The sequence below is a fragment of the Enhydra lutris genome, unplaced genomic scaffold, assembly GCF_002288905.1.
Source record: "Enhydra lutris kenyoni isolate GAN:26980312 unplaced genomic scaffold, ASM228890v2 scaffoldscaffold55, whole genome shotgun sequence".
Classification (NCBI taxonomy): Eukaryota; Metazoa; Chordata; class Mammalia; order Carnivora; family Mustelidae; genus Enhydra; species Enhydra lutris.
This window is the reverse complement of record NW_019154139.1, coordinates 12,175,674-12,315,599: the sequence shown is the minus strand read 5'-3', so window position 1 is coordinate 12,315,599 and position 139,926 is coordinate 12,175,674. Positions and strand designations below refer to the sequence as shown.

At 51.1% G+C, this 139,926-nt stretch overlaps 4 protein-coding genes across 8 annotated transcripts in view; all 4 read left to right on the top strand.

Moving 5' to 3' along the window:
• Positions 1 to 18,830: 18,830 nt before the first annotated feature.
• Positions 18,831 to 48,719, top strand: LOC111157647 (HMG-box containing 4). Of its 4 annotated transcripts, XM_022519251.1 has the most exons (12): positions 23,024 to 23,666; positions 24,020 to 24,123; positions 24,320 to 24,468; positions 24,713 to 24,791; positions 24,899 to 25,013; positions 25,557 to 26,512; positions 38,534 to 38,615; positions 39,627 to 39,691; positions 40,674 to 40,779; positions 41,227 to 41,396; positions 47,930 to 48,052; positions 48,551 to 48,719. In XM_022519251.1, the coding sequence occupies exons 6-12, from the start codon at positions 25,625 to 25,627 to the stop codon at positions 48,593 to 48,595; spliced, it is 1,479 nt and encodes a 492-aa protein (XP_022374959.1). In that variant the 5' UTR covers positions 23,024 to 23,666; positions 24,020 to 24,123; positions 24,320 to 24,468; positions 24,713 to 24,791; positions 24,899 to 25,013; positions 25,557 to 25,624; the 3' UTR covers positions 48,596 to 48,719. The 4 variants fall into 4 exon arrangements, with proteins under 4 accessions (XP_022374956.1, XP_022374957.1, XP_022374959.1 ...); XM_022519249.1 differs by lacking the exons at positions 24,020 to 24,123; positions 24,899 to 25,013 and adding an exon at positions 18,945 to 18,990 and having other exon boundaries at positions 23,568 to 23,666; XM_022519248.1 differs by lacking the exons at positions 23,024 to 23,666; positions 24,020 to 24,123; positions 24,899 to 25,013 and adding an exon at positions 18,831 to 18,990.
• Positions 48,720 to 54,406: 5,687 nt separating this feature from the next.
• LOC111157636 (target of myb1 membrane trafficking protein) lies at positions 54,407 to 97,629 on the top strand. The gene is made up of 15 exons (XM_022519228.1): positions 54,407 to 54,616; positions 75,273 to 75,357; positions 78,319 to 78,397; positions 79,279 to 79,428; positions 79,728 to 79,862; positions 79,959 to 80,105; positions 82,736 to 82,852; positions 85,095 to 85,228; positions 86,856 to 86,889; positions 87,210 to 87,303; positions 88,132 to 88,252; positions 91,488 to 91,563; positions 95,569 to 95,628; positions 96,613 to 96,652; positions 96,748 to 97,629. Exons 1-15 carry the CDS (start codon positions 54,565 to 54,567, stop codon positions 96,903 to 96,905), a joined length of 1,482 nt encoding a protein of 493 aa, XP_022374936.1. The 5' UTR covers positions 54,407 to 54,564; the 3' UTR covers positions 96,906 to 97,629.
• A 30,549-nt stretch (positions 97,630 to 128,178) lies between these two features.
• Positions 128,179 to 134,459, top strand: LOC111157602 (heme oxygenase 1). The gene is made up of 5 exons (XM_022519157.1): positions 128,179 to 128,290; positions 129,498 to 129,618; positions 131,622 to 132,113; positions 132,732 to 132,831; positions 133,730 to 134,459. Exons 1-5 carry the CDS (start codon positions 128,268 to 128,270, stop codon positions 133,858 to 133,860), a joined length of 867 nt encoding a protein of 288 aa, XP_022374865.1. The 5' UTR covers positions 128,179 to 128,267; the 3' UTR covers positions 133,861 to 134,459.
• A 2,381-nt stretch (positions 134,460 to 136,840) lies between these two features.
• The window catches only part of LOC111157556 (minichromosome maintenance complex component 5), a 20,169-nt gene continuing 17,083 nt past the window's right edge, over positions 136,841 to 139,926 (top strand). For both annotated transcript variants that reach the window (XM_022519064.1, XM_022519062.1), the window contains exons 1-4: positions 136,841 to 136,890; positions 137,104 to 137,278; positions 139,092 to 139,218; positions 139,299 to 139,427. In XM_022519064.1, coding sequence (XP_022374772.1) covers positions 137,112 to 137,278; positions 139,092 to 139,218; positions 139,299 to 139,427 — 423 coding nt within the window. In that variant the 5' untranslated portion in view covers positions 136,841 to 136,890; positions 137,104 to 137,111. The remainder of the gene's footprint in view (positions 136,891 to 137,103; positions 137,279 to 139,091; positions 139,219 to 139,298; positions 139,428 to 139,926) is intronic.

Below are 139,926 nucleotides of genomic sequence, written 5' to 3'. Positions count from 1 at the left end.
ATTCATATGTTGAAGCCCTGAACCCCAATATGGCTATAGTTGGAGATGGGCCTTGGAGGAGGTAATTAAGGTTCAATGGGGTCATAAGGGTGGGGGCCCTCATCCAGTAGGACTGGTGTCCTTGTAAGAGGAAGAGACACAAGAGATCTCTCCTTCTCTGTCTCTCTCTCTCAAAGAAAAGGCCACATGAGGACACAGAGCGGAAGGGGCCATCTGCAGGCCGGGAAGAGAGCTCTCACCAGTTATTGGATCCAATGGAACTGTGACCATGGACTTCTAGCTTCCAGAACTGTGAGAAAACAAATGTCTGTTGTTGAAGCCACCAGTCTGTGGTACTTTGTTCTGGGAGCCTGAGCAGATCCATACAAACCCCAGCACCTTCCCCTCACTCAGCTCCTTCCCTGGCTTGCATGTGCCAACAACATCAAATTTCAGGAGATGCATCACTTCCTCCATCAAACCTTCTGGCCCAGGGCTCCTGGGTGGCTCAGTTGGTTAAGTGTCTGCCTTTGGCTCAGGTCATAATCTGAGGGTCCTGGGATCGAGCTCCATGTCAGAATCCATACTGAGCATACTCAGTCTGCTTCTCCCTCTCTCTCTTCCCCTCTGCACACCTCCCCCCTCCACTGGTGCTCTCTCTTTCTCTGCCTCTCTCTCAAATAACTTAATGAATCTTAAAAAAAGAAAATCTTCCTGACCCTCCTTCCGTGAGGCCCTATGCAGACAGATGTCAGTAACCATGACAGCAACAACGGTTCACTAAGCACATCCTATAATCATGCACTGAGGCATGCATCTATCACTTACTCCTCCCGTCCACTCTTACGGAGACATAATTTCTAGCCCCTTCTTACAGATGAAGAAACTGAGGCTGGGCACCTTGCCTGAGTAAGTGGCAGGGCCCAGATTCAAATCTTGAGAGTCTGACTCCAGAGCCCTCAACCTTGCCCACTCTCACAGCAGCTAATACTTTATCACCTAACCTGTCTGTCCCTCTGTCTTCCCCCAGCTGACTGGGAGCTCCTTGGGGCTGGGGCTTGGTCTGCTCTGTCTGAGTCTCTGCCCCTCCAATGCCTGGTACGCCTTGGGTCTCACAAAAACTTGGGGAATGAATGAATGAATGAATGAATGCCTCAAAGTCACACTGGTGGCCACGTGTCAGTGATGGGAAATTCTGCAGTCCCCTGGACTGTGGTTATTAACAACCCATCTCAGTGTGGGATAATGAAAGTGACAGCATGTGCCGTCTGTCCACACAGCCTCCCGTTTCCATGCATGCACGTCTGAGTGAACAGATAACTCACACTGAGATTTACTTAAAAGGCATTTAACTCAGCTCACACGTCTGCCGACCAAGCCTTTTACTTGCAGAAATCTATTCCATGCATTACCATTTTGATTTCCAGCGCACAGAGACAGTGGTGGGTTGGTAGGATTTTTTTTTTCCTCTTGCCAGTTGAGTTACTGTCTGCTTTTGTGGAATAAATTGCTATAAATTGAGTTACCAGCACTCTAAAATGGGGAAATATATTCTCGATGCTATATGGGCAGCTGACAACATTATGGAAATACACAAAGAGTGTGTCCAAGTTTACCCGAATGGTGACGAGCTATGATGGATGGTGGGAGGATGGCGGGGCGATGGGGTGGCCTCAGGCCCAGACATTCCGCTGCCTGCCCTCCCTCCCCAGGCAACTGGGGTAGCCTCTCCAAGCGGAGTTTTAGCAGTGAAACTCCAGGAAGATCGAAGCCATGAGGATAAACAAAGGGGCTGATCATAAGAAAACCCAGCTTGGGAAATAAAATAAAACCAGCCAGGAAGGATGGTACTAGGGACACTGTCAGTGCCCTGTTCATATTCCCTCGGGAGCTCTTCTCAGTCCTGTGCCCACCTCTCACCTTCTCAGTGCTTTGCTTCTAAAGGCTACACTGGCAAACTCTGTGGAAGCTTGGCCCGGGGCTACTGGAGTGGCTTGGCGCTTTGCAAACCCCTGGGGGCAGCTCTGGTCTGGCATGAGACTGTGAAAGCCCAGCGACCTTGCTTAGAGTGGGGACAGGCTCTGAGGTCTAACGTACACTCCAGAGCATCCCATGGAGTCAGGCTGATGCTGGGGCCTCACCTAAAGCCGAGAATTTGCTTGACTTCTTTCCTTTCCTTTCCTTTCCCTGTCCTCTTCCCCCAATTCACTTATAGGTGTTTCCTGGGAGCACCAACTTAATAAGGGATTTGGACACGAATGTTCATCTCAGGGTCTGCCTCTGGAAAGGACGCAGGGTTTGCAGTCAGGAGACCTCCACCAACTGAGACAGGATGTGTGAGTGGGCTGTGGCAAGTCCAGGAGCCGATGGGACAGCAAGTATCCAGGGACCTAGGATGGGAGCTGAGGACAGCAGGAGGGTCTCCAGCAAATCAGCTCAATCTGCCAGATGATGGTATTACTAGGCAAATAAGAACTTTCCTGACCACTTCTCTCCTTTCCCCTCACGTCATCCTTACCCAGCGCTCCACATCTCTAGAAGGGTCAGAAATAGCAGTCCACAGTGGAAAAGAGAGAACTATCCCCCTTCCCAAAGCCAGCACCCTGTCTGCAGTGGTCCCTACTGGAGAGGAGATGGAGGCAGACTACCCAGCAAGACACCAAAAACTGGATATTCCGGTTTCCGAAACTTCGTTCTGTTTTGTACCTTAAAGTGACCATAGAACTTTCTCTCCCCTCAGTTGACCATTAGAGCCACAGGGGCTCCTGAGTTTCAACCCAGGGCCAGGGAGGAGGCAGCTCTCCCTCAGCCAGGATTAGAGTGATGGAGAGGGCAGGAGAGACAACAATTAAGTGGCTTTGGGATTATACCCTACCAGTCCCAGATGTTCAACATACAAGTTACACACCCAATACACATCTGCCACTAGCATTATTACTACCATTTATATTGCAATTGATCTGCTCCAATTAGCGGTTTCTTATGCCGTTAAGTCAGGCGGTGTCGTCAGCAAGAAGGCCCCAGCGAGAATGGAAACTGAAAGCTCAGACAGAAGCCTGCTGCTGGCAGGGATGACGGGGCATACACCAGGACTGGCCACCCAAAGCCATCCGCACCCTGCTTACCCCTGCCACCCTCTGCTTTGAGGCTGGAAAGGGAAACACTCACCTGCTCAGCCTTGTGAAGTCAGGTGACACTGTTCTGGCCAAAGGGATGCAGAGGGAAGCCCCTAGAGAGGCGTTCTTCCCCACTGAAAAGACAAAGGTTCTCAGCTGGGAGTTATGGCCCAGAACGGGGAAACAATGCTCAGAGAAGCGGCAGCTATTTTGTGACCATGAGGTCCAAGAAAGGTGGAGCCAAAGTCCCTGCTGATGTCGTTGGGCTTCTGTCCCACCTCTGGTCGGCTTGCCCCACATTGCTTTTTGCATGTGATAAATACACGCTTTGCCTTTTTAAGCCACCACAGCAGAGCTGTCTGGTTCTTGTTCCTCACCAACATGCATGAGGAAGGCTGACCTAGAGAGGCTGTGGAGGGACAGGGGAAAATGTGGGGACACTTAGGAGGTAGAACTGATAAGACCTGCCGTCTGATTGGATATGAAAGGAGTGAATCAGGGTTGAAGAGTGTCTTTCCCACAATAAGGAATAGTGGAGTCAGAACAGGGAGCCCTGGGTGGATCAGTCGGTTGAGCGTCTGACTCTTGATTTCAGCTCAGGTCACGATCCCCAGGGTGGTGGGATCAAGTCCTGCATCAGGCTCTACGCTCAATGCAGATTCTGCTTGAGATTCTCTCTCTCCCCCTCTCCCTCTGCCCCTTTCCCCCACCTCGCCCCAGCCCAGCACAGGAAAGCCTCTGACGAAGATTAGGGCTCTGTCTCAGCCTAGATTCCCTCCAGAAGGAGTCTCTGAAGCAAGGATTCGAGGACGAGAGGTGTATTTGTGAGATGACCCCAGAAAACACCAGAATGGGAGTTAAAAGTGAAAGGAGGGAGGCAGTGACAAGGGTGTGGTCATTGGGCAAATGGAACCACGAGCAGCCAGAGATCCACCCTGCATCGGAGATCCATCCTGCCAGCGGGAACGGCAGCCTCAGAGCCACCCCCTGAAGGGCAAAGGGAACCTACAACACTCATTGGTCATGAGGTGGGGGCTACTGCTGGGGGCTGATTCCCCACACTTCCTCTGCCAACCCTGCCCAGGGGCCCATAGAAAGCTCCAGAGCCAAGAGAGGCAGGGGCTGCCTGAGAAGGCAGCCAGTGAGCACTCTAGTCAAAAAAGGCAGGGCACCCCAGCCTCTGCTCCCAGCACCTGAGAGGAAGGAAACTGAGTCTGTGTCAAAGCCACAGACTTTCCTACCTCTCCTATAGGTCTAACCAAGGAGGGAAGAGCAGAAGTGGGGAGAGCATGGAGGGGCAGGGCACCGGGAGCCCCACGGCCAGCAAAGTAGGTGAGGCTGGTCAGAGGGCAGGACAGCGAGCACGTCCGTGTGGGGCCCTCTGAGGAACCCGCATGGGGGCCCCTTTGCTCTCAATCTTCCCCATCCCCCTCCCAGGGCAGGTCCCTGGAGCGGCAGATCCAGCCAAACTAGAGAGGAGAGCATTATGTGGAACATGGAACTGAGGTTCTCAACGGCAAATGACCACAGAGCTTTAGGACCTGCCTGCAGTGGTGTCGGGGGGAGGGGGGTTGCACACTGTGTCCCCACCTGATTGATAAGGTCAATACATCCATATGATGACCACACACAGAAGCCAGGGGCTTCCCCCAGGTGAGCTCATATACTCCTCCTTGCAACATTCCGAGGAAGGTATTACTGTCCCCACGGTGAGCTGAGAGCCATGAGGCCTGGATAAGTAACACAGTTTGCTCGGGGTCATATAGCTGATACATGGCAGGGTCTAGGCTCAAACCCAGGCGGCTCTGTCCAACTTGCGGATTAATTTTGGATGCGTTGGTCACTGACTGGTAGGTCCATCCGAACAAATTATGGTTCACACATACAAGAGAATACTACTCAGTAATAAAAATGGAACGGACTACTTGATATATCAGAACGTGGGTGAATCTCGAAAACGTGGCAAGTGAAAGTAAGCCACACACAAAAGACTACATTCTGACAGGTTCCATTTATATACATTCTATAAAAGGCAAAACACAGTGACAGAGGGCAGATCGGTGATGGTCAGGGCCCCAGAAATGAGGGAGGCAAGAAGGCATGAGGAAATTGGGGTGGGGGAGTGATAGAAATGTTCTGTAGCATTACTGAATACTTGTATCCAAACTTAAAATTGCCCACCTGAAATAGTCAATCACATTGTATACAAATTATACCTCGATAAAGCAGAGAAAATGTTGGACCACCTTGAGTTGAAGGCAGTGGGATATGATGGTGAAGATGGGTCTGGAGCCCAGAGGAAACACCTGGACTGCAGAGAGATGTACAGGTCATCGGGATGTCCGTGATGGTGGAAAAGGACCCGAAAGCATCAGCTTTACCTGCTTACGGAGCAATTCCTCCTCTGACCAGACCCCTCCTCTGGTCCAGGGGAAAGCATTTCTGAACTGGGCCAGCAGCACCCTCTCGTGGGCACACGGAGGAAAGCCTCACGGAGGCCAGAACCTGACCAACACCTGCACAGGAAAGTCAGGGTCAATCTGGCCATCAGCTTCCTCCATGTTCCCCACCAGCCTGTAGCCCCATCCCCCAGCCCCAGAGCTGTATAATCATCATCAGAGGCTCAGAGATCAGCTTCGAGACTTACAGTTACTTGTGCCTTGATTTGAAGCAATTAATGACCCTTCTGAGCTTCGGTGTCTTTTCCTGTAACTAAGATGTAACTAAATAAGAGGGTGGTTCTAAGAATTCAACAAGATGACTCACATGTAAGCAATGCCTGATACAAAAGGCATTTGGACATGTGAGTTACGTTTTAAGGAAAACGTACTGACATTGGCATATTTTCTGCGTCTCTATGAACACTTAAGAAATCGCCTGTACCACGCACTCGAGAAAATCTGCCCAAGGCCCCAATGACACAGAGCAGGTTAGAGAGGGCCTGTGCCCACCTCATGCACCACTCTGCAGACCCCAGAAGGGTGAGGGGGCGTTGACTCTTCTCCAGAGTCCCCCCCCCCCCACCCCTACCAGCATTTCCCTGTCTCCCTGGCAATCACAGGCTTTAGAAAAAACTGCTGAGTGGGGCGCCTGGGTGGCTCAGTCGGTTAAGCAGTTAAGCATCTGCCTTTGGCTCAGGTCATGATCCAGCTGTCCTGGGATTGAGTCCCATGTCGGGCTCCCTGCTCAGGGGGGAGCCTGCTTCTCCCTCTCCCTGTTACTCCCCCCTGCTTGTGCTGTATCTCTGTGTCAAATAAATAAAATATTTATTAAAAAAAAAAAACATGTGTACGGATGCCTGGAGACCCCCTACACAATGTGAGATGGATGGGGCTAAGGGAGCATTTTCTTTTTTGACATATTTTGACATAATTTCAGATTGAGAAAAAAGTTGCAAAAATGTAGCACAAAGAATTCTCACCTGCCCTCCCCTCAAATTCCCCACACGTGCCCTAACACCACGCATGCCTTCTCCCTTTCTCCGTCCCTCCCTCTTGGTAGACGAGTATCTGTTTTGTCCCTGAACCATCTGGAGAAAGTTGCAAGTGTCATTCCCCTTTGCCCCCAAGTCTTCAGTGCGTGTTTCTCAGCAAGGACATTCTCTTACACAATCACAGCCCAATTATCAAAATAAGGCAATTAATATAAATGCAATGCTAACATCTACTGCAGGAACCTCATTCAGATATCAGCCACTGTCCCAATAACGTCTTCTGTGCAAAAGAAAATCCAAGATCATGATTGTGTTCAATTGTTATGTCTTTTTAGTCTCTGTCAACCTGCGACAGTTCCTCAGCTGTGTGTGTGTGCCTGTGTGTATAGACACATATCCATACATGCATGCTTTAGGACATTTTTAAAGACTATTTCTAAAGCAAATTTAGGTCAACAACAAAATTAAGAAGGAGGTACAAATTTCCCTCATATCCACTGGCACGGACATTTTTTAAGAATACGGGCTAGTTGTATTATGGAATGTCCTTTGTTTTGAATTTGTCTGAGGCTTGGTCATGATTAGATTCAGGTTAAGCATCTTTAGCAAGAACATCAAAAATTTACCGTGCCATCAATTTATCATGTGACTGTAGATATATCACTTAACCTTTCCGAATGTCACCCTCCTCATCTGAGAAGCCAAAATGATGAGACCAGCCAGGTTCCAAAAGGAGTTCTTTCTCTTTTTTTTAAGGAATTTATTTATTTATTTGACAGATGGAGATCACAAGTAGGCAGAGAGGCAGGCAGAGAGATAGGAGGAAGCAGGCTCCCTGCTGAGCAGAGAGCCTGATGTGGGGCTCAATCCCAGAACCCTGAGACCATGACCTGAGCTGAAGGCACAGGCTTAACCCACTGAGCCACCCAGGTGCCCCCAAAAGGAGTTCTTACAGGAATAAGATATGTATCTTGAACTACCAAGTAGACGAACTGGTATCTGTGAACGTGATCTTCAGTTTCCTGGGGGGCAGAGGGGGGGGCGCAGAATGGGCAAATACATACACCATACTGATTTCTCTTATGCTGGACTTGACCAGGAAATTGCAGCTTTGAGAATGTTTTGGAAGAGTGAAATTCAAGAGGTAAGTAAGTTTATTTCAGGTCTGGGTGAGAGGGGAAACATTGTTTCCATCACCCAAGATCAACCTCCATCAGCCCTCTCCTGGATAAGAGGAATGGAGCAGAGGGAGAGAGAGATGGAAGCCCACAAATCAGATGGAACAGACCTCAGGAAGCCAAGGGTAGCAAAAAATACAGAAATCCACTCAACCACTTTGGAAAGCAACTTGACAATCTCTGGCAAAGGTAAATATATGCCCTAGGATACAGCATTTCTATTCCTGGGAGTCTCCTCAAAGAAATTCTCACACAACTGCACAAGGGACTTGAACAAGATTATTGTGTTACTGCTTATAATAATGATTTAAACAGATACAATGTAAATGCCCCTCGTGATGACAAAGAATAAATCAAATATGGCACATTGCAAAAACAGAGTACTATACAGATAAGAAAATTAATTACCTGGACATACCTGCACCAATGTAGACAGAGGGCAAAGATAATTGTGTGTGTGTGTGTGTGTGTGTGTGTGTGTGTGTGTTTTATAGCTTGATCTCTGATCAAGGTTTTTTTTTAAGATTTTATTTATTTATTCATGAGATAAGAGAGAGAGAAAGGCAAAGGCAGAAGGAGAAGCAGACTCCTCAAGGAGTGGGGAGCCCCATATAGGACTCCATCCCAGGACCCCAGGATCATGACCTGAGGCAGACACTTAACGGACTGAGCCAGCCAGGCGCCCTGATCAAGGTATTTTATGTTTTCTCTTCTTTTTCCTGATCAGTCCAACTAGAAATTCATCAGCTGTATTAGTCTTCTCAAAGGATGACCTTTTTAAAATAAGCCTTTTATTTGGAATTATTTTACCTTTTTTAAAGATTTTATTTATTTGACAGATAGAGAAAGTGAGAGAGATCACAAGCAGGGGGAGAGGCAGAGGGAGAGGGAGAAGCAGGCTCATGACCTGAGCCAGAGGCAGACACTTAACCGACTGAGCCACCCAGGCGCCCCTGGAATAATTTTAGACTTACAGAAAACTCGCACAGACAGAAGCGAAAGTTCTTATACAACCCACACACTGTTTTGGTTTTCCCTAACGTTATTATTTCATATGACTCTTGTAAATCTGTCAAGTCCATGAAACCCACGTTGGTACATCACTGTGAACTAAACTTTAGACTTTGGGTTTTACCAGTTTTCTATCACTGACCTTTGGTAGTTCCAAGGTCCAGTCTAGGATGCCACTTTGCACTGAGTTGTGTTCATCTCATTTTGCCTCTGACAGTGTATCAGTCTTCTTGTTCTCTTGACAAGTCATGAGAGGTAAGGTCAGGTATTTTGTAACATGTCCCTCAATTTAGGGTCTATCTATGTATTTTCTCATGATTAGGCCAAGACTGTGAGTTTGAGGGAAGGACACCACAAAGGGCAAGTGTCCTTCTCAGCTCATTTTATTTGCGAAGCTCCTCTCACCCTCCTCCCCGACTCAGCCCCAAAGCCACATTCCCAGACACCAACCAAGGGCCAAACTCACTTGTAGACTTTTCTAGGGATAGTAGCCTTGGGCCCCCAGAGGTGAGCCTTATGTGCACATAATATCTTCTTTTTCTATGGATGCTTTTTTTAAAAAAGGATTTTATTTATTTACTTGAGAAAGTGAGACAGAGAGAGAGCACAAGCAAGGGGAGTGGCAGAGAGAGGAAGAAGCAGGTTCCCCACTGAGCAGGGAGCCCAATACAGGATCCAATCCCAGGACCTTGGGATCACGACCTGAGCCAAAGTCAGAGGCTTAACCGGCTGAGCCACCCAGGTGCCCCTCTATGGATGCTTTTAAGGTTTTTTTCTCTATCCCTCGTTTGAAGCAAATAGATTGTGATGTGTACTGGTGTCATTTTCTTTATGTTTGTAAGTTTTTAAGTTTGGAAATTCAGAATTTTTCCTCTCATTATTTCTTCATTCATATATATATATATTCCTCTCATTATTTCTTCATTCATATATATATGAGAATATTTATATATATTTTTATATATGAATATATTTAAAAATATATATATTCCTCTCGTTATTTCTTCACTCATATATATATATATTCATATAGATTCATATATTTCATTCATATATATGTATGAATGAAGAAATAATGAGAGGAGAATATATATATATATATATTTTTTTTTTTTTTTAAATACACTCTCTCCTCTTTCAGGGGCTCCAAATGCACTTCTATTAAGCTTCCAATTTTCCCACAGTTCACTGATCCTCTTCATTTTGGGGGTCTTTTTTCCCCGTGATTCATTTTGGGTTGTTCACCTCACTCTGTCTTCAAAGTTCATTCACCTTCCCTTCCTGAGTATCTAATTGGTCATCAATCCCATCTCTCCCATTCTTTATCCCAAATGTTGTAGATTTCACTTCCAGAAATTCTGAGTCTTGTCTACGGCCATACCACCCTGAACGCGCCCAATCTCGTCTGATCTCGGAAGCTAAGCAGGGTCGGGCCTGGTTAGTACTTGGATGGGAGAGCATTTGACTGCAGAAATTCTGAGTCTTTTATTTTTTTTACATTTTTGACACCTTTATGTCAGTGTAACTGACATGTTTTAAACTGTGCATATTTAAAGTGTGATACTTGATGAGGTTTTGACATAGGTAAACGCCAGCGAAATGGTCACCACACTCTAGGTAATGAAATACCACCCATTGTGTTGGTAGACCACAGTGGAATCAGACTAGAAATCAAGAACAGAAAGATAACAGAAAAATCTCCACATGCTTGAAAACTCAGCAACACACTTCTAAATAATCCTTGAGTCACAGAGGAAGTTTTAAAGAAATGCACAGAAGTGCTGAACGGAATGCAACTATGATGAATCAAAATTCACGGAACCACAGCTAAGCAGGGCTAAGAACACTGACAGCACTAAACGTGCACATCAGAAAAAAGGGTATGTCTCAAATAAGTCACTGAAGCTTCTGCCTCAAGAACGTAGAAAAATTAGAGACATTCAAACCCAAAGGCAGCAGAAAGAAGGAAACAATAAAGAGCAGAAATCAATGAAATCGAAAAAAGAAAGAAAATGAAAATCAGTGAAACAAAGATCAATAAAACTGACACACAGGGGCGCCTGGATGGCTCAGTGGGTTAAAGCCTCTGCCTTCAGCTCAGGTCATGATCCCACGGTCCTGGGATCGAGCCCCACATCGGGCTCTATGCTCGGTGGGAAGCCTGCTTCCCTCCTCTTTCTCTGTCTGTCTCTCTGCCGACTGTGATCTCTGTCTGTCAAATAAATAAATAAAATCTTGTTAAAAATAAATAAATAAATAAAAATAAAACTGACACAGAGAAAGAGAAAACAAAATGCCATGACCAGGAATGAAATGGGGTATCACCACAGACCCTGCAGACACCAAAAGAATAAGGAAATATTAAGAACAACTCTACATACGTTTGCAAGTTTATGACTTTCTCTCTTTTTTTGACAGAGTAAAAAAATTACATATATTTAAGGTATACAACATGATGTTTTGATATATGTATACATTGTGAAACAGTGAACACAATCAAACTAATTAAGACATCCATCACTTCCTATAGTCATTGTGGGTGTGTGTGTGTGGGTGTGTGTGTGTGTGTGTGTGTGTCCTTACACTTAAGATCTCTCTTAGCAAATTTCAGGTACACAATATACTGTTACCAACTACAGTCACCATGCCTTATACTAGGTCTCCAGAACTCAGCCATCTTCTAATTGGAAGTTTGTACCCTTTGATCAATATCCCTCCCTTTTCCTCACCCACTTCCAGCCTCTGCTAACCACCATTCCACTATTACTATAAGTTTGAGGAGTTTGAGTTTGGGGGAAGGGGTGTTGGCTTTTCTTTTTTTCTTTTGTTGTTTTTTTGTTTGTTTGTTTCCACATATAAATGTTTCTGGCTTATTTCATTTCAGATAATGTCCTTGGAGATAGATAGATAGATAGATAGACAGACAGACAGACTGGTAGGTATATTTCATTTATCTGTTCAACTGTCAACAGACACCAAGGCTGTTTCCATATCTTAGCTATAGTGAATAATACAGAAGTGGACATGAAAATGCAGGTATCTCTTTGAGATGGTGTCTAGGACTTGATTTCTTTTGGGAATATACTTAGAAGTGGGATTTCTGGGTCCCATGGTAGTTCTATTTTTAATTTTCTGAGGAACACTGTTTTCCACTGGCTACACCAGTTAACATTTATACCGACAGAGCACAGGGGTTCCTTCTTCTCCATGTCCTCCCAACACTGGTTATCTTTTGACTTTCTGATGATAGCCATCTCTGATGGGCGTGAGGTGATCTCTCATTGTGGTTTTGATTCGAATTTCGCTGGTGATTAGTGACACCGAGCACGATTTCACGCTTCTGTTGGCCATCCATGGGTCTTCTTTGAAAAAACATCTATCGAGGTCCTTTGCCCATTTTTTAATCGGGTTATCTGTTCTTATGTTACTGACTTGCATGCGTTCTTTGTATATTTCAAACATTAAACCCCTACCCAATATATGATTTGCAGGGGTGCGTGGGTGGTTCAGTCGGTTAAGTATAGGACTCTTGATTTCAGCACAAGTCATGATCTCACGGTTGTGAGCCTGGATCCTGCAATAGGCTCCATTCTGGATGTGGAACCTATTTAAGATTCTCTTTTTCTCTCATCTTCTGCCCCTTCCCCCCACCCAGATATGTGTGTGTATGTGTGTTTGTGTGTGTGTATGATTTCCAATTATTTTCTCCCATTCCATAGGGTACCTTTCCATTTTGTTGACTTTGTTCTACTGTGCACAGACTTTTTAGTTTGGAGTCCTACTTGTTTATTTTTGCATTTGTTGCCTTTGCTTTTAGTGTCCTATCCCCCAAAATCCTTGCCAAGACCAATGTCAAGGAGCTCTCCCCCTGTATTTTCTTTCCTCTAGCAGTTTTATAGTTTCAAGCCTTCCAGTTAAGTCTTTAATATATTTTGAGTTGCTTTTTGTATAAGATAAAGGAAGGACACATTGTTTGGACCATGAAATCTACATTCTTCTCCCCACCTTTCAGTGTCTTCTTACACTTATTTGTTGTTGTTTTGTAAGATTTTATTCACTCATTGGAGAGACAGAGAGTGCATGAGCAGGGGGAAGGGCAGAGGGAGAAGCAGACTCCCCACTGAGCAAAGAGCCTGAATCCAGGGCTTGCTCTCAGGACCCCAAGATCATGACCTGAGCCAAAGGCAGACACCCAACAGATTGAGCCACCCAGGCACCCCTGTTTTTAGGGATTTTCATTGTACTTAGTGGGAGGATCTGCCCAGACCTGGGGGGACTTCCCGAATCCCTTTTGTATCTTCCGTGTCTCTGCTTTGCATGCTTAATCTTTGTTCTCTCCTCTTGAACATAATGGAATATAGTTATAATTACTGTTTTAATGTCCTTGTCTACTAATTCTATCATTTGTGTCTTTTATGGGTCTGTTTATATTGATTGATTTTTCTCCTTGTTATGGGTTATAGTTTATTGCTTGTTAGCATGCCTGGTGATGTTTATTGACTGCCAGAGATTGTGAATTTCAGCATGACATGCAATGGGTATTTTGTATTCCTATAGATAGTCCCGGGGTTTGTTCTGTGATACAATTAAGTTACTCGGAAACAGTTTGATCCTCCCCAGGTTTGTTTCTAAGTTTTGAGAGGTGGGATCAAAGCAGCCTTTTATTCTGGGCTACCTTTCCCCCAAAACGGAGTGTTCTGCAAGACATCCCGTGAATTACAAGGTTTTTCTATTCTGGCTGATGAGAACCTGAACTATTCCCAGCCCTGCATGATCTAAAGGAATCACTCTCTCTAATCCTTTTGAGTTCTTTCCCTGGCTCTAGATAATTTCCTCACACACATGCACTGATTGATCCTCAGCAGAAGACTCGAGGGGGGGCTCCCTAGAGTGCCCAAAAGCTCTCTCTGGGCAGGGCTCCCCTCACTCACACTCTGCCTGAGAATCCCAGGCTCCCTGATCTCTCCAAACTCCCAGCTCCATCTCTGCAACTCAGGGAGACCATCAGGCTTACCTGATGTTATACTTCCCTTCCCCACGCTGAGGTCTGGACAATTTAGGCAGTAAACCAATGCAATCACAGGGTTCCCTTTGTCTGTCTCCCACATCCCAGGGATCGCTGTCCTGTGCTGCCTGATATTCAAGGTCTGAAAACCCTTACCTCCTATATTTCGCCTAGATATTTTTGTGGATTGTTTCGGGCAGCAAGAGGAATCTGGTCCTTGTTATTCCAATTTGGCTAGAAGCAAAGTCTCCCAAACGCAGTACATTGAGTGAAAAACACAAATTACTACCACCTACCTAGCTTTGTGAAACAATGATGGTACTGTGGGATCCAACATAACACCATATGTTATTTGTGCATAATAGTAACTAATACATACAGCCCCTTCCAGGTATCAGGCACTAATGGGTAAGGGTTTCATTTTCCTTATTTCAATTTTGAGAAGATAGACACAAGGGCCCAGAGATATCTAGAACTTGCTCAAGTTCACACCGCTAGAAAGCGAAATGGGGTTAGACTTTAACCCAGTAAGTCTGGCTCCTGACTTAATGCCCTGAACCATTAATTAGGCTACTCTCACCTCTCATATACATGATCAGAGCATGGATAGGAAGGACACGCACCAATCTGAATTCCTCTGAGAAGAGAGGAAAGGGAATGAGCCATTAATACTGGAGACAGAGATGCGAATCAAACTGTATTCATGTTTTCTTTCCTAAAATATTTTTAAATTAAATAAAATTTTAAAACAAGCCAGTGTAAGTAGAATAGGGGAGCCTGGGTGGCTCAGTTCATTAAGCATCTCTGCCTTCTGCTCAGGTCATGATCTCAGGGTCCTAGGATCAAGCCTCATGGTGGGAATCCCTGCTCAGCAGGGAGTCTGCTTCTCCCTCCCCTTGCTCTCTTGTGCTCTCTCAAATAAATATAATATTTTAAAAATTATATATATACACATATATATAATATTAATATTTGTTTAATCTGGGAGGTGGGTACACGAATATTTGCACTTTGAACTTATAAGTTTAAAATTATTTTCCTGCAGGGGTAGGGGGAGAAGGAAAGAAGAAACAGAGGGTCACCACCATCAGCTAGAAATGTGCAGTGGGGGAGAGACAGCCAAGTGGGGAGGAGAGGGCGGGTGCTGGCCCCAGCCCTTCCAGACTAAGGACGAGCTCTCTGTGTGGCCCTCCCCTCCCCCAGAACGCCCACTGCTGACCCCACTGCTTGTCATTCTGAGGATGTGATGCGGCCCTGAGCCTCCCTGCCTCCCTTTCCCCAGTTTCTTCCACCAGGAATGCCTTCCCACCCTATCCCACCAACCATACTCTACAGACACGGACCAGCTCAAGGGCTTCTTCTTTCTTGGAGCCCAGGGACTAGGGAGCTCCTCTGGGCTCCAGGGGACAGGGAAACCCCCAGCCAGCTCACACCAAGGCTCTGGGGGGGAAATCCCTGGCTCACATGGTAAAGCATGAAGGGGCAGAGGACAGCCTGATCCAGCCCCGGGAAAGCTCAAGCTGCAGGTTATGATTACCAGGCTGGAGTTCCATGGCCATTTCTGAGGTCTGGACACTGACATCTGCTGCAGAAGACAAGCGAGGGAGATCATATCCTTGAGGCACTGGGAAAGGACGTGTGTCAAAGGATGACTGCAGTGCGGGGTGGGAGCTGCATGTGATCAGGTGTGTGGGAACACAGAGCCTGATTGTAGAGGGGGCATTCAAGCTACGTCTTAAAGAATACATAGGAGCTTTCTAGATGCCGAGCTGGCAAAAGCAATGGAGTGGAGGGACACAGTACACACAATGACATGTGTGCACTATGGCGTGGATGCAAATAAGGCACTGCCTGCTTGGGGAACCGGGAGAAGGTCAGTGTGGCTGGGGCAGGGATCTAGGGAGGGGCCGAATCAAGGCGGCACCCAAGACCGGAGCTGCTCAAAAGCAGGAACTGAGCGTCATTGCCTCATCGCAGAGGTTTTACTATTTGTCGTCCCGGAAGAGATTCCTCTGGCCTTTCGTGGAGCGACTCTCACCCTGTTCCAACTTAACAGGTTCGGCCAAGAAAAGTCCAGCGCATCACAGAATGACCACATGACCCCAAGCCAACCAATCATTCTTCCCTACGATTCCTTCCCACAGAGCAGGTGTGGGGAAGCCCTCTTCCCTCTCTGGTCAGGAGACTGGAAGCATAGAAGCCTGGGCCACCCACGGCCATGACTCCAGGCACATGAGGATGGCCAACTTGAGAGAACAGAGCTGGGTGGGAGGGATCTGAATCCCTAGACCTGGAGGCCAGGACAGCCAGCTTCTCTCTGGCTCTTAATGCTTTTTCACATGAGCCATTAACTTCTTGTTGCTTATGGTAGTTTTAATTAGGTCCCATCACTCAGCCAAAAGGGCCCTGTCCTGTGCATATCCATCGGGCCTGACACAACAAAGCTTCTCCAAACACAACTGGAGAGGGCAAAGCACAGGAAAACAATCCGAAGAAGAAAACATCCCAACCAAGCACAACTTGAAGGCCACCTTCTTCCACCAGGCGCTGGGCAGCTTACTGGGGTCCAGCCGGTCACAGAACAGCCCCAGCCCCCAGGGAGCACCCGATCCTCATACTTCTCAGATGCCATCCTCATGTTCTCGCAGGACAAGGTGCTCTTACTCACAAAGCCCCCCATGAACAGGCCCCTCCCCACCTCAGGCTACCAAGCCATCTTCCTTTCTCCCTTTGCAAGTTGCAGAAACAAAAGAACCATGGCAGGATACTCAGTCGAGAGGCTGAGTCCATCAAGGCTCAGAGGAAGGCCTTGCATCCATTCCAGAAGCTTCAGCCTCCCAGCCCTCACCACTAGCAGGCCAGCTGACTACTGACTAAGCTACCAGCCTCAGCCTCCAGTCCCCGGTGGGCACCTCATCAGAGGATCACGTTTTAATAACAATCCCCACCTCCACTCCCTCCTGGTATCCCTTACCCTACCTGGCATTTTTATCTCTACCTTTGATCACCACCTAACATGGTCCCTATTTATTTATTTTCTGCCCCCCACCCTAATTAGAATGTAAGCTCCGGGGGGAGGGGGGTTGGGGGGTTGGTCAAAGACTCTCCGTTTTGTTCATTGTTCTCTTCTGAACACCCAGGACAGTGCCTGACGCAGGCCATGCTTCCAATTGGTATTTGTTAAATGAATGAACGTGCACACAGTGATACAAGACTCGAGGAAGGCAACGGACTGAGGAGCGATGGACTTCAGGTCTTCAGGAGGTTAAGATGGGCAATAACTTGATATGCCCAACCTCAGGTGGGATAAAAGAAGGGACTGGACAAATGGGATGCTGAGGCAGGCAGGTCCACGCTACTGGTAGAGCTGGGTGGACACCTATTGTACTTCCCTACCTAGCACTCTTTTCCCCATCTGACAATAACCTCTGATTTTCCTTGAGTTCATCCTGCTTTGGGGGTGGGGGTGAGCCTATGACCTGATTTAGCTCATCAGCATGCCCCACACCTTTGCTCATAGTGATTGAGGGTGCAATTCAGGCAATGAGAGTCTCCCAAAACAAATGGGTAGAAGAAATTTCCTGTCCAGGGACACAGGTAGTTGGAAGGATGGCCAAACCCAGAGGCAGAATCATCACCTGGAACCTAAGAATAAAGCCAACTCAAAGGAAAGCACCTCTGTTAAGAGACTTGAGTCCTCCCTGGACCCAGCCCCCAAGTACTAGACATTTCAGTAATGTCAGCCAATAAATTCTCCTTTGCTGATGTGTTATTTTGAATTGGGATTACATCACTCGCAACTGAAAACATCTTGACCGATACTGAAGAACACGGGGCGAAATACGTTCTCATGGTTCTTCAGTAGCTCAGAGGGAAGCCTAATGTCAGGCAAGGTGTCCCAGAAGAGCAATCCCATACGTTTTGGTGAAACTTATTGACTATCTTTCCGGTGAGCGGGATGGGACCTTTATTTACTATTTGCAGTTACCTTTTGGGAATAAATTCAGCAACTCTGAATGTTTCTTTGAACATCTGAGCATCTCACAACTGAAAAGCCATGATTAAACAGAATCCAATATTCTACTCAGCGCAGAGGGAGAGAAAGCTTTACATGGTGAAAAGAGCACTGAACCAAGAGTCCAATAATCTGGCTTCTAATCCTTATCCGATCACTAACTAGCAGTGTGTTCTGAGTCAAATCATCTGCTTCTCTCAGTCTCCATTTCTAAATTTACAAAGTGAGCAGCATTACTACATCCCCTTCAAGCACCCATCCAATTCTGGACTGGAAAGCCTTCTAAGATAGGGATTCCTAATCTTTGATAGGCTCTAAACCCCAGAAAAACACCCATGTGCCCAAACCCCTAATTTTGCACAGTTTCATGGGGTTCATAATGCTAGGAACCTCTAGATCTCCAACCTCTCCATTCCAATAACTAAGGCACTAGCCTCTTCTTGAATTCCTTTGGCAATGGGGATCTCGCTACCTTACAAAGTAGCCAAAGAAGAATGAACTGCTCTAGAAGAATAAGTTTGTCTTCACAGAGAACCAGGATCTTCGCATAGTAATTTCCAGAGCCAATCACAAAAACCCCTCTTTCTCCTGTGTGTGGCATCTCTTCATTTGCCTGAAAACAGTTTCCAACTTTTAAATGCAAATAATTTGTGAGGAGAAATGCAGAGGATTCGCCATGGAAGTTATTTTATGATGCGTTGTTAGAAAAATATGTCCTTCCACCTCACCCGAAATATGCCAACCACCCAAACATAAATGCCAAATTCCAAACAAGCATCGCTGCTATTAATCTGCATGATCTAGGTTTCGCAGAAAGAGAATTTACGTACAAAAATATCCCGAAGGAAACGGCATAGTCTTGTGGAAAGAGCATTCATTAAGAATCAGAAGACTACCTGTGTGCGGTTGGGCAAGTCACTTAACCTCTCTGAGCCTGTTTCTCATCTGCAAAATGTGACCAAACCTAACTCACAGGGATGCCGTGAGGATTAAACGATATAATGTTCAGAAAGCTTCCAGCCCAAGCCTGGCCGCACCGAAAATTCTCAGTCAACTCGGGTTCCCTGGCTCAGCCAGCGGCGCGCTTCTTTCGATGCGCTCGGCACTCTGTCAGGAGCGGGATTCCCCTACCCCAGCCGGAGCCTGCGCTCTGGGCTCGACTGAGGCTCCCTGGCCGCTCGCGCTTTTCTCTCCTTCTCCAAGATGGCGGCGGTCGGCGGCGCTGAGGCGGGATCCGGGCGAGCCGAGTGAAGGTAGCGGCGAGCGGAGCCCCCACGAGGCCGGCCTGGGCCCCCTCCCCGAGGCGGCAGCGGCCCCGCCCCGCCTCCACCCGCCGCTTGGGCCCGCGACACCGCCGCTGGGGCGCTTCAGGCCCGGTGCGGCCTAGCCCAGAGGCCGAGCCGGGGACTGGAGTAGCGGCCGCAGTCCGCCCCCGGGAAGGGGCTGGAGCGGGCCGCCGAAGGAAGGCGGGCGGGAGCTGTTCAAATGGGGAAGGCGGGAAAGCTGCGGGGCCGGGAGGGGGCGTGCGGCCGCCCCGGGGGCCTGCGGGCACGGGCCGCCCCTCCCCCTGCCGGGGCCGTCTCCGCCCTCGGGGGCGCCGGGAGGCCGCCGGGGACGCGGGGACCGGGTCGGGGCCGCGGTGCGGCTCGGGACCCGAGGCGCCGGGTCCCCGGGCTGTCAAGGCGAAAGGGCCACGGGGCCGGTGCGGCGGGAGGGCAGGGCCCTCGGCTGGCTGGAGAGGATGCGAGGAGCTTTCTTCTTTTCCTCTTCACAGAGCTTTGTTGAACTAGCTGTTGCTGCAAAACGGCCGGGAGAATCCCATTGGTTTGCGTGAGGACCGCACAAGTGGTGGTCCTGGGGGCTCTCTGTATAAATAACCCGGTGTTGTGTGTCCTTTTTGCGGGCGACCCAGTTGGAACGTGCCTTCGTAGTGCGATCTCCGTACAGGCCCGTTTCCTCCCACAGCTATTACTTGTAGATTTACTTTATATTATGCATCAGAGGAGGACCATCTCCCCCTCTCTTTGCCGGTTAAGCAGGTGGCTGATTATATTCCCTTATAGCAGAACAAATTTAAAAAAAAAAAAAAAAACCCTCAAAGGAAAGCCTGTTGATTGGACAAAGCTTGTCAAAATTTGTATTGGTGGGTTTTTTGGAAATGTGTGTTGTCAGCCGATCTGTGCGGTGGTCGTGGTTCCGCTTAGCTGCCTTGCAGTGAGAGGATTCTATCCCCGTCCCAGGCTTGTCGGGATCTCCGCAGTTTCCAGAGCTGGCAGGGGCTGTGAGTGCTGCATAGGTAGGTTCCTGGAGAAGGAAGTGGCAGGAATTCGGAGTCGCGGTGTTCTGAGGTTGGAGGAGATCTCTACAAAAATGACAGGACAGCACCTGCGCTATCCCAGAAGTAAACAGTAACAGCAACAATTTGGAAACTGGCAACAGCTGGATGTGCACCTTCCTTCCTTTTCCTACATGGCCAGGCGATGGGAGTTCGTGGAGGGAGTGCTGGAAGAGAACCCCGACTCTTGAACAAGGCTCTCATTCCTGGACTAGACCCGGAATTCAGGATTTTGCTTACTGCTCAGATCAGGGGCTTAATACGTTCCCTCTTTTTCAACATTCTTTTACATTCCGAAATGAAGAAGCTTGTTAGCGATTGCTGGGGCTCAGATTACCTCAAACAAATCACCTTCTGAAACTCTTTTTTTTCCCCAATAATTATCATTTGGATCTGCAAGATAAGAAAGTACTATGCCTGATGATTTTCGCGTTTTCATTCATCACGTTGGTAATCCCGAAAGCTGTGCCTGAACAAAATGCTTCTCTACACGGGGAACAGCAGCTCCGCCTCCCCTTTTTCAGATCCCGAAGAAGAGTCCCAGAAGAGCCATTCCACAATTTGCACATTGCATGAGTACACGTTTTTTGTGATGGCATGTTTCTGGCCTCCATACCCAACATTAAATAATGAATTTTCACATATGTTGTCATTTCTTAGCACACTAAGAGGAACATAATCGTAAAACTATCCCTGCCTCTTGAAGTTGACAACATTGAATTCTATATACTCCAAAATGATGGAATTCAGGAGAATGGGTTTTAATACCTGTTTTACTTTTGCCAACATTTAACATAATTATGGCCTCTGCTTTCTAATGTGAAAATCAAACCTAATATTTTTCACTTTCGTTAATCCCACAATGCGCTGCCTAACCATAAACTCTGAACTTACCATTCAAGACCTGGAAAGAATATCAGGGGGTCATTTGATCCAATATAAATGTTGTCCTAACTCTGCCTTTCTTCCAAACTATTGCTTGAGACTTCTTTATCTGGTTTCATCTTTCCTTTATAAGTCAGCAACCAAAACTAACCCCTGAGCTGCAATAATATCTTGATTTTAACCTAAAAACTCAAGGTCCATCAGCCTGCCCAAGCTGTGAGTGGTGTAGTCCATTGCATTCAATTTCAGTTCTTTAAATTCTTGACTGTTCCAGTTCTTTAGGGAACCGGCCTTGCCTTCAGGCCCCGCTCATTTTTTTCTCTACAGGTAATTTAATCCTGTAATTTCTAAAACGCTTTTCAGTGTTTTAATGACAATTTCAACAGCAGCAGGCGTAATTCCAATACATAGTGCTCACACCAGCACGTGTTTTCTGTGTTGCCTGTGCCTCTGAAGATCAACTCCTGATTTCCTGTTCCTTTTCACAACCTTTTAAATCCACTGGTGGTTTTTCAGAGCAGTCAGTTAAGAGACCATGAACATTTTTTTTGTGGTTCAGAGGTCACATCATGGCTTTCTTTCTCATACTGTCTTCGGAAATGCTTATTCCTGCTCTGACTGTTAGATTGTTCGACTCTGTCTTATATTAGTTTTGATGTTACTAAAAAGAAAGCTGGCCTGTAAGTCTCTGGGCCTGCCTTTGCTTCATTTAGAAGTGCATTTTCTTGTTGTTGACGACAGGTTAATGGCCATATTTATGACATTGAATGTTTAAGAGTATTTCCTTATCAAACATTCGTAGCCAAAATTTACTTGGCATGAAAACATTTAACTTCAGGTCTCAAGTTGTGGCATTTCTTGGCATTATCAGCCTATGAAAACTAATGGGACCTATATACGTTTTTTCTAATAAAGTCAGTATATTGTGCCAGTGAAAGGGCATAAGATTTTCAAATGAATGCACATGATTCCCTATGACATTCTCCCTTCCTTCACCACTTTTGGAGTCAGCACCACTTGTGTGGAAAAGGGAGGGCAGTAATTTCTGTTTGAGAAAGTTGAGAATGCTGGGGCATGAAAAACCGGCTACATGATGTACATTGCCTCATATTTCTACATGAGCTCTGACCTTAAATCCCCTTCATTTCCTATGAAAAGCCTTCAGAGCAAGCAGTTCTCTGGTTTATCACTAAAATAATTCAATCCCTTTGGTTTCTTTGCTTCACTCTAGATTCTCTTAGCTTTGACCAAGTCCATTCTTCCTTCTCCTTCTTAGGGAAGTGGAGAAATGCTTTTTTATGTTACTTTTCTTAACGTTCCTTGTAAATCATTCTTGATAATTGCTTTTTCTCTTTGTTTGTTCAACTTAGGCATGTCTGCGTACTGTATTTTATCTGACTTGTGCAATTAAATCTTTTTTCCTTTCATTTATTTTAAATGTAACTCTTAGGAGAGTTTCCCTTGTTAATCAGATTTTCTTTCACCAGAGTTACATACTTCAGTATTAACCATACCCACATAAAGGGACTGGCAATGTCTCACTGAAGAGCCCTTCAGCATTTCTAGATTCCCCATATAGTGATGAAGGTAAAATAAAATGTAAATAAATAAGCAATCTGATCACCTTGTAAGCATTTCACTAACCGGATAAGAACATTTTCAATATATTTAGAATGTCATTCTTAAATTTCCTGTAAAGACTTCCTGTAGGATTTGTGACATTGTCTGTCCTTAAAGTACCTAAAGAACTTTACCTTAGAGTACAGTCTGTGTACTCTATGACTGTGACAAGTCTGTGGCTTGTCAAAGTCAAAGTGACATATAAACTTGAATGTCCAAAAAAATTTTTTTAACAACTTCAAAATAATATTTAGAACATTTAAATTACAAGAATTCTTCAAATCAATGAAAACCTTAATAATCATAAAAATTTCACCACCAATGGACAAATGATAATTCTTATTTTCACCTTTAAAAAAGGCCTGACAGCCTTGAAAGCTGTCATGTGACCAACTAATGTAAGAAGCGTCCTTGCTTTTACATGTCTACAGTTTTAAGCAAATTCATATAGGCCAACAAAACGCATACCAAAAAATTACACTCTAAATGTCTTTACTATCCCTATGATGTTATCATCACTTGTGTTTAAACTGTAGTACAATAGATTTTAGCCTGTCACCGATCCACATGGTAGGACTTTATGGTCTGGAATGTTTGCTGTAATCTGTCTTCCTCTGCATCCTGCTTTATCTGTGCATTTTGTCACCATATTGAACCTGTCCCTCTGACTTAATGTCAGTATTTGCCATCTCACTGTTGTCAGTCCTGTTGGCATTTCAGGAATTCTCATTAATTTTGAGTTATTTTTTATTACATGGGAGTATTCTATATACTTCACCAAATCATAACTCTAACTCATAAATCAAATCAAATTAAGCCCAGTACCACTTCCTGCAGTTTCAACCCCAATATATTTACAAACAGAATGAGGAGGTGACAAGACACTCCCTATATCTTGCTGCCCTTGGATCACTACGCATTTCCATCTGGAAGGTTGCTTCTCCACAGTGATTTCACATTACAGGAGGGTTTTCCTTCTTTGTTTCTCAGACCTGGTCCTGTAGACCGGAAGGAGCCTGGACACAGTGACACATTCACAAAGGCCCTGCAGGACCGCCATGGCTTATGATGACTCCGTGAAGAAAGAAGGTATGACCCCTTAATCTGAGCAGCATTCCAAAGGGGGTTTCCTCTTCAATCCTTGCAGCCCATGGACATAGAGACCAGGACTGGCCACCACAGCCTGGACTCCCAAGTGATGATCCAGAGCAGTATTCTGACACTCAGCCTCCACATCATCCCCCAGACTGGGCCCATGGAAGCGAAAACCAGGACAGGGTTCCAACCTGAGAGTCTGAAATATGAGTCTCTGTAGTCTATTGGGGCGATCCCCTGCAGCACTCGTGGTCCTTGCCAGCTCCAGTGTGCAGGAGTCTGGGGATAGGAATCACGTTTTGGACTCCCACAGAGCAGCACAGCACGTGAATCCTTATTCTTTTCAGCCTTACCTCTGCAAGTCTGTGTCCACCTGCCAAATCACAACTAAGAAACCATGTCTGAGGACGCGCACGGGGCCTTGCATAGCGTGGCAGCATTGTTTCTTCAGGTTTGGTTCTTGTATTTGCAGCCAGGTCATCGAGAAATAGTCTTGTCCCCCTGGATCCTAGCCAAGTATTCCAGTGGACTTCTTGAGATGTGATTTTAACTTGGAAATGGAGGGACTGTTGGATTACATACGTGGTGATCTGGTTGTCACTTACTTGCCTTTCTCCTTTCCTTTCCCAAACGAATCTGGCTTTCAGATTGCTTTGATGGTGATCACAGCTCTGAGGACACGGGACTAGCCGCTGGCCGAAGCCAACGAGAAAAGAAACGTTCTTACAAAGATTTTTTAAGGGAAGAGGAAGAAATCGCTGCTCAGGTCAGAAATTCTTCCAAGAAGAAATTAAAGGTAAATTCTAAACATAGGAGTTAGGAGAGTTTTTAACCATCTCACGTCCTGTTTCCTAGTACTTGAAGAAAGAAGCGTGTTTTTAAAACTTTAAAAGAGAAACATCGTTCGCTGTCTACTCTTAAGTTTTCCTGTGTTTTACTTTGTTTTCCAAAGTCAGAAATCAAAGAACAAAATTGGCTCCAAACTGCTGTTGCCTCATCATCTTACTCAGTGGTCAATTCTTCTTCCTCTTCAATTCCAGGATAGTGAGCTTTATTTCTTGGGGACGGACACGCACAAGAAGAAAAGGAAGCACTCCTCTGATGATTACTACTATGGAGGTAAGGAGGGGAAGGGGCAGCAGGTGGGATGAGCACATCACTGGTTCTTGGAGTCGGGGTAGGGGAGAGGGATCCAGATGTTGCTGACTCAGTGGCCTATTTAACAGGACAGTGGTTCTTGTTCTGAGTGCCGATAAACCAGTGTGAAGGAGGAGAGAGGTGGAGGGCTGGTATTTTGGAGGATTCAGCATAGAAGAACAGTCTTCATTTGTGATACACCAGGTACCAGGTTCCTTCTCCCCCCAATCATCCACTTATCTTCTGCCCATTGTTACCTAGCATCCCTTTTGCCATATGTAGTCCTGGGCCCTCTGGCCTGCACCTGTGGGTTACCTCTCAGTCCAGTGCCTATCCACTCAGAAGACCAGTTTTTCTTAGCTCTCTTATGCGCACAGCTGATGAGACTAACCCTTTCCTAGAACGGGCTTGTCCTGAACGTGGAAGCAAATGACACTCTGTCTGCAGTGTAACCTAAATTGTAACTGCTCGTAATCCCGCAGCTTAGTCTGTTCTTCTGGGTCTCCCCTCTCTGGCTGCTGTGAAGACTCAGTGAAGCGAACTCAGTGGCAAGAACTGTGTCCAGGGTCAGGCAACATCTACTGAGCCAAGAAGCACATGGGCGTCATCAGGAATCAGTGGAAGGGCCTCCCCTCAAATCATTTCTCTTAGCCTCTTCCTCTTGTTAGTTGAGTTTTTTTGGTGAGAGAGGAAACTTGGTGGAAGTTGGTTTGTCGTGTGGACATTACTCTCTTTGATTATTTCCAGACCTTTCGTCTTTGGAGTCGTCACAGAAGAAAAAGAAAAAGTCCAGCCCGCAGTCTGCCGATACGGCCATGGACCTGTTGAAAGCCATCACTTCCCCGCTGGCAGCAGGCTCCAAGCCCGCCAAGAAGACGGGGGAGAAATCCTCTAGTTCTTCAAGTCATTCAGAGAGTAAAAAGGAACACCACAGGAAGAAAGTAAGTGGAAGCAGTGGGGAGCTGTCCCTGGAGGATGGTGGTTCCCACAAATCAAAAAAAATGAAACCGCTCTATGTGAACACAGAGACACTGACCCTTCGAGAGCCCGATGGCTTGAAGATGAAACTGATTCTCTCACCAAAGGAGAAGGGAAGCAGCTCAGTGGATGAGGAGCCTTTTCAGTGCCTCTCTCAACAAGCGGCTGTGAAAAAATCCTCTAAGAAATCAGCTCGGGATGAGCCAGGTGCTTTACTCCTAGGACACGAGTTACAGAGCTTTCTGAAAACAGCCAGGAAGAAGCACAAGTCCTCCTCAGACCCGCGTTCCTCTCCCGGCCCCGAAGGCTGTGGGGCGGATGGCTCCCAGTTCCCAGAATCCCACAGTGCTAACCTTGATCTTTCAGGACTGGAACCTATTCTAGTAGAATCGGACTCATCCTCTGGTGGGGAGCTAGAGGCTGGGGAGTTAGTCATCGACGACTCTTACCGGGAAATCAAGAAGAAAAAGAAGTCCAAGAAGAGCAAAAAGAAGAAGGACAAGGAGAAGCATAAAGAGAGGCGGCACTCCAAGTCCAAGAGAAGTTCAGGCCTCGCAGCTGCCACCGTGGGAGAGGTCGCAGTGGCACCCGGCCCTCCTCCCAGCGTCCCCCACCCTGGAGCCGCTGCCCCTCCCCAGCCACTGCCCAGCCTCCACACAGACGGGCATGGTGAGAAAAAAAAGAAAAAAGAGGAAAAAGACAGAGAAAGAGACAGAGGAGAAAAGGTAAACCATTTTTTAAAATGTGGTGGTTAAGAGATGATAGTAGTAAACAGACTTAGAATTAGGCAGCTGAGGTGAACAGCAGGGAGCATGGCGAGGCCAATCTGATGGGATGACGTGAGATGTAAAATAGGGCCAGTGGCCGAGTCTCTCCGGTGCAAAGACAGGAGCAACCTTAATTTTTCCTGGGTTTTCTTAATAGAGTTGTTCTCCCATCGTGTTAAGCGTAAGTTTAGGGATACTGTTGAACTTGGAATTCACAGAAGGAGCCAAACTTGGTTTCTTTCACTGAGCAGCGCTGTCTGCCTGGGGCAATTGAGAGAGACGAAGAGGTATTCTCTGAGTTCATTCTGAGAAACGCATCTTCAAAATGAGGAAAATAATGACCAAGTTCATGGGATAAGCTAGTGGCTTTGCACTAACCTCCGTGGGTCACTTACTGGTATGCTTCCAAGTGTCAAATGTGTGTTCTTTCACTATGTGAGTGCTTCCTGTTTGCTGGGCCCAGTGCTACAGTGGGTGGAGAAGGTGCAGAGCTGAGCAGGACATAGCTCCTGACCTTAGGGATCACGCTGATTGCTGAGGCAATAAGAAGGAGAAACCAGCCACCTTGGTTTAACTTCTTTCCTGCAACTCGAGAAATCTAGCAGCTGTACTTTAGGGACTGGTGACCATGTCATTAAAGGTTTTCTGTAAAAAATAAGCTACCCCCCCCATTATCAAAGTAGTATATTAATTTTATAGAAATTTAGAAATTCAGAGTCGTGGAAGGAAAAAGGTCAGAAAGGTTAGTTTCACCACCTAAGGACAACCATTTTCTTCCCTTTTTTAGAGTTCTGCAAAATAAAATGTCAGATAAAGTCTGAAAGAGGAGCTACTAAAGAGAAAGTCAAGTGTATTAAGAATTTGGGAATGGCCGTTTCACTTCGGTCTGTGATTGAGGTGCAAGTTGTGTTTTCCACTGCAAAGAGTACCTTTTTTTTTTTTTAAAGATTTATTTATTCGGGAGCGGGCACACACAGGGTCGGGGGTAGAGGTAGGAGGAGAAAGAAAGCCTAAGCAGGCTCTGTGCTCCTTCTGACTGTGGAGGGGCTCGATCTCAACGACCCTGATCCTGACCTGAGCCAAAACCAAGAGGCAGACGCTTAACTGACTGAGCCACCCGGGTGCCCCAAAGAGTGCCTTTTAAGTATGTATTTCTCCGAAATTAAAAACGAAACTGTACCTTCTGAGCCAAGAATGAGTGTGAGCGTAAAGAACTAGATAGTCGGATACTAGGTCAGGTGTTAACGCATTTGTTTATTTGAAAATTGCTTCATGAAATCATGTATAGTCTAAGATTCTGCTTATCCTGAGAACTCCCATTCTAGTAATACATGAATAATGCCATAAACTAATCTTACAGTGCTGAATGCAAGAGGGCAGGGTGGTCAGAGAAAGCTTACCAAAGAAAACGGATTTCAGTGGAAGGGAATGCAAGAAGGCAGAAAGATGTGTAGGCAGTCGCACAGCACGACAAGTGAACTCTAGTCCTGCGTTTCTAACTGCCTGATAAGTACTTCCACCTGGATGCCGTGGGTTCCCCAGACCTCTGTGCCCCTGATTAGCTCATCATCCAGCCTCCCAAACCTGCATCTCCTGCACCATCTGCTTCTGTGTCCCCTGTGTCCTTCTGGTCAACCCAGACTCAAAATTGTATGCTTAGAACAATTTTTCTCAATACTTCATTATAAAATTTTTCAAACAAAAAGCTTTGAAATCGGGGGCGCCTGGGTGGCTCAGTGGGTTAAGGCCTCTGCCTTCAGCTCAGGTCATGATCTCAGGGTCCTGGGATCGAGCCCCGCATTGGGCTTTCTGTTCGGCGGGGAGCCTGCTTCCCCTTCTCGCTCTCTGCCTGCTTGTGATCTCTGTCAAATAAATAAATAAAATCTTTTAAAAAAAAAAAAAAAAGCTTTGAAATCGTAGTGGACACCATATGCCACCCAATGAAATTCTGTAGTTACCATTTTGCTATTTGCTTTATCACACATCTGTCCGTCCGTCAATCCATCTTTTATAATGTATTTTGAAGGAACTTATACCTATCATACACTCCCCATCACCCAAACACTTGAGCTTACAAGTCATTAACTTAAGTGCAGTATTTGTTTCCAGGGCTTTTTTTTTTTTTTTTTTTTTTTTTTTTTTTTTTTTTTTTTTTTTTTGGTGGAATTTACTTGTGCTCACATGTACACACGTTTAGTGTACCGTTGGGTGAGTTCTGACAATTGCACATACCTGTGTGACCAAACCTCTGTCAGGACATAGACATCACCATCATCAGAAATAGCATTCTCGTACCCCTTCCCAGTCCGTCCTCACTGTTCTGATTTTTTTCCAGTCTTAGAGCTCATTTTTCCATCTCCCTCTTGCCTGCTTTCCCTCTCCTCTGACTACATCCACTCAAGCATTGAGTCTGATACTCTTTCTCCTTCATAACTTCCACGCCTTTATGTCCTCCATTACCACTGCCCCATCTTGGGCCTCATCCCTCGTACTTAATTAATAAATGGCCTCCTTTCTGTTTCTTCCCCAACGTAATTAGTACACATGGATGCCAGAAGTACATCTGAAGTATTCTGAAGTACAACTTTAATGTGGACTGTCCTTTGGTTCAGCATCTTTTTTTTTTTTTTAAGATTTTTTATTTATTTATTTGACAGACAGAGACCACTAGTAGGCAGAGAGGCAGGCAGAAAGAGAGAGGAGGAAGCAGGCTCCCCGCTGAGCAGAGAGCCTGATGTGGGGCTTGATCCCAGGACCCTGGGATTATGACCTGAGCTGAAGGCAGAGGTTTTAACCCACTGAGCCACCCAGGCGCCCCTGGTTCAGCATCTTTAATGGATCTTTATCTCCTTCACTTTAGAGCGTGAGCTGCAGAAGGACCAGAATCGTGTCTGTCATGCTCTCCACTTCATCCCCAGCCCTGTCCCCGCAGTCTGGCCTGTTGTTCTTACTCCATAAATACTTGCTGAATGAATAAATACCAAAGTCTGAACCTTTGGTCAAGCATTCATAATTGTCCAGGATTTAGCCCTAAATCTCCCTTCTCGGCTCTACCTCTTAGTCTGCATTAGACGCACTGTGTGGAAACCAAACTTGGCCCTTACACTCTTACCGCTCTTCCTGTGCTTGTGTTTTTGTAGTGATCTTTGTTCTCTTTGATCAGTTGAAGCTCTGCCTTGCCTTCAAGACCTAATCACATGCCGCCTCTTCCAAGATATCCTGACCCTCCAGTCAGAATTACCTTCTGACTCCCCGTACACTTTTCCTCTGGGGAGTCACTGCGCTTACTGTCCCTTATGTTGGAGCTTTTTCTGTGCATATTTCATTTCCCCTCTTAAAGACTAAGCTCCTTAGGAACTGTTTCAGTCACCTTACTCTTACCTTCAACTCCTCACTGTCCTTGGTAGACATTTTGTGGTAGATGTCAAATGAATGAATGTACGGATGCAAACGTAAATATTGAAGAGGTCGGTCAGGAGCAAACTGTAAAGAGTCTGGAATTAAGGATTTGGCAGCACTCGGGGCTCACGAGCAGGACTTAGATACGCTCTCGGCGATCATTTAGGAATAAAGTGATAGCACTGCAGCGGATGGAGGAGACTGAGACTGAAGCCTCAGGTGCTGTAAAGCCTGATAGAAACAGCTGAGGAGACAGATTCAGGAGAGGTTCTGAAGGCAAAACTGACAAGAGCTGACTACAGGGCTTAAGTCTGGCAACACAGAAGCATTAATGAGTATGAAAATGGCCCTTAAAGTTTTGAACCTAGGTGCCTTGGAAAATAAAATTATAATCTCCTCCACTGTAGGACTTATTTATAATTCACGCATGTGGCTAGCAATTGCTAGTTACAAAAAAAAAAAAAAAAAGGTATTTTTGTGTATAGCAAAAATTTTATTAGGAATCAGTATTTGATCATGACTATTCGAACCTGAGGTAGTCATACTCGGAATGTAATCATTTATTCATCCAACAAGTATTTATGGAACATACACCATGTTTTTTAAAACCGGACCTGTGCATAAAAATTTCCTGTGGTGTTTGTTTTTTGGCTTTTGGGGTATTTTAGAGAGAGAGCACTCATGCACAAGCAGGAGTGGGGGTCTGGTGCAGAGTGAGAGGGAGAATCTCAAGCAGGCTCCAGCACGGGGCATAGTCTCATGACCCCAAGGTCATGACCTGAGCCAAAATCAAAAATCGAACACTTAACCAACTGAGCCACCTAGGTGCCCCATCCTGTGGAGTTTAAAAAAAAAAAAAAAAAAATCCTTCTCTTGGTTTTGTTTCAGTAAAAAAGAGCTATCGAAAAGTCTACCTGGAGATAGGAAGGAAGGTTTCAGGAATAGCATTCCTCTGACTCCAGCAAGCAGAGATGGGAAAGCCAACTGGTAGGAACGCTGAAAGCCTCTGTGTGCCCTTTCTACTTTAGGTCCTATGAACGGGACTGGAACAAAGATAGACAAGCAAGGGGGGCGCCTGGGTGGCTCAGTCATTAAGTGTCTGCTTTTGGCTCAGGTCATGATCTCAGGCCCCGAGGATCGAGCCTTCACTGGACTCCCTGTTCAGCAGGAAGCCTGCTTCTCTCTCTCCCGCTTCCCCCACTTGTGTTCGCTCTCCCGCTGTCTGTCAAATAAATAAATAAAACCTTTAAAGAAAAAAAATAGACAATAGAGAAACGTGGTTGGTTTCGGAGAAGATAAGTAAGGTTAGATTTTAAGATGTAAGTGTCAGGAGATTCAGCATATCTGAAGTTAAGAGTGTGGGCTGGGGAGCCAAAGCACTTGGGTGCAAATCCTGGCTGTGCCACTTACAGACTCCATGCTGTTGGGCAAGTTGTGTAATTTCTCCATCTAGAAGGCGTGGATGACAACAGACCTACCTGCTAGGCTTGTTAGAACCAGGGCCCTAATGTGTGCCAAGGCCCTCTGCAGCCACAGCCAACTCACAGGGGCACCACTGGATGTTTTAAATATATTAAATTTTCAAGAGGAACAGCAGTGTGTGGCATCATCGGTCAGATAACCTTAGGAACTACTACCTCGAGATAGTTCATGGTTGCAACATCTTACCATATTCCATTCCTTTCGATAATGCCATGTCTTTTCAAAGCTGGTTTTCTGGGATGGCTATGGTAAAAAGCCACAGTACGGCATGAAAACCCACATGGGCACCCAGCTGAGTTCGGGGACTCTAGCTTTGCACATTCATGAACATTCTGTATAAGTTAATTGTTACAGTCATCGTGGGAGACGTTCCAGAGAGCCATGGAAATGCAAGACCTGGAACTCAGTGGAGCAGTTGAAGCTGGGGTGAGAGCTGGAGTGTTCCTGTGCACTAAATGAAACCCGTGAGCGGGGAAGAGGGAGGAGAGCCCAGAGCAGAATCCCGTAGAACACGCACCATGGGGCACCCGAGAAGGAAGGGGGGAGCAGTGGTGTGGGAGGAGAAAGCAGAGAACAGCCTGTGTCACAGAAGTGAGGGAGCAGACTGTTCGAGAACAGACTGGACTCCGGTAGAGAGGCTGAGGAGCTCCAGTGCAGCATGGAGAACGGGAGCCAGCCTGGCCGAGTCCATGCAGGGGTGAGAAGCAAAGGCAGCAGGGGCGGAACTCTCACTGGAGAATCTTGATGCAGACGAGGGGACTGGGCTCTGTCTCCGGGGAAACATAACACTCTCCGTGCTGAGTATTGTCTTGGGGGGTGCTTTTTGTGGTTTTATTTGTTTGCCCGTGTGTTGGTTTGTGTCGAATCCTGCTTTCTGGGAAGGAGGGGAGCAATCATCTGGTAATACCTTGATGATGTCCCCTTTAAGGTCATCCCCATGGAGTGGAAGTCTTTGTACTGGAGGAACAGGATCCGGTAACATTGCAAAGATACCTTTCTTTGGGTTTTACTAAATCAATAAAAGCCCATTCACAGCCACTCAAAATAGTATCTGTGATGTTGCCACTTCAGAGGCATGCCTCCGGTTATCTGTGTGTTTCCAGAACGTTCATGTTTCCTCTAAGCAAGCTGAGGCCAGCCGAGTGGCCTGGTGTCTGGCACACTCATTGTTGTGGATCAAGTGATACCCTGAAGTCTCGGCTCTAGCTGGACTTGTCGTGCTATTACACACGTTCTCCCTCTGGTAAAACCCTAGGTGAATGACAACAGCAGTGAATGGTAAAAGTCAGGAGCTCCCATCTAGTGTGTGTGTCTAGGCATACGACAGCCGCGGCATTTGGCTTCTCTCCAGTCTTCATTGATAGGTATCAGTAGCCCCATTTAACAGAGGAAGAAGCTGAGAAGAAAAGATACGGAGCTGGAATTTTAATTGAGGTGTCTTTAACCCCGTGCCCAGTCTTTCAGCTTACTCCTTGGCCTTCTAAATCTTCGAGAGATGCTCGTCCAGTGCCAGGTGTCTTTGTCGAAGCTAAAAGTCGGTTCTAGGTCAAAGGAAATGGATGCCGTGTGCTAGTGTCTGAGATCTGTCCCACTGGGACATACGGACATTGTTTCTAAGTCGAAGAGACCGAGTATGAGGAAGTGTAGACATCTTGGGCTCGAGTACCGCCGACTCGGTCCTCGTTATGGTCTGTTGTTTACCGGCTTTGTCGTTCGGTGGTGCTTGCTCACGGCTCCCTTGTGCGACAAAGCTGTATAGATGAACAGCAGTTACACGGAACGTGCTCCGTCCGCACAGGGCCTGGCCCCGTAAATAGCCGTGGTTACAATTTCTGTTTTTTATGCTTCGGTCTTCCAAAGCATAAAGTGTGCTTGGAAACATCTTTTTAAAGCTTTTTTCTCATCTGGTCATTTTGCGTATTAGACCAAGCAAGGAGACTGTGCTCTTATGGTTTTGTTTTTGTTTTGTCTTGTTTTATAATATAACATCGACCTCGTAGGAAGCTGACTGTGCAGTTATCTCACCTCTTTGGACAACTGTGAAGATCTAGAAAGAAAACATGGTATGCAAGGAGCAAAAACAAGTTTCCTGCAGCTCTGAAGAGCGCTTTTTGGGTGCTGGGGAAAGGAACTCTGGCCAGAGATGAATCACATGACCTCCCTGCCCCTGTTCTGTTCATTGTAGAAGGGCGAACTAGCACCCAGCGTGTGGATTCACACACATGATTCTGAGACTTTGTTATCCATCTAGTGCTTATCTAATGCACTTAAGTTGTGTCGGGCACTGGCCAGGTATTGTGGATTAAAGATGAGTAAGTTGCCTTGCCAGCCAGCATCCTTTCAACTCAAAGGATGCTCTCGGTGTAGGAAGAGAGGCCGGCAGGTATGTCAGTGAGTCAAGCCTCTGTGTAGGCCTGTGCGGAGTGCCGAGGGAGTACAAGGGAAGCCTGGACTGTCAGGGAAGGTTTCCTCAGGCGGGCCATATCATCTGAACTGACTCTTAGTGCCACACAGGAACTATCTGGTAGAAACGAGGAGTAGATATTTCATTTGAGGAATGAAAGGTATGTGTGAAGGTACTGAGAAACCAGAAGGCAGAGGATGTTCAGAGAAGCACAGGAAGTCCGCGTGACTGAGGTAAAGCCAGCAGAAGGTTCGAGTAAGCATGGAGAGGCAGGAAGAATTGCTGCAGGCCTGCCTTCTAGGAAAGGGTGCTGGAGCATAATTAGTACATTATGACGAGAACAGCTATATCTATGGTTTGTAATATGTTCTAAGCATTGCACTAAGTGTTTTATCTGTGGTATATCAGTGAATTTTCATAGGAACCCAGTGAGGTGAAGACAGTATCATCTCCATTTCACAGAAATAAGCTTGAAGAAGTGAAATAACGTGCCCAGGGTACCCTCCTGTTTCAGGGCAGAACAGGAATTTGAACCCAGGTCTTTGTGATTGCACGATCCATGTTCTTTCCACTATACGGAAAGGTTGTTTAAATTATACACAGTGGTGTGTTATGAGACATAACAGACATATAGAATATATTTTAGAAAGATTTCCATTCAGAATGGTTCAAATAAAAGCTTTGGTGTGAAAACCTTCCTTCTCTGGCACCTATTCTTTTAGCCAGATCAGATTTAGGGATCTCAGTCAAATTGGCTGAGAAGAACATCGTGGTTACAAGTACGGGCTCTGAGGCCAGGCTGCCTGCGCTCAGATGCTAGCCATGCCTCTCCTACCTGTTGGACCCTGGAGCTCAGTTTCCTCATCTTTAAAGTGACAGTAATGGGGCGCCTGACTGGCTCAGTTGGTAGAGCACACAATACTTTATCTCAGGGTTATGAGTTTGAGCCCCATGTTGGGTGGAAAGATACTTTAAAAAATTTAAAAATTAAAAAAATAAAATGGCAGTACTAATGGAATTTATCTCATAGGGTTGTTTTAGGGTTTAAGTCAATTTCTCCAGGCAATGCTTTTATACGGCCTCTTAGATAGTGTTACTATCAATGAGGCAATTGGGTTCTTGGCATCAGCAGAAGAAAGCCAATTTTTTGGTGGCTTGTTTTGTTTTGTTTTGTGTTTGTTTTATGTATTGCCTGGGAGTGGGGGCAGAGGGGGAGGAAGAAAGAATCTTAAGTAGGCTCCAAGCCCAGTGTGGAGCCCTATGCATGGCTTAGTCTTATGACCCTGAGATCATGACCTGAGCTGAAAGCGAGCGTTGGCTGCTTAATGAACTGAGCCACCGAGGAACCCCTTGTTTTTGTTTTAAGGTTTCATTCATTCATTCATTTATTTTAGAGCAGGAGACAGCTCCTGCACATGGGTGCAAGGTTGGGGTGGGGGAAGAGAGGGGGAGGGGGAGAGAGAGAATCTTGAGTAGACTGTGCACTGAGCATGGAGCCCAACACAGGACCCGATAGCATGACCCTGAGATCATAACCTGAGCTGAAACCAAGAGTCTTAACCAACTGAGCCAGCCACCCAGGTGCCCCAAACCAAGGTTTATTTTTAGGATTTTATTTTTAAGATTTAAGATTAAGTTATGTTTTGCCTTAAGCCCCAGATGTTTTATCCTTCAAAAACTCTTAGACTAGAGTTTTGGGTGGGCTTGAAGAGGGATTTTCATCAGATTGTCCAAGAGTTCTATTTCCCAAGACTTAATCATGACTGCTTTACAATATGCTTTTGACAGTTTAAAAAGTTACTCTTTGAAAGGTCTTGATATTGTGGTATATGTCATCAAACACTTAAAAGGAGCTTCTGGCTGCGCAGTTACAACATTGTGAGTCACACTTAGTAAGTGGATTTGTTGGCAGTCGTTTGCTACTAATAATAAAGTATATGATAAAGTACCCAAGTTTTTGGAATATTAACATTGTATTAAGGGGAGTCCTGTTATTCCAGATGTAACCAGCGTGATTCACTTGCAGTACTGTGTGTTTCCTTGCATTGGAAAGTCTAGAGTGGAATTCCTGGCCTTGTCTTTGGAATCATGTAGAAATGTTTTGTATGCATAGAAATCACCCATTGTTTGTGTGTTTCTAACTACTAAACTACATTTAGAACAATCTCTGTGCCCTCGAGAAAGTTGGACTCTTCAGTTTGAATTCCAGACTTTCGGTCCACAGAGGGGAGTAGCATTTTGCATGGTGTTTAAGTTCTAAGGTCAGCACATAAGGTGAGAATTTTAAGTAGTCCAGGTTTCCCTAAAAATCCCCTAAGGAAGGCCGGCTTCACAGCTAAGGCTGACAGACTCTGAGTCCAACAGAATGCCAGCCCAGTGCAGCTGGTTTCTTCCCAGCACCAGGTGGAATCATTGGCGTAGATTCAGGAGCCATAATTATTACTTTTTTAGTTGTTAGCTACAAATATCAGAATCACACTTGAGTAGTGAGTTGCACACACTAAGAGAGATGGATAGGAACTATCTAGGGAAAGCAGATTCATGCTCTTTGTCACACTAGCTCCTAGAAGTAGGTTCGTGGAATCACCCAAACTAATCAGTCCATCTCTCACGCATGCAAATGGCCAAATATAGAACTTACATGAACTCCCCTCTGTGCAGCGCCATCCCATTGTATCTGGGGCCCGATAAAGGGGGATTTGAAGGAATTGAGCCTTAGAACATTTGTGGTTATGCAGCTGCTCCCAAGTTAATAACAAAGATGCAGCACCCAGAACTTACTTCTGTATCATCTTAAAACAGGACTGGCTTCACCAGAACACCAAAAATAAGACCATCACTATTTAGATGAATTGATTAAAGTAAAGGCCTTGTTGCTGTTCTCTTTATCAGGTTGAGGTCAAATGATTTTACCTTATTATCCTTCACCAACATTTCTTATTTAAGTTTTTTTCTAAAAAGGCTTGTATTGGCTTTTTGGTTGCTACAACTTCTATTTTGAAAAATGCAGAGGGAATAGAAAAGAACTGATAGTAGTTTTCCATTGTAGCCTAGCCGAGTACCACAAATTTGGCGGTGCAAAACAGCATCCACTATTATCTCACAGCTCTCTGGATCAGAAGTCCAGACCGCATTCATCTGGGTTTTCTGCTTGGTTCTGGCCAGAGCAGGGGTTCTCTTCTGAGGTGAGATGTTCTGTCCTCTTCAGGCTCTCTCTTCAGCATTCAGTTCCTTACAGTTGCAGAACTCGTGGCAACTGTTTTCCTCAAGTTCAAGTCCAGCAGGAGGGTGTCTGCTGTTGTGTCTGTTCTCTTTCAAGGGCTCTTCTGACTTACCAGAATAAGTTAGGCTTACTCAGGATGCTCTCCCTTTTGATTAACTCACACTCGACTCACTAGGGACGTGGGGCGTCTGGGTGGCTCAGTCGCTTAAGCATCCAACTCTTGATTTTTGGCTCGGGTCATGATCTCAGGGTCATGAGATGGAGCCCCGCATTCAGGCTCTGCACTCAATGCAGAGTCTGCTTAAGATCTCTCTCTCTACCTGTCCCTTCCCCCGCCCTCTCGCATGCGTGCTCACTCTCAAATAAATAAATTTTTTTAAAAAGTGTCAACTCACTAGGGACCTTAACTCTGTCTGCAAAGTCCCTTTTGCCATATAACAACAATCACGGGAGTGATATCCCACCGTATTCACCAGTCCTGCCCACACTCACCAGGAAGGCATTCATTATACAGGGCGTGTAAGCCAGCAGGTGGAAATCCTGGGAGCCATCTTGGAATTCTGTCTGTGAGAGAAATAATCCTGTAATAATGTTACCAAGTACCCACCGAAGTACCAGATACTGTTTGATTAATTCCCACCTCTTCCTCAAATGATATTATCCATGTTTCACTTACAGGGAAACTAAAGCTCAGGGATGAAGCAGTTTGTGTTGCTAATAAATAGTATGGTCATGGTGGCATCCAAAGCCTGGGCTCTTTCCATTTTGCTTTATTACCTTGCTAAATCCTGTCACTCTTCCCTCCCTGTTTGTGGAGGTGTCGTGATACAAGGAAGAATAAGCATGTTTCATGCACAAAGCAGTTTGTTGAAGCGAGAGGGATTCATCTTCCACTGACTACCAAAGAATTGTCTTCAGTTATTATTTACTTCTCACATTGTACCACAAGAATGTGAGTAATAAAATAATGATAAACTACAAGTAACAGGAAAAGCAAGATCAGGAAACTTAGTAGAAGACTAGAAATCAAAACCAGAGGAACAAAAGGAACATAAATTTGGCTCTTGGCCTTCTGGTCCCAAAGTAAAGGGAAATTATATGGTTCTTCTTTTCAAAGACAAAAATAGCCCAGGACTGGATCAAGGTTTTCTCAGCACGTAGTTCTCAAAGAAACATGTAACATGGCATTGTGTGTAGGAAGAATGAATGGCTTTACAAGTGATCATCAAATAGTGGCCACAATCTGAAAAATCTAGTTGTGTAGCAAGTGGTTTTTATTAAGTAAATATTAAATATAATTACAAATTAAATATAATTAAAGATTATCCTGTTTAAGAAGCTGGTTAGGGGGTTAGAATTCTTCCCTTGATGAAAAAGTATAGGTCTCTTCTCTGTTTTGTAACCGTGGATTCAGGGTTACTTGACCTGTGTTCTAATGAAGTCTTACCCTGTTCTATTTTTGTGACACTAGCCAAAAAAGAAGAACATGTCAGCCTACCAAGTGTTCTGTAAAGAGTATCGTGTAACCATCGTGGCTGACCATCCAGGTATAGGTAAGAACATTTCCGGTCTTCAGTTTTGTTACTCTCCATTTGTATTTCTGCTGCTGTGCAGTTAATTCATCCAGTCAGCAGGCAACTTCTTCCTGTTGTATTAAAAGAACACAAATCTCATTTTTCCCCGCAGTTCTGAAGTCACTTTAGACTTTGTCTCGGTCCACCCCATCCATAAAAGAGATAAGCTTTCTGTTTATAGCTCTTAAAATGATAAAATGGGAAACTGAGTAAAATGAAATGTTCTGAAGTACAGTATGTGAACCCGCAGATGTTTGTCTCCAAGATCCTTTAGCTAACCCTTCCCTTAATCTGGCCCTTGGGTGTGAGTTACAGCAAAAGGACTTAACATTGCTCATCGTTGTCTCTGAGTCAGAAGTTAGTGAGGTGAGAAGAATGCTCTGCCACAGACCTTGACAAGTCACTTCACCTCCACAAATCTCATTTGCCTAATGTGTACGATAGCTTCCCAACCTGCTCGTCAAGGTTGTTGGGAGGCACACATGAAGTGCCGTAAAAGATGTGAGAGCTTTATTAAAGCGTGACCTTGCCATACAAATGGAAGGGCAGCGTTGCGCATCTGGAGCACTGCTTCTGGGCCACTCGAGAGAAATTCTTTGGTTCTCTGCTTCTGAAACTTGCTAAAAATCTAACAGCTTTTATCAAATTCCATAGAACGTAAGTTTTCTTTAGCCCAAGTGAATAAGCTCTGTAAAATCAGATCGAATTGAAAGACCCCAGAAAGATGCTTAAGGGAGAAATCCCTGGAGAATAGATGTGTGAAAATTTGAGCCTGTCTCATGACCACTAAAATAGCCCCTTCCCTCCCAAGAGAAAAGAGTCAAGAAAAGTGATGGGGTTTTAGTTCGGTTTTCTGGAAGAACCTTGTGCTATTTAAATCTGAGCTTAGAAAATCCTTTTTCTGGTTTTTGCTCTTATCAATCTTCTCTTTGGTTTATAGCCAAACCTTTACTGTGTTAACATTTTTTTTTTTTTACTCTTTTATGCCAGATTTTGGGGAACTTAGTAAAAAACTGGCTGAGGTGTGGAAGCAATTACCAGAAAAGGACAAACTGGTAAGTACACTTCCTTACAAACACGGTTTTCCTTGCTTTATGCCTTCCAAAATGTGTCATTCTCCTATAGCCCATCCAGCCAACAGTGAAAACAGTGAAAAAAAAGTCACAAATCAATAGAAAATTGTTTGGCAGAGGGCGTTAACACTGGCCGGTGCCAGTTTACTATAGTGAGGAGTCAGCTGCAGGAAGGCTGTCTTTTCTAGCCTCACCTAGTTGTTTTCCAACAACCTTATATTTGAGCCAAAAGATGGCCTCACTTGGGCAGTGTTTACAGGTCCAAAGAGAATCTAAAATCAGCCCTTTCCTGCAAACAGCCACTGGTAAGACCAGATCTGAGAATGGAGGAAGGTCACCTGCCTCCTGGTTACTGCCGATCAGAAATATGGGCTGTGCTCACTAGGTGAGCCGGTTTCGGGTCCTCCTCCTCATTGGCCGTTACCAAATAATCCATCCCACTTTCAAAAAGCCAGGAAGACAATGGAAACTGGTCCTATCGGAATCATTCCCAGTCACTCTCCAACCAGGTGATGTGAAGGTGATCTGGGAATTCATCTCGGTGAAATGAAAATATTTGTCACCCAGGTTAGGTTATCTTTCGTTCCCATTTTCCGTGTCATCGTCATCCTGTGGTTGGCGTCGCCATCCAGTAGGATGGCATGTTGAACCCCATGGACAGCATACTGAGCCACATGTTTACCCCATGATTTTACATTTTGACCTGCAAGTAATCTCAAAATCCATGCCAAGACCTGCCCATTAACATGGAGGAAAGTTAAGAGTCCTCTACTAAGATACCACGGTGGTCAGCATCTGAGGTCTGTTCAGTAACCTTCAGCTTCAAAGTTGCTGTTCAGCCCCCACCCGCCCCCCTCCAGGCTTTCCTTTCTTTCCTTCACTCTCTTCTCCCATAACTGCTTTCCCTTTTGTGTCTTGTCCTGTTTCATTTATCATAATTTCTTTGGCCCTGATCTGACTGCAGATTTGGAAGCAAAAAGCTCAGTATCTGCAACACAAACAGAACAAAGCAGAAGCCACAACTGTGAAAAGAAAAGCGTCCTGCTCAGAAGTTCCCGTGAAAGTGAAAGGTAGTGACTGCGACCCTCTGTTCCCTAGAGCGTTGTGAATCTTGCTTCTTTACTAGGAATCAGGAGAGCAGCCTGTGTCAGAAGCAGATCTTGATACCGAGATGTTATTACCGAATATTACAGGTTGCAAAAAAAAAATTGGGAAAATGTAAATCAGAAGTCACCAAACTTTTTCTGTAAAGGGCCAGAGTAAACACTTTAGGCCTTATGGTCCATAGGCACTCTTTGTCACATACTCTATCTTTTCTACAACCATTTAAAAATGGAAAGCTATTCTTAGCTCACGGGCTATACAAAAACAAGGCTTGGGCCAGAATCTGGCCCACAGCCCCTACTTTTGCCAAATGCCTGGTATAGCTCATAAAAGGGGGAAAAGCAGGAAGAATATCTTTGTGATGTTCCAAGCCATAGGCAAGCATTCTCTCTCTATTTCATCTCTGTTCTCAGCTTCCTCTGCAGGAGTACTGTCACCCCAAAAGAAATCCCCGCCCACCACCATGCTGTTGCCAGCCTCTCCAGCCAAAGCCCCTGAGACAGAGCCCATTGATGTCGCTGCTCATCTGCAGCTGCTGGGGGAGTCCCTGAGCCTCATTGGACACCGCCTGCAGGAAACTGAGGTGAACGTGACTGTCAGCATAGCTTGTTTCTTACAGGATATGAGTCCATTTACTCCTTCCACGCGCATCCATTGAGCAGCTACTGTTGTGTGCTAGATTATTCCAGGTGCTCAGGAGACAATGATGAAGAAAATATACATCAGTAGAACCGTCCAGAGATTGGGACTCTTCCTACTGGCTCTCGAAGTTTACGCTCACACCGTTGCATATTGCCACTGAACAATGGCACAGAAAGGAGTTGCAACCTCCTATAACTTTTTTCCCCAGTTTTTATTGAGATATAATCGACATACGATATTGAGATATAATCGACATATGATCCTGTAACTCATTTTGATTTTTTTTTTAATGCAATGAGAAAAATGAATACAAATCCCATGGAAATTTTAATCACTTGTACTTCGAAGACAGTTTGAATTTTTCTGCACATTTCCAGTAAGGTCTTGGGTAGACAGAGTAAACTGTACAGGGGATTAAGAGTGCTTCTACTTCTTTGAAAATGGGTAGCAAGGGGCACCTGAGTGGCACAGTTGGTTAAGCGTCTGACTCTTGGTTTCGGCTCAGATTGTGATCTCACGGTGATGACAATGAGCCCCATATTGGGCTCTGCGCTGAATGCCGATTCTGAATGCTTAAAACTTTCTCCTTCTCCCTCTGCCCCTTTACCTGCCCTGTCGCCCTCATGCTCTCTCTCCTGCTCTCTAAAATAAATAAATAAATCTTAAAAAGAAAGAAGGAAGGAAGGGAAAGGGAAGGAAAAAAAGAAAGAAAGAAAGAGAGAGAGAGAGAGAAAGAAAGAAAGAAAGAAAGAAGAAAGGAAGGAAGGAAATAGGTAGCAAATAGGGAAATTGAGATTCTCAAGCTCTTCATTACTCTGTGTTAAATTATACAGCACTGTGTGCCCTAGGGAGATCTTTGTCCCTTTAAGCTTCAATTTCAAAATCACTTAACCTGCAAAGCTGTCATGTTCCATTTCTATTACCATATTCAGTTTCTAATCATGTTGCCCCCTTGGCTAACTCAGTAGTGTAGTATTTCAGTTTTCCACTGGGTCCTAATAGGACATTCCAGCAAGGAAGTCAGTCTCTGCTACTAAAGCCATTTCTTTTTTTCTTTTTTTTTTTTTTTATTTATTTGTCAGAGAGGGAGAGAGAGCGAGCACAGGCAGACAGAGGCAGAGGGAGAAGCAGGCTCCCCGCCAAGCAAGGAGCCCGATGTGGGACTCGATCCCAGGATGCTGGGATCATGACCTGAGCTGAAGGCAGCTGCTTAACCAACTGAGCCACCCAGGCGTCCCTACTAAAGCCATTTCTAAGCTGAGAAATCAGTGTTGGAATATGAAGTTATTCACTTGCTTCTCTGTGGAAGTTGTATCTTTTTTTTTTAAGATTTATTTATTTATTTGACAGAGAGATAGCGAGCACAAGTAGGCAGAGTGGCAGACAGAGGGAGAGGGAGAAGCACACTCCCGGTTGAGTAGGGAGCCTGATGTGGGGCTCGATCCCAGGACCCTGGGATCATGACCCGAGCTGAAGGCAGCTGCTTAACCGACTGAGCCACCCAAGCGCCCCAAAGTTGTATTGTTAATATTATTCAATAAATAAAATGCCAAAGACCACAAAAGATGAAGGTTAATCCAAGTTTTTTGGCTAATTTCAATAACTTAGCAGGTTTCAAAACAACTAGGGTATTTTCATATAGGTTCAGATATTTAAATAGATACAGATATTTCCAGAATAAAATATCCTGGGATCCTTATTTATGATTCTTATTATGATTCTTAGTTTCCTAAAGTTAGAAGTAAAAATGATGTGTTTTATGCCCCTTCCATATTCCACACTTCCCCTGATATTTCCATTTAGTTTAGCAAATATTTGTTGAGTACCTAGGCATTATTCCAACACTTGGGGGAGTAGAAAATCTGACTGTCTTCCTGATGGTTTCCAGGTGATATCATTAGGAAACTTAGAGTTTCACTGGAAAGGTAGAGCACATACATAATCAGCCATTAAAACAAGTCAGCTTCTATGAGCAGCTGCTTGGAGAGAGTTACACATACATGTGCCTAGAAAAGGGAAAGACTTGCACAGGTTTTCTAGCCCACTTTATTTTATGTAACAAAGGGTCTTATCGAGATCTAATTCACAAACAATAAAGTATACCTTTTCGAATTCTAGGAGTTAGTGGTTTTCAGTATTTTCACAGACTTGTGGCCTCATTGCTACCTAATTCCAGAACATTTTCATTACTCCCAAAAGATACTCCACACCCATTAGCAGTAATTCCCAGTCCTTCTCCAGTCTGCTTTTTCCCAGACATCTGCCACTTGAATACATCCTCACAATTTTGCAGTTTCTTTGCACCACTCACAGTTATTTACCTTATATTTTTATTTGACTAAATCTATCCATGCTTTTGCAATGATATCCTTGATATCACAAGTTTGATATTCTAATTTTTTTCTAATATAGTACATCATAATGGGTATGTCAAAATAATATATGTTCACCTATATGCTACCTAAAATTACATACGATGCTTTAAGGAACATTGATGTCTACAAGTCACTCATTTAGAGATTGGATACCAGGAATCTAGTAAAATTAAGTGGACACACTGTGGCAGAGCCCAGCATGCATTACTCCTAACCCTTTCTCCCTCTTTTGCTCTGTGCTGAACTGATAACAGCGAGAGTAGCTAGAGAACAAAGAGAGTTAGGGGGAGTCAGGAGAGATTTTGTCAAAGGGAGGTGCTCTTATAAGAGGGCCTGAAAGGATCTGGAGGGTTTTGTCTCATGGAGACTTTGGAGAGAGACCTTCCAAAACCAGAAAATGGTGCACATCTGTTTCTTGACCTTAGAGTCTTCCACAGAGATGGATGAGAGGAGCCCCAGTGGGGCCGTAGACCCCCACTCCCACTTTAACCAGATCTTCTAGCTGTTTTGCATATTGAGATTCCATATCAGGGTTTCTTGTAAGTTTTTATTTCAATCCCAGTTAGTCGAGACGCCTGGGTGGCTCAGTCAGTTAAGTGTCTGCCTTTGGCTCAGGTCATGATCCCAAGGTCCTGGGATCAAGTTCCGCATCAGGCCCCTTGCTCAGCAGGGAGCCTGCTTCTTCCTCTGCCTGTTGCTCCCCCTGCTTGTGCTCTCTCTCTGACAAATAAAACCTTTTTTTAAAAAATTAAATAAATTCCAGTTAGTTACCATGCAGTATAATAGTAGTTTCAGGTGTGCCGGATAGTGATTCAACACTCCATACATCAGTTGGTCTCATCACAACAAATGCATTCCTGAACCCCCATTATTTATTTCACCCATCTCCCTGCCTGCCTCCCGTTTGGTAACTGTCAGTTCTCTATAGTTAAGAGTCTGTTTCTTGGGGCGCCTGGGTGGCTCAGTTGGTTAAGCAGCTGCCTTCAGCTCAGGTCACAATCCCAGGATCCTGCGATCAAGCCCCACATCGGGCTCCCTGCTCAGTGGAGAGCCTGTTTCTCCCTCTCCCTCTGCCTGCTGCTCTGCCTACTTGTGCTCTCTCTCCATCTCTCTAATAAATAAATAACATCTTTTTTTTTTAATTTTTATTTTTTTTTATTTTTTATTTTTTTAAGATTTTATTTATTTATGTGACAGAGAGAGACACAGCGAGAGACGGAACACAAGCAGGGGGAAAGGGAGGAGGGAGAAGCAGGCTTCCCACCGAGCAGGGAGCCTGATGCGGGGCTTGATCCCAGGACCTTGGGATCATGACCCGAGCTGAAGGCAGACGCTTAACCACTGAGCCACCCAGGCGCCCCTAAAAAAAATTTTTTTAAAAGAGTCTGTTTCTTGGTTTGCCCCCCTCTCTCTCTCTTTTTTTTTTTTAAAGATTTTATTTATTTGACAGAGATCACAAGTAGGCAGAGAGGCAGGCAGAGAGAGAGGAGGAAGCAGGCTCCACGCTGAGCAGAGAGCCCGATGCGGGGCTCGATCCCAGGACCCTGGGACCATGACCTGAGCCAAAGGCAGAGGCTTAACCCACTGAGCCACCCAGGCGCCCCCCTCTCTCTCTTTTTAAGATTTCATTTATTTATTTGAGACAGCACAAGTGGGAGGGGCAGAGGGAGACGGAGAGAGAATCTCAAGCAGACTCCACACTGAGTGCGGTGCCCTGACATGGGGCTTGACCTCAGGACCCTGAGATCTCAACCTGAGCCGAAACCAAGAGTTGAACATTCAACCAGCTAAGCCACCCAGGCGCCCCGTCTCCCTCTTTGTTTTCTCATTGCTCATTTGTTTTGTTTCTTCCACATCAGGTTTTATCTGAAAAAAAGGGTTTTACTGCTAAAATGATGAAAATCTAGAACATCCAACATGTAAGGTGGAGGAAGGCTGAAAATTAAGGCTGTAGCCCAAATTACAGAAGGTCTCAAATGCTCTCAAATGTTTATGCTCTGCTATGGAGGAACTGCGGGGATTTTTTTTTTTTTTTTTCAGTAGGGAGAGATGTGATCAGAGCTTGCATTTGGTTTTCTCTGGAAATATCTTCTATTTCAGATTGGGAATGAAAAGAGACTGGTACTGGGGAGAAGTTATATAGCAGTAATGCAGTCCACAAATGACAAAGATTTGAATAATTCAGCAAATACTTATTGAGGGCTTACTGTGTGCAGAATACCAGTAGTTCTTGAGAGAATATAAAAAGGAATAGGACATGATTCCTGCCATCAAGTTGATTATAATTCATTAGGAGAGTCAGACATAAAATATTAACTGTAATTAACTATAGGGCAAACTAATGGAATAATTTTTTTTTAAGATTTTATTTATTTATTTGACAGACAGAGATCACACATAGGCAGAGAGACAGGCAGAGAGAGGAGGAAGCAGGCTCCCTGCTGAGCAGAGAGGCCGATACGGGGCTCGATCCCAGGACCCTGAGATCATGACCTGAGCCAAAGTCAGAGGCTTTAACCCACTGAGCCACGCAGGCTCCCCTGGAATAATATTATTAATTATTAACTGGTTGACTGCTTCCTCAGCCAACTTTTGTTCAGATGCCTCAGGTGGATTCTTTCATGTAATTAACACCAAATCTTTATGGGGCAGAATTTGTGTTTCTGTAAAAGGGAAGAACAGAGAGGCTAAGTAACTTGCTCTGGAGTTCAGCCCCAAGTGCTATAACAGAGGCTTGAATTTGGTGGCAAGACCTCAAGGTTCATGCTAATCTTAACCCCTTGCTGCATAGCCTCCCTTGGGAAGAGGTGAGAGGAGCCTCTTAGGACAGGGGGAAGGAAGAGTCAGCTATGGCAAGGCCTTGAGACTGGACAGCCGTGTGAGTGGTGGTGACTTTAGCAGAGAAAGGATTCTAGGAGGAGAGGAGGTGATCTCACTTTATGGCATGTTGAGGTCTGGAAACACAGTGAGAGACCTAGCAGGCAGTTAGAAATGCAGTTTGGGAGGCGAAGATGCTGGTAATAATCATAACTACTGGTACTTAGTGAGCACTTACCATGTAACTGGGACCATCCCAAGCACCTTACACCTTTTATTTCCCTTAATCCCCTCTGCATAGGTTCATTTACAGCACAGCATAAGAAGCATCTTGCCCCAGGACAGAAGCCATGAGTTGGGGACCCAGCGGTCCTGAGCCCAGAGCTCATTCTCTGAAGGACTCTGCTGTGCTACCTGGCCAGTTGGCATAGTCCCACAGTGCCTCTAGATAAAGCAGGTGCTACCGGAGCTGGGCAGGCACCCTGGCAGCAAGCAGTCTTATTTCTTATATATTTGAATCACAGAAGCAGGGGGACATTATGAATTGTGCAAGATATTAAAATTTGACATGAACTCAATTTACTTCTTTCTGAGAGTGAACAGTTCAACCCAGAAAAGTGGTATCGTCAGCTATCAAAAAGCCACATAGGTGGAGAAGTACACTTATGTGTGTGGCACATGTTAGTGTGTAGGGCTATAGAACTTTCGTCATTATCACATTTGAGCTATATTCATGGAGTTCATAAGAAAAGTACTTCTGCAGGCACCTGGGTGGCTCAGTCGTTAAGCGTCTGCCTTCGGCTCAGGTCATGATCCCAGGATCCTGGGATCCAGCCCCGTATCAGGCTCCCCGCTTAGCAGGGAGTCTGCTTCTCCCTCTCCCACTCCTCCTATTTGTGTTCCCTCTCTCACTGTGTCTCTCTCTGTCAAATAAATAAATAAAATCTTTAAAAAAAAAAAGAAAGAAAGAAAAGAAAAGTACTTTTGCACACATGAACTCCATAGATCTTCTCTCTGGAGTAGGTTAGTCTAAGTGACTGACCTTAGGTTGCACAGAGGGTGAGTTAGGAATACAGAAAGGAACCTGGAAACGTACTGTGAAAGTTTTCTTTTTAAACAACTTACAGAGTTATCAAAGCAGATACCTCCTCATTTCTGCTGCAAATTGCAGAGAACTGGCAGGACTTAAAGAACAATGTGAGGAAAGCAACCAGAACGTGGAGGGAGCATCAGGAGTGGGCCTCGAGTTACAACCTGCTCTCCCTTCCTGCTCTCCTTTCAGGGTATGGTGGCCGTGTCCGGCAGTTTGTCAGTGCTTCTGGATTCCATCATCTGCGCGCTTGGGCCCTTGGCGTGTCTGACCACACAACTACCTGAACTGAACGGCTGTCCCAAACAGGTCTTGGTGAGTTGTCCTTGGATTTTTTTCAGCCAGACCCCTCGGGAGCCACGGAGGCCCTGCCTTAACGAGCTCTGTCGGACACAGGCTCACATGGTTTCCTGGCAGATGGCGCACCCTCTGTCCCTTGGCCCACAAACACGGTACCGTATCGCTGAGTACAGGCCATGCCTTCAGCACAGCTAGAAAGCGTGCCATTTCCCTACACAGTCCTCTGGAGGGAAGCCTTCTAGCCTTGAGGGGCTTCAACTCCTCTGTGGCCTGTTTGGTCTTCTGCACACAAAGAAAGTACAGGAGTCTTCTGCCTCTTCTCCACAACGACTAATGGGAAAGAGCCAGTAGAGAAGCTTCTAGTGGAGCTGAGAACAGGCTGCCAGCTTCACACTCCCACTGCTTTCTCTAACTCTCAGGTTCCCTTCTCATCTCTCTCCCCTGACAAAGAAATAGGTCTCGGGGAACTAAGGTAGAGTACTCTTCAGCTGAACCTTTTCCCTTGTTTTGCAGTCAAACACACTAGACAACATTGCTTACATCATGCCTGGACTGTGACAGCGAGGAGTCCCGGGACAGAGACCTTATCCTCCCCCATTGCTGGTTTGTGTATATAGGACTGTTCCAGATCCCTTCACTGGCCTCCGGGTGTAGGTTTTAAATTTTTATATATATACATATACATATATATATATATATATATATATATATATATATATGTATGTATATATATATATATATATATATATATATAATGTACAATATATACATAGGACTGTAACTACTTTGCTTTTAATAATTTTATGAAATGGCAAAGGTTTAGCCAAGAAGAAACCTTGGCATGAATATGGGCTTGGGATTCTTTTTTCTCCTGTGGTGGATAAATCTGCCTTAAAAATCAGTGTAATTTGGGGGTTGGGGGCTTGTTCTGGGTGCCAAGGGCATCTCTTTATGGACAGCTAAAATGTGATTTTTTTTCCAAACTCAGTTGTACCTCCAGACCCATCACTGACCATTTGCCTTACCTGTCTTACAGTCGGAAATGTAATAAGAAAGATTATGGGAAGATGCCAGGTGACTAAACATACAAAGCCTTTCAATTTGAAGTGACCTAGGTAGGAAGTGATGAAATCATTCCCATCTTACAGTTACTGCAGTGGCTTAGGTGAACTTCGTAGGGGGTTCATTCCAATTCCTGCTACACAGGTGTCCGTGTCTCAAAATTTCTTGTAATCATTGGTACCATTAGCAGCCTCAGTAGGGGCCAAGGAGTTACGTGAGCCCCAGCAGCATAAAACACCTTGGAAAGGGTAAAGTTGTTATTGCACAAGTTGAATTGCATATATTGTGAGATGACCCAGAATATTCCATCTGCAGAACTAATTGCTGGTATCTTCCATTGGCGGCATTAGCTTAGTCCCTGAGTCCTCACAGGTTTTGCTGCTTAGTTGCTGGATGGTTGGGGAAGATGAACTTTGCCCAGCATGATTCTTGGGTTCATCCCGTTGGCTCCCCTGGTGGACAGATAGATACCCAGTGTTCGGCATTCCACACATAAGTGAATTGCAAAAAAAAGTACTCGATTCTCATGTAGGTTTATTTATGTGCGCGTGTGAATGTGTTTTAATTATGTGTATTTAACTCTTTAGAATCTCTTAGATTTTAATTTATCCTGTAAATTTCTGTATATATAATTTAATAACAAAAGTCTCCACCAGCAACAGCATGTGGAAGATGCAGATTTGTCATTTCTTGCCTCCGTCTTTCCTCTGGTCTCCTCTGAAAACTCCAAATCATCCACATTTTAAGGTATCGTGCCTCAAAAAGGAATCATTATGTCGGGATTCTAATGCTTTATTATTCAATAATGTCAAGAAAGCATAATTAAAAGGAATGTTACCATTCGCAGCTGCCCATTTTTCCAAAGAACTAGACTTTTGCTTCCCAGTTCCAAAGAAGACAGTTGAGCACTTCAGAGCTGTTTTTCAATCTGGTGTGAGACTCCCTGCCAAAACCAAGCTCCAGGGTAACTGTGCTTTCCTCCCCGGGCCTAGACGGAGCATGACAGCATCAAAGTAGATCTTTGAGGACCATGCAGCCAGCCTGCGTCTGACTGCGTCCCTTCCCTCCTCCCACCGGTGGGTCCCGGGGCTTTGTTTCCTGGCTGTACTCTGGCTGTTCATCCGGCCCTCAGCTCAAAGCGGTTGTGAAGTTTAATTGGGGAAACACAAGGAAATGGGTATGTTTGGGAACCAAAATCAAGAAGAGCAGAAATCTGAGTTTGATTTTGTGTGTTAGACCCTGTGCCACGCCTCATCTGTACCCATGGAAGTTTCCTGTTTGACACAGGGTATATCAGCGAGGGGCCTTGAAGACACGGATTAGTACGGAAGAAGTCAATCCTACCCTTGTCATTTGTGCACATTAATGAAATCCTGATGAGGACCTACTTTTTGTTTGTTTGTTTTCCTTTAAACCCCAATCCTATTGTATTTGTATTTAAATTTGTACACATTTGTATAATAGTCTGTACCTTGTGGAATTTGGTACTACTAGAGGAAAAACTTTGGATTCAGACCTTCTTGCAGTTTTTATATCATTGTTTTATTTTGTTTTTTAAATAAATTCTAGTGGTTTGATCCAAATCCCATTACAGTTGTATAAAGAAATAAAATTTTGTACTTATATTATTAAAAATCACATTTTTAATATTTGTAGTCCGGTCTCAGGCATCTTTTCCCTGTTGCTGACCAAGTTGCTATGAAATTGTAAAAACTGTCATTTTCCACCTCTGTCCCACTATGATTTTCTTAAAAAGAAAAATCTGTCTGGAATAGAGGCCAAGTTTCTGATCTTAGCCATTTTCATAACATATATCTTGTTCTGTCTCTATTCACTTTTACATTGTAGAGTCTCGTGTTCTCTCTCTTGCAAGCTAAAAACCAGTGCCTCTGATAAGAGAAGCTCTATTCACTGATAAATGAAATTGTGTGTACACCACATGTTGGCCTAACACAAGAAAGTAGCAGTTGTGTATTAAGGGTCACATGTGAACTGTGTGCTTAGACATGATATATTTCATGCTGTTTCAGCCCTCTCCTGACTTAATGAGTGATGTTGGATAAGTCACTTAGTCCTTAATGGGCGTCTGAAGTCCCACCAGTAAAATAGTGTTAAGGTCATTCCCACCCCCAAGCCTGTGGCCAGCCAGCCTGACATAAGTGTCTAGTAACACTGTGAACATTTAATATATGGATATCTGACCTCTCCAGGTAAAAATTTCAGTGCAAACCCAAGGTGTTATTAGTCACAAATAGTGGAATATTCGATCAATGAGAAGGCTGACCTCCTATGGAGAGGCTACAAGAAAGAGACCAAGACTGCTGAGTGAGTAGGAAAGAGTGATTTGCATGTTTTCTCTCCCTTAATCCTCCCACTGAGCCTTATGAGTGTTACCCCCCTTTACAAATGAGAGAGATGCAGAAAAGTGCACTTCCTCGGGTCACACAGCTAGTAAATGGCAAAGCCAGAAGCAGCACACTGGTACTGCTGACCCAGGGCCTAGGCTCTCTTCTGCCCCAAACCACTTTCACAGTTGATTCATGTACAGAATCCATCAGAATCCTCCTCTTTCATCCACAGTCCTGAGCAAATGCAATCGTAGGAAGACTACCCAAGACATTTCCATTTTTCAAATGTCTGCTTGTCCTGGCTGGCTTTCACTAGACAGGCCTCACTTTCCTTACCATGCTATTGTCTGTCAACTTTGGAGGCAGAGGATCTTGACTTTTGGACTTGAAAGGGGGTGCCTGGGTGGCTCAGTGGGTAAAGCCTCTGCCTTTGGCTCAGGTCATGATCTCAGGGTCCTGGGATCGAGCCTGTATCTGGCTCCCTGCTCAGCAGGAGTCTGCCCTCCGCACCCCCACCCCCGCTCATGCTCTGTGTCAAATAAATAAAATATATTTTTAAAAAATAGGCTTTATGCCCAACGTGGAGCTTGAATTCAGGACCTTGAGAACACGAGTCACATGCTCTACCAACTGAGCCAGCTAGTTGCCCCTTAGCAATCACTTTTTTTTTTTTTTTTTTAGCAATCACTTTTTTTTTTTAAGATTTTATTTATTTATTTGACAGAGACACAGTGAGAGAGGGAACACAAGCAGGGGGAGCGGGAGAGGGAGAAGCAGGCTTCCCGCCAAGATGGGAGCCCAATTCAGGGCTCGGTCCCAGGATCCTGGGATCAGGACCCAAGCCGAAGGCAGACGCTTAACGACTGAGCCACCCAGGTGCCCCAGCAATCACTTTTAAAACATAGTTTTAATCAATTTTGTACTCCACTTAATGTTTGCCATTTACATTCCTATCTGTTGTGTTGACAAATCCCCATATTTCTAATTTAAGAGCTATATAGTATTCTGTTTTCATGGAGGTGATAGGATTCCACTGCCTGTTTGGGAGTATGTGGATTGTTTCTGCTTTTTCACCATGAAGGATACAACTTGGGGCTGTTTTATTCTTGTCAATAAAGCCAAGATCTGTCCATAATCACTTGAAACCAGAGTGATGCAAGGAGGCAGGCACCTCATTCAGGTAAATCACCACCAACATGAGCATGTTAAAGGTTGCTAATGGAAGAATCCAAAAGAAGTTTATGCTAAAATAACCTCCTTACAACTGAGCAATATGCTTAATGAAGAAATACATGGAAGGTCCCTGACATGGAAGTAATCTTAATGTACATTCCCCCCTTTATAATCCAAATACCATGATTTGGTAGATTGATTTAAGCACCTGGGTGGCTCAGTCAGTTAAGCATCTGACTTCGGCTTAGGTTATGATGTCAGAGTCCTAGGATCCAGCCCTGCCCAGCAGGGAGTTCTGCTTGTCCCTCTCCCTCTGCTTCTCCCCCCACTCATGTTCTGTCTCTCAGATAAATAAAATCTTTAAAAATAAATAAATTTCCATGTATTAGTCACCATGCTAGACAACAGTGGCGAGCAAAGTAGACAGTATTCCAGCCCTCACGGGGTAGCCAGACTAGTGGGGAGAAGGGCATTTATGAATAGGTCTCATCAGCCTTATTTTTTTTTTTGTAAAGATTTTATTTATTTGACAGAGATCACAAGTGGGCAGAGAGGCAAGCAGAGAGAGAGAGAGGAGGAAGCAGGCTCCCCGCAGGGCAGAGAGCCCGATGTGGGACTCGATCCCAGGACCCTGAGATCATGACCTGAGCTAAAGGCAGAGGCTTAACCACTGAGCCACCCAGGTGCCCCCTCATCAGCCTTATTAAAACATTTCCCAGCTCAGGGGTACACGACTTCCATAAAGTTCTTATATTGTACAGTAAAGCTACCAGCCCCTGTGGCTGCTCAAACAAGTTAACATAAGGAAGTGATTAAGTCGTAATTTAGGTTCTCCATCATCCTCATTTGTACAATCTACTAGCCTTCCCAATTAAAAAGTCACAATTAACTGATCAATTAAATGCTCCGCAGGAGCCCAGACTACCAAAGCAGCGGTTATTATATCTTTTGGACAACATATGATCAAAAGAAAAAAACATAAAAGGTCAGATCTGATCTAATATGTGGTACATAGGAAGGTTGAAGAAAATCTTAGAATCCTAAAACTAAGAAAGGCCTTTGAGATTCTTGAAATTTTTAACTTGGGGTCTACTGCTGTACTTCGGGGACCCCAGAAAGTCCCTGAAGTTTAATTGTATCTCTAGCCTTTTTTTCTTCAGAAAGGTTGGTGGTTTTCTTCAAGTTCTCAAAGGAGCCTGTGACCTAAAAAATAAGAAAAGTTATACAGTCCTTGATCTAATTCCAGCATCTGGAGAAAATGGAAGCTCGCCGTCCGAATCACACAGTAAATGGTAGAGATGGGTCCCAGGCCCCACTTATAGCTACATCTAGGTGCTTTCTGCCCCTCTGGGCTCTAGCCCATTCCTCGCTGCAGATCACTGGGTTGGTTCTGTGTCAAGGGCTAACAGTCCCCTGGTGCTGGCCTCCAATTTGAGATAAGTGAATGTGGGGGGCAAGCAACTTGCACTTGCCGCAGGGAGGCGTGGACATCAGAAAAGAAGAACTCTATCAGGGCAGGGAGACAACAAGCCAGACGATGCTGTCAGCCCCATTGTAGTCTGGTGAGGTCACTAGAGTGAGAACTGGTCTGAGCTTGCTACGTAACCTTATCCGAGTCATTTCCCTGCTCTGACACCCTGCTTGACGGAAGCGCTCGAGTGGTAGGTCACGCCCTTAAAAAAATACCGGGGCGTGGCATCTCTAAGCCATGCCCCCTAGATCCGCCCCAGGCCTACGCGGTGCGTGGAGTCCACAAACGCCGAATGAGTGGCAGTGAGGTCATCTCCCTCCGCCTCCGGGCGCCCTACCTTCCACGTTAGGGGCGGGGCCTGTGGCCAGGCTCAACTCCCCTGCGGGCCGTCCGGCACGTCACGTGACAGATCGGCGGCGCCGGCGGTTGCTGTCAGCTGATTCCCCCGGTTGGTGGCTGAGGCAGCCGCGGCGATGGACTTTCTCCTGGGGAACCCGTTCAGCTCTCCGGTGGGACAGCGCATCGGTGAGTCACCGGAGGCCCGTCTAGCCCCGCCGCAGGGCCCCGCACCCGGCCTCGGTCCCCCGGGGCGCCTCCAGGTCCCAAGCCACCCTCCCGAGGGAGGTTGGAGGGGAATGAGGCTGGAGTGTCTCTCCCCGACCTGGCCCCGCCTAGCCTCCCGCCTACCTTGATTGACAAAAGCCGTGGTCCATTAAGAAGTCTCAACTTGTGATGGATGCCCACTCCAGCCAATTGCTAAAGAGGGAGGGCGGGTCCGGGCGGCCGCGGCTCAGCCAATGAGTGGCTGCTGGGGTTGTGAATCCAGGGAGAAAGTTTTGGGGGTGGAAGGGGCTGCTTGGCTTTACCGTTTGGGGGTCCCTGGCCTGTGTCCCTCGTCGCCTTCCCAGCTCGGGTCGTGGCGCCTGGGCTCTTGCCCTCTCCCTCCTGGCTCGCCGGGCTCTCAGGACACGGATACCGGAGAAGGGCTCTAAGTCCGTTCTCTCAGGACCAGGAGACCAGGGCTTGGCGTCTGGGCTGGCGACTTGCGGGGACCCGGCCAGGCCACCCTGCTGCGCCCGGGGCCCGGCCAGACGCTGGCGAACCTGCCAGACCAGCAGCAGGTCGGCCGCAGGGTCGCAGACTCCCCGAGCTGGAAGCGACCTCAAGAACCACCTGATTCCGCCTCCCTCATTTCTCGGTGGCCGGGTGGGCCAAGCAGCCTGGCCCGAGGCACAGGCTCACTTAGAGCCCAGATGCTGACTCTCCTGCCCCCTGCGGACGGGAGACTTACTAGCTCTGTGACGTTGCGTCTTTGCTTCCTCACCTGTAATTAGGAGTATATTAATGGTCCCTGCTTTTGTGGGGTTGTTGTGAAGGTTCAACACGTTAATAATTGTGAGGTACTTAGAACCGTGCCTGGCACAAGGCCTTGCTATATAAAATAAAGTGGTTATACTCATCCTCTGTTACTGAGGTACCAAGTGAGGGTCGGGAATCTCTGGAAATAGCTGAGCGGTGGATGTCACAGGTCCTCCTTGCTGTGCACCAACAGGGGGAAGAACCACAGGCCCTGGCCCAAACAGCTAACACTTCCCCAAGGGCAGTCTGGAGGGGCCTCTCGAATTAGGAAACTGTGGCCAGTACTGTGAAATTCTTCCTTCATCCTCCTGATGGCCGTTAGTGTTCAGTCCAGACTAGGAAAATTGGCACTTTTAGACATTCTTTCCATTCTTACTGTCTTGGAAGCCAAACCCACTTCACTGTCAACCCAGCTCTGCGACGACGTAATTGGCACCACTGCTATCTGTGGCTTTTCTGAGGTTTTGTAATCAAATTTATCCAAGAGAGGGGTGGAAGTCCGGGATTTCTTTACAGGCCAGAAAGCTCCTGGACCAGAGAGGGAAAGCTGCCCTCTGAGGAACACCCTGCCGCTCCCGGCCACACACACACCCGGCAATGAGTCATTGTTTTGGAGCTGAAAAGAGAAAACGGCTCTCCCCTCATCTTTATTTCTCCAAAAACAGATACCACTGCTTTCATCACATGCCAGCTTTGAGACTTCTTACTTTAAAAAAAAAAAAAAGAAAAGAAAGAAAGAAAGAAATCTGATCTTCAAAGTCAGCCACGTTGTCTGAACCTTTCTAGAAAAGCTCACCTGGGCTCTGGGTCTTAGCTTGTCAAAGAAAAGAATTTCTCTTCTTATCCTGAGGGTTGCCTGCCTGTCACAAGAAACAGTCTGCCCAGAGAAAATACTACTGTTATGATAGCTTAGAGCCCAGACCAAATTTTACTACTGGAAGGGTCCTTACCCTGAGGGTCTTCTAACTCAGGGTTTTCCTCAGAATACCCTGGAAGACTTGTTAAAGGCAGAGTTTCTGACTCTGTAGGTCTGGAGTGAGCCCTACAATATGCATTACTAACAAATTGCCAGGAGATGCTAAAGCCACTGGATTGGAAGCCACATGTTGAAAAGCTCCATTCTAGCCCATCCCCTTCATTTTCCACAGGAGGAGACTCTGACTCACCCAGGCCCCCAGTGAATTGGTAGTGAAGCTGTGATGAACCCCCCAGAACCCATGAGATTTGAACCAAAGCTGAAGAGGCTCTAAAAGTAGAATTAAATGAAGAATAGCTGCCATTTGAGTAAATGCCTTCGGTGTTCCATATGTTTCTTTTAGAGAAAGAGAGGGAAGGACTGCTGATTGGCGGTGATGATTGGTGACCTAGTAGTTCTGTAAACAGGAGGAGGAAAAGAACCTCCAGGCTGCCACCTCCATCCCCTTTTTGCGAATAGGGCCATGTAGAGGTGACATCCCTGAGCACAGCGAGTGCCGGTGATGCTTATCAGGGGTGAGTGTCACTCAACTCACAAAGCCCTCATCCACCCATGCACCCAAGCACCTTGGTGTTTGTCGCTCCCTCTGCCCAGGGGCTTGCTCCAGTGTGCCTCCTTCAATGCTCAGGCATTGTCACCTCCTCCTTTGCTGACCGCTTCAGATCCAGCCATTGTTTTCGTGCCCTTGCATCTCCCCCACTCCTTGGGCTTTCTCACTCTCTGCCTTTGAGCTCTGAGGCTCCAATGCCACCTCTCCGGGTGGTGGTGAGAATGAAGAAGGCCATTCCCTCTCCCCCCAAGAGCGCCTGGCACATTGTGAGTGCGCAGGAAACATTAGCTCTTGCTGTCCTCATCATTGTGTTTATAATTTTCACCATCACACGCTAACAGAGCAGTGGCCCATGCTGTAGTACTTGTGTGTCTGTGTCTCCCCAGCTAGACTAAATTTCCTGAGGGCAAGGACTGGACCTCACTGGTCAGGACCTATGCCACCTGGCATGGCCCCTGGCCCCATAGTAGGAGGGAAGAAAGGAGAAAAAGAATAACATCTTGGGAGCAATTACCATGCACCAGGGACCATGTCTGGTGATTAACATGGTTATTAACAGTTGGTTAAGCAACTGGCTTCAGTTCAGGTCATGATCCTGGGGTCCTGGGTTCAAGTCCCACATTGGGCTCCCCCTGCTCTGTGGGGAGCCTGCTGCTTCTCCCTCTGCCAGCCACTCCCCCTGCTTGGGGTCACTCTCTCTCTCTCTCTCTCTCTCTGGGTCAAATAAATAAATAAAATCTTTTAAAAACATAAAACAAAACATTCACAGTGATACTGTAAGGTTTTGCTATTTTTTTCCATTTCACAAAAGTAAGTGTGAGGGAACATAGCATTTCACAGTTGCTTGGGGTCAGGATCCAGAGCCCCGTCCTCTCCTACCCCTCACCAGGCTGTATCTGGCTGATCAGTGCATATTCGGAATTTATATTAGTCCAGCCCTCCAAGTGCCACAGTTACTGCTCTACCCACAGGTTAGCTTTGCTGATTAGGACCTACGTGAGTCTGTGCGCATTGCTGGGTCACTCAGCCTTATCATTCAGTAGGAGAGCTTCCGGAGCAGCAGCCTGTGGATGAAAGGATTCCAGATCATTAGTATGAAGTGGTGTTGACACAGCTCTCTCCTTGCAAGGATTTTAAAACCCTTTCCGGTATCCCCAAAGGACAGATCCTATGGGTTGTTTTATAGACAGATGTCAGAAGGCAACCCAAGAAGCCCATTGCCCATTTCTGACAGTCAGCTCCTCCCTGGCACTTAGAGTCAGAGACCCAGCTGACTCAGAAAGCACGCCGCATGCACCAGACGCTGTCAACATTGGTTGTCCCCGAGGACCAGCCCCCAGTGCTTGGGCTGGAGGTGGTGGTAGCTGGACATGCCAGGGATCTCCGAGCCTAAGTCGAGTCCCGGGATGGACGGGAGAGGGGAAGAAGGCAGGCAGAGCTACCCTTGGATCCACAAAGGCCAAGCCAGGGGAGCTACAGGAAGGAATCGTAGAGGGGGGACCCCAGGTGTTAGTAGAGAGAACACCTACGGCCTTCTGGAGGGCCATTTTGGGAGAGATGACCTGGAAGCCAGACTCGCTGCTCAAGCAATGTCGAGGCAACAGCAAACTGGGAGGCAGGAGACCTGGGCCCAGCTCCAGTTCCACTCCTAACTGTGGCATGTCCCCTCACCATTGCCCATAGCTTGTCTGCAACATGCTACCACCGTTCTCCCTCTACCAAGGAGGAACAGCCAAGGGGACAGATAAGGACAGGGAAGGGCAGGCACTGGAGGGAAGAAAGGAACTAATGGCCTGGAGAGGAGTGGTAGAACGGCTCCGTAGACTTGGAGGGCAGAGAACGACGTCAGTGGAGTGGAACTCGGGGTCTGCACACGCAGCCCTCACCCCTTGCATTGCTGCTGCTCGCTCCCCACTGCCGGAGGGTGAAGGTAGAGGCCAGAGGGAGGGAGGCTGTCAGGAGGATTCCCGCAGTGGCTGCCAGGAGCAACTAGCCCAGGATTCACAAACTTTCTGGAAGGGGCTGGAAAGTAAATGTCTACAGTTCTGTGGGCCTGTGGACTCTGTTGTGACCACTGAGCTCTGCCATTGTAACAGAAAAGCAGCATAGACCATGTGCAGGCGAATAGGCATGGCTGTGTTCCAGTCAGATTGTGGGCACTAAAATGTGAATTTCATATCGTTTTCATATGTCATGAAGTAATACTCTTTGGATTTGTTTTCAGCCATTTAAAAATGTGAAAACCATTGTTAACTTGTGGGCCATACAAAAGCAGACTTAACTGGCCCCATGCGTTCATGGTTCACTGACCTGGATCAGACCAGCTCGCCAGATGTAGAGTGATGAAAGGCAGTGTTCCCCAGAGTAGGGTCCCGGAGAACCCCACGTCATGAATGCCTAAAGATGTTCCTGTCCTGGGCCTCCCAAGTCTGAATCCCTCCTATTTCCCACAGTGTGCCCAGCTGCAGGGGGGGCTTCAGGTCTTAAAGCTCTGAGTCCCTGATCTCTAAGTGCTGGAGCCAACTTAGTCCACGTCTCTGTCTGGATGACAACAGGGAACAATGTCTAGAAAGGGCTTTGGGTCAAACGACTGTATGGTGCGCGTGGTTAGGCATCCAGGATGAGCCCTTGAGTGCCACCGAATGGTCTGAGTCCTGGCTCAGCCTCCACCAGCTTTGTTACCTGGGGCGAGTTACAGAACCTCCATGGCCTTCAGTTTCACATCTGTAAAATAAGAATGTTTTACACAATATCCCTCGGGTTTGCCGTTTGGCCGTGTTGGGTGGCACGCAGCCCCATGCCTGCCAGACAGTAAGGGTCCGTAGCTGTTAGCTGCTGCGATTTCTTTACTGGCGTTGCTGGGGCATAGTGTAAATTCGTGGCAGAGCCAAGGTATCAACCCAGGGCTGTGGCTCTAGTGCAGCTCCTTTGTTGGCCGTGCTGTCCCTGGGCAATGAGCAGTCACTGGCTGACGGCAGCCACCTTCATAGGTCGGGTTTCAGGCTGTGGGGTGGATCCCATTCTTCCTTGGGAATTAAGGCCTCTGCCTGACCCTGGGGAGAGAACTGGTGAATAGGTTTTATTCCCTCACTGAGCTCAAAGAAATAAGAGTAAAGTGCCGGATTTCCGCTCTTCTGGTTTTAGAAAAGAACCCAAACAAACAAAATCTTCTGTGTCTTCTAATTAGCATGGGGCCACCCCCCCTCCCCTCCCATGAGAAACGGGATGCAGGACAAGTTAACTCTTTACCACCTTACCAAGGAGGTCTATGTCTAGGCCAGCACTCCACGCACTTCTATCCCTCATGCACCACCTTTGTGATTTATGTCTGCCCTGTGTCACCTTTCATTTTATTTTCATAGCGTTTTCCTTTTATTGGCTCGCTACTTTTAAGATTTTTTTTTTTTTGACAGAGAGAGGGAGAGATCACAAGTAGGCAGAGCAGCAGGCAGGGTGGGGGGAAGCAGGCTCCCCGCTGAGCAGAGAGAGCCCGATGTGGGGCTCGATCCCAGGACCCCGAGACCACGACCTGAGCAGAGACTTCAATGCACTGAGCCACGCAGGTGCCCCAGGCTCGCCATTTATAATATGACCTCATCCTGTGTAATTCTATCCGAGAAATCATGAAGGAATTCATATTTATTTTTCTCTTCCACATTAAAGTAACTGTGCACCTCTAAAAATGTCCACGATTGCCCCTGAACCCACCTAATGTATGCTGTGTAGTGCTATTGGTCACTCTGATGACAGCAGTCTGAACAAGGTCAGAACTTGGATCCTGCCTCAGAAGATCTGGTGTCAGTACCAGCTCTGCCCTTTCCCCGCCCTTTCTGTGTGTCCCCCAGGCAAATGACAAAAGCTTTGAGAGACTCCTGCCTCCGCAAACATGGGGAAGCACACTGAAAAGCACTAGGGAGAGCCAAACTGCCTTGTAAGATCCATGGTGAGGAGCTGGGCTTTGCTCCTGATGGAGGAGGTAGAGGAGGTGGAGGAGGGAGGGAAGAGCCAGGGATGAGGGTGAGAGGAGGAGAGAACAGAATCCTCCGGACTACATGAGGCTCAGACCCACAGAATCTAAGAAGTGACAGAGGTGTCCCCTACACAATGGCAACTTGTTTGCGTTGATGTGGTATAAACTCTGGGGTGGTTAACTTTATATGTCAACTTGGCTGGGCCATGGTATCCACAGATATTTGGTCAAACATTATTCTAGATGTTTCTGTGAAGGTATTTTTCCAAATGAGGTCAGTAGACTTTGAGTAAAGCAGATTATTCTCCATAGTGTGGGTGGGCCTCGTCTAACAAAATGACGGTTTTAATAGAAGAAAGGCTGGCCTCCCCAGATGAGAGAATTCCACCAGCAGACAGCCTTTGGACTCGAGCTGCCTTTGTTCCCTGGGTGTCCAGCCTGCTGGCCTGTCCTGCAGACTTTGAACTTGCCAAGCCTCCACACTCACAGGAGCCAATCCAGTAAAATGAATTTCTCTCAGTAGGTAAAGAGAGATGAGAAAAAGGACTGAGGGAGGGGAGAGGGTGTTGTCAGTAACGTCAGTAACGTCTTTTATACTCACAGAAGGGAAAAGAATGTCACAGGCACCTTGGCCAGCCATGTCACACTTCTGCTTTCACGGTCTTGCTCCTTCTTACCCGGACAGTTTTACCAAACCGTCTTCCTCGTAACTGAAGCTGTTCTTCAGTTAGCAGCTATAGTTAGCTACGTGAACTTCAAAATTGTGGGTTGCAGAAGTAATGCCCTCAGTAAGGTATTTAGAGTTCCTCTTGTGGCCTGTGGTTACAGAATGGCAGGAGAGAGGGAGCCAGCGTTTTGAGGAAGGACGGCTCAGCAGCTTAGGAAACTGGTAGAACTTTCCATGCTGGGTCTGGAGAGACTTGTTCATTTGGGGCGTAGGCCTTGAGACAGTTTGCTGGCCGAGAAGAAATGGCTTCTCTACGTATGTGATTTAAAAATCTAATTTGTGGGACGCCTGGGTGGCTCAGTTGGTTGGACGACTGCCTTCGGCTCAGGTCATGATCCTGGAGTCCCGGGATCGAGTCCCGCATCGGGCTCCCAGCTCCACGGGGAGTCTGCTTCTCTCTCTGACCTTCTCCTCGCTCATGCTCTCTCTCACTGTCTCTCAAATAAATAAATAAAATCTTTTTAAAAAAATAAATAAATAAATAAAAATAAAAATAAAAATCTAATTTGTTTGGGGCGCCTGGGTGGCTCAGTCGGTTAAGCATCCATCTCTTGATCTCAGCGCCAGTCTTGCTCTCAGGGTCATGAGTTCAAGCCCCATGTTGGGCTCCATGCTGGATGTGGAGCCTACTTAAAAAAAAAAAAAATCTATTTTTTGGAGTGCTTGAAATTTTCAAACTTTTTTTATTGGTATTTTGGTAATCGATAACATTTGTTTTCATGATCAGTGTGCGTGAGGCAGGATACTCAGCACTTGAAATGCATTCTCTTATTTCCTCCTCACAAGGCCCTGGAAGGTGACTGTTGACTTTATCCCCCATTCTGCAGGGGACAAACTGAGGTACAGAGAGTTTAAGGAATTCAGTCAGGATGGGGGCGCCTGGCTGGCTCAGTCGGTAGTGCAGGCAACACTTGATCTTAGGGTCATGAGTTCGAGCCCACGTCAGGGGTAGAGTTTACTAATTAGTAAATAAATGAATAAATACTCTTTTTAAAAAGGGGGAATTCATTTGGGGTCCCACAGCCTGTGAGTCACGACTTAAAGTGGGATTCGTCTTTGTCCAGATCCCACTCTTGTAACTTTTTCACCTCATTGCTTCCCCTTAGAATTGAAAGGAGGGTGCTGGGTTTCCTTTTGAGTAAAAATGTCTGAATCCATCTAGAATGATTTTGTTTGTAATGGCTCTTTCTGTAGTTCTCCCCCACCCCACCCCACCCCCATTAGCATATTGGTTTCATCCTCATGCTTGTCAGTTTTCCCTGTGTGGCAGGAGGCTCAGGTGAACGGGCCAGCCACCCCGCCCCTCTTAGCACGGGAGCAGAATCTTGCTCAGAAGCTGGCTAGACCTGCGTCACCTGGCCACTTCTAGCTGCAGGGGAGACTAGAAAAGCTGTAGCCGGTGGAGAGTGAGGGCCTTCCACAAGGACAAATTCTGTAGGAGTCAGCTCCACAGGGTGGAATTAATAAATATCTAACAAAGTCATAGAACATGTTAATACAAATACAGTATCCAGTGTGGGCAGCTGAGTGAGTTCGCTTGCTGCATTTCCAGAAGGACTGCTGAGCTGGCCTGCACCCCAGTGGGATCGGTCAGAATAGCAGGGCTCTAGAGATCACGTCTGGGATGGCACGGTCACAGGAACTGAAGAAGTTAGTGTAGAGGACAGATTAAGGGGGGACATGGTACTTTTTAAAAATATTCAAAGGAGAGGCACCTGGGTGTCTCAGTTGGTTAAGTCTCCGGCTGTTGATTTTGGCTCAGGTCATGATCTCAGGGTCGTGAGATCGAGCCCCGCATTGGGCTCCTCAGAGTTTGCTGGAGAGTCTCCCTCTCCTTCCCTCGGCCCCTCCCCCTGCTCAGGCACCGAGCTCACTCTCTAAAACAAATCTTTTTTTTTTTTTAAGATTTTATTTCTTTATTTGACAGAGAGAGAGCACAAGCAGGCAGAGAAGCATGCAGAGAGAGAGGGAGAAGCAGGCAGCCTGACATGGAACCCGATCCCAGGATCCTGGGATCATGACTTGAGCCGAAGGCAGTTGCCTAACCAACTGAGCCACCCAGGCCCCCACAAATAAATCTTTTCAAAAAGTAGTCAAAAGGGCGCCTGGGTGGCTCAGTGGGTTAAAGCCTCTGCCTTCGGCTCAGGTCATGATCTCAGGGTCCTGGGATGGAGCCCCGCATCAGGCTCTCTGCTCAGCAGGGAGCCTGCTTCCTCCTCTCTCTCTGCCTGCCTCTCTGCCTACTTGTGATCTCTGTCTGTCATATAAATAAATAAATAAAATCTTAAAAAAAAAAAAAGTAGTCAAAGGACTGCCAATTGGGAGAAAGATTAGATTCTACACAATAGCTTCTAAGGGATCAATGGAGGCAGAAGGGTGGGAGTATTACATTTAAATTAAAGTGTGACAAAGGTTTATTATCCAGGTGTATGTGACCTCATCCTTCATTCAGTTAGTTATTCAGAAACATGAACCACAGGTTTATCAGGGGCCGGGTCTCTTCTGATGTACCGAATTCCTGAGCGGTGATAATCTCCACCCTTGAGCTCACATGCCTAATGGGAGAGACAAAAACAAAGAAATCAATTCTGCAGTTCTTTCAACAGCCCCAACAAGCAGAATTTAACAGTTGGGGCCTGTGAAAATGCTGTTGGCCCCAGGAGGGAAGGAGCCCGCCCTCCAGTGGGTCCAGGCAGGCCCCACGTGGTGAGCTGACCTTGAGCTGGACTCAGGAGCACGATTTAAGGTCGGGAGACAGGCAGGAGCACATTCCTAGAAGGTGGGCCCGCTCACAGCACAGAGCCCGGAAGGAGCAGGACCACGGGGTGTGGACAGAAGGCCTGGGTTGGGTCTCCACCCTGAGTCCTGCCTGCCAAACCCTGGGGCGGCCCAGCTTAGCTCAGGTCCCACAGCCGAGTTTGGTTTGAAGTTGCAGGGTTGGGGTGTTCAACAGTGTCTTTAAACATCCAAGGTGTTTGTCCTGAGCTTGTCACTACCTGGGCTCAAAACTGCAGGCACCACGTTCCCTTGCTAGCCTCCCAGAAGAGAGGAAAGAAGGAGAAGGGGGAGAAAAGGCTTTCCTCCTCCCTGAGTTGTGCCTCTGTGTTCCAGAAGGATGCGTCTCCCCACCACAGTCTAGAAGACAGCCCTCTTCGCCACAGGGACCAGAACAGGGTGGCTTGCCCATTTCTGGAGCAGGTGCTGCAAAGGGGAACAGTACTGGTGTCCTGAGCGGGGAAGGGAGGATGGCTGCTGGGTAGACTGCACAGACTCCGCCACTGTGGGTCTTGGCACAGGTCCGTGCCTGCTTTGGGGATGGGCCATCCTGGGCCGCTGGCTTACTTCCCTCTATCTCAGCAGCCTCGCCTTTCTCCTCCGGCTGCCTCCCTCCCCCTGGGATTTTCTCCCTCTCTCGGGTCACTTGTCCCCAGTGCCTGAGACTGGCCTGCGAGCCCCTCTTTCTCCTCTTCTTCCCAGCATCCTCCATGACTCGTCATCAATTCATTCATTCAGCAAGTGCCTTTGCTCTCCCGAGAACCTCCTTTCCCCGCTGCCCAGCCCGGCACCTTGTGCTCTGTGCTCAGCTCAGACCTTCCCTATTCCCTCTGCGGGTGTTCAGCCTTGTCTCCTGGCTCTCCAGCACCCCGAGCTGGCCTCAGCCATGTCACTTAGCTCTGAAAGCATTTGTCCAGCTGTTATCCGTGACCACTTTAGGACCAGGGTTCTGGTCATCTTTGCCTCTCTAGCACCTGCCACAGAGGGACAGATAATACGGCTCCAAGAATGTCATGGGAGGGCAAAGAGGTGCATGTGAGGGAGATGGGCCCGAAGAAGGTGAAGAGAAAGCAAGTAGAAGGGTGGGGGAGTAGGCTAAGGGGCACTAGGCAGGGGATGGAGGCAGATGCGGATGGGTAGGGAGTAGGGAAGCGAACAGAGGGCAGGTATTACTGACAGCAAATTCCAAACATCAGATCGTTTCACTCATAAATATTTCAGTATATCTCCATAAGGTAAGGAATAGGATTCTTATTTAAAAACAAACAAACGGGCGCCTGGGTGGCTCAGTGGGTTAAGCCTCTGCTGGGGTCATAATCTCAGGGTCCTGGAATGGAGCCCTGCATCGGGCTCCCTGCTCCGTGGGGAGCCTGCTTCCCCCCCGCCCCCCGCCCCCTACCTGCTATTCTGCCTGCCTGTGATCTCTCTCTGTCAAATAAATAAACAAAATTTAAATAAATAAAATATAGAAACAAACAAGCCGTAGTCACAGTACCAGTATATAAAAGTATATATATGTGTGTGTGTTTTTTAACAGTAAAGCCTGGAAGGAAGTCTGCAGAGGGATCACTGGTTCCTGCGAGTGGCATGAGCGGGTGGTGTTTCCAATGGAAAGATGGTTAGACACTCGAGCTGACCCGCCGCGTCCTTGTTTTTTCACAGGCAGCTGACTCCGACTGCGCCTCTCCCCACCAGGTCTGGAGCCTGCCCCAGGCTGGGTCATAGCCTAGGGTGAGGACAGGTCTGTGGTTGTCGTTGGCCTGTAAGGCCATCCCCCACTGCTTACAAGCCACATTTCATTGAACCTAAGACACCACGGAGAATGAAAAGAAAAAAACTGCCCAGCTGAGCTGTCAGGCCATCGTTTGTAAGAGCCACCCCGATATGAGAGGGGTTCAAAGTGGAAAGGGGGAAGGGAGCTTACAGTCGCAGAAATACAGTATGTGATATCTGGGCAGGTGGGGCAGGGAGTGAGGGGGCCCAGACTCAGAGCCAAACCGAGCAGCAAGGCAGTCTGAGGGCCGTTGGCCTTCCACAAACGCCGAAGGAGCCGCTAGTCTCTGGCCCAGCAGAGGTAAGGCCTTGAAGGGCCCGAGCAGAGTGAGAGGCACAGGGTTTCAGAGCCACACGCTCCTCCCCTTCTGGGCAAGGGACCTCAGCTGCCAGTCCTCCGTGGTAGGGACTGTGGGGAGGTGACCCGAGAGGAGGCCTCCTGAGCAGCTTGCACAAGCTAACGTTCAGTGAATGCCAGTCATTTTGTCGCTATTACTCCTGCTGTTACTGTCACCCTATGGGATGACGGTCCAGGTCACAGTGACACAGTCCACCCCGTTGGCAGATACACTGAGGAGCTGGCACTGGGGTTTGGGCCTTAAAAGATGAGCCGGGATTAGCCGGCTCATTTCCTTCTTTCTGTCGGCATGTGAGATCTCACACCCTGTCTTAGCTCAGCGCCCTGTCTTTTCTGTCACATCCCTTGCACCTTTGCGATGGCGATTGTGACGTCCCACTGGACCGTGAATGTGCTGAGGGCAGGAGCTGCTTGGTTTTGCTCACCAGAATCTCCCCGGTGCCTGGATGACAGCAAGCACTGAGTATGTTCTAGAGGCACAGAAGGTAGTGGTTAAGAGTATGGATTTGGTAACCAGACCTTGCTGAGTCTGAATCTCTGCTCTGCAGTGTATAAGCTGTGTGACCATGGACAAGTCATTGACCTCTCTGTGCTCCTTAGTTTACTCATCCTCTTAAGGGCATGGTGAGGGGTTTGTGCCAAGTGCTGAGTCCCCTACATGGTGTCCATGTATGGATACTGAGTGTCCGGTTACTGGTGGTGATGGTTGTCGTCGTCACCCGTGACACAGGTGCCTGACCGAGTGGAAGAAAGGCATGCCGGGCACAAGCCCAGAGGCACGCAAGAACAAGGCCCCAAAGGGAGGAGAAGACAGCCAGCTGTGGCGGAGGTCAGTCCCACATGTCCCTCTCTGCCCTAAAGAGTTCAGGTTTTTGACCCCCAGGCAGTTGAGGGTATGAGGGAATCCTGGACAGTTTTTAGATGGGAGAACATACTAGCTGGGTTTATATTTGAAGAAAAGAGTGTGGCGGTGACGTCCAGGCCTGGGGGAGGTGACAGGTCCTGACTGAAAGCTTTCACAGTGATGACAGAACTGGGGACGACTCAGAGATGCTTTGAGCAGCTGGAATTCCCAGACTTGGTGACGGTGACTGTTGGAACATGCAGGGTGGTGGGGAGAAGGCTCTAGGCCGCTCCCCTCAAGGCTGACGTGGGAGCAAACGGTCAGTGGGCTTTGAGTGCATGGCACAAAGCCACTGCAAACGCGGACTTCTCCAAAGCAGTTGAAGAAGCCACGGAGGCCACTGTCTTCAGCTGTTTGGAGCCCTCCCGGGAGTGAGCAGGCAGGGACCAGGGGCCCAGAGCTGGCATGTCTCTGGGGCCACTCTTGCCTGCTCTCAGCCCAGGTCATAGCCACGGTGCTTAGCAGTACTTGGGATTGCTCTTTGCCTGACGTCATGCATGCATTGTGTGGCTGAAAAGTCGCAGCACCTATAAGGCAGGCCGTGGGTCTCCGAGGGGAGAAAACAGAGACTACGCAGGCCTGCGGGCTGCAAGTTAGGACCAATGGCTAGACTCATCCCACTCCAGAGCTTCTGCCATGAGCTTGCCGCCGCACCAGGCCACCTCTCTGGAGTCTTCCTGGCAAGGTGGTGTCTGCACCCAGCCTGACACGGAGAGGACAGGCATACGGGGCCCCGTGATCCATGGCCACAGGGCTGCAGGCCCCAGACGGCAGCCCCGCAGCCTGAACCCCGGCAGGGGTTTGCAGGGCCTGGCATCCTCAGGAGCTGGGGACAGGAGCCCCACAGCTGCCCGGAACGTGGACGGTTACCACCCACTGCCCAGAGGGCGGGAAGCCGGTTATCATTCTCCTGGAACTGGTCACCACTGCCAGTATTTTTCTTCCTTCTTTCCAAAATAGCGAGCTGGGTTACTTTTGTGGTTGAAAACAAAAACAAAACGGATATCCCCAGATTCCTGTGGGTTTAAATTTCTGCTTTTGATAGAGTATGCCGACCCCGTGGAAATGTTCATTAAGGAAGTCCGAAAACGCTCCCCACACCTGTAGGGAGTTGGCTGCTCTGGACATACTGTTCTTCTGCTGAGATGGCCGGAGTGGGTCTTGTCTCCCCTCTGCCACTTCCTCCTCTTCCTTTCCCTGTTTAGGCTGACAGACAGCCACCCCCACCACCGCCCCACCCCCTAGCAGACTGTTCTGGGCATGGCTCTGCCCTCTGCTGGCAGTGGGGCCTGGAGAACTGTCAGCCCCGTCGGGCCGGGCTCAGACCTGGTGCTCTGGGTCTGCCCACCCCTGCCCGACTCCCTGCCTCGGCCTTCCTCTGCCTCATACATACCCCAGCTGCCCCTCACCAGCATACCTACAGTTCCAGAATGACCCAAATCCCTTCTAAAACCATGCTGATCCTCCCCCTCCCCCCAGGAGAAGAGTGGTGTCCCTTATTTTCAGAGGTCGCTAGGAGGGTCTAGTTGAAGAAAGAGGTCTGCTGGTAGAGCCAGGGATCTGGGAGGAGGGGGCAGGAGGACGCCCCTGGGATGGCAGAGCTCCCTTCCCCCGAGGACCAATGTGGGACCTCACTGCATCTCCGTTCCCTTGTCAGCTAGATGAGGGCCGTGATGCACACCACGTGCCATCGGGAGGATTCACTTGTGTTCGTATGTCAGCAGCCAGCGGGGCAGTTAAAGCACGGTTGCCGAGGAAGGGCGTGTGGGCCGGGCCTGGGGTTCGGGAGCCTTCGGAGGACTGGGGGCATGGCAGGAACAGGGTCACTTCCAGGTTTCAGAAAGGTCGGCCCTGGGTAGCAGGGGGCATGGAGGGAAAGGAGCAAGGCAGGAGGGGCGGAGGCAGTGGCCTCTGGGGAAGAGGCCAAGGAGGAGACCGGTGGCTGGCCAGGCAGAGACAGATGGCAAGGCGAGAAGGGATCAGGTAGGATAGAGTCAGGAGCCGGAGTGGGCAGAGCATTGTGGCCGGATGCCAGGGATGACCGTCCTCTGGCCCACATGACTGGGGGTCGCGGAGCTGTGGTTTCTGAAGGAGCAGCACGTTCCACATACTTGACAAGCCGCTCTCCCCCAGACTCTCCAGAATGGAGCTTGGCTCCCTCTGCCCAGAGAGGAGCTTGTTCCACTCTCTTCAGTTCTTCCCACATGGCTCAGTAAGTGTGTGAGTCCCCAAGGGTGGGGAGTGAGACACAAAGAAGCCACACTCAGGACATCATTGTGGCATTAAGGCGCCCACCTTTCAGCCCTTTTAAAGGAATCCTTCTTCATCCCCTCCCCCAGCCATAGTCTAGGGAGAAGAGCACCCCACCTTGCCACTGGGTCCCTCCCTGGATGCCCCAGCGGCCTGGCTTGTGCCCTGAGCTCCCCCTAGCATCCATCTGTCTGCAGGACCTAAGGTGGAACCAAGGTCAGGCCAGTTTCAAAACTGACATCACAGAAGCCACAGCTTTTGGGAGCTGACTGCCGGCCCAGCCCCCGCGTGGTCCTGCAGGATGGGCCTGCCTGTCTGGTCACAGGGCCTGGGCTCAGAAGACGCCTCAGCACCTCAGGGCACCATAGGGAGGGGACCACATGTGTCTGGTCCACCGTTGCCTCCATCCCCGGTGCCTAGAGCCGGCCTGATGCAGGAGGAGCTGTACAGCAAGTGAAGGGTCCCTTCGCCCCCCCCCAGAACCTCAGCTCTCTGTGTGAACAGAGCCAAGGGCCTCCCGTGCAGGACGGCTGTAGTCATGCGGGACAGCAAGCCGCACATGCCTGCTCCCTCGGGTGCTGTTGGTAGATGGGTGACGGCACCCTGCCGGTGGGGCACTGCCTGCAGGGCCAGGTGTGGGAGCCAGCGGAGAGGGCTGTGACGGAGGGGGACTTGGAGAGCGCCCAGCATCAGGACACCCAGGGTCTTACTCCCTGAACCTTAAAACATTCACCCGGGATCCTGGGATCAAGTCCCACATTGGGCTCCCTGCCCCACGGGAGCTGGCTTCTCCCTCTGCCTCTGCCTCTGCTCCCCCTGCTTGTACGCACTCTCTCTCTCTGTGTCAAATAAAAAATCTTTACACACACACACACACACACACACATGCACACATACACACACATTGACCAGCCCTGTCTTGTCCCAGAGTCCTAACTAGGGTACAGTGTGTGCCAGCCAGGGGTGATTTGTGTGGTAGAATATTGGCCCCAAAAAGCAAGAGACCAGACTGTCTGTGCTGTGGTGGAGCTTATTTAATGGGACGCCTGGGGGGCTCAGTCAAGCCTCCCGACTCCTGATATCAGCTCAGGTCTGATCTCAGGGTGGTGAGTTTAGGCCCCGTGTTGGGCTCCACACTGGGTATGAAACCTACTTAAAAACAAACGGCTGCCTGAGGATGGATTCTAGAAGAGCTCAGAGGGGAGTAACCCTGGTCTTGAGAGCTCAAGAATGTTGGAGCTGACTGGCCCAGACATCTTTTTTTTTTTAATATAAAAGAATTTAAAAAAATTTTTTTTATTAACATACAATGTATTATTTGCCCCAGGGATACAGGTCTGTGAATCGTCAGGCTTACACATTTCACAGTACTCACCATAGCACATACCCTCCCCAATGTCCATGACCCAGCCACCCTCTCCCTACCTACCCAGCCCCCAGCAACCCTCAGTTTGTTTCGTGAGATTAAGAGTCTCTTATCGTTTGTCTCCCTCCCGATCCCACCTCCTTTCATTTTTTCCCTCCCTACCTCCCACGACCCACCTGGCCCTGCCATAAAAGAATTTTAAATGCTCTTGTGTAACTCCTTTGTCACTTATCTCAGAAGCAGAAAAAGCTCCTGAGGTATAAAGAAAAGCTTAGAGAGTTTTCTGATTACCACCATAATTTAGAACAGAAGCTTCCAAAATGGGCTGATTTCATCATAGAAAAGACAAAAAGACCCATTAGGGGACAGAAAGGAAATGTTGAACCGAGAAAGAAAAAAAGAAAAATGAAGGTTTATAACTACACGTAACATATTTGTTTTAGGTATACCACATAACAGTTAAATATTTGTGTCTGTTGTGAAATGATCACCACAGTAGGTCTACTTAACATCCATTGTCATATATAATTATGAAAATGTTTTTGCTATGATGAAAACTTTTAAGATTTATTCTCTTAGAAACTTACAAATATGCAATACAGTATTTTTTTATTAACATATAATGTATTATTAGCACCGGGGTACAGGTCTGTGAATCGCCAGGTTTACACACTTCACAGCACTCACCATAGCACATACCTTCCCCAGTATCCATAACCCAACTACCCTCGCCCTCCCCCCGCCTGCCATTCCCCCACCACCCCCTCCCACAACCCTCAGTTTGTTTTGTGAGATTAAGAGTTTCTTATGGTTTGTCTTCCTCCCGATCCCATCTTGTTTCCTTTATTCCTTTCCTACCCCCCAAACCCCCAATGTTGCCTCTCAACTTGCTCATATCAGGGAGATCATATGATAATTGTCTTTCTCTGAATGACTTATTTTGCTAAGCATAATACTCTGTAGTCCCATCCATGTTGTCGCAAATGGCAAGATTTCATTTCTTTTGATGGCAGCATAGTATTCCATTGTATATATATCTCACTTCTTCTTTATCCATTCATCTGTTGATGGACATCTAGGTTCTTTCCATAGTTTGGCTATTGTGGACATTGCTGCTATAAACATTCGGGTGCACGTGCCCCTTCCGATCACTACATTTGTATCTTTAGGGTAAATACCCAGTAGTGTTTGCTGGGTCGTAGGGTAGCTCTATTTTCAACTTTTTGAGGAAACTCCATGCTGTTTTCTAGAGTGGCTGCACTAGCTTGCATTCCCACCAACAGTGTAGGAGGGTTCCCCTTTTCTCTGCATCCTCACCAGCATCTGTCATTTCCTGTGTGAAGTGATATCTCACTGTGGTTTTGATTTATATTTCCCTGATGCTGAGTGATGTGGAGCATTTTTTCATGTGTCTCTTGGCCATCTGGATGTCTTCTTTGCAGGAATTTCTGTTCATGTCCTCTGCCCATTTCTTGATTGGATTGTTTGTTCTTTGGGTGTTGAGTTTGGTAAGTTCTTTTTTTTTTTTTTTTTAAGATTTTATTTATTTATTTGACAGACAGAGGTCACAAGTAGGCAAGAGAGGCAGGCAGGGAGAGAGAGGAGGAAGCAGGCTCTCCACGGAGCAGAGAGCCCGATGCGGGGCTCGATCCCAGGACCCTGGGATCATGACCTGAGCTGAAAGCAGAGGCTTTAACCCACTGAGCCACCCAGGCACCCCTGGTAAGTTCTTTATAGATTTTAGATACTAGCCCTTTATCTAATATGTTGTTTGCAAATGTTTTCTCCCATTCTGTCAAGGTGTCTTTTGGTTTTGTTAACTGTTTCCTTTGCTGTGCAAAAGCTTTTGATCTTGATGAAGCCCCAGTAGTTCATTTTTGCCCTTGCTTCCCTTGTCTTTGGCAATGTTTCTAGGAAGAAGTTGCTGCGGCTGAGGTCGAAGAGGTTGCTGCCTGTGTTCTCCTCAGATTTTGATGGATTCCTTTCTCACATTGAGGTCCTTCATCCATTTTGAGTCTATTTTCGCATGTGGAGTAAGGAAATGGTCCAGTTTCATTCTTCTGCATGTGGCTTGTCCAATTTTCCCAACACCATTTGTTGAAGAGACTGTCATTTTTCCATTGGACATTCTTTCCTGCTTTGTCGAAGATTAGTTGACATAGAGTTGAGGGTCTATTTCTGGGCTCTCTATTCTGTTCCATTGATCTATGTGTCTGTTTTTGTGCCAGTACCACACTGTCTTGATGATGACAGCTTTGTAATAGAGCTTGAAGTCTGGAATTGTGATGCCACCAACTTTGGCTTTCTTTTTCAGTATTCCTTTGGCTATTCGAGGTCTTTTCTGGTTCCATATAAATTTTAGGATTATTTGTTCCATTTCTTTGAAAAAAATGGATGAGATTTTGATAGGGATTGCATTAAATGTGTAGATTGCTTTAGGTACCATAGACATTTTCACAATATTTGTTCTTCCAACCCATGAGCATGGAATATTTTTCCATTTCTTTGTGTCTTCCTCAATTTCTTTCATGAGTACTCTGTCGTTTTCTGAGTACAGATTCTTTGCCTCTTTGGTTAGATTTATTCCTAGGTATCTTATCGTTCTGGGTGCAATTATAAATGGGATTGACTCTTTAATTTCTCTTTCTTCTGTCTTGCTGTTGGTGTATAGAAATGCAACTGATTTCTGTGCATTGATATTATATCCTGACACTTTACTAAATTCGTGTACAAGTTCTAGCACATCTGGAGTGGATCCTTTGTGGCCCGGACATCTTACCCTCAGCTTCTGCCCAGTCTGAACTAGGCAGAAGTCACAACTGCACAGCAGTGTGAGAGCACTAAGTGCTGCTGGATTGTACACTTTAAAATGGCCAATTTTATGGGACACGACCTTCTCCTGAATGTAAAGGAAGAGGGCCGCCGCACTTACTGCACACCTGTTTCGTGGCAAGAGCCACGCAGATATCTCGCGGGCATTATTGCACTCCGTGGGGGCAGCTCTGTGGGGCGGTGGGTGTCCATCCGGTCTTCAGACAGAAGCCAGCGCAGAGGGGAAGGCCAGGCTGGCCACTGGTAAGGGAGTCAAGTTTTCAGCTACACTCGGCCCTTCGCTTCGTAGGTAATGTCTCGGGAGGCTCAAGAGAAAACTGGTCCTGTGGGGCCCTTAGGATGTGGGCCTGAGGTAGGGGAGGCAGATGGATTTAGTCTCCAATATGTGCCACTTTGGAACCTTTTACATTTTGAACTGTGTGAGTGGTTGCCAAAAGTTGATAGAGAATCAATTGAAGGAACGTTTGATTTACAAAAATGGAACAAAACACCATCTCCACAGTGTCATCTCAGAAACCAGCACCCTAAAGGCTGGGCCTGCTGGATTCCTGGCCCCACTTATTGGATGGGTGAACTGAACCGAGCTGAGGCCGCCTCATTGGTCAGTGGCTCTCCCGGCCCCGTGAGAGTTAAGTGACAGGTACTATACGAGTCCATGTAATGAGGTATCTGGGGAGTCAGAATTGCAGTGTGTGACCTTGGGCAAATCGCTGTACCTCCCTAGTGGGGTGGTTGTAGTGGAGGGATGCCTGGGTAGCTTAGTCATTAAGCCTCTGCCTTCGGCTCAGGTTGTGATCCCAGGGTGCTGGGATCGAGCCCCGCATCGGGCTCTCTGCTCAGCGGGGAGTCTGCTTCTCCCTCTTCCTCTTCCCCTCCCTGGTGCTCGTGCTCGCTCGCTCTCTCTAATAAATAAATAAAATCTTAAAAAAAAAAAAAAAGACGGTGGTGCGGTGGTACCAGGGCTGCGGGAGAGGACAATGGGGCATTAGAGCTGCAGGTTTAGAAGATGAAATCGGCAGCGGGGATGACGGCCCAACACGGAGTGTATTCAATGCCGCTGAACCATACACTAAAAGTTGGTTAAGATGGCAAATACCTGGTGCATTTTCACATAATTTAAAAAGTAAAAATAACATAGAGATAAAGTACAGCCGGAAAACACAGTAAATGACAAAACGGGACAAGGTAGGTAGCCATTTGCACCCTCGTGGCCCTTCTTGGGTGCCCAGAAACCATCCGTCATCCTCCTCCTCCCTGGCTCTTCCCGCCCTGGCCCCACACACAGCTGAGTTTGTCTGTCTGGGTGCCCCCACACCGTGACTTGTAGTTTCTCCTCCACAGAGAAGGCGACAGATGGCTCCCTGCAGAGCGAGGACTGGGCCCTCAACATGGAGATCTGCGACATCATCAACGAGACAGAGGAAGGGTGAGGCCCGCGCACGGGAGGCTGGTGTGGGGCACGGGCTCGGCCGGCGGCAACCCAGTCTGCCCTCCGCCTCGGAGCAGTCCCATCCACCCCTGCTGTGGCACACAAGTAGACCCCACTGGTGTCCCTTGGTTCCAGGAGGGCAACAGATGTCATACAGATGTCGTCTGAGTCCCACCCTAGGCAGCAGTGTGGCGTCCTAGGCATTTGGGAACCAAGATCCGCCCCCAGCCCTGTCATGAGTTAGATGAGAGAGAGATGCCCCTGGGGGCTTCCAGCCCACGCGTGTGTCTCAGTGGCAGCTGACCAACTGGACCTCTTAGAATGTCACCTGAGCCACATCCTCCTGGGACAAGGCCAGCTGGCAGCCTGGGCACTGGGACATGGCCCCAAGCACCTTTCTGCATTCTGTGGCCTGGAAAGGGCAGGGGAACTCCCAGCTTTGTCTGTGAGCAAGAACAGACTTTCATTTCCTTAAGATTTGGGTCAGGGCACACTGAGCAGGCAGTGACAGTAAAGCAGAATTGAGAGCCCATCGGCGTTAGCCTTTGCTGAATATTTCCGGTACGCAGGTCACCCCAGGGCACGTGCCATGGAGGAGGCATCGTGGCCCTGGGCACTTGGTCTCTGACTAGCTGTCACTGACCAGCTGTGTGACCTTGGGCAAATCGCTATACCTCCCTAGGTCTTTACTGTCAGAGGTAAAGCTCTTTCAGATTCTTCCAGCAATAAGCCCAAGGTCCTACAGGGAGCAGAGAAGGAAAGCAGGGTCACTGTCCTTCTCAGGAAAACCCAGGAAGGGCAGGATGTGGTGTGAAGACCACAGTGATTGGGAAGGACTGCCTGACAAGGCCTTTGTTCAGGAAAATCAGAATCAACGCCCGGAGTAGACCTCTCACTTCCATCTGCATTTCTCATGGGATGATCCATTCGGCCTGCGAGGTCCCTCTCAGCCCGGCAGTGCTCTGTGGTGAGAGGGGTCGGCTGGAGGCAGGCAGCTTCCAGCGTCCACTGTGGAGCTCGGTGGGCTTGCCAAGTCACTGGTGGGGAACACTAGGACCACTCCTGTCCTCCTGCAAGTAAGCTGGAGAGTGGTGGGCAGACGATGGTGGCAGGACCACCACGATGAAAGTAGGAGGGCAGAAATGCCCACAGATCCTCAGAGAAGGCCTCAGGGCTTCATGGGCATCCTCAGGGAAGCAAGTCCCTGTTCCCTTGTAAATGTTGGAGGAACTGGGGCTCGTGCATGTCTGGGTTCAAGTGCCTGCTGTTGACTTGGGCAGTTCCTGTGTTCCGGCACTGCGTGAGGCACTAGGGACCCAGCAGTGAGCAGAGTAGATGTGACCCTCGGCCTCCCCAAGCTTGTCATCTAAACTTGAGTCTCTGGTCTACCCCCCCACCCCATTGGGCTGTGGCCTCCTTGTCGTCTGCTCTGTGATTGTAGCCGGTTACTAAACACAAGGGGCCCACAGCAATGGCACCTAAGCCGGGACCTCTGATTTCAGAAGCCATGCCTTTTCTCTGGGCCACTCTGTGAGGAGCGGTGACAAGTCCCTTTAGAGAGCTGAAGTGGCCACAAGTGAGAAGTCCTGAGGGTGAGGAGGGGCCCCAGGGCATCGGGTTGAAAACTGCCCTTACACACTTCCGTAAGGAGCCCACTGTGTCAGGGACCATGGTGCATGTCCCCTTGGTCATAGCCTTGATAGGCCTCCGTGGCACCTCCCCACCTTGCCTGCCGCCTTCACTCATGCTGGGGGACTCATGTCAGGGTTCCTGCCTTCCCTGACCTGCCCTTGACGGACTCACCACTGAACAGGCAGATGCTTGGCAGACAGCAGGACAGGCCCAAGGGCCACTCAGCGGCCTAGGAAATGTTGCTCATGTCCTGTAGCGAGCTGGGCTCTGGGGAGGCAGAGTGTCAAAGGGGGACCCCATTTCCACCCCGCCCCCGCCGGAGGCGGCCTCTTTAGCCTGGCAGCCCTGGATGGGTGCCGTGTGGCAGTGCACACGGAGATGGGGGACTAGGAAAGAGTCATGGTCGAGGCAGATTTTAGCTGTGCCTTCACCAGGTGGACGTGGAAGTTGGGGGCCACAAGGCTTTTAGGCCAGAGCAGTCAGGGCAATGTGGATTTCACCTGTATAGGGCCCAAGGGTGGGTTGCAGGGGTGAGGCGGTATGGGCAACAGATGGGGCAAGGGGAGCAGGCAGCTGCCAAGGCTTTCCGGGCTCCCCCTGCACTTAGGTGTATCCACCCTCCAAGCCTCTCCCTCTCCCTCCCCACAGGGCCTCCATTCTGTCCCTCCCTCCCTCTGCTTGAACCACTTCCCTGCCCTGCCCTCCTGTAGCTGGCTCCATCTCCTCCTTCACACCCAGCTGTGATGCCACCTCCTCAGAGAAGACTCCTCTGAGCCCCCCTCCCCAATACCCACCCACTTGGACTGCAGGCTCTTCTTCTCTCCCACGTTGGCATGGGTCTCCCTGGAGCGCGTGGCCCAGCACGGTGCTGGCATGTGTGGCCGCTTAGTCGAGGAGAAGGGTGGGTGGAGAGAGGAAATGGCCAGGCTGGGGTACTGGGACTCTGCCGGCAGCTGACTGGTTCTTAGACCTCAGTATGTACGGGAGGCCCCTGGAGGCCTCCCTGAGAGCTTGGTCCAGGGTAGGGGTCTGGGGTGGGAGCCCAGGGTTTTGCATTTTTTACGTATCCTCACACCTCCCTGCCAGGGGATTCCGGTACTGTGGGTCCAGGTCGACGCACAGAATCTCTGCCAAGTTATTTATGATCTATGGAGGACTTTGGTGGGACGGGCAGTTTCTGTTGTGATTAGAACCCATGTGTTCAACAGGAAGCAGGACCCAGGGAAGACAGATAAATAAAAACCATCCCCGTGTCCCAGTGTCTTCTGATCTTAGGTGGGCAGCCCCGTGAGTTTGATACATCCTTCCTTTTGTCCCTCTGCCCAGTCCCAAAGATGCCTTCCGCGCAGTGAAGAAGAGAATCGTAGGGAATAAGAACTTCCACGAGGTGATGCTGGCTCTCACGGTGAGTGCCCCGTCCGTCCGTCTGTCCGTCTGTGGTAGAACCACACGTCCCCCAGGCCCAGGAGGACTCCAGCCACCCTGCGGCTCCTCTCCCAAGGGCTGGGAAGGGAAGGTCTGTGGGCAGAGAGAGCACTGTACTGTCTATAGTGCCAGCAGACACGGAGTGGCGAGAGGGGCGGTTTGGAAAAGTTCCCTCCAGCCTGTGGGCATGGGGAGCAGACGCACTGAGGCCCACGTCCCTCCCGAACCAGACATGGAGAGCTTGCACCAGACCTGCCAGGTGACACAGTAGTGAAGCCAGACGTTGGTGGGCAGAAAGTCTGGCAGGTCGCCGGGCGCTGCTGACTGGCACTTGGGACCTTGAAAAATGAACATAAAGCAAATGCCAGTGGCTGAGGACAAACCAGGTGGGAGTGGGCATCCTGGCTGTCGGAGGGGTTGGACTGGGATGGAGACGAGAGCAGGGCTTACAACATCCGGGAATCCAGCTCCCCGGAAGAACAAGGCACCTCCTGCCAGTGAGCAGGAACAGGGAGGGAAGCCCGGCTCCTTTCTTTCTGGGGCTACAGGGTCACCATAGGATTACAGAAGTTCACTTTGGTTTCCACTTGGAGAGCTACCTTCCCTCTGGGCCATGGTCCTCTTGGAAATAGCATCAGGACAGGCTAGGCACTGAGACCACTCCTCGGGGGGCCACTAGCCAGCACCCCAGCCCCCGAATTGGGGCACTGTCCCCTCTTCTCCGTGTTCCAGGGTCTCCCTTGAGGGAGCCCCGCCCGGACTCAGCCTGTCCTCTGGGATGGAAGCAGAGTACAAGGGTGGGGGTCCTGGACAACCCCCTGGTGCTCGGATGAGTGCTCACGGGCACCTCCCGGCCTCCAGGTCTTAGAAACCTGTGTCAAGAACTGTGGGCATCGCTTCCACCTGCTGGTGGCCAGCCAGGACTTTGTGGAGGGCGTGCTGGTGAGGACCATCCTGCCCAAGAACAACCCGCCCGCCATCGTGCATGACAAGGTTCTCAACCTTATCCAGGTGAGTGCGGCCAGGCACACTGGGCCGAGCTCCGGGCACTGCCTGGGGAGAAAGGTGCCCCCGCCATTGCTGCTCTGTGTCCCCTTGCTTCTGTGTGCTTGTCCTGCGGGGTGTCTTGGTCATCCGCTGACTGGAGGTTCTGAGTGTGGGGAGGCCTGGCTTGGTTGGGGCTGTCCGGGCACTGAAGTCCAAGGACGAGCAAGTCAGTGAGGGAATTTCTGCTCTGCAGGCGGGTGGGCAGGCCCGCAGGGGAGATGGTGAGCAGAGGTTACTGGCCGTGTCCCCTTGTCCCCTCTCAGTCCTGGGCTGACGCGTTCCGCAGCTCGCCCGACTTGACAGGTGTGGTGGCCGTCTACGAGGACCTGCGAAGGAAGGGTCTGGAGTTCCCGATGACTGACTTGGACATGCTGTCACCCATCCACACGCCTCAGAGGGTGAGGAGACACAGCTGGTGGGAGCGGTGGGAAGGGGAGTCGGGGGAGCTCCCTCCTCCCTTACTGGCCTCACTGATCCCCTTTTCTACCTTCTAGACCGTGTTCAGCTCAGAGGCGCCATCAGGGCAGAACTCTGTGGCCACAGACGCCAGCCACGGAGGGGACTCCACCCAGCACGCCACCCCTCTGCCCATCCCGGCCGCATTCCCCAGCGACACCCCCATCACTCCAACCCCTGAGCAGGTAAACAAGCCTGAGTCAGAGCCATGTGGGTCAGGGAGGGCCCCTCTCAGTCTGAAAATTACTGTTCGCACGGCAGTCCCACGGGGTAGATATTATTCTTCCTGTTTCACAGAGGAGGCTTAGGTAAGCTCACTTGCCCAGAGCCACACACGGCTCATCGGAGATGGTGGTGGGACACAAGCTCGGGTTGCCTGACTCCCAGCAGGCTCCGTCCTGCACCTTGGCCAGCGGTTCTCCAAACTGTGGTCCGCGGAGCCCTTCAGGCAGCACCCCGGAGAGGGTGGGGGTGGGGAATCCCCAGCAGGCAGCCTCTTCAACCACAGCATCTCCATTTTCCTTGTGGGGTTCCTTTATGGGCTCAAATAGGATTCCATCTGAACAGAGGCTCTGGCTAAAAACGGTTTTAAACCATGTGCACATAAAACAATTTTTTAAACCCTTTCCACCACAATGCTTCCCACCAAGCCCCAAGAAGAAGGTTTGAGGTATAGTGTGAGATTCCAGGGGCCGGGGTCCGGAGCAGGTTTTCCCAGGGCTTTCTGAGTAGCTTTGCAGGCTCACCCGCCAGAGACTCACGGCCACTGACTTAGCTTCTGTCTCTCAGTTTCTTCTGCCAGGAACGGGGGGGCAAGGTCACCTGCTGTGACTGCCCACCCCAACAAGGGGTGTCTAACGCCATGGCCAGTGTCCACTGGGTGTGGGCTTGTTTTATTTGTTTGTTTGTTTAAGTAATCTCTACACCCAGCGTGGGGCTTGAACTCACAACCCCGATATCAAGAGTTGCACGCTCTTCCAACTAAGCCCGCCAGGCACCCCAGTGCGCTCTCATTTTAGCTCCCAGGCTGTCGGATGCGGGTCGAGGCCTTGTGTGGGTGGGGTGCCCACTTTTGAGGCGTGTAAGAACTTCAGAGCTATCCTTGCAGCTGAGTCTAAAAGTCTAGCTGCTACAGGGACTGGTGAGAGAGACACACACTGGTGTGTGATGGAAACAAAGTGAAACTTGACCTTCCAAAGCGCACCTGCTAATCTCCTGTACAGTCCCATTTGGATTTGTGAACAAACCTGCCAGCAGCCCTTCCCACCCCAGCCTATCTGAAGAGAGGCTTCTGTATTTGATACCTTATAGCAAGTTATAAAATCACCTCCCAGACTTACAGGTATTAGTAAAAAAATTTTCCTGACTGGACAGATAATTAAAGGCATATGCAAACTGTAAACTCACCCTGTGATCCAGATTTTATGTAACCAGGTTGTGATTTTAACCAGTTTGCCTGAAGTCTAGCATCTGCATGGATTAAGACTGATTACATCCAGTGCCAGAAGACTCTTGCAAAACCAAAGTCAGTAGGAGTTAATTTCCAGCTCCCCTCTTGTCTCCTGGGGCGTGTTAAAGCTTTCAGGCATGCAGTGACGTCGCTCCCAGACTCCACTGTAATTAGGTCCCATCTGACCCGGATGCACGGGGCCTGTGGTCAGTAGCTTTTCCACTCATTTATACCAGGAGCGTTCCTTAGACAGGCCAAAGACAGCAGACATTTTGCAGGGTTTGGAAGGTGTCCATGAGCTGCAGGGGATGTGTACCACCTGTGTCTGTATCCCAGTTTCTTCTCCTGTAGAGGCTGTGATAACGATATATGCCTCGTAAGACTGGTAGTTTAATGAGCAATAAAAGTGAAATGCTTGGCACTTAGTAGGTGGTCAGTAAATGGCAGCTACTCTCATAGGCATGGGGAATTTACATGGTGACACTCCTGAAATCAGCAAGGTCACGTGCATTTCTCGGAACATAGGCCACCTAGTCCTAGACCCATGCAGTACTCCATGGCCAAGGGCTCTCCGTCCGGATTAATTTGAGAACCACCATACTGTTGGCTTCCTGGACATCAGAGTCCACAGTGCTCCTGAGGGGACCAAGCACCCCACAGAGCCCCACACCATAAGACCCTTCACCCCCTCCCCTGCGTGGGGACTCTGCTGCTTGCTCTACACTAATTCCCCAAGCTAAGACCTTGGAACCCTTTGATCACTGAACACCAGCTACCGTCTTTTGAACCAGTGTTAAATCTCCCTGTCATCTTCAAGGTGGGGTGGGGGGAAGGTGGTGACACTGGAACTCGTGCTTGGAAGAGCCCAGGAGAAGCCAGCCAGGAGCAAGACAGAATCCCGTCCTCACAGGACAGGATGGGGGAGTAAACTCTTGCTGTCCTAGGAGACAGTGAGATCCTGTCACCCCGGGGAGGGAAGAGGGCCTGCTGACTTCCCGCCTCCCCCCGTGGTGGGGAGCTGCCCTCCAGGGCCTTGTTAGCTGCCACCTGGGATCCAGGAGATGCTGGCGCCCTCCTGCCCTACTCTGTGGTGCATTTACTCTCGCTCCACTGCTTTGGGCCTTCCCTGAACCAGGCTCCCCAGTTTGGAGATGGTAACGGTTGGTAGCACCTCTTTGGGGCTGAGGGTTGGGGGAGGGCAGCCCACCACCGGCCTCTTGGCGCAGGGCTGTGGCTCAGGAGCCTAGAGGGTGCTGGCCGATCGGCTCCTCTGGGTGCCCCGGCTCACGGCGCCGGGTTCTTCTTGCTGGCGATGGTGGCACTGGACCCCTGGCTCAGCTCACCAGGGCCACCGGTGTGTTTCAGATCGCCAAGCTGCGCAGCGAGCTCGAGATGGTGAGCGGGAACGTGAGGGTGATGTCGGAGATGCTGACGGAGCTGGCGCCCACCCAGGCAGAGCCGGCAGACCTGGAGCTGCTGCAGGTGAGCAGGCAGCCAGCCGCCCCCAGGTTTTCCTGGGGGAAACCAGGAAATCCGCCCACAAGCATTTCTCCCCCAGCTCCACTGCAGTTTTCACGGCTTATGGGAACTTCGTGGTCACAGTGCGAGAGGTTGAAACCAGGGACTTTGGACTCCCTCACGCTGGAACTCAGGGCTCTAGCATTTTCTGGTTTGAACAGAATAGCTCCTCTTGCCTCAGTTTCCTTATCTGTAAGATTGCTCTCATTTCCCCCTTTCAGAGTAGAGAGCTTAGCAGGCCGGCATGGGAGCAGCGCCGGCTTTGGGAGGAGAAGGCAGCTGGTCTCAGGCCCCGGGGCCGGTGGGAGCTGTGGGTTTTCACTCCTGTGTCCCACGATATTCCCACAGCCCCATCCCCAACTGGGGACCACCCAAGTCTCTACCCTACCTGTGGAGGTCAGTTCCTAGAGGTACCAAGAAAGGTTCGGGACCCCAAGGCCCTGGAGTCACCAGGTGGGAGTGATTTGGTTTTCATGGTGACAGCACACAAGTAGTGAGCCCTTCGGTGCGCCAGGCTCTGATGTGGACACTTGCCGTACATCCCCACACCCTACAAGAGGCGGCTACTGCCGTTATCCCCATTTTCTAGATCAGCAGACTGAGGCGAAGAGAGAGCATGTAATGTGCCCAGAGTCACATGGCTGGTAAGCAGCAGAGCTGGAATTTGAATCTAGGAGCCTGGCTCCAGCTGCTGCTCGTCTGCTCTTCGGGGGGGTTGTGGGGGGAGTAAGGAAGTGGGAACAAAGCCACAAGCGTGGAAGAGAAGGGAGGCCCACAGGGTGTTGAAAGTCACTGGGGCCCGCCTTGCCCCATGATAAAGGCAGATGAGGAAATTCTAGGAGCGGGTGGGTAGCAGGGTCCAGAAGAGAACCAGAGTCAGTGGCTGGTGTTCATGGTGCCCGCAGGAGAAGAGTCACGACTGTTTGTTTGCCCCTGGAGACCATGACTCAGACACCTGCCCGCCTAGTGACTGGTACCTGAAGAAAGAGTCTGTCTTACAAATGAAAAACTTACACTGCTGTGGCTTTTAGTATTTTTCTCTTTCCCAAAGGAGTTTAAATATATAATTTACTGACTAAAAGTCAGTCATTGACATGGCAACTAAGTGCAGTGTGGGATCCTGGAGCAGAAGGACATTAGCAGGAGAACAGCGAGGCTGAAGAAAGTCTGGAGTTTAGTTCATAGAGTTGGGTCTTGTGTTAACGTCTTCGTCTTGACAGATGCCACACGGAGGAGAAGCTGAGTGAAGGGTTTATCAGAACTCTACCGTCTTGGCAACTTTCCTGCAAATATAAAACTATTCCAAAGTAAAAAGTATTTGAAAAGAAATTAGGGAAGGGGCACCTGGGTGGCTCAGTCAGTTAAGCGTCCGCCTTCGGTTGTGATCTCAGGATCCTGCGATCGAGCCCCATTTAGGGCTCCAAGCTTCTCGGGGAACCTGCTTCTCCCTCTTCCCCTCGGCCCCTCCCCGTAGCTCGTGCTCTGGCTCCGGCACACTCGTACTTGCATGTTCTCACTCTCTCTAGCTCTGTCTCCAATAAATAAAATCTTTTTTTTTTTTTTAAGATTTTTTAATTTATTTATTTGACAGACAGAGATCACAAGTAGACAGAGAGGCAGGCAGAGAGAGAGGAGGAAGCAGGCTCCCCACTGAGCAGAGAGCCCGATGCGGGGCTCGATCCCAGGACTCTGGGATCACGACCTGAGCTGAAGGCAGAGGCTTTAACCCACTGAGCCACCCAGGCACCCCTCCAATAAATAAAATCTTTTTTAAAAATGAGGGAAAATACCAAATCAGGGTTTGCAGTTAACAGCTGGAGAGGCCTGGTTCAGTTTTTTTATGTTTTGGTTACGAAAAGATCCCAGTCACCCAGAGACGTTGCGGCGTGTTCCGCAGACCACTGGCGCTGTTGGCTTTCACCTGAGCAAAGGCAGCGTGGGAAGGCCTGCGCACAGCCAAGCTAAACCAGCTGCATGGTCTCACGAGTGGCTTGTCTCCCATGCGCTCAGTGTTGGCATAGGACCTTGAAGGTAGGATCCAGAGGGTGTCTGTGGAACCCCGACGGCTGTCCATCCTGCAGAGCTTGGAGTCCGGTTTGGAAGCCCCTCCGTCATCTGAGATGGCACAGAGGCTGGAGCCTGGCCCCCAGTGACTGCCTCCCTCTGGGCCCGGGGGCCGTGGCCATCTTTCCTCCTCCCTCCGCAGGAGCTCAGCCGGACATGCCGAGCCATGCAGCAGCGGGTCCTGGAGCTCATCCCCCGAATCGCTAACGAGCAGCTCACCGAGGAGCTGCTCATCGTCAATGACAACCTCAACAACGTGTTCCTGCGCCACGAACGGTAGCCCGCCACCTCCCCCTGCCTCTGGCCAGCTGCCCCAGCCCACTCCTTCCCCTGGCTTTCCATCCACATGGTCTGACCTCCTCCCCTCTTCCCTGGTGGGCCTGAGAGTCACGCAGCCTGCCGGCCACCTGTCCTGTCCTCACCGCAGTGCGCTCTGCCACCACATCCCTGCACGTGGGCTGCTCTGTCCCAGCTCGCTCAGCCGCTGCCTGGCTCTGGGGCCATGGGCCAGTGACTTAACTGTGGCTCTTGGACTCTTCGCACACTACACAAACGTACTTAAGCGGGAAGAGAGTTTAGGAGGACAATACCCTTTATGGACAGGAGAGCTTGCAGAATCCGGAGAAGAGTCAGACAGCGAGTCCTGCCCTCAGAGCGGGAAGGAGAGATCCCAGGGTGGCTTGGAGGTCTCGGGGCAGAAACTCCCGGACCATGTCCCCAGGGTGTGGCCATCAGGAAACGGGCCCCAGACGCTTGCCCATTTTCTGTCATTCTGTTCAAGAGTCAGCTCTCCAGGAGAAACAGATTTGCTTCACTTTGTTGTACCTGCCAGTTGGCGAAGGAAAGAGGGCCCCTCGCGGGCAGTTGCACCCGGACCCCAGGAAATGGGAGAAGAACAGCTCCCCAGAGGGCACTCAGGTGCTCTTACCAAAGAAGGGAGAAGGGGTGCCAGGCTGTCTGTATCTGCCCCGTTGGGTGACTGAGAGTCCGTGCGGTGATACCTGTAAGCACTTAGCAAACGGGGGTGTCTGTCTGGGTCAAGACAGTGATCCGGCCTTCTCCAGCCTTTGTTTTTTTCCCGTCTTTCTGCAGCAGCAGACCTGAGTGATTCTGAGTCCGTTGAGAGTAGAGGAAGGGGGGCTGGCTGCTCTGGGCCACATCTGCCTGGCCCTTCCTGCTCCCTGGCCCAGTGGAATGGAAAAGTCACTTTCTGCCATTTTGGGGTGTAGGGCCCAATCTGGGGATGACTAGGACCCCTTGACAGCCACAGGCCTGACACATGCCTGCTGCCTCCTAGTTCACTGTCCTACTCGCAGTCAGGGTCTTTGCGGGTCCTCCCATCTGGAGGCAGGTTCTGCTGTCACCCCCTGGTAATAGACAAGGAGGCTGAGGTCCAGAAGTGACTCAGTAAGTGACATGGCCAGGCCTTAGCCGACCACAGCCTTCTGCAGCTCCTCAGCAGCCCAGGGGCTAGTCGAAGGCCAGTCCCAGTGGCCCAGGAAGCCACATACAAGGTGTGTGCCTTCTGACAGCACTTCAGAGAGCCACTGACAGGTACACACAAGTGTGTAAGCAAATCACCCAACACAACTGATAAAACAGCACTTAGCTTTGCCTCGTGCTGTGCGTCCCCGTTTTCCGCTCTGTTCTAGCCTATTCCTATCCGTTCTTTTACTGCTGGTCATGACAAGTGGCCAGATAATTGATCATTCAAATTAGGACAGCCTGGCAAGTGAACAAGGGGCACTGTTAACAGTTCCCCAGGGACAGCAGGCATAAATTAGATCTGTCGCCCTAATCGTGGCTCACTGCCATGGCTTTGGAGGCAGGCAGCGTGAAGAGCTCTGCCTGGGCTGTGCTGAGGGGCCCGTCTCCCTGACCCGGCTTGTTTCTGTCTTTGTAGGTTTGAACGGTTCCGAACAGGCCAGACCGGCAAGGTAAAGGCGCTTTTCTGGGACCGGATCACACCCGTGTTCATGGGAAGGAGGAGGAGGGCTGTGCTCACCTCTGTCCCCAGATATCCTGCATGGGCTGTGCCTTCTTAGCCAGGCCCCGAGAGAAGTCCCCTTCTCCCTTTTTGTGTCACTGTTCCTTTAAGGTAGTTAAGGCTCTGCTGATGCCCTAGGGTCTTCCCAACCTCCCAGGGGCTGCAGCCTGGCTTGAGGCAGAGTGGGGCTGACTCCCTGAGTCCCAGTTGTAGCTGCTGGGGCCCTCATGGCACATCCTCGAGCAACGGTGGCCTTTCCCTTTTCCCCAGGCCCCGCGAGAGGCCGAGGCAGCGGCTGACCTGACCGACATGGGCCCTGACCAGGTGGCCACCGGCAGCCTCTCATCCCAGCTGGCGGGAATGAGTAAGTGCCATGTGGGGGTGCTGGCTGAGGGCACATTATGGTGCTGGGGGCACCCCTGTAGTTTGGGGGTGCCTTCCTGTTAGACTGTTGGAGCTGGAGTGCCAGCAGCAGAATGTCAGCCCAGACCTCACCTCGCTGGGCTGAACCCCACTGCGAGGTTGGGTACCCAGGAACGACCACGTGAGGCTCTCAGCCCCCAGTTCCTAAGCGCCCACGGACTTCAGAAGTCTAGTGCTCCATGGTCGCCCCTCAACACCTGAATTCTCCGTCACTGGAGCCATCCGGGCGAGCTTAGGCTAGTTGCCTGAACATCCCATCCCCCCTTCGCTCCTGTGTAACGGGCAGGAGTGGGCCCCTCCTCGCAGGTCGCCGTGAGGACTGGGTAATAAGCACATGCATGAGGGGGCCCAGACCAGTGCCAGGCCCAGGGTGCCCACCTCCGAGACAGCAGCTGCGATGAGTCTCCCTGCTGCTGGCCGTCTGCCACACGGTCGCCAGGCTGTGTGAGAACTCGGCCCCACGTCTGATCGCTCGCCCCCTGCTCAGCCACGTCCTACGCCAGACGTGCCGGGCAGCCTTTGCCTGCTCTCCGCACAGCCACCCTGGACGGGGGCCTGTGTCTCTACCTGCGGGAGAGGAAGTCACGTGCCCACAGTCCTTCAGCCAACAGCTGGCCTGCCTCCTCCTCCACCTGCACTGTCCCCACTGCCCTCCCACCTCCCGACCCTCACTGCTTCTCCAGAGTCCTCCCTGGGCCTGGCAGCTCGGCCACTGCTCAGTGCGCGGGAACAGGTGGCGGGCCCTTCATGTGCCTTTCTGTCCCTGCAGACCTGGGCTCCAGCAGCGTGAGGGCCGGCCTACAGTCTCTGGAAGCCTCTGGCCAACTGGAAGGCGAGTTCGACATGTTTGCGCTGACCCGGGGCAGCTCTCTGGCTGACCAACGGAAAGAGTGAGTGGCCCAGCCCTACCCTGTCCCCTGCGGTTTGGGCTGCCCCCTCTCTGGGCCCCTGAACCCCGTTATTTGGCATGCCACATGGAAGGGCACACAGCCCCCTGCCTATATCCCCTCAGGATGGCAGAGTTCCTCTCCCCTAGATCAGTCCCTCGTGGGCCCAGACAGCCCGACTTCATGCCCCACAGGCAGGCCTGGGTGGGGGAAGGGCCCCCTGTGGTTTGATGAAGAGCTGTGTGCCAGAATCTTACCTAATCTGATCAGAGGAGAAAGCCAAAGCACTAAGGGGCTGGGTCATTTGCCCCAAGTCAGCCTGTTGATATGCGACAATCTCCTGTGAACCCAGGGTCTCTGGTTCCCAAACCGTCTCCGGCCCAACCCCCCTCCCCACTACACTGTAGGCCACACCCCAAGCCCTCCAGAGCAAGCAGGGAGGATCCCAATAAAACCTCAGAGCCTTGTCTCCTCCTTTCTCATGATCCCTAGCTACCCTTGACTTTGCCCCAGAGTCCCTGCTGCTCCACTTGGGTCGGACCCCTCTGCACCAGAGCTGCAGTTCTGCCCTTTCCTGGCGACAGTGTTTGCAGGGAGGTGCTTTCAGCAGCCAGGGCCAGCCCCTTGCCTCCACAGCACCAGCCTGGCCCCATACAGTCTTGTCAGGGGAAGCCGTTTGCTTGGTATTCTCAGTCCTTGGCTCAGGACCCAGGACTGAGCTGTGGATTTACAGCCAAGAAAAGCTCTGGATTAAGGGGTCCCCTCAGCAGTTGCCCCTGGCTCCCCAGTGGTCATCCCAGTCATTTGAATGGCCTCTGGCCTCCCCACGGTGCCCTGTCTTTGGGAACTGTCAGTGAGCCTCCCAGGGCCAGGGATGCCTGACCCACACCCTGTCCAGGTCCGATCTGAGAGGCTGCAGCCAGCCTGGCTCCATGAGGTGGCTCAGCCCAGCCCGCTGACCGGAGGCGGCCCAAGCTCTGAGCCGCGTCTTTAGTCTAGACGGTCTGCACACGCAGGCTCCGGTGCTCAGGGACCAGCAGCTCATGGTTGCCATGGAGCTTGGGGCACCGTGAGGCCGCTGTGCATGTGGAAGCTAATGAGTCCAGTGGGACTTGCACCCAGGAGGGTGGCCCCGCCCACCAGGCCCCAAAGGGCAGCTCACGGGCCGGGCCGGAGAGCCCCTGGCACTTGGCCTGGCTGAGGCTCGCTGTTGCACCATCGCTCCTTTGGGGAGCAGAGCCATGGGGGGCAGAGGAAAGCACGCCCGGCTGGCGCCTGCTGCCCAGAGCCCACCGTCTCACGGGGAGTAAGGTGCACAGAGCACTGCCGTGCCGTGCTAACCGCTATCCTGTCGGAGTGTGCCAGGGGCTGTGGACGCACACGTGGTGGCTGGTGGCTCTACGGAGGGTGCTCAGGGCTGGACCTCGGGGATGAGAGGCTGGAAGGCCGTTTCAGGCTATAGGAACAGTGTGTGCAAAGGCTCTGAGGTGGGGAGAGCATGAGATGCTGGGGGGAGGGCATATCCAATACCTTCTCGGTCATGGTTTGGGACTGGTTTCCATCACAGCAGAAGGCAGCGCACAGGGAGGAGAGTGCACTAGCATCGGGTTCCTCTTTCTTTCGTTTTGCTTGGGAGGCCCTCCCTTCGGCCCCCGCTGGATCTTCTAGCCCCGACTGGCCTCTGGACTCCGCTTCTCGCCCTGTCATCCGGGGCTCTTGAATCCTCAAAGGCTTTTTCTGCCCACCTGGTGTCTGGCCCACACCTCTGCCTACCTGGCTCCTCTTCCCCCCTTTTTTTTTTTTTTTTTTAAGATTCTATTTATTTACTTGACAGAACACAAGCAGGGGGAGGGGCAGAGTGAGAAGCAGGCTCCTGGCTGAGCAGGGGGCCCAATGCAGGGCTTGATCCCAGGACCCTGAGATCATGACCTGAGCTGAAGGCAGACGCTTAACCAGCTGAGCCACGCAGGCATCCCCAGCTCCTCCTTCCCTCTAACCTGTGCCTGGCCCCAGGGATAGCCAGGCTTCATCCGCAGGGCTAGGTAGGTTGGAGAGACACAGAAACACAGAGGTAGGGGACATAATTAGGAAAGAACATCTAGTTCTTTTGAGTGAAGAAAAGGATCAGTTTCTGTATGTTCCTAGGGCTGGACCTGCCTCATTCTGGCTTTTTCCACATTGTGGCACCAGCTGTGTCTTAGAGGGAAAGAGACAGGGCTACTTGGACACACAACCCCGTCTCCGCCATCACTTCCTCCTCACCAGCTCTCACTGCGCAGGTTTAGCCCAAGAAGGGCCTGAGCGCACCACCCTCCACCCCGACTTTCTGGTCGGCTCCCGCTCAGCCCTGCAGATCACCCCCAGCCCCCCAGTGGACAGGAGCCACGTCGCTGGGGGACGTGCCGGCTAACGATGGCACTCTCCTGGCTAACTCCAGATCCTGCAGGAGGGAGTGGATGGCAGTGCTGTCAGATGGCTGCCTGGGAACTGGGGGGTCTTATTCAAGAGGCCCTGTGGCTTGCCTGTCACCCCCCGGTCCCAGGAAGGCCATTTGGCATTGCAAGGGTTTTCATTCGATGGGGTCCCGGTTCCTGAAGCCTCAACCTGGCCCACCCCTAAATGCAGGGCTTTCCCCTGTGACAATGATTGTGCTGGGCACTTCTTTCCTCCAAACCGGACCGGGCCGGTGCCGAGGCCTCCCATCCTTTGGTGGATGCTTCAGAGGAAGAACTGCTCTTCCCCAGAGTCGGGGCTGAGTCCCCCTCTGGCTCTGCCTGAGACAGACACAGCAGACAGCTTCTGGGTGCCTTCTGTGCCCACCCGGCTGGCTGGCGTCCCCCAGGCAGGACCAGGCCAGGAAGCCTTGAGGGCTGTCGCCCCACCCAGCCATCTGCACGGCTGTTTCAGCAGCAGAAGGGAACTCCCCATCCAAGGCGGCCTTATACAGAACCACAGTTTATTACACTGCAAAGTCGGAGCTGCTCCAAGAAGGATCTGGAGGTAGGAATTCTCCATGGGCATGGGGGCACAGGCGCTATTTCTATCTGAGCCCAGGTCTACCTCCCTAGGCAGGCCTGCAGAGTCCGAGCCCTCCCTGGGGTCTGAGCCGCTCTCTACTCGGCCATGACCCAGGTCCACCCAGGATGTGAGTCCAGCTCATCCCCACCCACCCTTGCATCCCATCATGCCTGGTGCAGCAAGGGCAGCATTCATGGCGATGGTAACCTCTGTGTTTCAGGGTGAAATACGAAGACCCCCAAGCAACAGATGGCCTGGCCGGAGCCCTGGATGCCCGGCAGCAGAACACTGGAGCGGTAAGCAGAGTGTCCTGTTGCCACCTTGTCCGGAAGGAAGACCAGGGAATGCTTGCCCACCAGTCCCCGCCGTGTGCTGGGCTGTTTGCCATTCAGGTGGTAATTCCCGTCTCAGCTGAGGCAGCGCTCCCGAGAGGTCAAGTCATCTGCCCAAGTTCACCCAGCAGGGAAGGCTTAGAGCAAGGACTCGGACAGACCTGAGTCTGAGCCGGGGAGCTGGACTCCCCCAGCCTGGGTTCCCGTGCCAGCGCCACGGCTTCCCGGCTGTGCGTCCCAAGGCACGCAGCTAACCTGCACGGCGGGAGTTGTGTGACCGGGAGCGTATAAGGTGCTTGACGGTGTTGTAGCTCTGTCAGCATCCTGCCTCGCCGCCTGTCTAGAGAGAACAGAACCTAAAACTACAGGGGGTGGGGGGCACCCAGGGGCGCCATTTTCGTTCCAGCGCAGGGCTTGGCCGTGCACAGAGCAATAGCCACGTGCCAGGGACAGAGGGCGCTCTGGGTGACCCCGCCCGCTAGGCAGGAACTCAAAGGCCAGTTCTCGTCCCTTTGAATTTGTCTCTGGATGCCTTTGGGGTGACGAGAGTTCCTCTTCCAATTAGACAACAGAGTAGCTCCTTGGGAGGCAGCTAGAAACGGCAGGGCCCAGGGGTCAGAGGGGCAGGGGCAGCGAAGGGTTGGCGGAGGAGAGGGCCCAGGATGGCACAGGCCTCTGAGTCCAGGATGGGACTGGGAGCCGGCAGACCGAGCTGGAGGGGCAGCGGGAACTGGAGGGCCTCAGGCAGCCAGGAGCACTGTGTGAGGTGGAGGCCGTGGCCAGTCTTGAGCAGAGGGGAAGGTGTATCTGTCCGTTTTAGAAGGACCCAGCATGGAAGCTGGGAGAGCAGCTAGGAGGCGGAAGCTGCCCTGTATGCCAGTGGATGGGGTGTCGGAGAGACTCCCCAGAGGCGTCCCCAGCATCCCAGGAGTCCTTCCCAGGTCAGAGCAGAGCGAGACGTGGCATGCTGTGAAGGTGGGAGCAGCTAGAGTGTCACATGCCTCCCGTGCCCACGGTGCGGCCGGGCGCCAAGCAGAGCGCGTTCACACGCATGTCTCAGAGCCTCCCGTGACTTTACTTTGTGAGCAGTCGTCTGTGGGATCTGTGCCCTGTGCCAGGGCCTCTGGGTCCCCCTTTCTGAGTCCTCACACAGACCCTTAGGGCATATTGTTATCCCCTTTGACAGATGAGGAAACGGATATCCAGAGACAGCCAAGGGAGGCAGCAGGTGTAACATTTCTAGCGTGGCGCCTGGCACATAGGTGTTTGGTCTTGCCAGCACTGCTGGGTGGTTACCTCCACCTACAGTGAGAAAACCAAGGCTTAGCATGGCGAGATCTCACAGCCGTTGGTCTTTCTGGCTCCATAGCTGGTGCTGGTAGTCAAGGCCCCAGATGGCCTGCAGAGTCCCAAGGAACAGAGGTGAACGCTCCAGCAAATCTGGCTCCCGGCATCCATTGCATCCAAACACTCGGGAGGCCTGCAGGAAGCTCTTCCCTCTCGGGCCACCTGGCCTCTCACGCACAGAGGCTAGCTCCATAGCCAGCTCCTTCCTTTTGCAGCAGAAGGAGCTGCTGCCCAGAGACAGGTGTCACTCGCCCAGGGGCACACGTTTCAGGGGCATGACGAGGACTGGAGCCCGGATCTTCCGGCTCCTGTGCCGCCCGCGGCTAACCACAAGGAGGAAACCTACACCCACCTCTACTTGCAGGAGAGCAGAAGCTGCTAAATGGTTGCTTATTCCTCTCTTATCGCTCGAGAGATTTGAGCAGCTTCTATCAGATCAGGGTGCGATGTTGCTGAAAGTGTCCCTAGACGCCTGCTCCCGAGCCGGGTACTCTGGCTGGGTAGGGGTGAGCCTCCTCCCACTGAACTGTCTGGCCATTACTCCAAGCAGCAGAGCACAGAAGGGAGCCCAGTGCCAGCTCGGGGGATGGGGAGGGGTGGGGGGCAGCCAGGGTTTGCCCAGCCAGGGGTGCTGGGCCGGTCCGCCCTGGCTCGGAGAGGCGGGACTCCAGCCTCTCTCTGCTGCCAGTCCCCTCTGGGGTCCTCAGGAGTCCTGTTGGCCCATCAATAAACACAAGTGCACTGGGTAAGCCAGCATTCTGATCTGGGGCACCCATCAGCATCTCCGCCCAGCCAGCAGACTGGCTGACAGCGCCCACTCCACCATTCTGGGCTTGCTCGGGCCCACCCCCAGGATCATTCTGGAAAGGAAGGAGAAGCTTTGTCCAGCATATTCAAGACTCTGGGGTCCCAGGGCCGCTGTGGTTCACCCCATGGTGAGACACCCTCTGCTGTTTCCTGTCCCCCTCCCACCGGGCGCCACGGCACTGGTACCTGCACAAGTGTGCACACACGTGTGCGTGCGCACACCCGTACACACACGCACAGTCACCGGCCTGCCAACCTGAGACAGCCTCCACACTGGAGAGGGCTGCCGGCACACCAGGGGTCCTGGCCCGGCCCTTCCCTCCACCCTCAGCCTGACCTTTTCTCACCCAGATGGGAGGCAGCGGTGAGAAGAGCCTCAGTGATTGGATGGTGAGACAAGGCATGGTGAGGAGAGGCCAGGCCGGCGACACGGATCGCGGAGGCTGCCACTGGCAGGGGTCCCACCTAGTGGTGCTGTCGGAGGGGGTGGTGCCGTTAGACCCAGAGAAGAACAAGGGGAGCTGTGGGTGCCCCCCACCCAGCATCAGCATGGTCCCGCCCCCTCTGCTCCTGCTACTACAGCCCCTCGGTGCTCACTTCTGGCTCCTGACTCAGAAGCCAGGCCCAGGTGGCCCGTCTGGCACCTGGGAGGTGACTGGGGCTTGCTGGTTGTAGGCCGTGTGTCCTCAGACGGCTGAGTGGGCGAGGGGGCTGGTGTGGGCAGCCCAGAGCACGTGCCGCTGCCGCCACTGGGAAGTGGGCTCCTGCTCCGCACTGGGCTCTCCTGCTGCCCCTGGGATCCTCGGGTGCTGGGGACAGAGCTTGGGGACAGAACTGGCTTGGCTGGAGAAAGACTGTCACTCCCTCTCTTCGCTGAAGTAGCTAAATAGTAACTAGCGCTTCTCGAGCACCTTGTCTGTGCCAGAGTCGTCCTCTCCATCCCCTCATTTCGTCCCCACAGCAGTCTGGAAGGTAGGTACCGCGTCGCCTTCTCTACTGAGGGGGGAGGCCAGGAGAGGGAAGTAACCCGGCCAAGCCACCCCATAGTAAGAGCGAGCCAGACTGCGGTCTCATACTCTGTCCCCAGACCCCCCACTGGGTCATCACACCGTAGAAGGAAGCCCCAGCCCCTGGGCAGGAGCCTTTGTGGCAGAACCCATGTGTTTGCGGCACAGAGCGACCGGCCCTGTGGGTAGCCTGTGAGCCCCTGAGTCCACCGGCCTGATCGTCTCAGCACCCCCCTGTGCTCTGGCACTTCCACGCCCCGGCTAGCATGAGCTCTGAGTCTGCAGAGAGGGCCTGGGAGCCGGAGGCTGGCTGCCCCTGGCCCGCAAACATTCCCTACCCCAGCCCTGACGGCCGGCCGCTCCCCGGGCTTCAAATACCATCGGACGCTCCTGAACAGCTAAGGCCCTACTCTGACGGCAGCCCGCCCTCCGGCCTGGCACCTCCACAGCACCCTTGGCATGTGGCCGCAGGGTGATCTGTTCCCTGCTCACGTCCGGGCGCCGGCTGTTCAAAGTCCCCGCTCCCCACCTAGCCTAGTGTCCCTGTGTCCCCCTTGCCCACAGCCCGGCACCGCGGGCAGAACTGTGGGTCCCGGGCAGCTGGGCAGGAGCCACATTGGAGGGGAGACGAGGCTCTCGGCCTCCCCAGAAGGGTGTGGGCCGTGTGTGGCCCATCTTGTGAGGAGGCCTGAGGGTGGGGGTGACAGCTCTAGGCCGGCCAGCCAGGGGGGCTCAAGCTGCCAGGGCCTTCCATCGTGGCACCCAGGGCTCTGCTCCTCACTGCCTTACCCTGTCCCCTTCCTTCCAGATCCCCGTCACCCAGGCCTGCCTCATGGAGGACATTGAGCAGTGGCTGTCCACTGACGTGGTAAGCTGGGGCCCGTCCAGCCCAGAAACAAAGGTCAGGCGCCTTCCTCGCGCACCCGACAGTGGGCTCCCTTTCTTTCTTGTGAGGAGGTGACTGTCATGGGTGCAGGGTGAACAGCTGGTGAGGAGGGAGCACCAGTGTGGGACGCCTCCCACCACCCTCTCATGGGCTCTCCCTTCAGAGGAGGGCCTGGGCCCAGCACCTCACAGCTGCTAGAGCGGACCTTCTCATGAGCTTGTCGCCACAGTGGGTCCCTGGGAGCCTCGGCCAGCGGGACGGGCCATGGGTGACTGTGACCACACTGAGCCCAGCACCTGCCCCAGCCCGGGGAGCCCCCAGCACCTGTCTGAGAGAAACCACCGGCTGCTCCGTCTTCCAGACGCAGGGGCTGAGGAGCAGCCATGAGGGGTGCTGATCCCAGGAAGTAGCGGGGGCCCAGGCTGTCTGCAGAGCCCTACAGCCCCCAGAGATCGGAAGGGGCAGCCAGCCTTGGCTCTACCGTCCAGGGCTCCTTCCCCCACCTCTGCCACCCTACCTTTGGGTACCAGAGACTGAGGGCCTGAGCACTCCCAGGCCCAGAGGCTGCCTTCTGCCAGCGGCTAAGACCGTGTTTCTGCCTGAGGTCAGGCAAGGGTCCCTGTTGGTTGGTGGCAGAAGGCACCCCTATCCCCAGCTTTAGCTTGCGTGGTCTCCGTCTCTGGGTCCCTTCCCACCACAAGGGCAAGTCTGTCCACTCTCTACACACTGGAAGGAAAGGACCCGGTGCTTATTTAGGACCTCGGGGGCCCCGCACCCTGGGCTCAGCACTCCGTGCAACATTCCACTGCAGCTCAGGACAGGGTGGGACTGAGGTTCCGGTCCTGGGCCCAGCTGGAGCCTGAGTCTGGCCCACTGAGTCTGAAGCCCACAGGTTTCAGCAGCCTGTGCCTGCCCAGCCCCACCAGGACTACTGTAGCTAACCTCTGCCTCCTTCTGCTTTCTCAGGGGAATGATGCAGAGGAGCCCAAGGGTGTCACCAGCGAAGGTAGTAGGCCCCGTCCCCTGCCCTGCCCCTTCTCCCATCCCCCAACCCCCCCTACCCTGCAGTACCCACCCCCAGCCCCTCTCTTGTTCCTCTAGAATTTGACAAGTTCCTGGAAGAACGGGCCAAAGCAGCTGATCGGTTGCCCAACCTCTCCAGCCCCTCGGCCGAGGGGCCCCCGGGACTTCCTCTTGGCACTGCCCCCCAAAAGAAGACCCAGGAGAAGAAAGATGAGGACACGCTGTTTGCCTTATGAGCGTGGGGCCTGGTGCCCGCAGCTCGAGCCCCTGCTGCCCCCACACCCCTCGGCTGGGGCTTCTTTCCTTCCTTCCGTGTTAAGGCTGCTCTGAGGCTGGCTTGTTACCCCTCTACTCTCCTCGAGCTGGGCTGACCCAGCTGTGGCTGGGCCTCGCTACCTGGGCTATGGAGAGGCAGCTGGATGAATCGGGGTAACAGGTCAGTTCCATGCTGGGATCTCGGCCGTTTCCTGCCTCCTTCCCTTCCCAGACCAACCACTACTTGGCTGAGAATCGGGGGGCCCTGTGACAGGCCGGCAGTTCGGTCGCCCTGCTGTGACTCCTTGCCCTGGGTGATGCCCTCCCTGAACCCATCCCCAGAGGCGCCCACACTGCCATTTGAGGCCTTGGCTGGGGCTGGAGACAGCAGACGCTTCTGTCACAGCCCCTGGGCCATTCCCTGGCACCTGCCTTCTGGAGCCCAAAGGCTCTGGCCAGCTGCTGAGGGGGTGCCGAGCCGCGCCAGCCTGGTATGAAGCTGCGCATGGTAGGGGTGAGACCTCCCCAGGCCGCAAAGGGGAGGCTTCCAGGGCCGCCTGGAGCACCCGTGACCCCCACGACTCTACTGCCTTTTCCTCCGTCCTTCTGCTGTTCCTCCCAGGCGGGGCTCCACCGGGCCCGGGGCCCGCCCACCTGTGGATCTATCTTCTTGTACTGGGAGAGGTGCCTTTTGTATCCCCAATTAAAGGTAGGAAAGCACCCTGCTAACAGTGCTGTTTGGTCTCCGGCAGGGAAGTGGCTTACAGGGAGTGCTTTGGCTGGGCTGGGGGTCATCCAGAAGACAGACACCTGCAGCTGGTATGGGAGGAGCAGCAGGACCCAGTGCTACCACTAGGCACCCAGTGCCACCCTCAGCAGGGACAGGCAGTTGCAGCACTGCTCTCTGGCATCCCTCCACCCGAAGGGCACCTCCACCCTGCCATCCCCGCTCAGGCTAGCTCCTGCCCAGCAGCAGGAAGCGCACGGGAGTAGGTGTAGACAGTGTGGGCATCCTGTCCGAGGCCCAGGTGCCAGGCACACGGTGTTGTCCCAAGACGCTGGTGGAAGTTAGCATCTCCTCTTACAGAAGCCTGATCTGATTCAGAGGGTCACGTGAGCTGCCTCCGCCCAGAGAACTTGGCACAGATGCAGTCGTTGCTCACATGCTGGGCATTTCCTTGTGTGTCAGTGCATTGTCCCCATTTTTCAGATGGCAGCACCGAGGCCCAGTTGGGGTGACTTAGCACACAGCCTGGGGAGCTGAGCCACAGGCTGGGCATAGGGTGTCCGTTCTTGGAGAACCTCCTTTTCCAGTCTGGAATCTACACACCAGGCTCCCCGAGAGTCCCTGCTTTTAAGGCACGCTAGAACATCATGGCCCAGACCTCAGTGGCGGAAGGGACAGGGGCTGCTGTGCGGTGGGAGCGAGTGGCCATCCTGGAAGGTCAGCCTGCGGAAAAGAACAGAAGTCAGAATGCCTGGGTCCAGGGGCACCTGGAGTGTGGCCCGGGTCCGTCTCTGAGCAGCCATGGCTCCCATCAGTGACAAGCAGACAGCACCTATGACATGAGGGGTGGCCTGGAGCTGAGCACGCAGGAGAGGGGCCCTGCCAGCCCTCCAGGTGGACATGGGGCAGGGAACTCGGGGACACCTCAAGGCCTGTCCATTCCCCCAGCAGGGCTGGGGGGACGGGGGTCTCCTTGTCTGGGCCAGGCTTCAGAGCTTACAGAGGAGCCGAGCCTGGAGGCAGGTGGCAGCCACACCTTCCGTCTGAGCTCTTCAACCTAAACCACCTCTTTTGGGGGCAAGGAGGGAGGGGCCGTGCCACTGTCCCGGGCATAGAGCCGTCAGCCTGGTCTGATGGCGTCGGGGAACTGGAGGCTACCTGGGCCCTCGCCGTCCGCACCTCCCGGGCTCAGCTGGTCCAGACTCGAGCTTGCCTCCTGCCTCCTGCCTCCTGCATATCTGAGCTGTGCGTGAGCCCAGGCAACGGGAAGGCTCTGGTTTCAACAAGGTGTTAAGTGGCACCTGGACATAGGCTAGTCCTTGGGCAGGTAACCCCCATACCAAGGGGCGGAGCCCTTCCAGCTCTGCCCCTGCTGCTCTGAAAGCCGGGAGGGAGCCCGAGTTCATGCACCACACTGTGGCGCCGCCACTTCGCCTCCCTGCGCTCCCCTCAGGCATGAGCACCCCGTCCATCCTAGCCTGCCTCAGCACACACAGGGGACCGGCTGCTGGTGACTTTGGCCTCCTCTGAATGGCCCCGGGCAGCTTCATGTTGCTAGCCCTGCTGCCCCCTCAGGTCCGCCTCGTACCAGCACCTCGCTTTGCCCTTGCTGGTCCCAGCAACAGCGCAGCAGCGCTCCGGGGTCCGGCGCAGGGAGCTGAGGTCTGGGTGAGCTTCGTCTCCGGTGTCTTAAGAACCTTCAGCTGGTCCCTGCGTGCCTGAGGTCGGCGGCATCCGAGGGTCAGACAAGAGTACTGTGGCAACGATAGATGGCTCATATCCCCACTGCTGGCTTGGCTGGACGGCTGATGGCCACACACGCTGACACAGATGCCTGCCTGCTCGTGGCGGGGGGGCAGGGGGGCGGGGTGGGCACACGATCCTGGTGAGTTCGGGCAGATGTATCCCCCGCTCGCAAATGTCTGTCCCCGGGCCTGACCTGGGAGCCTGGGGGTCATCTCACAGGACAGGGAAGAGATGGGCTCCCTCCCTCTCCCCTGCAGCTCCCGCAGCCCTCTCCACCTCATTCGGTGGGGCCTGGGCCTTTCCACGGGCACGTCAGCCCTGTGTGTGGCCAACGGTTTTGATCGCTGAGGCTCAGGGAAGCAAGGCTTTGCCTAGTCACCCACAAAGTAATGGGAGAGTGGGACCCGGTCCTCTACCCCGCTGCCTCTCCTTCCCCACTCGACACCTTCCTGCCTCGCTCATCTGTCCCCCAGGAGAGTGACAGCACTGTTTCGGGGTCCTCTGTGGGGAGTTGTGATTTTATGAAGTTCCGATCCCCGAAGCCCAGGGAACCTTCTGTGGCTGGCTCCAGGGGCTCGTGGCCCTGTTGGTGGCTAGACAGCCAAGTCGTTGATGCTTCCCTGTGTGTGGAGTCCCCTGAGCCCCAGCTGCGCATTCTAAGCGCTGAGGGTACGAGGCAAATGTCGCCCTGTGCCAGTCTGGTGACTTACTTGGCAGGGAAGGGGCAACAAAGACAGAAATATGAAAAGCTCGGGATGAAGGAAGGAGGCTGATGGGGGACAGTGACGGGGCTGGGAGGTCAAGGAGGGCCTCTGACTGGCCCGAGACCGCGAGACTAAAGAGGTTAGCTGGGGTGGGTGGCAGGGCCAGCAGGAAGGTCTCCGGGCTTCCCCTGCTGGGGGGTCGGGGGACAGCACTGGGGACCCTCCTCCCAAGAGACAGCTACTGCCACTGTGTGTGTGTGTGTGTGTCTGAGGCCCCAGGCCCAGGCTCCAGGCAGCAGCAGGAAGTCATGCCGCCCCACATGAAAGAGGGCCAGCTGCTGGTGGGGGCGGTGGGGGCGGTGGGGGCAGTGGGCCAGGATTAATGAGGCACCAGCAGCTCCTGCTGGGCCCAGCTGCCTTGGAAGGTGGCATCAGGCCAGGGACACAGGGAAGTTGAATGGAGCCCAGCCCACAAGCAGGGGAAGGGGCTCCTAGGAGGCAGCCCCTGGGGCTGAGGGAAACACACACCAGAGCCGCCATGCAGAACCTCCACGCCCCGCCCTCCCTCCCAGCTTCCCTGAGCCTCCAGATCCCCACCCTGAGCTTAGACACTGACCTCCCAACCTACCCCTTGCCCCAGGGTCAGCATACAATCTCTCCAACTGTCCTAACAGCAAATCCAGGCCTGGCCACTTCAGAGCTCTGTGACCTTAGGCAAATTGCTAACGTCTCTGTTCCTCCGTTTTTTCACTTGTAAACTAGCCTATAGCGGTTGCTCCCTCTTGCAGTTGTGGTAAGGACTAACGGAGATGGCAAGTTGCACAGCACCTGTCAGGAAGGTACTCCCTACTATTGCCATGGATGGTACCCCTTCCATGCAGAGCAGCCTCTGCTCCAGGCAGCCCGCCAGGGGCACCACCCCTCAGACTCCTGAGTAGTTTCAGGGACCCCAGCCCTCCAGGGTGCTTGCTGCCTCCAGGACAAGCCCAGTTCCTGCGACAGTGCCTTTGTGCCACTCTGCCAGGCCTGGGCTGCTGTCCCAAGAGGTCGTGCGGGCTCAGCTGACTAAGGATGGTTTGCAGAGCCCTCCCCTCGTGCCCCCCACCTCAGTAGTGGCAGGGACTCAGGGCAATGTCCCAGGGTGACCACAAGATGGCAGCAGCGCTGCATGCACTGGGCCTGCAGTGGCAAGTAGGGCTGGGGTCCACCACCGCTGAGATGGCCCTCTCCCTCCGGCTGCTAACCCCAGGAGGGGCGAGGTGGCTGCCGGCAGGGCAGGGGCCCCACCACCAAGGTTCCTTGTCTCCACATCCAAATCACAGACTCCCTTTCCATCTGCCTCCCGCCCCAACTGGTGCAGGGCTGGGAGTGCCGGGCGGAGGCAGCAAATCAGAAGCTTCCAGCGCATCCTACAAAGCACAGGGCGCTCTGACCCTGCGCTTCCTGGTGGACAGGCCGTGCAAATCAGATCGCCTGTACCTCAGTTCTGCCTGTGCAAGCAGCAAAGCACGCGTTCACACCGGCCTCTGATTACAGTCCAGCCACGTGGGATTCCTCCTGCTGTTCCCCATCTGTTGCTCCCTTCGGCAGAGCAGAACCCAGCCCCACCCCTGCTGCCCCCACGGCCCTGCCCCTCAGATGTGCTCCTCACCGTGCATGGACCCCCAGAGCCCCTGCTCAGACCCCTCTCACCCCGTGGTCTGTGGCAGCCCACCCTGCACCCCTAGGCGGCTGCCTGCCTCGCCGGGCCCTGCTGCCAGCTGCTGGCTTTCAAGCCACTGTTGGGTCAGGAGCAGAAGGAGCGTGAGGAGGTTTGCTTCTAAGAAGGTTGGTCTGAGTATGCCTCTTGAGTGACGTCCACGTCCCCCCTGTCCCCACAAACCATCCGAACGTTTGTGCGCCTCTGAAATTTACACCCACACACAGCAGCTGCCTGCTCCTGCATCAGAAAGCACCCAGAAGCCCTGTGTTGTCGTCGGTGTGCTGAGTGGGGCCACCACCACCAAGGACCACAGACCAAGGGGCTTCAACCACAGGAAGGTACGGGTGTCCACCCGGGGGGCCGTCTTCTCCCTGCGATGTCACACCGTCCCCGGGCGTTGTGTGGTGCACTGTCCTAAGGCCCAGCCGGGTCGGATCAGGACCCAGCCTAATGACCTCAGTTAACTGTAATCCCTCCCTCTAGGCCCTTCTCTAAATACAGTCCCATTCTGAGGTCCCGGGGGGCTAGGACTTCAGATTAAATCACGGGAGGGGCACACTCAGCCCAGCACTGTCAGATACACGGAAGCCCTCTGAGCCCCCTGCCCATTCGGCCAGGCCTACCTGTTTGGGTGTAGGGACACGGGCTCTGCAGAACGGTGACCCCATAGAACACCCACCTCCACTCCCCTGCCCCCCGCCCCTAGGAGAGGTGTGAGGGTGGTTCGAAGATCCATCCTTGGGCCAAACTGGCCTTGAGGGCCCGGAAAGGAGCAGCCACTGGGGCCAAGGGCAAACAGGGTTGGGAGAGTAAAGGAAAGGTCACAGGGGCCTGGATAGAGCCTGGGCTATGGGCTGTCCTGGTCCCCACACCACCTGGTGTGTCTTAGAGCAGACCCAAGCCCGTGAGTTTGTGGGGTTTGCGTCTGCCTACCCTGGGGCAGGGCCACACTTGGCGAAGCATCCTCTCCCCTCTCCTCTGACTCAGGGATGTGGCCCCGCCCTGCCCCTTCCCTAAGCCACTCCCCACTCCTCTCTCCCCTACTGTCCAGTCTGGCTCCATGCTGAGGCTGCACCCCTAGACTTGGCTGACACAGGGGAGAAGTCCACATCTACCCAGGCCGGGAATCCCCAATGATAAATGTCACAGGCAAGGGGACCACTGCGATATCACAGACAGGGAAACAGGGAGGGGCCTCCCTCAACACTGGGCCACTTTCCCACCCAGTGCAAGGTGGCTGGAGGCTTCCTTGTTCCAGCCTGACCTGGGGCTCCTGAGTCCGGCTAGGGAGCTTGGCCCTGCTCTCTTCGAGGCAGGAGGGAAGTGAAACCCAAGCTGGGAACACCCTTGCAGCCAGCCCGTGGCCCCACCCCAAGCTAGCCCCCAGAAAGGGGAAGCAGCTGATCCACTGAGGAGGAGGGCTAGGGGGCTGTCCATGCTCCTTGCCCTTGGGATGCCTTTGAGGTGGTGGGACCCTGCCCTTGCCACTCCTGAGATGGATAGAGAAGGACTCTTCATTTTAAAGAGGAGAAAAGTGAGGCTCAGGAGGGTCAGGGGACTAGTCCAAGGTCACACAGCTAGGAAGCAGACAGGCCTTGTTGAGTGCTCTTTTCTGGGGAGAAAGGGTCCTTGTGGGAGGAGAGGTAAGGCTGGGGCTGCTTGGGAGCCAGCAAAGTTACAGTGTGTGTGAGTGCCTGTGTGTGCACCCCTGTGCACTGGGCAAATGCAGGCGGGGTCCTAGGCTGGTGGGTGGGACCATGACACAGTCTGGAGAAGCTTCCTGATCACCTGCAGGGAAGGTGCCTGCCCCCGGAGCGGGGACTACAACTGCAGACCTTCCCCTGGACCGCCCTAGCAGGAAACAGTGTAAGGGGGATAAGGGCCCTGGAAGTCGCTGTCCAGAAACCCTTCCGGGCACCCTCCCTCTGCTCCAAGCTCCCCCAGAATGTTACACCCCAGAGACCAATCGGCTGGGCGGGGTGTAAAGCTGTCCACCAAGGACCCTGGATTTAGGTTTTCTGGTCTGTTTTTGGTTGGTTTTCTGTAAAACATTTTCCAGTGCATGGAGGAATTAATTTTCTTTTTTCCTGTATGCACTGTCCTCGGTCTGTGTGTCCCACGTGGCTCACCGGGCAGTTTCTCCTTCCAGCAGCAGCCCTCCAGGCAGCCTTGTCCCTGGGAACTTACCACCCGCCTGTTTGTCCATCCACTGTGTGTGTGGCAGAACCCCGACCTGCACTGACAGGAACTGAGAACAGCGGGGCTCACCCTAGCCGGGGCGCCACACTGCCACCTGCCTTGCCACACGCGTCATCACCACCTCTCCGGACCAGCCTGGCCTCAGCACTGGTCCCTGCACGCTGCAAATGCGGTCCTAGGGTGGTCGCCTTGACTCTCCGAGAAGCTACTGGTTCTCTCCCCATAGCCTTGCCCTCCCTGGCACTTGGGAATCTTGGCTTTTAGCCTCCCAACTTCCAGCAAGAAGCCTCCTCCTCTCCTCCCCAGTTATTGTCACCAGCTGTTCCACCCGTGGCTGTGGCCATGGCTGACCAGCTGAGGGTCAAGAGCAGACAGCATTGGGCTTTCTCTCGATGCTGCAGCAGAGCTCAGAGCTCGTGGGCCAGGAGAGGGTAGTCGACCCCCTAGGCTGAGCTGGCCGGAGCCCCGGCTCCCTCCCTCCTTCATCCTTGCCCTGCCCTCCACTCACCCCTGGTCCAGGTGCCTTCCCGCCTTCCATGCAGCCAGCACGGATGTAGATCAAGCCATCCCTTCTTCAAACCACCTCCACCCCCAACCCTTGTGCATCCAGAGCCTGCGTAGACACCTGCCACATCGAGGACATCAAGCCCCCACAGGAGAGAGCAGTGTCACCCAGCAAAAACCGCTGGATGCCTGCTGACGGGAGGCCCCTCTGGCTCCCTCCTCCCTGCCACAGCCCACCAGACAAGAAAGGGACCCGAAGGACAGAGCCAAGGGGGGCAAAGGAGCAGGCACTCTACCCCCCCGCCCCCGTCCCTCCAGCAAGGCCCGAAATACGGAGGGGCAGGTAGGCAGGTGATGTCAAACCACAGGAGGACAAGCTTGGGATGAGACTTTGTCACTTGTGACAGTGACCAGAAAGTTCCACAAAACTCCCTGAGGCGTCACAAAGGCTGCGGATGGGAGGCTGGGCCTGGTTGAAGGCTGCGGTTGGAGAAAATGAACCAACGTCACCTTCAGGTTTGTGAACGATGACTTCAGATGTGTAAGCTTGGTGGTGGGGGGCTGGGGAGACTGGAACCACTCTGTGTGTGACAGGAAATCCCCGGTTTCCTGAGGCCTCCTGCAAGAGGGCAGGGGAGCCCCTGGACAGCCAGGGGAGGGTGCAGGGAAGACGCGGGGAGACTAGGAAAAGGTGTGGAAGAACAGACTTATTGCTGTTGCCACACGGACTTGTCTCTGTGACTGCAGGGTCTTTAGTAAACCCTCCGTTCACAAGTATTTGGCAAGAGTAGGATTTTGTAAATGGAGAAGCGGTGAAGTTTCACATCTGAGTCAGCAGGGGACCAGCAGAGTCACTGAGGAAGAAGCAGGAGCCATGGGGTCAGTGGAAGTGGCAAAAACATAAGCATCCAGGATCTGAGAGAGCTTCGGAGGGCTTTGGACTTGGACTTGACGTGAAGAGAGAGGACTGGAGCACCAACTCCACCCTCCCTGCAGTGCCTTCCTCACATGCAGCCAGAGTAAATGTCAAAAGACTAATCTGACTGGGTTTCACAACACCCCCACACACCAAACCCCAACACACACACCTAAAACCCTTCACTTGAGACCCACCTCCTGGCCTGGCCTCTCAGGCCCTGGGGTGGGAGTGGGGCAGTGTCTATGCCCTGCCACATTCCAGATCTCTGCACTCTACACACACACAGGCTGGCTTTCCCACCACAGATGTTTCACACCCTGACCACAGGCCCCTTGCACATGCTGTTCCCTCTAGAACTGCCCTACCTACTCCAGGTAACTAACTTACCCTTCAGGATTCAGCTCAGGACAAGTCACTTCAAACCTCCTGACCATGTCCTTCCTCCATCTCGGAATTCACCTCTGTGACTGTACTGGCAAAGAGGAATGACATAACTGCAAAATAGCTCAGCGTCCACACCTTAGACCAGTCCTGACTCATGTCCTGGCCCTGGGCCTGCCTTCCCTGAGCACGTTTTTATCTGAATCCTGAACAACTTGGGTGTCTGTCATCAAAGGGAAGGCGGGAGGCGACGACTACATTACCCCCCAGATTACCGTACTACATACCCTCCTACCTGTTGCAGAAGTGGAGGGGGCTGTTCGACATTTCTGGAAGGCAAGGCATGGGCAGGAGCGTGAATGAACTTGCCACGTCTGGGGGCTGGACCCAGACTGGCCTGAGGAGACTGGGAGATGTGTGAGATGTAATGGAGCCTCATTATTGGGCAGCATGTTTTTAACACAGGTAAGCTGCAGGTCAAATCACATCCCCTGGGACACACACACACACACACACACACACAAAACCCCACATGGCAAAACTTCTCACCCCAGCAACAAGTAAGCCTTTTTGTCTCACCCTCCAGGAGAAACCTGGTAAGGACGAGTGCACCATTCTAGACTGGTGGTGCCATCCTGCTAGTCTAGCCAGTCTTGGCTTGCATGCTTCCAATGACGAGACACTCACCACCTATCATGGGAACCCGTTTCATCAACGCCAACCCACGAATTAAGCCATTAACTCTAACTTGGTTCCGTTTGAACTGGGTCTCCATTTGGGATGATGGGAAAAGTACAGGAGCCTGATGGTGGTGCAGGTCACACAATAGTGTGAACATCCTTAACGCCACTGAACATGCTTTAAAATGGCAAAAATGGTTAACTTTACGTTATGTGTATTTTACCACAATGAATTAAAAAAAAAAAAAAACACCGCTTCTGGGCTTCACAAACTACAAGCTGTGTGGCTTTGATTACTTTTTAAGTAACCTTTATAAAGGTCACTTAAAAAAAAAAATCGAACTGGTAGTTAAGGAAAACAAACATACTTCGCCCTCTTTGATCCTGATTTCCCTTCCTTCAGTCTTGTTCCCCGGAGCTCAGAAGGCCAGGCTCAGGATTCCCAGCGTCCGGCCTGCCTCCGTCCCCGCGGGGGCTGCCATCGCTGTGACCCTGCCCTGCTCTGTGCTAGGCTCTGAGGACCCAGCCAGGAGGAAGCCACAGCCCTTGCTTTCCCAGACACACAGGGAAAGAGCAGGTTTTTCTTTCCTTTTCTTCTTTAGTCAAAACAGCGCTCTGGTCTCCATGAAACCCAGACCAGCCACTAAACTCCAGAGGAACTGGACCATGATGACCTGTCCCTGAAGAACCCCCCCCTTGGGTGGAATGATGACAACAGCACAAATGACACTGGTCCCCCGAGGACTTGGCACACACAGTCGTCGGCAGGATGAAGTCTGTGGCCCCCTGGGAAGGCCGGGTGACACATGGCAGCTTGGGGGACGTGCCAAAAAAACAAGAAGCAGGAATGACCATCTCTGAAATCCCTTCCCGGGTCAGTGCCCCCCTCGGACTCCCCAGGAATCACAGACCCATCAGACGATCAGAGAAGCAGCCAGAGAGCGGGAGGGAACCCAAGTCCCAGACATCTCAAACTGACCACCTACGGGCCATGTTAAGATCCATAGTGATTTTTTTTTTTCGGCCTTTATTGCCAGTATTTGAAAAACAATGTGAAATTTCCCATTTCTCCTTTTAAAAAAGGAATAAAAGCCTTCTTAAAACAAACCAAAAAACAAAGTACCCTACACTGGGTGTCTTAGAGCATCAGATAATTATTTGGGGCACCTGGGTGGCTCAGTGGGTTGGGCCACTGACTCTTGATCTCAGCTCCGTGTTGATCTCAGGGTCGTGAGTTCAAGCCCCACCTTGTGCTCCAAGCTGGGTGTGGATCCTTCTTAAACGAAAAAACAAAGTACCCTACACTGGGTGTCTTAAAAAAGGAGTAAAAGATGTCTCACACGGCAAGAGTTGGCTGGAGCTGAGTTCCAGCTGCCCCTGGCTTGGCTTGTGCGCCCCAACTGCCTTCACTCACTCACGTTGCAGTCAGGTCCCCGGAGGCCCACAGTGTGTCACAGGAGACTTGGAGGCGGCCCAGTGGGTGAGGGACTTTCCCAGTAAGTGACTCATCGGGGACCAAAAAGATCTAGACTCTCGGGGGGAGGCACGCAGCACCCACTCCAGTTCTCCAGAGACCGTTTTGAGGAGCTCTGCCCTGGGCGGCAAGGTGGACTGTCCCGTGGGGCTCACTGAGAAACCTGAGAAGACGGCCAGGCTGGGCAGGCTGTCAGGGGTCGGGGGAGGGGACCCTGGTCCGCCACAGACACGCTCCTCTCTGGTGGGGGGACACAGTGAGCCACAGTCTTCATTCCTCATTATGATCCTGTCTCCCCTGATCTAATCCTGACCCCGTCTCTCCTTGTCCACCCTGTGGGTGCAGAGAGCGGAAGGGGAGCTGAGGCGGCCCTCGGAGGGGGGAAGCTGGGAAGGGAGCAGGGCGGTTGAGGGGCTGCAGGTGGATGGGCTGGGTGATGCTGAGGTCCTAAGCAAGCCTCCCCTTCTACTGCTCCAACAACAGAACCTTTCTTTTTCTCCCCCCTCCCAGTTTTATTGAGATGTAATTGACCTATCACTTTATGCTAGTTCAAGGTGCACAACACTATGATTTCACAGATGTGCACCTTGCAAAATGGTCACCACAAATGTAGTTAACATTCGTCACCTCTCAGTGTGTATCATTTCTTTCTGTGTTTAGATTTTTTTTAAAACATTTTATTTGTCAGAGAGAGAGAGAGAGTGCACAGGCGAGCACAGGCAGGGAGAGCGGCAGGCAGAGGGAAAAGCAGGCTCCCCACCGAGCAGGGAGCCCAATGCGGGACTCGATTCCAGGACCCTGGGAACATGACCTGAACTGAGACAGATGCTTGCTTCACTGATGAGCCTCCCAGGCGTCCCTGTGATGAGAATTTTAAAGATCTGCTCTCTTAGCCACTTTCAAGCATGTAAGACAGGGTTGCTGACTATAGTCACTGTGTTAGACATGACATCCCCAGGAAAGGGTGGTTTTCTTTTTTTTTTTTTCTTTTAAGATTTTATTCATTTATTTGACAGAGAGAGAGATCACGAGTAGGCAGAGAGGCAGGCGGACAGAGAGGGGGAAGCAGGCTCCCCGCTGAGCAGAGAGCCTGATGCAGGGCTCGATCCCAGGACCCTGAGATCACGACCCGAGCCAAAGGCAGAGGCTTAACCCACTGAGCCACCCAGGCACCCCAAAAGGGTGGTTTTCTGTGCACACGCATGTCCGTGGTGGGCTGGCGGGGAGAGGCACCTGGGGACCTAGGCAGGGAGAAGTCACCCGAACACAGCGCGTTCGAAGCCAGAGGACAAGAACCGTGCGGGGTCTCACACTGGCCACAAGATGCTCATGCCGGAAATTTGATGAGTCCTCCTCCCCCAGGGGAGGCTGGAGGTGTACCCCATCTTTTACTGGGGTACATGGAGAATGACCTCCCCCAGGGGCTCTGGGGAAAGAGGCCGCCCCTCAGACACCACTCACAGGGGCCAGTGTGGACAGCACCCCTGGAGTTGTGCAGCCCAGAGTCCTGGGCCCTGCAGGGAATCCTGGGACACTCAGCATTCAGGCCACATCCTTCCTCCTAGGGGGCCTTGCTCAAAGTCAAGCAACAGGCTGCCCACTCTTATTGCCTCCAGCACATTCCTGCTCACTCACTTCAGGGAGTGGGGAAGCACAGAAGTGACAAGGCTAGAGCACTTTTATTTGTCAATAATTATAATTATAAAAAACACATCCATGAGAATAATTCCTTTTTATTGAGCAATTAATTACAGGCCAGGCACCACACGAAGTATGTGACATGGATAATTTCATGTCACACAAGCTTGGGAGGGAGATACCATTATTATCCCCATCTCACAGATAAGAAAACCGAGGCCCAGAGGCCCGAGACCCTTATTCAGGTCACATGGCTTATTACAAATGAGAAGCAAAGCTGTGTCCTACGTGTGTTTAACCAGGCTTTACAAGGAAGAACAGCATTGCTTATATCAATAGATCCTGTTTTCCTTTGTTTAATGAACACCCCCCACTTGGCACAAAGGCGCATTTCCTGTGCTACACAATCAGTCACAGACTTGAAAAGGGCAAATAAAAAATCTGGTACTGAAGGGCGCCTGGGTGGCTCAGTCTGTTAAGCCTCTGCCTCCAGCTGGGGTCATAATCTCCGGGTCCTGGGATTGAGACCCTCAATTGTCATAGGGCTCCCTGCTCAGCAGGGAGTCTACTTCTCCCTCTCCCTCTGCTCCTCCCCACCCCATTTGCTTTCTCTCTCTCTCTCAGATAAATACATAAAATCTTTTTTTAAAAAATCTGGTACAGGGGCACCTGGGTGGCTCAGTGGGTTAAAGCCTCTGCCTTCGACTCAGGTCATGATCCCAGGGTTCTGGGATCGAGCCCCGCATTGCGCTCTCTGATCAGCGGAGAGTCTGCTTCCCCCTCTCTCTCTGCCTGCCTCTCTGCCTACTTGTGATCTCCGTCAAATAAATAAATAAAATCTTTAAAAAAAAAATCTGGTAGTGAAATGCATCTAAACTCTGCCACCAACTAGCTGGGCTTCAGTTTCCTTGGTTCTCCCTGATGAGGAGATGTATCATGACCCTATAGACCTCTAGCCAGGAATGTTCCACCAGAATCTAACCATGAGGGAGAAAAGACAAATCCAAAACATGGGCCTTTTCAAAGGCAACTGACCTGTCCTTCCAAACAATTCTTCCAGAGTCCATGCCACGAGAGACCTAAGAAGACATGACAGCAAAAAGGAGGGCATGAACCTTGGCTGGATTCTGGGGGTCCTCCAAAGGACTATTTTTGGGGCTCCCTGGGAAAGTGTGAGTATGGGCTGACCGTAAAGGACGTTAAAGCATCAGCATTATGTCTCTAATGTGATGAAGACAACACAGACGTGTCCTGACTCCTTTAGGTGAAGTGTCAGGATATCTGCAATGTACTCTCAGATGATTCTGGAAAAATAATAATAAAAGAGAAAGAGAGAGACCCAAAAGCAGCCAATTCCAGACAAGGGAAGGGTGTGCTGGTGTGCAGTGTGCTGTCTGTGTCCGCTTTTCTCGTAGGACTGGCTTTTTTTTTTTTTTTTTTTTTCAAAATAAAAGGGGAGGGAGGAGAGGAAGGAGAAGTTGAACAGGCCTGCTCTTTCAGGGCCCCTTCCGGTCTCGAGTCTCGGGCCTGGTGTCAGTGTGCCAGGCACGGGCCGTGACCCAGCGCCACAGACTGGGTGGCCCAAACAATCACAAGCTTGTCTTTTCACAGTTCTGAGGCCGAAGGTCCAGACGCCAGCAGGGGTGGTTTCTTCCGAGGCCTCTCTGTGGCTTGCCAACAGCTTTCTTGGTGTGTCCTCACAGGTCCTCCCTCTGTGCATGAGCCCGGGGGTCTTTCTTCTAGAAGGATACCCGTTCCACTGGATCGGGGCCCATCCGAAGAGCATGGTTTTAACTTCATCTCCTCTGTGAAGGCTCATCTCCAAACACAGTCACGCTGAAAGGTGCAGGGGGTTAGGGCTTCCCCAAGTGAATTTGGGGGTGGGGCACAATTCTGCCTAAAACAGACCCTAAGTTTCCCTGGAGCTTCACCCCAAACTCCACAGGGGCATAAAGAGGGCTTTTGAGGAAATCATGTTTCTCTTCCCCGCAGAGCACTGAGCCTGACCTCCGGGCAGGAGGGGGCTGCTGGGGGCACGTGCCAGGAGAGAGAGAGAGAACGTGCTTCCTTCGCCTTCGGCACCACCACCAACAACCTTCTCACCCACTCCTGCCACCTCTCCCCACCTCCTCCACCCCTCCTCACCCCAAGCACACACACCACATACACCCAACTGCCCAGTCAGCTGCTCGGGGGCAAAGTCATGCCAAGTGACCTGTGTTAGGGCTCCTCCCAGCCCGGGGTGCAAGGTAACAGCCCTCTTCCTAAAGCCCTGGTGTGTGGTCTTCCTTCCTTAGGGGGTGGGTCCCAGACCCCTCAGTGCCTTCACTTGCAGCCAAACAGCAGCCCACCCTGCAGAGTGCTGGGGTTGGGTGGGGGGGGGGGGGTCTTCCTCCTGGCTGTCACTCAGACTGAAGCAAGCTCCGGCCAGGAATGTGACAAAAGTCATCTTTCCTATAGAAAGGTAAGAAATACAGTTATAAGAAGTAATCTTTTACTTTTACCTATAATTAAGTAAAAGACCCTAAAAACCTTTTTTGGCAGGGGGGGGTGCCCGGGGGGGGTCAGTCGGCTGAGTGTCCAACTCTTGATTTTGGCCTCAGGTCATGATCTCAGGGTCCTGGGATCCACCCCACGTCAGGCTTCCTGCTCAGTCCGCTTCTCTCCTCTCTCTCTCTCCCCCCTCCCCACACGCCCTCTGGCGCCCCCTCAAATAAATACATCTTTTTTTAAGTCTTTTTTCTTTTAATTTTAAGTCATCTCTCCCCCTAACGTGGGGCTCAAACTCACAGCCCCGAGATCAAGAGTCAATGCTCCAGTGACTGAGCCAACCAAGCACCCCAAGACTCCAAAAGGCTTAAAAATAGTTCTGTGCTTGATAAGGAATAACACAGAGGACACCGGGTGAAGGAGAAGAGAAGTGAGTTGGGGGAAATTGGAGGGGGAGATGAGCCATGAGAGACTGTGGACTCTGAGAAACAAACTGAGGGTTTTGGAGGGGAGGGGAGTTGGGGGGATGGGTGAGCCTGGTGGTGGGTATTATGGAGGGCTCCTATTGCATGGAGCACTGGGTGTGGTGCATAAGCAATGAATCTTGGAACACTGAAAAAATTAAATTAAATTAAAAAAAATAGTTCTATGCTTGGCGCAGGAATTTTGCTCTTGGGTTTCCATCTAAACCCATAATCAAAAATGCAAGAAACACTTCACCTGAAGATGCTCCTTACGCTGTGCTTTACAGTGATTCGTAACCCCAATGTGTGCTTCCCTGGTAGCCCAAGTTCTTGGTGTTCCCATTAATTAGGAAAAAGGAAAAGGAAATTTAAATCCTTTAATTTTTCCAATGCAAAGCTCCCAGCCCCCCCCCACCTGCCAGGGCACCCCTGTTTGGGGGAGCTCACTGCCCTATGAGCCCCCACTTTTTCCCCTTGCCTGCTTCAAACCCCTCCTCCTCCATCTCTTCTCCAAGGGCCTCTTCCTTCATTCCCACACAGAGCCCCATGGGAGTCCTTGTGAATGGCAGATCTGACTGAAGGTTTGCAGGGTAGGACCACAGCCAGGCGCAGGGCCCAGGCAGCCACCCCTGCTGGCATGCCCACGGGCCATTTCTCACCTCTGGCAATTTCTTACTGCTCACTTTCTCATCCTAGACCCCAGCTTGCCAGCAAGGATGCATTCTGACTTTCCTGGGCTCAAGGCACCTTTGTCTTTGAGGACCCTCTCCCCCATTAAAAAAAGTAATAATAATTAAATAAATAAAAGTTAAATTAAAAATAAAAGTTGCATTGTAGGACTACGGTAATATAAAGATGATTACACTGCAGACTGGATTCATTATGTTATATTTATGATTATTATATGCTTTGTTTTCTTCTGATTTTATTTTATGATTATTTTTTATTTTTTTTATTTTTGTTTAAAGATTTTATTTATTTATTGGACAGAGAGAGATCACAAGTAGGCGGGGCGGGGGGGGGGAAGCAGGCTCCCTGCGGAGCAGAGAGCCCGATACGATGAGGGGCTCAATCCCAGGATCCTGAGATCATGACCTGAGCCAAAGGCAGAGGCTTAACCCACTGAGCCACCCAGGAGCCCCTTATTATTTTTTTTTAAAGATTTTATTTATTTGAGAGAAAGAGCGAAAGCACACACAAGTGCAGAGGGAGAGGGAGAAGCAGACTCCCCGCTGACCAAGGAACCCAACACGGGGCTCCATCCCAGGACCCTGAGATCATGACCTGGGCCAAAATCAAGAGTCAGATGCTCCACCAACTGAAACACACCAGCGCTCCTGTTCCTTCTGATTTTAAAAGAGATTAACATTAAACATGTTTGTGGGCCTCTGAAGTATGGTGAGCCTTAGGTAAGCCTCAGGAAGAAGTAACTTACCTGCTTTCCAGCACCTGTTGAAGGCTGAGGTCTCAGAAATCCCTTACCACCCACCTTTTTTCTCCTCTGTTTTTACCTTTCCATCCAGATTTCGGGGAGCAGGGGGAAGCCAGCAACATATGTTCAAAAATAAAAAAAAGACAATCCTCTGATGTGAAAAACACCCTTCCCATAGTATGGGAAAGCCACTGAGATTGTTTCAAATACTCCTTATCTTTCTCCTTCAATAGGAAAAAAATAAATAGGAAGCAACCCGAAGGTTTTAACAGTAGGCTACGTGCACTTAGGATACCGTGTTGAATGAATGGATATGTCTCCTGAATGGATTTTTGTGAGACCATTGAGATAATGCTTAGGAGGGCCTTGTTATAATTTGGGGAAAAAGTTATGTTAATTAAGCCAAAGGAAGACAAAAGTATACAGTAGACATTATGATCACAATCACATAGAATTTGTATATAAAAAAAGGAACAGCTACTTTATAAGCTACATTCCCGGTATCATTGTTCCTTACACAGAACCATACTGCATATATATACTCCTCCACGGACGTGATAGAGCTGATTATTTTTTTAATCCTCAGAAATACACTAGAACATCAACAATGGTTGTCTGCAGGTTGGGGATCATAGACTTCAGTGGCGTATGGTGCCCAGCAGCATATTCTAACTAGGGCAGAAAAAGGGATTATTTAAAATAAAAGCACAGGGGCGCCCAGGTGGCTCAGTGGGTTGAGCCTCTGCCTTCCGCTCAGGTCATGGTCTCAGGGTTCTGGGATCAAGCCCCACCCCCCTCAACAGGGCTCTCTGCTCTGCAGGAGCTTGCTCCTGCCCCCCTCCACCCCCGCCTCTCTGCCTACTTGTGATCTCTGTCAAATAAATAAATAAAATCTTTTTTAAAAATTCAGTTCTTACTGAGAATTATTATTTAAAAAATAATAAAATAAAAACATACACCCACGGAATGCCATCAAGGGAAGGGAGCCTCTCTCTGCCCCTCAGTCTAAAGATGGGGACACTGAGACAGCCCAGCGTTGGCTGAGCCGGGCGAAGGAAACGGTGGGATCACTCCATGGTCCCGGGGACCCTCCCAGGCAGCTGCAGCCATCCCCATGCTGCCCACGACGCCGGGAGTGGCCGAGTCACCGGCTCTAGGTCACCTGCTCAGGTAGCCCGCGTGCCTGCCACTCCCCGGCTCCCACTGGCACTGGTGGCTGCTGGACCTCAGCCGGAGCGGGGGAAGGGGGAGGGGGGGTACGGGACAGGGGGCAGGGCGGGGCGGGGAGGGGACGGCCTCCCGCTGAGTAACCCTGTCCCCGGCAACCCGGCCGCCCTTCCCTGCTGAGTCACGCTGGCAGGCTGTGCACGGAGTCACGATCCAGGCCTGTTTTTGCTAAGTCACGGTCCCGAGGTCTGTTTTCGCTGAGTCACGGTCCGAGGTCCTCTTTCGCCGAGTCACGGTGCGGATGCTCTGCCTACCTCCCCCAGGCGGCGGCGGGGGGCGGGGGTGGGGCGGTCTGGGCCGCGGCGGAGGTGGCGGCGGCGGAGGAGGCGGCGACTCCCGGGGCCAGCAGCCCTGCGAGTGCCCGCAGAGCCCGCGTCCTGCCCCCCGTCCCCTCCCCCCCTCCCCCCCCGTTCCCCGTGCTCCATGGGTCCTCGCCGGCCTCCCCAGCCTCACTTTAGCGACCGGACCTGCTCAGCTCCTCCGAGAGCCCCGCGGAGTGCCCGTGTGATCCCACCTAGAGTCGCAGATCTACTGAAACAGGGGCTCCAGGGCAAAACAGCCCCTTCCTATCCTCCCAGCCACAAGCCCATAGTCACCCGCATGCTAGGAAAGACTCCAGCTGTGTCCTCCCACCATGTCAGCTTTACTCGGTCATCAAGCGAGGGTAACACCATTAGAAAGCAGGTTCGGGATTCCAAACTCAGTGGCACTGGGGGACGTGATTGACTTGGCTTCTCCCTGGGCACACAAAGCAGAACACAAGACAAGTCACACGCTATGCAAGATAACAGAGAAGCTGGGAAGTAGATGCAGCGAACGTGAAGTCACTCTGTGGGCACGCAGGAGAGATAAGGCCTGGGTGGCATCTGGGTCAGTCCTGGACACCTGCTGGGTATGCCCCTCAAGCAGCAGAGGATGTCAGCTGTGCTCAGAGCTTAATCCGGCAGAGCCTTTGGGGGGCAGCTGCCTTGTTTAAAGTGGTCAGACAGCAAGGGGTCATGTGTGAGGGGTCTGAACTGGGTGCTGCCACACTCCTCCCTCTTTAGAGGGATTTCAGCAGTCCTGGGCCACTGCAGACCCGCTGCTTTTCTGCCTGTTATCAGTTCTGGGGTGTCAGCTGATCTGGTCTCGGGACATCTTGAAGCTGCCGTACCCTTAGCGGTTGCGTCATTGCCAGACGCAGACCCCTGCTGGACACGAGTGACTCTATCTTGCTCTCTCCAGAAGCACGGGGGCTGTGGACAGGAGAGCAGCAGAACGGCTCAAGCAATGAAGGGTCTGGACTAGAATTCAGGCTGTGGGAAGAACAGTTAGGGGGCAGCTGATGACGTTTGAACTGGAGCTTTCCGTAATGTATTTGTGCTGAAGTTAGAGTCCCTGATGCTTACAATTCGTACTAATTGTACTGTGGTTACAAGAGGCTGTTCGCAGGCATAATACGTGCTGAAGAATCCGGGGGCAAAGGGGTATGATGTCTGCAACTTACTCTCTAATAAACCAAAAATATATTTAGATATGTATGTAAAAGAGAGCATGTGTGTGCATCTAGAATCAAGAGAGAGAGAACGACTGATAAAGCCAATGTAACAAAATGTAAACAGTAACAAATCTGTGTACTACTCCTTGCTACTTTTCCGGACATTTGAAATTATTTCGAGGTTTACTTGTTGAGGAAAAAAAAATTAAGATGAGGACCCTGAGGTTCTGACAGGGTTTTGTTTGTTTGTTTTTGAGAGAGCAAGCAGCAGGTAGGGGTGGAGGGAGAGGGAGACAGAGTCTCGAGCTGAGCTGAGATTGGAGCTGAGCACAGAGCCCCACGCAGGGCTTGATCTCACGACCTGGAGATCGTGACCTGAGGGGAAATCAGGTGCCTTTTTTTTTTTTTTTTTTTTTTTTAGGATTTATGTATTTATTTGACAGACAGAGATCACAAGTAGGCAGAGAGGCAGGCAGAGAGAGAGGAGGACCAGGCTCTCCGCTGAGCAGAAAGCCCGACACGGGGCTCGATCCCAGGACGCTGAGATCATGACCCGAGCTGAAGGCAGAGGCTTTAACCCAATGAGCCACCCAGGCACCCCAAGAGTCAGGTGCTTAACCGACTGAGCCACCCAGACCCCTCAAGGACCCTGAGGTTCTGAACTCCCAAATGAGAAGAAGGTTTGTGAGATTTTAGTGACCCCACCCTACTTAGAACCATCCAGAAGTTTCTAAGTAGGAAAAAGGCTCTGGGGGTGGGGGGGGGGGGATCCTGAAAGGGGAACTCGATGCCACTGCCGGATCAAACAGAACGAGGAATGCTTAGTGAGGGCTTCCTCTTCGCCAGACCCCATTCTGAGGCTCTTACATAGGCTAAACTAATTTAATCCTGACCACATCCCCTGGAGCTAATGCTGTTATTACTTATCAATTTGTCATATGCGGAAATAAAGCTTAGAGGGTTGACATGCCCACATGTGTGCTAAGTCCAGATCCTGGGCTTGAAGCAATTTGTTTTTCGAGTTCATTGCTTTAACCTGTCTCCACCTCCTACAAGTGCCTTGATCGCATTGAACGAGGTCAAACCAGGCCTTGGAGCCAGAGTCAGGCTCCATACTGGCCAGGCTGTCCTCGCAGCCTGAACTTTCCAGAGTCCAGACAGCTGCCTGGCCTGGCCACCCGTCTTTAGTCACTGGATCTGGGCAAATAGAAGCTGGACAGGGCCTAAGAAAGATGTCGCTCTTTCTATACTCTTCACTGCCCTAGGGCCAGGGCCGCCAGACAGCGGCTTGCTCTAGAACTTGAGTGTGCTTGAAGGTGAAGGGGAGCAAAATATGTCACCCCAAAATGCATCCCCTCAGCATAATGATTATTTTGAAGTTACTTAAGAAGCAGCCAGTGCCAAGGACACTCTGAATCTCCTTCGTCCCCCTGAAAGCAGGAAATAAATCTCCCATGTGAAAGGCGCCCTCCCTGTACCAGGAGGGTAGAAGGCAGGCTTATGGCCAGAGATAGGGCACTGGAGGCGGAGAAAACTGCATAAATAAAGCTTGTTACTTCCCCCAAGTCACTACTCCAAACCCGGACTTCCTTGGCTTGTCAATTGTTCACAAAACTATTGTTTCTTTGTCTGAAAGATGTAAAAGCTGCCTGATTTCGTCATTTCTTTGCGTCCCATATTTTTATAGGCTTTCATGTGTACAAAATTAAATTTGTGGGGCGCCTGGGTGGCTCAGTCGTTAAGCGTCTGCCTTCGGCTCAGGTCATGATCCCAGGGTGCTGGGATGGAGCCCCGAATTGGGCTCCCTGCTCAGCAGGAAGCCTGCATCTCCGTCTCCCACTCCCCCTGCTTGTGTTCCCTCTCTGGCTGTGTCTTTATCTGTCAAATAAATAAATAAAATCTTTTAAAAAATAAATTTTCTCCTGTTAATCTCTTTTTTACCTCCATTTAATTATTAAACCAGCCTAAGAACCTGCCTGGAAGGGAGGAAAGGAAATGTTTTTCTCCCTGACAAGAGAGGGATACACCTGGTCTCAGGTCCACGTGAGCTGTGTGACAGCAGGTAGGGAGTGCAACAGTGCCCCTCTGCGTGCTGGGCTCTGGGCCTAGAGAGCAGATCCCGTGTGGTCCTTGCTGCCTTCATGAAGCTCACAGTCCGAGTGTGGGGCCTTGTAAGGTGAGGGGGAGAAACTTCAGGAAAGCCTGGGCTCAGTCTGTTTTACAACTTTTTTTTTAAATTATTGAGGTTTTTTGTTGTTTTGTTTTGTTTCTGAAGACTTTATTTATCGAGAGAGAGAGAGAGAGAGAGTGTGTGTGTGTGTGTGTGTGTGTGTGTGTGCATGTGCAGGGGGAGGGGCAGAGGGACACAGACAGAGAATCTCAAGCAGATTCCACACTGAGCACTAAACCCCACCTCAGGGTCCTTTGTAATCTCCCCTCCAAGGAGGTAACCATCAATCTGATCAGATTAGCTTACATTTCCCCAAATTTTGTAAAATCCTATATTCTTTTTTTTTTAAGATTTTTTTTATTTATTTGACAGAGAGATCACAAGTAGGCAGCAAGGCAGGTAGAGAGAGGGGGAAGCAGGCTCCCCACTGAGCAGAGAGCCCGATGTGGGGCTGGATCCCAGGACCCTGAGATCACGAAGGCAGAGGCTTAACCCACTGAGCCCCCCAGGCGCCCCCTATATTCATTTTATATATAATTTTAGACAGGGACGCTTGTGTGGCTCAGTCGTTAAGTGTCTGCCTTGAGCTCAGGTCATGATCTCAGTCAGGGTCCTGGGATCAAGTCCTGCTTCCAGCTCCTTGCTCCTTTCTTAAAAAGAAAGAAAGAAAGCAATGGATTTGACTCAGCTTTGTGTATATTCATAGTAGGTGAAGGCTGTTAACATAATTAATTAATGTGTTAATTAACATATTAATTAACATATTAATTAACATAATTAACAGCCTTCACCTACTATGAATATACACAAAGCTGAGTTGTTAGTTGATGTTAGTTGATTTATGTTAGTTGATTTCTCAAAAAATTGATTAAAAATGTAATTAGTAAGAATTTTTTTCTTTTGATCTGGCTTCTGTCACTCAGGATTATTATTTCGAGCTTCCCGAAGGGTCGTGTTGCTTGGAACAATGGTTCTTTCCCTTCATTGCTGGGAATCCAGTGTATGTTTATATCACGACTGTTGCTCCATTCACCTGCTGATGGACATATGGGTTGTTTCCAGTTTGGGGCTACTAGCAATAAAGCCTCCGTGAACATGGGTGTACAAGTCTTTGTGCGGAAACACGCTTTTATTTCTTGTGGATAAATACCTAGGGGTGGAATGGCTGGGTTGTACAGCAGGTGTCCCTTTGGTTTCTTAAGAAATTGCCAACTCTCAGGATGCCTGGGTGGCTCAGTTGGTTGAGTGTCTGCCTTCGGTTTGGGTCATGATCTCAGGGTCCTGGTATCAAGGCCCACATTGGGCTCCCTGCTTGGTGGGAAGCCTGCTTCTCCCTCTCACACTCCCCCTGCTTGTGTTCCCTCTCTCTCTGTCCCTCTCTGTCTCTGTCAAATAAATAAATAAAATTTTTAAAAAAAAGAAAAAGAAAGAAAACCATAAGGAAGAGAAAATACATCTACAGTACTGTACCGTGTTTATCATGGAAAAAAATCCCCGTATATGTGGACCTGCACAGTTCCAGCCCATGTGGTTCAAGGTCAACCTTCCAGTACATTTGCAGAGAATCGAGCAGACAAAGGAAAATGGGTTGAGGTTTCTCGGCACAGCAAGCAGCAGGTGTGGGTGAACACTTGGGGGAAATTTAGGGAAGAGAAGGGTTAATACACAAAGCCTTATTGTTTTGATTCCTCTGGGTCCATCTCTAAGCTGTTAAGAGTCTGGATTCTTCTCAGCTAATTATGAGTCTAAGCCTGCTTTTAGGCAAATAAGGCAGAAGGCAGATAGTGCTTTTTTGTCATTTGCTGTTTCTCTTTAGCTCAAAATAACCCTTATGCAAAGTGGTATATTCTGACCCCTATGGTATCATTTTAAGGTACCCTCCCTACCCCCCCCCCCCCCGCCGAAAGTAAAAGTTCTGGTTGCTTTATACTCGCAACAAGGTGGGGGGAGTCCTGCTTTTTATTTTTAGTCATTCAAATAGGTGTATAGTGCTATCTCATCATAATTTAAATTTCTCCTATGCTAGATAAACTTGAACACCTTGCCATGCACTTAGCACTCATATATTTCCTTTGATGAATTGTCCCTTCAAACTTTTTAGCCCATTTTAAAAATTAACTTATTGGGGCGCCTGGGTGGCTCAGTGGGTTAAAACCTCTGCCTTTGGCTCAGGTCATGATCTCGGGGTCCTGGGATCGAGTCCCGCATCGGCTCTCTGCTCAGGGGGGAACCTGTTTCCCTCTCTCTCTCTGCCTGCCTCTCTGCCTACTTGTGATCTCTCTCTCTGTCAAATAAATAAATAAAATCTTTTAAAAAATTAAAAAAAAATCATTTGCCTTTTTTTTTTTAAGATTTTATTTATTTATTTGACCTAAAGAGAGATCACAAGTAGGCAGAGCGACAGGCAGAGAGAGAGAGGGAAGCAGGCTCCCCGCTGAGCAGAGAGCCCGATGCGGGACTCGATTCCAGGACCCCGAGATCATGACCTGAGCCGAAAGCAGAGGCTTAACCCATGGAGCCACCCAGGCACCCCTTATTTGCCTTCTTAATATCGAATCATACATTCTTTACGTATTCTAGAGACACGAGACATGAGACACGTCCTTTGTTGGATATATGTTTGCAAATAATGTCTCCTAATCTCTAGCTCGCCTCTTCTGTTTTATAACAGTGTCGTTGGAAAGAGCAAAAGTCCATTTTGATAAGGTCCCGCTGATTAATATTTTTTCTTTTACATTTTGTGCTTTTTGGTGTCGTATTGGAGAAATCTGCCAAATCTAAGGTCCCTGAGATTTTCCTTTATGATATATTCTGTATTTGTATAGGCTTCCCTCTTTCACCGAGCTCTGTAATCTGTTCCCGGGATGGGTCTTGAAAAGTGAATGGCTTGGCAAAGGAGCGCGGGAGGGGGTTGTATGTTCGAGGAGGGAGGGACCACCCTGAGCCAACGGCCAGAGGGATGTATGCCTGGTTGGTCAGGAGGGGGTATTTCTGAGAGTGGCATGCAAGGTGTGAGGGAAGAGGGGGGTGAGGCACTCCTGCTGGACAGGTGGCCAGGGCCGAGGGCAGAGGGCCAGGTGTGCCAGGCGAAGGAACTTGTATGTTATCCCAAGGGCGGTGGGAGCTACTGAAGGGTGTTGACCAGAGATAGGTGATGTGGTTACCTTCGCCTTATCTGCAAAATCCAGGGCCGGAGGAGTGAAGGAGATAACGAGCAGAAAGGTGTTCTATGGGCAGGTTGGAACCCGCCGTTGGCTCCCCAGGCCTCTCAGGAGGCTGATGATAAGCACGGTGAATGAAATGTTAGCATTTCCTGGTGACTATTTGTCCTACTGCTTTGGGGAGATCTTTTACAGCTGTTAAAAAACAAAATTCACCTGAGTACATTTCAAGATCAAATTGGCTTCAGTGACTTGGGGGTCAGGCAGCATCCCAGCTAGCAAACATAAACGTGCTCTTTTTTTTTTTTATAGGGTTTTTATAGGCAGAACGAGGGAAGGGCAGTGAAACGAGGCCTGGATTGTTTCAGGCAAGGTCACCTTCCTTTAGCGCCAGGGTGGCAAGGGTCTACCCGGCTGGTCACCTCACTGGTCCGCCCAGGGGACTCCAGACCTATTAGGTAAAGGTAACATTCCTGGAAGAGGCAGAAACTGAAAGTAGGTCAGACGTTAGCCTTGGTTTGCCTACACGGGGCTTAGCGCAACGGACTCCATTCGGGGCCTGTCCTGTCTTTCTTCTTTAATTTAGGAACATTTGGTCTCTTGTCTGTGACATGTGTGGCATTTTCTCCCAGTGTGTCGTGGGGTTTCAGCCTTGCATATAGGGGCACTGGTAACCCAGAAGGCGGCTGTGTTTTGCAGTCCCGTCTGAGGATGTTTTGATAGTTTGGGCTTGTCTGCCTTGCAGAGAAAACTTGGACCTCCCCACTGGGCTCCGCACAGCCTCATCCCTCTGCGGGGTCAAGGGCATCTCCTCTTGGGTCTTTGTGGAATAGGGAGCGGTCTGGACACCCTGTGTCACCTTGTTAACCTGGGATTTCCTCTGCCTGAGGATATCCAGGTGGGTCTCCTGCTTCTCCCTGAACACCATCCAGCCCAGGCCAGACCCCCATGTCTCCCAGTCTCAGCTGGGGCCTCCCCTCTGTTTTTCACCATTAGAGCCTTGGGAGAGGGCCGGGTCCGCCCTCCGCCTTCCGCCCTCCTTCCAAAACCACTTCTGTTTTCCAGACAGAGGGCGGGCGGTTCGTCCGGAGTGCTGAGTCGAGATTTCCACATTCCCCTGGAGCAGCTGCGTTTCTGCTGAGTCACAGTGGGGAGGAGGGCTCGCGGAGACAAAGGGCAGGCGGATTTTGCTGAGTCACCGGCTACTTCCTCAGCGTCTCTCTGAGCGGAGCCGAGCAGTCCGTGAAAGGGCAGCTTGCACAGCAGGCCGGAAGAAGTGAAGCTTCCAGAAAAGAGCAGAAGCCTCCCGTTTCTCTCTAGTCTTTGCACGTTTTTTTGCAAAGCCCCGTCCCAGGCATCACAGTCCCAGACTGTGCTGCTGAAGAGTCCCCCATTGCGGTAAACTGGCAATTCCAAGTTCCCGGGACTCCTCTCCATCCTTACATCCCACTTCTGGCATTCTTGATGGCTCTGCCCTTAGCATACAGAGGTCCTGGGCTGCTTCTCAGCCTGTCCTGTCCAAGCCCTGGATTATGGTGAAGGGCAGCCTTCCGCCCCTGGCCTTCTCCAGGGCAGTCTGCCCCTCAGGATCCACAGCGATGATGCCGAGTGAGACCTGTCACTTCCCGCTCCACACCCTGCAGCCTTGCCTACTTACAGGAGCTCCTTGCAACAGCCGCAGACCCCAGGCGGGCGAGGAGGGGGCAGTGCTCTGTCCCCACCGCCCCCAGCTCTGCTCTGCCTCTGCCCCTCCCTCTCTCTGCTGCCCGGTTTGTCCCACCTGCAGGCCTCAGTCCTGCCTCTCCCCTACTGCCCCGAACAGCTTTCCTCCCACACCTCCCAGCCTGTGAGTCCGCCCTGACCTGACCCTGATCGAACACTGCAATCAGAGTCCTTCTAACCATCCAGACCCATCATCAGACATCGCTGCCCTGCCTCTTCTACCCCTAGGCAGGGAAAGCTCTCAACCTGTGGGACTCCTATGAATAGATGGGGCCCATCCAGAGACTCTAGAAGGATCTCACCAGCTTTGAAGTTTGTCACTTTCATGACACATGCAAAGGGCAATGAGCCTATCAAACCAGTCACATAACTTAGTCCCAGGTTCCAGGTATTAGGGCATGGGCATCTCTGGGCAGGGGTGGTGGTGGTCGATAGGAGGGGGGCTGTGATTCTGCCCACCGCAGAGGAACTCCCATCTCCTGGGTTTGGTGAGGATGAAATGAGACCATGCTTGGAAGAATACTTGGGGCTGACGGCAGAGCTCCGGATGTCTTTCCAGTTTCTACCTACATTTATCTTCCGTGCCCCTGCCCCCGTTCCAGATCATTTTCCCTGGGTCCCAAACTTCTCCCACTAGGATCCTGAGCTCACAGGCTCTGTCGGGGAGGGGGGCGGGGGGTGGCTTCCAGCCTCTCCAGCTTTGTATCTCTAGCATGCATACGAAATGGGCCCATTCTAGCCACTCGGGGCATTTGACCCCTGAGAGGAAGGCCTGGAGAAGAGAGGGTGGGTTCTCCGAGGAAATGAAGCTCTAATGGTGGGATTCCGTGTGTCAGGCTGGGAGAAGACAGAAGGGAGCCGTGGAAGGGGAACCCCCAGTGTTGCTCTATCCATCCATGCCCTTGAGGGGGGCCATTCTCCTTTCCTGGTGCTGTTGTAAAAATTCTCACAAACACAGTGGCTTCCAATGATACACGTTTCATCTCTGGCGACCTGGAGGCTGGAAGGCCTGAAATAGGTCAGCGGGGCTGTGCTTCCTCTTGAGTTCCAAGGCAGAACCCATTTCCTCACCTTTTCCCGCTTCTAGAGGTTGTCAGCTCTCCTTGGCTCCTGGCCCCCCAACTCCATGTTCAACACTAGCATCTTCCAGCCTCGGAGTCCTGTCCTGTTTCTCTTGTTATGTCCCATTCTGTATCTGTCACCCTGCAGCCTCCCTCTTAGAAGGATGGATTTCTGTGATTCCGTGAGGCCCTTGAGGATAATCCCGGATAATCTCTCCATCTCAAGAGCCTTCAATTAACCACATCTGCAGAACCCCTTTCTTTTTTGTTTATTTTTTTTAATTTTTAAAAAGATGTTATTTATTTATTTACTTATTTATTTAATTGACAGAGAGAGACACACACAGCTAGAGAGGGAACACAAGCAGGAGTGGGAGAAGAAAAAGGCTTCCCGCTGAGCAGGGCCAAAGGCAGATGCCTAACGACTGAGCCACCCAGGTGTCCCTGCAGAACCCCTTTCACCATGCAATGCAACATATTCAAAGGTGCTAGGGATTTGGATGCAGACATCCTTGGCTGGGTCGGGCGAGGGGGTGGGGCGCATGCGTTATTCATCTTACTGCAGGAGGACAAAGAATACTATTTGGACCATTCCCGTTTCCTGAGGACAGGGAAGGGGAAGTCAGGAAGCTGAATCAGCTCACAGAAGGACCCCAAGCTCAACGCTGAGACAGAGGAAAGAGCCAGATCAGCTCTGCCCGGGCCTCCTCTGTCCCGGGGTTGTCAGTGTGTGGGGTCTATTTTGGCCAAGTCCGGGGCTCTTAGAGAAGCAGTTAGAACGAGAAGGAAGCCTGGGCTGGGAGCCAGGAACCTGTGGTCACTGAAGGCTCTGCGTTGTCCTACGGGTGCAGCCTGGGCAAGTCGGTCCCCACTTGGGGCCTCTGCTCCCCCATGTTAAATAAGAAGGAATTCGATCACAGCAGCATTACTTTCTGGGATTCCTGAATTGACAGGCTCTGGATGTGCCTAAGGGAAGTTTTCAGACCTTGACACTCTTATCCCCCAAATTCCCGGGGCACAGATGGACCCCCTCTGTGACACGGCGTGTGGTGGGGTGGGGGGGGGGGTCAGGAGCATGCGTTCTGGCTCCAAAGTGCCATTGTTGGAATACCAGCTCTGCTGTTACTAGCTGTGTGACTTGGGAAAGCTATTAACCTCTCTGTGCCTTAGTGTCTATGTGGACACAATGGAGATGCAACTGACAATAACCCAGAAGGACGATGTCAGGATTAAATGAAATCCTGCACGTAAAGGCTCTGCGCATGGAAAGCACTCTATAAAACTGGGTTAAGATTGCAGTTTGTAATTCAACTCCAGCCCCTTCGGGGCAGCCTAGCAATATTACCACGTTTACCAGAAAGATCTTGTGGTTTATCTGTTCATTCTTTCCAGTCAATCAGTGCAGAAGGTACCTTCTGCTGCTTGCCAGGCATTGTTCCAGGCTCTGGGATTTACAGAACAAAGCAAAGTCCCTGCCCTCCAGGAAACTCACATTCTAAGGAGGCCTTTGGTTTCTAATAGCCCTTATTTCTAGAAAATTGTTGGCAACACTTAAAAAAAAAAAAGATTTTGTTTATTTATTTGAAAGAGAGAGAGAGAGAGCATGAACTCGACTCGCACAAGTAGGGGAGCTGCAAAGGGAGAGGGAGAAGGAGAAACAGGCTCTGCCCTGAGCAGGGAGCCAGACCTCCTCCGGCTGGATACCAGAATCCTGGATCATGACCTGAGTCACAGGCAGGCGCTTAACCCACTAAGCCACCCAGATGCCCATTGGCAACTCTTTTGCCATCTCTGGGAGAGGACACCTCCTCTTGAAATTTTGAAATCTTGGTCTCAGACTGCCTGGGTTCAGACCTTGATCTTAACTTCTCTGCCTTGGTTTTCTCGTTTGTAAAATGGGGATAATAATACCAGCCTGATGGGGGGAATTGTGCGGATCAAACGAGCTAATGCATGTGAGTGTTTAAGTAGTAGCTGATGGCAGTCAGTGCTCGGTGAACATGAGCTGTTAGTACGGTAACGACAGTTCACAGAAGCCGAGCTGGTTCTACGGTCTGTAGAATAACTTGACACAGCCCCTCTATCTGGAAGGCCCAGAAACCTCCTGATCGCCAGACGGACTTGGTGACCGAAACTCAGGTAAGTGCCCCTGCAAGAGGGTGGCTCACGGGCCAGAGCTCTGACCTCGGATTAGATGCACCCACTGCCCACTTCTCGAAGACTGTCTCCAAGCATCAGGGCCTCCTAGACATGTGAAGATGGAAGGCACGGCAGGATGCAGCCACCACAGCCCCCATGCTTGACAGAGCATGCTCAAACCTTACTAGCATTTTTTTCAGATGTGGGGCACTTGCTACTTCCATTTCCAAGCAGCATCCCTGTCCCAAGCCAAAGTCACCTTTTTATAATTTTTTTTGTTTGTGTTTTTGTTTTTTAGTTTAGAATCCAGAATGGTGGCATTGGGACAGGACTTTAGGAAACACCCAGTCTCACCTGGGTGAACACCTGGGCTCATCCAGTGACCTGCTCTCCCCGGGTCCTAAGTGATGCATCTCCTGCAGACCTAGCTCAGCAGTAGCTCAGACACGGCCGGTTCTGTGAAGAGAGGAGTCAGCTGTGACAAGTTCTGGAAGAGCGCCCTAGGCATGCGAGCAGGGAAGTAGAATGTGTGACGGGCATGGCTCTCAGGTTGCGTGTGCACCAAGTGCAAAGACAGCTTGGAGGAGGAGGGCAGACTTCGACTCACTCCCAGGTTTGAGTCCTGGTTTCCTGCTTTATGTGTGGCCGGGGGAACACCACTCCCTTGCCCCCTGCCTCAGTTTCCCCGTTGTAAAACGGTAGTGATCTACCCCACAGAATAAATGTAGAGAGGAACCATAAACACAGCACAGTCTCTAACACTTGGTGCTTAAAAAAAAAAAAAAAGTCCTAAATGTACATATAGGGTGAGAATGAGGAGGCAGGCTGTCAGGGCAGGGTACCCTGGAAAGAGGTGACATCTGGGGAGAGTAGGCTCCCATCACGGGGAGGAGAGCAGGCAGGGTCTGGGGCTGCTAAGTCCGGGCTGTCGCCCACTAGCCTCCCAGCTCTCTGGACCTTTCAGAATCCCAGGGTGCGCAGCTCCCATCCTGGCATGGGGGCCTCTGTAAGGGACGAAATCACAGGGCTGCTCAGATTTCCATTAGTTTTTTTTTTTTTTTTTTTTAAAGCGTCCTGTTTTAAATTGCTTTGTTTTCCTTGGGTCATATGACCGCTCCCCCTCCACCCCCTCTGGCCCGGGGCGGGCGCGGCGCGGGTGTTGCAACGTCTGGCCCAACGTGGGGATCAGCTGCTGGCCGCCGCCACGTGACCCGCGGCTGGGATAAATGGACGGCGCGGCCGCTCTCGGCACAGTCGCTCTCGCACGTCCTCTTGCACGTCCGGGAGACGTCGGAGCCAGCCCCAGAGACACCGAGCGCCGGCCGGATGGAGCGCCCGCAGCCCGACAGGCAAGCGCGCGGGGCGCGGGGCGCGGGGCGCGGGGCGCGGGGCGCGGGGCGCGGGAGACCGGCTTCTCCCGGGTGGACAACCCCTGCAGCGCCGCCTAGCTCTCGGCTCCAGCCCCTCCCGGAGACAGTGCCGGGAGCCTCTTCCCTGAGTCCCCTTGGGCTTTGGACTAAGGAGCCGGGTTTCGGTCTCAACCGGTGGGGTCGTTAGAGGGAGAAAGGTTATTTACATTTCTGGCTGCCACAGGTTGGGTGACCGGATGGGAGTGTCCCTATGGTTTTTATTTTATTTTATTCTATCCTATTATTTATTTATTTAGACTTTTTAATGTCCTTGGAGGTGCTTTCTGCTTAATCTAGAATCTGTGGGGCTGCGGTGCCTGGGTGACAGTGGCTGGTTCTCTTACCAGAGCCCCCTGGTGGCCACGTCCTCCTCTTACTAGGAGTCCAGCACCTGAAGGAGACACCACAGTGGCTGTCCTGTCCCCATTTTACAGATGAGGACTGCACTGTTCAGGGAGGCGGGAAGCCCAAGGCCCTCTGGTTAGCAGGTGTCCAAGCTGGGATCTGAACCATAGTCTGTTCACCTCCAAGTGAGGCTCCTTCCCTTCTCCCAGGAGTCTGACGAGCATGTACAGAACAGGGTGATGTTTCTGGAAAGGGTGAGGGAGAGAGAAAAAGGAGAAATAACTGTTCTGTGGGAGGTGGATACGGACATAGAGCAGAAATACTCCCAGAAAGGGACGTTTTCTTTGAGTAAAATAGAGTTTTGCAGATTTTTTTTAACCCAAGCCCTTTCATGATGAGCGTAACATTGTAAGAGATTTGAGTCTGAAATATCAACAGAATAAATGAATTAAATCTCGGGTCTAGAGCCAATCGAAGCAATTATGACCTAAAATATGAATGTTCATCCTGCTGGGGCTGCTTCTCACTGGGCCTTGCAAACACCACCCCCCTCCCCCCATAGTCACTGGTGCCAGGACTTCCAGTTGGTTGTGTGACTTGGAGCACGTTGTTGGGGCTGCATCGTAAAGCAGTCGGGAGTGTTGCCCCTGAGTTAGATGGCAGGCTGGACTGACTTCTTCAGAGAAGCCTGATAGTGCTCGAAGACCTGCGGATACACAGGTGGTGTCCCCAGGAGCTCCAGCCTTCAGAGCAACCCTGCTCAGAGCCACCCTTGTTCACCCTCCCCGCCTCCCCTCTGCAGCATGCCCCAGGATTTGTCAGAGGCCCTGAAGGAAGCCACCAAGGAAGTGCACGTCCAGGCAGAGAATGCCGAGTTCATGAAGAACTTCCAGAAGGGCCTGGTGACCCGAAAAGGTTTTAAGGTATGTGGCCTGATGGGACAAGACCTGGTGGGTGTGTGTCCCAGGCGCTCAGGCCAGTGGTTTGAGCAGGGATTGGGACGAGGGACACTGAGGGACCAGAGGGGCACGTCCAAGGGAATCATTTTGCAGATGACATTGAGGCTTGAAGAGGGCAGGTGGCCTGCTCAAGGTCACACAGCAAATTCACAGCCTGCTATGTGCCGTTGGGGGTGGGGGGGGTTTGCTGAGGCTCTAGAGCCGTCTACTGAGCGCCTGTTTTGTGCTGGGCGTTTTACACACTCTGTTTCTAATCTGTGCCCCAGGTCTGGGGGAAGGAAGGCAAGGAAGGGCAGGCCCAGAGAGGTGAAGCAGCTAGCGGGAGGTCACACAGCTCGTAGGTAAATGGGAAAGGCTGAAATCAAACCGAGGTTGGTGTTCCTTCAGAGCCCGTGCTCCTGACCTGACGCAGGGGGTGGCATGGGTTCGGGCATGGGTTCGAGCCCGAGCTCAGCCACCTCCTCACCAGGCAGCCTGTGGGCAGCCTACGACAGCGGGGTCTTCTTAAGCACCCACTCTCTGCTAGGCACGGATTTTTGCTGTTTGCCTGCACGGCTCAGGAATTCATGCAAACAGCGGGCGAGCCCTCGAAGAATCAGGCCGGGGTTGGGTGCTCAGACATCAGTGTGAGGACAGGCTTGTTCAGGTTGAATGGGGGTGCTGAGGTGGGAAGCCCTATCCCCTGACTGCTGATACCCCTTCCTTTTGTGATCTGCACGCTCCCCCCACTTCCAACCGGAGAGAAGCTTCAGGCCCTTGGCTGCCTCCTGTGACTGCTGCATCTGGTCTCAGCTCCCTATCCCTGTGCTCCTCCTCCCTTTCTCAAAAAGATGGCATGCACCCAGTGGTTGGACTGGGCCTGGGGGGCAGCAGGAACCGGGGAGGTGGCTCCCGGGGTATCCTACCCCCAGCCACTGGGACTTTGGATCTTACCTCTAAGCCCCTAAGTTCGAAGTGAGCATGGAGATCCGGGAGAGAACCCAGTGCTCACCCAGATGATGCTGAAGGAGGTGGCATTTATCACCACAGCCTGGGAACTGAGGGCCAAGTGCCAGCCTGTGCCTTGTACTTGACCTAGGTCACCCTGCTTGACTCTCCCAGCAGCCCCCTGTAGGACCTCGTTGTCCTCTTTGGCAGGGGAGGGGACTGAGGCTTGTCTGGACAGTTGCTCAGACCTTCAATCACCCAGAGAGGGCGAGTGGCTTACCCCAGGGCCCACAGCCTGGGCCTGGCTGAGCCCAGGTTCAAACCAGGTCAGCTCACTTGATGCCCCGGGTGGTTTTGTATCAGGCCTCCTGGCTTTCTGCCCCCCACTGAGAAGGTCTGTGGCTCAGAAAGAGCTTGGAAACCTCATCCAGAGCATCTAAACTTTGTCCTCTTTCAAACTCCAGATCGAGGGTTAATGTGTGATGGGAGGGTCCCCCCTAGGCCAGCCTCTGGAGGTGGTGGAGTTCAGAGTGGGTCTCTGGGAAGGAGAATCGGTCCCACAGATAGTCACCCAGAGGTCCAAGTCCAGAGGCGCTGGGAGGCTCCCGTGAATGCGTTCTTTCAGGTCCTCCCTCGCTCCAGGGCCGTGTTGGCTCCTGACAACGCCTGGGCCCGACTCCAGTTTCATTTCTTGCTAGCCGTGAGGGCTCACCGTCTCCTGCCCTCTCCAAGCTTAGCTTCCTTTTCTGTAAAGCGGGGATGGCAAATCCTCTGTGGGGTTTTATAAGGGCTGAGTTAGGCTGCGTGTTCATCCATGGAATACCAGGGTTTCGGGTGTGTCAAGCGTGTGGTCGAGTTTTCCCCTGACCTGCCCTCTGCGGTGCAGGGGGGGGATGGGGCCGGGAGCAAGCAGAAGGTGGGGGCCCTGCCTGGGGTGGGGGGCGCGGTGTCACGAGGGTCTCGCCAAGACAGCCGCAGAGGGGCTGGATGGGGTTTTTACTCGAGGCCAGCAGCCCAACCTGCTTGTGTGACCATTTCAGCTGGTGATGGCCTCTCTGTACCATGTCTACGTGGCCCTGGAGGAGGAGATCGAGCGCAACAAGGACAACCCGGTCTTCGCCCCACTTTACTTCCCAGAAGAGCTGCACCGCAAGGCCGCCCTGGAGCGGGACATGGCTTTTTGGTACGGAACCCACTGGCAAGAGGCCATCCCCTACACGCAGGCCACCCGGCGCTACGTGCGGCGACTCCAGGAGGTAGGGCGCAAGGAGCCAGAGCTGCTGGTGGCCCACGCCTACACCCGCTACCTCGGCGACCTGTCAGGGGGCCAGGTCCTCAAGAAGATCGCTCAGAAGGCCCTGGACCTGCCCAGCTCCGGCGAGGGCGTGGACTTCTTCACTTTCCCCAACATCGCTAGCGCCACTAAGTTCAAGCAGCTCTACCGCTCCCGCATGAACTCTCTGGAGATGACCCCCGAGGTCAGGCAGAGAGTCCTCGAGGAGGCCAAGACGGCATTCCTCCTCAACATCCAGGTGAGGGTCTGGCAGCCCGGGGCGGGGGTCGTGGTGAAGCCGGGCCTCCAGGTCTGCTGCTGACTAGCTGGGTGGTCTTTATTACCTCAGTCGCCCCATCTATAAAATGGGGATAGAACAGTACCCGCCTCCTAGGGCTCTTGGGAGGGTCGAGTTCATACTGATCATGGCAGGAGCTGGCATAGGGCCAGCCCTGTTCTGTTTAGTTTGTGTTCTCTGGGCATGTGATGGGGTACCATTGTAGCCCTCTGTGACCGCACTCTCTGACCATATTGACGTCGTGGGTGCGTGGTTATGTGGCCAGGTTGGCACTGCGGGGAGAGGGGGTCCCAGGTGGCGCAGGTGTGGCCAGGACACCGGGGAAGGGCATGACCAGGATGTCTCCATGGCAGGATGCTGGTTATCTGCAAGCACATGGGGAGGAGCAGGCAGGCGATGCGGATGCACCTGTGACATTTTCCCTCAAAAGCTGGGTGACAGGAATGGGACTGCTCAGTATTTTTCTTCACGATTTCGTGAAGTCGTCAAGATTTCTGAGGACAGCTTAAAATACCACCTTTGGCTGGGGCCTACCGCCATCTCTCACCAGGATGGGCTTGTGTGTCTTCTGTCTCTTAGCTGTTTGAGGAGCTGCAGGAGCTGCTGAGCCGGGACGCCGAGGACCAGAGCCCCTCGCAGGCCCCGGGGCTGCGCCGGCGGGCAGGCAGCGGGGCACAAGGTGAGGCCCCCTGACCTACGCGGATGGGCTCTGTGGGAGGAGAGCCCAGGGCCCAGTGGTCTTTCTCCAGTACCTCTTGGCTGTTCTGTCTTCTGTTTTAAATGAGAAGCAGGGCACGGGCACAGGGGCCTGGGGCCGTCCTTCAGGTGTGGCTCAGGGCCAGCTGTGCAGCCTCTCCACACCTCAGTCTTCCCCATCTCTAAAATCAAGGGCAGTCGACAAGTTCTAGTTCACTGGCTTAGGAGTACAGGCATGCACACAAAGGACCGTCAGGAGTCCTGGGCAGAGCCTCTTTTTTTGTGTGTGTGAAGCCCAATGTGGGGCTTGATCTCATGACCCTGAGGTCGTGAACTGAGCTGAGATCAAGAGTCGGGAGCCGTCCTAGCTGTTACCGTGCCATGGGACACTGGGAAGACAAGGAACCCCTGGGTCTTTTTCCTTTGCTCCTGGAGCCACCCTCCCCAACCTGCCCTGGGGCTTCCCCACCTGAGCCGGGACCACGTGGAACCCTCTGTTGGTGGAACTGTGCCTGGGAACATGGGAATGAGGCCAAGTCCGGTGGGATGGGATGGGCTACCTGGTAGGAGGAGGGGTCTTTACCCTCATGCAGCAGTTCTCAAAGTGCGGTCCCGTCGAGTGCCCCTGGAGGGTGTGTTCTCACAGTGTGGGCTGGCTGAAGATGGAAATGTGGACAGCTTAGAGAAGTCGTAAGCTCCCTGTCTTTGGAGGGATCCAAGCAGTGGCCAGAGGGCTCCCTGTTTGCATTAGCAGAATCCTGGCATTGAGCAGGAACAGTACTAGGGACCGCTGAGGCCCTTTGGCTGTGTTTTTCTGGGACCCCCTCATATCTCCCACCTCTATCCACCTGTTGGTGACATTGCCCCCTTCTCTCTTGCAGACTCGACTCCCACAGAGCCTCCCAGAGGGAAGCTCCAGCTCAGCGTTCTCTCCCAGGCACCGCTCTTCCGATGGGTCCTTATGCTCAGCTTTCTGGTGGCGACGGTGGCTATGGGGCTTTATGTCATGTGAATGCAAGGGCACTGGCCCTGTACACTGTGAACTCTGTCCAATGGAGGACATTCTGTAGAGGAACTGTCTCTTGGCTGGCTTCCTTACCTTAGGCATGAGGGGTTGTCGGTGCCTTCTGCCCTGTTCCTGCATCCCTTTCTTTGGGAAGGGAGTCTGTGGCATCTTCCCCAACCCAAAGCACATCCAGTTCACAGACATGAACTTCCAAAGTGGGATGAGGGATCCTGCCTGGGCCCTCAGCACCCCCAGTTCCTGCAGCAGAGCCCCGAAGACACGGCCAGAAGTGGCAGCTGTCTCGAACTGCCAAGGGTCCCGAGTTCATGGTCTCCTTGACATGCCATGACCTCTTTCTCTGCGGGCCGTGGCGAGTTTTATATAAATGTGCAAAGATGTTGTGTCTTGTGTCTGTCTTGTTTTTGTTGGAACCACTCCTTGTTCTTGGCTACACCTGAGCTGTGGTGTTTTGTTATGTTCTGTTTTTATAGCAGAGTTGGGGTGAGTTTGGGGGTGGGGTGGGGGGGGAGGGAGGTGTTTAACAACACTGTGGCCTTGGCCTCTAACTTTTGTGTGAAATAATAAACTCCAGTGCCTGATAGTAACCTGAAGTGTTTTTCTTGGGCTCTGTTACCCTTGGGGAGCTGAACTTTTCCCCGCTTGTCTCTTGAATATTCCTGGGGAGAAGGTGAGGGTGGGAGTAGAGGGGGGCCGGTTTCGGAGGTTGGCCTCTGTTCTGAGAATGTGAAGGGTGAGCATTAGGAAGTTGATGTGTGAATCTTCATGTTGAACCTTGTGTGATGCAAGACTCAGCTTTACTGAGAATGGCATTGCCCTGCTGGGCAGAAATGAGCCGATTCTGGGATAAAATTGACGCAGTTGCTCCTGCGAATCTTTGGGACTCCTGTGAGATCCTTGGGTTCCAACCCCTGCCACTCTGCTTTGTAGCTCTGCCTTTGAGGTTAGTTATTAACCTTGCTGGGGCTCAATTCTGTCACCTGTAACATGAATACAGTGAGACCTACCTCACCTGCCTGTCTTGAGAAGCAAATGAGATGCAGGTAAAATGCCAACATCGTACCACATTAGGTCCTATCAGGAAATGAGGCTGATCAGGGGTTTGTGATTTTTGTGAAGTGATTTTTGTGCTGTGTGTGTGAGTCGCTTCACCTGTGTCCCCTCATTTACTCCTCGCAGCAAGCCTGTGAGGGGTGCTACCACTCTGGGGGGCAGGATGGATTTAAACCAGGTCTGTGCACCTCCAAAACCCCACGTTCCCCCTCCCCCCAAGTCATGAAAGCCGCTGAAATATTAATAGTGCAGCTTCCCAATTCAGGCAAGTGAAAACCCCTCCCTGAAGGTGTGGTTGGGAAAGCAGAAGACTGCGCATCTTAGCACCACTAATATTCAAGGACTGGGAGTCAGGAGAGCGTTGTGTCCAGTCCTGGCTTTGTCACCAGGTCTGGAACCTCAGACAAGTTACTCGTCCCTTTTTGTTCACTGGCAAGACGGAAGTAATATATCTATCTCCCACAGCTGGTGGAGGGCCCGGGGGGGGGTCTAAATGTTAGTGTGTGGATGGTGGCATCAGAATCACTGGGGGATCTCGGGGCCCCACTCTGAGACCTTCTGACTCTGGAGACCTGGGGCAGGACTCCGGAATCCTGTGGGTGAAAAGTTGCCTGAGAGATTCCAAAGCGTAACCAGGCCCAGGGGCCACAGTTGATGAGAAGACGTTTGCCAAGAGAAGGCATGCAGATGGCTGTAGCTCTTCCCACCCTAGGCCTGCTTTCCAGCTTTCCGTGAAAGGGACGCCCTCGTTCATTCTCTGTAGTGATAATGAAAGGAAAGGAGGGAGGGGAGAGGCAGAGAAACAAACCACCTTGATTGTACTAGTAGGAAAATGGCGAAATAGTCTGTATTCTATTCCCACTAGGGAGAATCTGCAGCTGTTAGATAGGACTGAGTTCCGAGCCTGGATGGCTCGGTCCCAGACGCATGCAACTCTTAATTTCCGGATCCTGAGTTCGAATCCCAAGTTGGGCGTAGAGAGTACAAAAAAAAAATAAAAAATAAAAATAATAATAGAACGAGTTATATCTGTTCTGTCCTCAGGGGAAACTCCATAAGGTATTACTGAGAAAATTAAGTGTCAGATTCATTTTTTAAAAATACACTGTAAAAATACACAATTACATACTCCGCATGAGTATGTTTCCGTGACTGTGGCAAAGAGAATAAAAAGTTATTTCCAGTTGTTCCTCCTGGAGGGTGGGAAGGAAAAAGGGAAGAGATTACGCAGCCCTCGTTGCTGCTGGAGAACGCCAAGTTTTGCTAAATCTTCCCGTTTTTCCAGCCGGGTTGGGTATCTGGTCGTGAATTTTCGCAAATTTTAAGCACTTTCAAGTAATGAGAAGTCTTGAACAACGAAAAGAGGTATCACTTTTTGGGTCTAAGGAAACATCCTGGAGTCCCAAGGAGGGGCCAGTTTCGGGCCCGTGGGGACTTATTTCTGACCCATCCCCAGCGGTCGGAGGTGTGTGACACGGTAGGCTCGGCGCAGGGGGCAGCGGGCTTCCGCCGGGAGCGACGGCTTCTGAACCCCCAGGTCTTCCAGGGCCCGGCTCTGCAGGCGGTCATTTTCTCGGAATACTTGTAAAAAGGCTCGAGGACAAGCCCTCGCAAGCGCTCGCCGCCCAAGAGGGAAGGCCGCCCCTCCGCCATCTTTGCATCCGCCCCGCGCGGAGCCGCCGCTCCGTCCCGGGTCAGAAGTTTCGCGCCAAATTGTCGGGTCTGCAAAATGGAGCCCGGAAGGAGGCCAGGGACGTGACGTCATGCGCCCCGCAGCCAATCCGCTCCGGCGGCCGGCCTGGAAGGCGGTGCTCGCGGGCGCAGAGCGGTCCAATCGCTGGCTGCGGGACCCCGGCGAGCCAATCGGGGCGCCGCGCATGCGGCGTCCGAACGCGGCGTCTGGTTTTTCCCGCGAAACTGGCAGTGGAGAGTGGAGGTTCTTCTATACCGGGTTACGGGAGTGCGGTAAGTGGGAGGTGAGACCGGCGGGTCTGCGAGGGGGTGGTGGGCTGGGGGTGTGCTGGCGTCCGCACTTGAGGGCGCGGCAGGGTGGGCAGGGTCTGTTGTGGCAGGGCCGGGGACCCCGAGCCCCGCGTTCGGAGCCGAGCCTCCGGGCACCTGAGCCCGGGCCGCGCGCCGCCGTCCCCGGCCTACTTCAGCTGTTTGTGCCCGCGCCAGGCGCAGTCATGTCGGGCTTCGACGACCCCGGCATCTTCTACAGCGACAGCTTCGGGGGGGACACCGCGGCCGACGAGGGGCAGGCCCGCAAGTCGCAGCTGCAGAGGCGCTTCAAGGAGTTCCTGCGGCAGTACCGAGTGGGCACCGACCGCACCGGCTTCACCTTCAAATACAGGTGCGGACTGGGGCGGGCGGGAGGGTGGGCGTGCAGACCCGCCGGCGTGGAGCGCACGGACCCAGTGCGAACACGCGTCTGCACCCAGAGCCTTCTGCTGTCCTAGAGCAGGGATGGGGCCACGGGCCCAGAGAGGTGATGGGGCCTGTCCCAGGTGGGAGGCTCCGGGTCCCAGCCGCACCCGTGTGACATTTGGGTTTTGTCCAGTTTATACCTGAAGTTAACTTTTGAGTGAGCATCTGTTGAGTGGGCCCCTGACAACCACCTGGAACTTCTTGGGGGCCTTTGGTTCTTTATCCGGGACTGGCTGTTGACTTCTTCTTGTTGTTTTCCTGTGGTCTGCGTTTGTGATGCCCCCTAGACTCAAGTTCTCTGTGTATGCAAAAGGTGAAGGTGGTCGTCCGGATTTTTTTTTTTTTTTTTAAGATTTTATTTGTTTGACAGCCAGAGATCACAAGTAGGCAGAGAGGCAGGCAGAGAGAGAGGGAAGCAGGCTCCCTGCCGAGCAGAGAGCCCAATGTGGGGCCGATCCCAGGACCCTGGGACCAGGACCCGAGCCGAAAGCAGAGGCTTTAACCCACTGAGCCACCCTGGCGCCCCAGCTGTCCGGATTTATTTCACTTAGGCGTTCGTTCCAATCTTGCCGCTTCTGCTGATCAGCCCCTGTTATCCGCCAGGCACTGTTCAGGTGCCGGCTACCCGCCGAACCTGCTCTTAGTCATTGTCTAACCCGTGGCATCACGCCAAATCCTGGTAGGCCCAGCCTCTATCCCTAGCTCCTTAAAATGCAGAGAAGGTGAATTTGTGGGTCTCTGTGGCTTGGGCATGGCCAGTGATTAGCTGATTGACTTCCAAGTAACGGACTCTCTGTGTTATCAGTAAGCGGATGCCAGCGGTTCTGCCTCCCATTTATTCATGTGCCCGCTGACCTTGACCATGTGTGTGCCAGGCACTGTGCTAGGCATTGAGATAGGAAGATGAAAAGACTCCCTGCTGCTTGTTCTTCAGAAGCTCATAGGTCAGTGGGGGCAAGGCATGGAGGTCAAGAGATGAATTACAAGGTGACCGTTGCCTCAAAGGAGGAATGTAAAAGGGGAGTGAGGGAGGCTTCCAGAGGAGCCCAAGATGACCCTCGGCTGAGAAAAGAGTTTCGGGTGTGGAGGGCATTGCCGATAGGAGCAGTTGAGTGTATGGGCGGAGAGGAATGGGTGGGCTGTTAGAGTAGGGCACTTTCCGGTTCAGGGTGGCCGTTTCTTGTGGCTCTGGGCCATAAGGTCGAAAGGGGTAAGGTCTGAGATGAGGCTGCGGAGAGGGCTCTGCATAGCATAGGTCCGGGGTCCCTAAGTGTGTTTGGGGAAAGTAGTCCCATGGGATGCTCTGTAAACAGAGTCCCATCTGGTGGTTGATAAGACAGACACGGTCACTGCTATCTGTGTTCTCCCAAGTCTGAGCTCTTTTAGTCTCTGAGGGAAAGTAAAAAGCTCCAAAGGGTCCTGCAGGGAAAGAACCGAGTTTCCCAAACTGACCTGTGCACACAGCCCTGTCTTTAGTGTGGAGATCTCTCTCAGCATCTCGTGGACTGTTTCCGTGGGGCTGTTTTTGGAGGACACCCCTCTGGGCGGTAGGGTGCCTCTGCAGGGTTACAGCATAGAGCCGCGTGGACCTCCATGGGTGTTTGGGAAGAGGAAAGAGGAGCGGACGGGGGTGGTGGTTGGTGATGGTGTGGGTGGATGTGGGGTGCAGGTGTACCTCAGCCAGTGTTGATTTCCTCTGCTCTGCACCCCACCCCCATCCTGTCACCTGCCCATGCCAGGGATGAGCTCAAGCGCCATTACAATCTGGGGGAGTACTGGGTCGAAGTGGAGATGGAGGACCTGGCCAGCTTCGACGAGGACCTGGCAGACTACTTGTACAAGCAGCCGGCCGAGCACTTGCAGCTAGTGAGTGGGACCCCATCCCTGAGTCCCCCAGGGCTGGTCCCGCTCTGGTGACCAACAGTTGTCACCTTCCTCTTCTCTAGCTAGAGGAAGCTGCCAAGGAGGTGGCTGATGAGGTGACCCGGCCCCGGCCCGCAGGCGAGGAGGTGCTCCAGGACATTCAGGTCATGCTCAAGTCGGATGCCAGCCCATCCAGCATTCGTAGTCTCAAGGTGGGTCCACTTAGAGACCGGTCGGAGGGTGACAGTGGCTGCTGCATGGTGTTTAGGAGCTTCGGACACAGGCAGACCAGAGTGTGAGCTGTGTGACCCTGAGCAGATCGCTCGACCTCTCTGAGCCCGTTTCTTCCTTGGTATAATTAACCCATTGAACAAGTGAGCTCCTTTCGTGGGCAAGGCATTGAGTTTGGCCATGGAAAAATAATGTTGAACTAAACACCAAGTTCCTGTTCTTGTGAACTTTATATCCCTCCAGGAGGTGTGTGGGTGGGGCAGACCTTGAGTAAACCAGTGAATATCACCCATGATGGTTTTAGTTGATCGGAAGTGCAGTGGAAGAAGTCAGGGGGGTAGCCCTCTGGGAAAGACAGAGAAGGCTTTCTTGGTGGAGAACCACCTGAGGGGGCAGACAGTGCGAAGAGCATTCCAGGGAGGCCGAGTATAGCCCATGCAAAGCCTGAGTGGCGAGTTGGGCATGGTACATTCAAGGCCA

Bases quoted from the DNA above. Each gene is read 5' to 3' on its own strand.
- LOC111157647 (XM_022519248.1), top strand. From the start codon at position 18,831: ATGCGCTCGGCACTCTGTCAGGAGCGGGATTCCCCTACCCCAGCCGGA. The intron at 24,469-24,712 runs GTAAATTCTAAA...CTTCAATTCCAG, and splicing joins CTTCCAAGAAGAAATTAAAG to GATAGTGAGCTTTATTTCTT. The intron at 38,616-39,626 runs GTAAGAACATTT...CTTTTATGCCAG, and splicing joins GGCTGACCATCCAGGTATAG to ATTTTGGGGAACTTAGTAAA.
- LOC111157636 (XM_022519228.1), top strand. From the start codon at position 54,565: ATGGACTTTCTCCTGGGGAACCCGTTCAGCTCTCCGGTGGGACAGCGC. The intron at 79,429-79,727 runs GTGAGTGCGGCC...GTCCCCTCTCAG, and splicing joins AGGTTCTCAACCTTATCCAG to TCCTGGGCTGACGCGTTCCG. The intron at 85,229-86,855 runs GTAGCCCGCCAC...CTGTCTTTGTAG, and splicing joins GTGTTCCTGCGCCACGAACG to GTTTGAACGGTTCCGAACAG.
- LOC111157602 (XM_022519157.1), top strand. From the start codon at position 128,268: ATGGAGCGCCCGCAGCCCGACAG. The intron at 128,291-129,497 runs GCAAGCGCGCGG...TCCCCTCTGCAG, and splicing joins GAGCGCCCGCAGCCCGACAG to CATGCCCCAGGATTTGTCAG. The intron at 132,114-132,731 runs GTGAGGGTCTGG...TCTGTCTCTTAG, and splicing joins CATTCCTCCTCAACATCCAG to CTGTTTGAGGAGCTGCAGGA.